General features: G+C 38.5%; 4 protein-coding genes and 1 long non-coding RNA gene across 7 annotated transcripts; 2 read left to right on the plus strand and 3 right to left on the minus strand.

Annotated features, from left to right (window-relative positions):
• The first annotated feature begins 2,053 nt into the window (after positions 1-2,053).
• Positions 2,054-25,610, plus strand: MYNN (myoneurin). Of its 3 annotated transcripts, none has more exons than XM_074298160.1 (8): positions 2,054-2,498; positions 3,495-3,789; positions 10,346-11,142; positions 11,586-11,745; positions 13,293-13,471; positions 14,272-14,355; positions 14,987-15,073; positions 23,702-25,315. In XM_074298160.1, exons 2-8 carry the CDS (start codon positions 3,521-3,523, stop codon positions 23,965-23,967), a joined length of 1,842 nt encoding a protein of 613 aa, XP_074154261.1. In that variant the 5' UTR covers positions 2,054-2,498; positions 3,495-3,520; the 3' UTR covers positions 23,968-25,315. The 3 variants fall into 3 exon arrangements, with proteins under 3 accessions (XP_074154261.1, XP_074154263.1, XP_074154262.1); XM_074298161.1 differs by having other exon boundaries at positions 2,469-2,484; XM_074298162.1 differs by lacking the exon at positions 14,272-14,355 and having other exon boundaries at positions 23,702-25,610.
• LRRC34 (leucine rich repeat containing 34) lies at positions 23,655-61,858 on the minus strand. The gene is made up of 15 exons (XM_074298165.1): positions 61,725-61,858; positions 61,085-61,277; positions 58,172-58,301; positions 57,438-57,562; positions 57,285-57,349; positions 56,740-56,823; positions 54,834-54,962; positions 53,674-53,769; positions 51,234-51,388; positions 50,589-50,744; positions 49,096-49,222; positions 45,138-45,355; positions 32,025-32,111; positions 27,908-27,983; positions 23,655-23,914 (listed from the first exon to the last, which is right to left on the minus strand). Exons 2-12 carry the CDS (start codon positions 61,119-61,121, stop codon positions 45,152-45,154), a joined length of 1,308 nt encoding a protein of 435 aa, XP_074154266.1. The 5' UTR covers positions 61,122-61,277; positions 61,725-61,858; the 3' UTR covers positions 23,655-23,914; positions 27,908-27,983; positions 32,025-32,111; positions 45,138-45,151.
• A 4,401-nt stretch (positions 61,859-66,259) lies between these two features.
• Positions 66,260-78,719, plus strand: LRRIQ4 (leucine rich repeats and IQ motif containing 4). The gene is made up of 5 exons (XM_074298163.1): positions 66,260-67,330; positions 67,953-68,126; positions 73,102-73,240; positions 75,861-76,057; positions 78,466-78,719. The coding sequence occupies exons 1-5, from the start codon at positions 66,293-66,295 to the stop codon at positions 78,643-78,645; spliced, it is 1,728 nt and encodes a 575-aa protein (XP_074154264.1). The 5' UTR covers positions 66,260-66,292; the 3' UTR covers positions 78,646-78,719.
• On the minus strand, positions 69,095-77,927 carry LOC141560270 (uncharacterized). Its single transcript, XR_012487681.1, has 2 exons — positions 77,733-77,927; positions 69,095-69,622 (listed from the first exon to the last, which is right to left on the minus strand). It is a non-coding gene; the product is annotated as an uncharacterized LOC141560270 (long non-coding RNA).
• Positions 78,720-80,817: 2,098 nt separating the features above from the next.
• LRRC31 (leucine rich repeat containing 31) lies at positions 80,818-103,214 on the minus strand. Its single transcript, XM_074298159.1, is given in 11 exon segments — positions 80,818-83,723; positions 86,671-86,838; positions 87,220-87,387; positions 89,765-89,842; positions 89,845-89,931; positions 91,900-92,067; positions 92,253-92,420; positions 95,984-96,151; positions 99,589-99,735; positions 100,609-100,899; positions 102,911-103,214. Coding segments are annotated over 11 exon segments (1,785 nt in total). The 5' UTR covers positions 102,921-103,214; the 3' UTR covers positions 80,818-83,391.
• Between the last annotated feature and the right edge of the window lie 40,965 nt (positions 103,215-144,179).

Here is a 144,179-nt window from a genome sequence, read left to right on the forward strand (position 1 = left end):
GAGGGTGGGAAATAGTGAAGAGCAAAGAATGATATCTAGATTATGAGTTTGAGTAACTGGGAGGATGGAGTTACCATCTACAATAACAGGGAAGGTAGGAGAGATTTAGGGGAGATTAGCTCAATTTGGCAGATGTTGAAGTTTTTTTTTTTTCTTCTTTTAAATAGTATTTTATTTTTTCCAATTATACGTCTAATTGCAAAAATTCATTTTTCTTTTAAATAGCATTTTTTCCAATTACATGTAAAGACAGTTTTTAACATTCATTTTCCCTAAAATTATGAGTTCCAAATTTTTTTCCTCTCTCCTTTCTCCTTATGACAAGTAAGCAATTTGACATAGATAATTTACATGCCATCATATAAAACATTGCCATATTAGTCATGTTGTAAAAGAAGAAAGAGAACAAAAGGGGGAAAATCACATGCAAAAAGTGAAAATGGTATGACTTGATCTGCATTCAGACTAGATCTGTCTGTTCAACATTCAATATTGTTCCATCACATTCATACTTGTTCAGCCCCTCCCAAATTGATGAATATCCCTTCAATTTCCAATTCTTTGCCACCATAAAAAGAGCTACTATACACCCCCCTCTTTTTTTTTTTTTTACAGTCTCTTTGGGATATAGACCTAGTAGTGGTATTACTGTATCAAACGGAATATACAGTTAGATTACTCTTTGGGGATCCGTTCACAACTTCACCAAAACTGCATCCATGAGATATATTGAATTTGAGATACATGAGAGACAGCTAGAGATGTGAGATTAAAAGTCAGCAGAGAGATTAAGACCAGATAGAAAGATTTGAGGATCACCAATATAGAAATTAATCCATGGGAACTGAAATAGGATAGGGGAGGAAGAGAAGGGGACTCAAGGTAGAACTCTGAGTGACACCTCCAGTTAAAGCGTATGATCTGGAAGAGGATCCAGCAAATAAGAAAGGAGTTGTGAGGTAGGAGGAGAACTAGGAGAGAGTGATATCCAAAAAATCTAGAAAGACTATGCAGGAGGAGAGCGTGAAAGGCTATAGAGAGGTTGAGAAGAATGAGCATTGCGTCTCTGGTAACTTTGGAATGATGAGGCTGGAAGTCAAACTGCTAGAAGTTAAAAAGAGTGGGGGGAAAGTAAAGGCACCTTATAGGAGATGGCCCTTTTCCAAGAGTCTAGCCACAAAGGGCAGCAGAGGTAGAGGGCGACAATTAGTGGAGGTGGAAGGAGCCCGTGAGAATTTTTTGAAGCTGGAGGAGACAGTAGGGAAGGTACCATTAGACAGGGAGAGATTGAAGGTAAGAGAGAGTGACAGAGGTGACAGAGGGAGCAATCGGTGAGAGGAGGTGAGAGCACTGCCGCAGGTGGTGGGATCACCAGTCTTGGTAAGCTCGAAGGCCCATTCAGAGGTAAGGAAGGAGATGGTGGCAGAAAGCAACTGATTGATAGATGAGGAAGAGAGGGTCACCCTGGATGCCTTTTTTTGTTTGTTTGTTTGTTTTTGGTAAAAATATAAGGCAAGAATGTCAGCTGAGCCAGGGGAAAGATGAAGAGAAATGAGAAGTGGGTGGAGTCCGGGTGGCTCTGGGGCTAGAATGGCGGGTTGGGAATCAAGCTCTGAGTTCAAATGGGACCATAAATATTTCTTAGCTGTGTGTTTTTTGGGCAGGTTACTTTACTCTTTGCCTTAGTTTCCTCCTCTCTAGATTGGAAGTAATACCTCATGGTTGTTGCAAGACTCCAGTGGGGAATTTGTAAGTAAATATTATAGTAAATAAAACAGAGGTACCTTAAGAATCATCTATCCATCCATCTATTCATATCTCTATATAGGACACTCCTTTTTAAAATTTTATTTTTGGGGAATGGACAGTGGTAGCTGAGGGGATTTTTTTCCCCCTCTTTCTCGTTTCCGAAAATGGACGGCTGCCATGGATCATTAAAGCCCCACATCACTGTAACTGCCTTTCACCCATAGAACAAGTGATCCTCTCCTTGGTGGAAAAAAATGTATGGACTACAAATCCCGGCATACACCGTTCTCCCCGAGGGCCCCTCGCCTTCCAGGCTCCGCGCAGCACCAAGCGCTGTTTCTAAGGGATCAGGCTAGGGTCTGGGACCTTCAGACCCGGAAAGGAGCCGCCTTCCCTGATACAAGAGTGGCCGAATTAGGTTCTGGGGCTGCCAGGGAACGGTCTACAATTCCCAAAAGACAAGAGGGGCTACGGGAACGAAGGGCCGCTGGGCCCAGGGCATGCTGGGATCCGTAGTCTCTCGAGCAGGGGGCGGGATCGGCCGCTTCCACGGTCCCGCGGCCTGGGCCTGACAGGGACCGGACCGCTGGGTGCCCCGGACGTTGCTAGGGAACGGCCGCAGACCGGAAGTGAGCGCTACGAGCGCGGAAGCCGGGGGCCGGGGCGCCAGAGTGCGGCGGGCGCGGTGACGTCCCCCCGACATGGCGTCGAGCGAGTGAAGAAAGTGCCTCCCGGGTGGGTGCCGCCAGGTGAGCGAGAGCCCGCGCGACCCGCCCCCGGCTGGCTAGCGGGGAAGAGCAGGGCGGGGCCGGCCTCAGTTTCTCACTCGCTCGAGCCCCTCCGCGGGCCGGCCCTTTAAAGTGGGCCCCGAGGCGGGTGGAGACGCGCTCTTCGGCCTGCTGGGGCCCAGAGACTTTCGCCCCGGGGCTCTCCTGCCGATGGCGGCCGCGGCAGCCCCTCCGTGTCCGGAGGGGTGGGTCGGCCCCGCCTGCCCCGGGTCGCGACCCTGGGGTCTGACCAATGTGTTCCGTTCTCCCGCCCCACCCCACCCCCTGGCGGCTCGGCTCGCTGTCCCCTCCCCTTCCCGGGCGGCGTTCCATGGGTTTGACTCGCCTCTCTCGCATCTCCCGAGTCTGACCTCTTTTCTCCCAGACTTCTCCGCCCTGCCCCTGTCCGGAGCCCCACAGTCTGACCCCTCCCTCCTTCTCCCTCCTCCAAATCTGATCTTTCTCCCTTTTCTCCCCCCCCCCAGGTCTGGCTTTCCTCTCCCCACAGCTCTCCCTCTCCCCCATCTCCTCCTGTCTGACACTCGTCCCCTCCCCCAGAAACGATCCCTTCTCTTCCCCCTGCCCCCCACATCTGACCCCCCCCTTCCCAGGTCTGACTCCCTCTCTTCTTCCCGTTCCTTTCCCCCCACCCCGTCTGACGCCCCCTCCGCCCCCTTAGTCTGACTCCCCCTGTGCCTCCTAGATTTTGTCCCCTGCCTCCTCCCCCAGGTTTGACACCCCCTCCCTCACTCCCTCCCCCCACACTCCTAGGTCCGACCCCCTGTGCTCCCCAGGCCTGATTCTCCATCCCCTCCCCAGGTCTGATCCCCCTGTGCTCCCTGGGTCTGAGTCTCCATCCCTTCCCCTGGCCTGATCCCCCTGTGCCCTCTAGGTTCGACTCCCGGGCCTTTCGCCTAGGCCTGACTCCCCTCCTCCCCCGCGCCCTTTAGGTCTGACCCCCCCTGTGCCTCCCCGCAGGCGGCCCCCTCGCAGCCCCGGCGCCCATGATGCGGCCGTCCCACCACTGCGGGCACCTCCTGGAGCGGCTGAACGCGCAGCGGGAGGCCGGCTTCCTGTGCGATTGCACGGTGGTCATCGGGGAGCAGCAGTTCCGCGCGCACCGCAACGTGCTGGCCTCGTTCAGCGAGTACTTCGGGGCCGTGTACCGGGACTCCCCGAACAGCGACGTCTTCCTGGACCAGACCCAGGTGAAGGCGGATGGCTTCCAAAAGCTGCTCGAGTTTATCTACACGGGCACGCTGCACCTGGACAGGTGAGGGGGAGGGAAGGGGGGCTCGGCCCGGGGGCTGCTCCCCGGTCCCCCTGTGCGCCCCTGTGCCTCTGTAGTTGCCTCCCTGTGCCCTCGCATGTCCCGCTGCCGCCTTTGCCAACTTTCCCAAATCCTTTTATCCCAGTCTGCACATCCAGATTCTTGTGATCCGCATGTCGGGTGAGCCGGAAGCGGAGCCCACAGCTTGGGTTCGGGGCTGGTCCACACAGCAGCATTAGCAGGGTTGCTGGGACTTGGGGAGCCGCAGGCCCCTCCGCTCCCTCTCTGTCACTTCTGTCTGCCCCCCGCTGCCATCTGTTGGAAACTAAAACGTCTCTGCCCAAAAGTCCGGACCTCCTGTTGGGGCAGAGAAGTCCACACAGAAATTTATGCCCCACACGGCCCATTGACTTGGTGGGGTTGAGCCCTAGATCCTCTGGGGCAGCCTCAGGAGGTCCTGCCTTCCGCCAGGGGAGGGGAGGCTGGGAAGGGAGGATGAGGCCCGGTCTTGTAGGACTTGAGGAGCCAAATAGAGAAGTTGGCATTCTGATCTTGGGGTGCGGGGACCGCTGAAATTGATCCACCCGATGGACTGGAGAGGAGGCTGCTGCAGGGAGTTGGGCCTGTCCCTGAAGGGAGAAGGCTGAGGGGATGGGATTGGCCAGCCCGGGTGAGGGAGGAAGGAGAGAGTGGAGGATAAGGGGCCAATTCCAGGGAGGCAATTTGACAGAAATAGGAAAGAGAAGAATTCCGATTTAGCAGGGAAAGAAGCATTTGGGGGCCCTCCTGCATCCCGGGCCCCCTGCTGAGCACTTTGGATGGCGTCTCCTGTGACTGTAGAGAGATTGGGTTTGGGAGCTCTCTGACAAGGCCTGCCATAGCCATCCCGGCTGAGGTTTGGAAGGAGAGAGAGAATTTGGGGGTGGAAGAGGGCCCAGGACAAGCTGGGGTGCCTCTGCATACAGGGGGATGCTCTGTGGAGGCCAGGTTAGTGGAGAGGAGGGAGAGCTGTTAGGCCCAGGGCTCTTATTTCAGAGGGCTCCTGCAGAGGAGTATTCAGAGGTCATGGGTGATCTTTGGCCTAGAGATGGACAAGGGGGATCTGGTGTGCTTGATGGCTTTTGGAGAGCGGGAGCAGCCATGTAGGGGAGGGTCTCTGCTGGAGGACAGGAGCTGGCCAACCCAACCTGAGGGAGGGCCTCTGTCTAATCCTGGGGGGAACCTGGTGTGAGGGGCTGAGAAGGGGAGGAGGATCTACTGGAGAATGATCAGGTCCGGATGGTGGAGTGATAGGAAGGAGAGGCTGGGGATAGACTGTGGAGGAATTCTCCCAGTTATTCAAGCCCACCTGGGGCCTCCCTAGTGCTCCTCCCCAGTGTGCTCTCAGTCCCACTCCCCTCCACTCCATGGGGGCAGATGGGGACAGGACTGTTGGGCTCAGGGATTGAGGATGTGGAGAGTTGGGCCATCTGATTGTCTGATGGGAGCAGGACTGAGGGTAGAAGATGGGAGAAGGGGGAAGCCTGGGGAAAGGAGTTAGGGTCCAAGTTAGCCCAGTGGGGAGGGCAGGACCAGGCTGTCACTGGTAAGACCTAGGAAGGTAGTGCTGGCTGGGGAAGGTGGGAGAAGAGGAGGGGAAAGAGGGAAGGTACGGGGAATGTCCAGCTGGGCTGGAGCTATAAAGAAGGGGGGCTGGCCTAGAGGTCAGAAAAGTGGCCTTTGGGGAGGGCGAGGTTCTCTCCCAGCGCCTTCCTCCCGAATGGTCAGCCTTCTTGAGATGACAGGCTCACGAGTGGGCGCAGCCTTGGCCCGAAGGGGTGGCATGTCCCCAAGACTTTTCAAGCCAGGGCGGGGTGGGATGGTCTCAGTTTGTTTGAAAGGCTCTAATGCTCCAGGTGCTCTTTTACAAACAGGGGTAGGATTAGGTCGGAGACTCTGCATTTCTCAACTCTTGCCATTCTTGATTCCAAAAGGATTTCTCTCTCCCTTCTTTACCTTCCCTGAAACAAATTTTTGGAAATTTTCTAAAGTTTTTGTTGTTGCTGTTAAAAGTATTACGTTAAAAAGTTTTCTCTACTAACTCCCTCATTTCTTAAACTTTGTAGAGAAAATTGTGCTTATATGCTCATATATAGTCTTGGCTAGAGAAAGAATCCAATGTATAACTAAATAGCTTTTAATTTCTTGTGAAAAGTAGGTCTGTGCTGGTGTAGGCATTTCATCCTTAGAGGAATGAGCTGTGTTTAAAGGGAAACCTTTTGTACAATAAATCTTCATTCTTATAAACAGATACACTTTCTGGTGTTTTGTAAAGTTGAATTTTTATGTATCTCAATTCCTTATCACCTTCAGCTTTGGATAAAAGAGATGGCAAGGATACCCAATCAATAGAAAATAAAAAGTAATTTATCCTTCGACTCAGAAAGTATATTGAACTTTTCATTTTAAATGTGTCACTGATATAGGAATTGATAATGCTTTTTTTTGTTGTTTTTGTTTTTGTTTTTGGTAATGCTTCAGAAATACAATTCTTAGCTAACCTTTGTATAAAAATTGGAGGTTTACAACTTACTTTACACTAAATATGATTTCACAACAACACTATGTGGTATAAGTATTTATAATTGAGGAAAGATCCCTCGTATTGGGAAAGACAATATGATCCACTGGAGAGACAACTAACCTGAGTTGGACAATCTAGGTTCAAATTCTGCCTGAAACACATACTGCCTGTGTGACTTTGGCTGGTTGAGCCCCTTTAAGTAACTTCTCAATACCCCAAGTCAGCTCTTTAGGATACCAGGTTGCAAAACAAGTACAGATCTGCTTTGGTGGAGTAATTTTTCTCATTTGGAGTTCTTATATGAATGAATCACAGGTATGATCTAAAAAAGCCCAAACTGGCAATTTTTAATCTTTCTCTCCCCTCCCCTTTCTTTTTTTCCTCTCCTCCTTGTACTACCCATTCTCACACACACACACACACACACACACCCCCTGTGGGATCTGAACTCAAAGTTTTTGTGTAATGACTGTCAAGCTTATATTTTTTTGTACTAAACCACGATGCTCCGTAATAAAGAGCATTGAAGATTTAACTGTTCTTCACTCACCTGCTCCCAGGTTCCCTTTCCAGTCATGTAATAGAATGTTACTATTGTAATTTGCTTAAAAAAAAAATCCAACACCCAAATAAACAAACAAAACCAGCCCTCAAAAACTAAAACATGAATGCTAACTTATACTTCTTAGTATTTTGTGCTTTTCCAGGATCACAGAGTAAGTTGTCACATGTGAAGTTCTGCAAAACATTTCTGTAAAAGTCATGTTGTAAAAGAAAACAGATCTCTCACATACATACGCAAATCTTCAAGAGAAATAAAATTTTTAAAAAGTAACTTTATTCTGTGAATATAGATATAGCATTTTTCATCATAAGTCCTACAGAGTAGTCATGGATCATTGTATTGCTAAGAATAGCAAAATCATTCTAGTTGATCATCCCACAACATTGTCATTTCTTTGTACAAAGTACATTTCACTTTGCTTGAATTCATGGAAGACTTTCCACGTTTTTCTGACAGCATCCTGTTCTTCACTTTCCATAGAATAATAATAATCACATACCAAAATTTATTAAGCCATTCCACAATTGATGGGCATTCCCTTAATTTCCAGTTCTTTGCCCTGAGAAGAAAGCTGCTATATATATATATATATATTTTTTTTTTGGGGGGGGGGTACATTCTTTTTTTTTCCTTTTTAATCTCTTTTGGGATTCATGTTTTTTTTTTCCCCCCCTGAGGCTGGGGTTAAGTGACTTGCCCAGGGTCACACAGCTAGGAAGTGTTAAGTGTCTGAGATCAGATTTGAACTTGGGTCCTCCTGAATTCAAGACTGGTGCTCTATCCACTGCGCCACCTAGCTGCCCCCGGGATTCATGTTTAATAATGATATTGTTAAGTCAAAGCATTTGCATGATTTGATAGCCTTTTGGACATAGTTTATAACTTTTGATCATTTATTAATTGGGGAATGGCTTTTTTTCCCCCCTGAGGCTGGGGTTAAGTGACTTGCCCAGGGTCACACAGCTAGGAAGTGTTAAGTGTCTGAAACCAAATTTGAACTTGGGTCCTCCTGAATTCAGGGCTGGTGCTCTATTCACTGCACCACCTAGCTGCCCCGGGAATGCCTTTTTTTAAAAAATAAATTTGACTCACTTCCCTATACATTTGAGAAATGAGGCCTTTATCATAAAACTTGCTCCAAAATACTTTTCCCAGTTAATGTTGCTAACTGTATTTCCTCTGTCTATTCCATTCTCCAAGAAAAAAAAAATTTTTTTAATCACAACAGTCCTTTCTATGTAGGTAGACATTAAGTAACCATTCCAAAATGGAAACAGGGTTATTCAGCAAAGAAATTAATTATACTATCAAAGTAAAGAATACATAATAACAGTATGAATACATTATGTGAGATTTTATTTTTGACTGTTAAAAAGTTTAGGTGGCAGCCTTTGAAATGGATTTCAGCATAACTAAAGCCTCAGTGTGGATTTCTGTTTGCATTCTTAACTTGAGAAGGATGGTGGCATTTCATATGGATCATCAAGGCTAACTAGATCAAATTAGTCATTAGTAGTTCATTTTGTAGAACACGAAGAGTTATAATTTTTAAGTCATGTTATAGTTCAGCCCTGTCTCTTAATTTGCTATTATAAGAGGGATCCTTTATTTTCTCATTGGTGAAATGTAACTGAAAATGATGATTCTTTGAATCTAAGTATTATTTAGCAAAGGGCTGCATGAGTGTTAAGAAATTTTATAAGTGCACAATTTTAAAAATTTCATTGGTATTGTTTTAAAGTTTAGAATTAAACTTTACCTACAATGATTATTCATTTTTAAGTTCCAGAGACCTTACCATAGTCCAGAAGGGGAAATGAGTTCTTATATCTTTTTACTAATACAGAACATTTCCACCTTACAAAAAATATATTTGAAAGTGATAGCATCCTCACTTTAGAGCTAGAGGGATTTTTTAAGCCATTGAGATCAACCCCCTCATTTTACAGATGGAGAAAATGAGGCAGAGAGTCCTAGAGTAACTTGCCCAGGGTTCACAGCTACTAAGTGCCTGAGGCATACAGTAGCCCTATGCTTGACTCCAGAGGAAATGCTCTCTTGACTATGGTGGCACCCTTAGTTTGGAAGTTCGCTTACATTCAGGTTTTCAGTCTAGTTCGCAAAAAGTTAAATCTATGTTGGGGTGGAAATGTAATACATTTATAATGAAAAATCTCAGAAAGCAGTAATTAAACAAAGGAGAACACATTTAATGAGTTTAATTACTGATACTTGAAGTCAGCTCACTTAAGAGGAAGGCAGTTAATTTCAAGTACTTTAGTATTTGGCACTATATAAGAACTTAAGAATTTATTTTTCTTTAATGCACTTGTATCACTGGTATAGTTTTAACTTAGCCAGAATTAAGATTTTTTCCTGCTTAGAAATAAAGAGGAAGAGATTTTCCTGTGAGGAGAAAGAAGAGATTAGAAAATGTGTGGAAATGATTGTTTAATATGTTAGGGTCTTAGAGATTACTTAGTTCACCCATTTATTTTACACTTAAGGAAATCAAGGCTCTGGAAAGTTAAATTATTGATCCAACCAAGGTCACAGAACTAGTGAATTAAAAACAGCGTCTACAAGGTTCTCAGCTTTAAAGCTGGAAATGCTTTAAATACATTGCTATTCAGTAAATAATTGGGTGACCCCAGTCACCAGACCTCTAGTATACTGTTCATTCACCTACATTCCTTCTGACCGCCTTGCAAGCAGAGGAAAAAAGGAAGGTTTGTTTTCTACCCTGTTCCCCTCCCCTTCTTGTAAGACCAGATCCTTTTTGGTGCTGGCAGCCAGTAACTGACTCCAGTGAGTGGGCCATGGTGTAAACCTTAGTGGGAGGTGTGGATAACTGGGGGAGGAGAGGGGTTGTTCCTCTGCTTGGCTTCAGAGAGTAGAATCCCACACTGTGATTGGAGTTTGCAAAAATAGCGGATTTAGATTCATAGAGCTGGCCTCTCACAGCATGGGACAGGAAGTGGTGTGTTTCCTCTTAGCACAGGTCTTCAAGGAAAAAAGCTGGCTGATCACCTGTCAGGTATGTTATAACAGGTTTCTTTGTCAGTTTTGGGATTTGCTCTAACCTTCTAGGTTTGTTCCAAAAAAACCCCCATGGGACAGTACTCTTTTCTGTATAATAAACAGAGTACTAGGAGAACAAGTGTTTATAACCTTAGTTATATCCCTTACCCTTTTTATAAAAGGTCTATTTACTGTATTGTGCTGTGGATAGTACCTAACTTTGGTTATTTTTAGGTTTATGTTTTCAATCTCTATATGATAGAGGTTATAATTTTGTATTTGTGCTTTGCTATAAATTAATTCACTGATTGATCTATTTGTTCTTCTGTGTCACTGTAAATTACCTGATATCAGAAATAAAAGGGTTTTTCTTTTTTGACCAGAATATTGTCATTTAACCTTCCTTGCAGTTGGAATGTTAAAGAAATTCACCAGGCTGCAGACTTTCTCAAAGTGGAGGAGGTGGTCACTAAATGTAAAATAAAGATGGAAGATTTTGCTTTTATTGCTAATCCCTCTTCTGCAGAAATATCTAGTATTACTGGCAATATTGAGTTGAACCAACAGACTTGCCTCCTTACTCTTCGAGATTTTAATCGGGACAAATCAGAAACTTCTATTGATTTGATTCAGGCACATACAAAGAAAGTGACTTTAGAAAAGAAGTCTCCTCCAACCAAAAAGAAGAAGAAGACTTTCAGTTCTCAGAAAAACATGCAGAATAAACCAGTGCAATATTCCAGTGACATTTTAGAGAATTCATCTGTTGACATGTTCCTAGATATAAATAAATTGCCTTCACCAGTAACAGAACAAGTTGCACAAGGAAATGATATCCCAGAACTCCAGCTGACTTCAGTTGTGGGCAATGATAATTTTACAACACAAGATATTATTTTACAAACAGTAGCAGTGAAACAGAAACGGGGAAAATCACAGCCAAACTGTGCTTTGAAAGAGCACTGTATGTCTAATATAGCCAGCATCCCAAACTCTTATCCGCTGGAACCGTCTGGAGAAGACCTAGATCAGAGGTACTCAAAGGCCAAGCCAATGTGTAACACTTGTGGGAAAGTGTTTTCAGAAGCCAGCAGCCTAAGACGACATATGAGAATACACAAGGGAGTAAAGCCCTACGTCTGCCAGTTGTGTGGAAAAGCATTCACTCAGTGTAACCAGCTGAAAACACATGTCAGGACTCACACAGGTGAGTGGTTTTTAAGTTAACGTTTTCTTGAAATCTGTGTATGATATGCAGGAAAGAATTGAAAGGAAAAATTTGTTGAAATATTGTTGAATTATGTGTCTCATGACATTCATGGCTTATTACTGATGGCTAGAATATACACATAATGCACAAATTCTGTAATGTCGAAGAATTAAAGCTGTTTAATTTGGTACTTAGCCTGCCAGTCATTAAGAGGAGCAGTTTTGAAGGTGTTAAAGGTCTTCTATGAGTCTCCCTGATTTTTTTCATTTGCCAAAGTTTCTGTCTATATCTTCCTTTAAGCTTTTCAACTTCTAGGTCTTTGCCACTGTTTTCATTGCAGTAACCGATACTTGTTTACCTTTTTGTATTAAGCAAGTACAATACAAAATTTCCTTTTTAAATCTGAATGCTTTCCTTTGGGATTTTTTTTTTTTTTAAAGGGGAGAAGCCATATAGATGTGAGCTCTGTGACAAAGGTTTTGCTCAGAAGTGCCAGCTAGTTTTTCATAGTCGAATGCATCATGGTGAAGAGAAGCCCTATAAGTGTGATGTATGCAATTTACAATTTGCAACTTCTAGCAATCTCAAGATTCATGCTAGGTAAGAAAAATTGCTATGAGTTGTTTATCCATCCATGGATTTTAGTCTGTTATTGAACATTGTATCGTACGGGGGGATGTTAGGGAGTTCTGGGTTCAGGTCTGGATTCCATTGTACACTTTTGACTTCATGATTTCTTCAGTGTCTCCATCAGTAAAAATGAGCAAATGTCTGATTGCTTTCCATTGAGGCATTGTGAAGACATAGGAGAATATTTTAAGAACAGGTAAATTCAGGGTGTTCTTGTCATTACAGGGATTTGGGATAGCGCTTTCAAGTCATTATGTTTCTTATGGACCATTCAAACTGAGTCTTTTATTCAATGAATTTTTCTTTCCTTCCTCCACTCTAGTACATAGCACAGTGCCTGGAACATAGGAGTTGCTTAATAAATGCCTATTAACTGATAGTGACAGAGGAGGATTTCTAAGTAAGAGGACATAGTATGAAAATTTCCTAGCCATCATTATAGAGGGGCTTCCACAAAAGTAGACTTTTTTGGAAAGGAGAATGATGGTCTCCGTTTTCTGCTGCTATTAATCTTGATCAGAGTAAAGTGGTACATGAGCTGAATTGTCCTCAGGCAACCTGTTAGGTGAGATAATCAGATGACATAATTGATCAGAAGATTAAAATATTGAGAAGTGATTGCCAGTTTGGGGCTTGGAGGGGGAGGGAAAGCATAAATTGTATATATTTTAAAAATTAATTTATACACACAACACTCCATCACATGGTGTGGTGTTTTTTTGTTTGTTTGTTTTTTCCCTGAGGCTGGGGTTAAGCGACTTGCCCAGGGTCACACAGCTAGGAAGTGTTAATTGTCTGATACCAGATTTGAACTCAGGTCCTCCTGAATTCAAGGCTGATGCTCTATCTACTGTGCCACCTAGCTGCCCCCACATGGTGTATTATTTAGAGCCAGTTTTGGAGCCTGGAAGCCCCAGACTCAAATCCTGTCTTTTACTCCTTCATGGGTCATGGAGACCCTGGGAAATCTCTTCATGACCCAGTGTTCTAGGCTGTTCTGGGAATCTACAAGTTGTGGGGAAGGTGCTGAGCTTCACTGATAAAGTTATTTTCTTTACCTGGGAGTTCTGTACTGTAATGGAACTTCTGGTCCAGACCTGGATATACCCTGTATATCTACATATATATAGGGATATCATACATACATATATATATATATATGGAAAGCAATGAAAAATTTTGGTTTCTTTATCAACTATATAACAAAATCTTTGAGAGGAACTCTGCTAGCCAAACTCCACGTGTGGACTTTAGGACTTTTTTTTACATTAGGGAGCTACTTGAGGAGTATGATTTTAATTTCATCTGTCATGAAAATGGACAGAATTTTTACCTTTTCTCCCAACCATTACCAAAACAACTGAAACACTGTTTATCAGTCAAATGAAGGCCAATTTTGGAAAGCTACCTTTTACCTTTGAAGCTGTTCTGAAAGCTTCACCAGGCTGTATGGCATACTGTCTAAAGGGTGGGCCTATACCCTGTGCTGATCTAATTGTACACTTCTCTGTTGCCAGGAAGCATAGTGGAGAAAAGCCATATGTGTGTGACAGGTGTGGACAGAGATTTGCTCAGGCCAGCACGCTGACTTACCATGTTCGCCGGCACACCGGAGAAAAGCCTTATGTGTGTGATACATGCGGGAAAGCGTTTGCAGTATCTAGTTCCCTCATAACTCACTCTCGAAAACATACTGGTAAGAATTAGCTAAGAAACGGTGATGCTTGAAAGAGAGGGAGCTATGAGTCAGAGGAGGGGGGCAGGGAGATGGCAGAAGAGAGATCCAGGGAGTGGCTCTGGACAGAGGCAGAGGCTGATTCTATACCAGAGGGTGGAGCGTAGACCAGAAGAGTATTCATTCAAGTGCAATTCCATACAAAAGCCAGTCTTCTTTAGGTCCATTATTTTAATAATAGGTACATGGCATTAGCTTGCCATCCAGCCTATAAATTGAAAAAATATATATTACTAGATTTTTTTTTAAACTCAGTTTAGATTTTCAATTCTTATTTTGAATCTTACAAAGAACGTCCTTCATATTCATAGCATCAGCTTTGAAACATGTTTTGCAGGTTTGTTTTCTGAAGGACTGTTGGTAATAGAGTTTTAATTATTCTCTTCTATTGATATACTAGTTACCTTATTTCCAGGGCTGCTGCTTTTAATGGTTGATATATGTAAATGAACTTTGAAAATCGTGTAAGTCAAATGTAGAGCAAACTTAGGAAAAACTTGTTTCTACCCAAGAGATATTTATAGAAATGAGGCCTTATATGAAAATAATCAGTTTATGTGGACAGTACAAAATACTAGTTACTAACATTCATGAAGTTGGATCACTAAAAATAAATACTAGCATACCTCTGAAATCTTTTATGAGATTAGAGGTATTCATTGAAATGTTATTTTAGAATAGTTTATTTGAGGTTATCTGTAATTGATAAAATATTTTACTGGTATAGTACACCACCTCGCTATCTTTTATTTTTCATCTAGGTGAAAAACCATACATATGTGGTATTTGTGGGAAAAGTTTTATTTCCTCAGGAGAGCTCAACAAACACTTTCGATCCCATACAGGTCTGTGTTTAGGGAGAATATATTATTCTTTGTTCTCTCTTTCTATAATTTCTTTTGATATAAACCTTAGCCCAACTTGATACAAAAGGTTGTGAAAATGGATTTTTAAACAGACATATTCTTTTCATAAGCAATTAAAATTAAAATATTTAACTCTGTATAGAGTAAAAATAGTAAACCAAAGATAACGTAGCTCCTTCCTTAGTATTAAGTCTAGGAAGTGTCTAATAACATTCTCTATTTGCTCATTAGTTTGATTTTTAACATTGTCTACCCCCAATGCCAAATAGCAATGGCAAATAAAAAACATTTCTAACTAGTAAAAAATGATCACTTTGTAGCACCATTACTTTGCTGAATCAAAATTTGTGGAAGGAAAACAAGGAGAAATTTTATGGTTTCTTTTAAAGATGACTTAAGTCATCTTCCTGTTAGATGAAGTTCCTATATGCTTTAAAATCAGACTTTGTGGAACTTTTTAACGATTTGGACATGATTTATAATTATATTTGAGAGCAACATAATAATTATATTAGGCTCAAAAACATGTTGAGATATATATTTATTTGCTTCAGCTACCAAGCTAAAGAAAAATTGAGATTTTTAAACTAAATTTTTTTTCTCACCCCAGGGGAAAGACCATTTATCTGTGAATTATGTGGAAATTCTTATACGGATATAAAAAACTTAAAGAAGCACAAAACAAAAGTCCATTCAGGTAAGTGTTGAATGCCATATTGACAGGTTTATGTCTAAAAGAAATGGATTGTATTATTCTATAGGTTTGCTCCTCCCTTGAAGACTTGAACTTTGTGAAGTGAATAAGCAAAGGAGTTGGAATTTAATGCAAATTCATTTCACCTTACTGGGGAATTCAGAGGGTTGGCACATATCTTCAAGGAGACTGACCTTGGGCACATTAGACTGTAGATCCAGTCCCAGCCTCAGGCTTATCCCACTAAGGCTGCTTCAACTCTTCTCTGACTGTGTGTCCCAGTGGTAGAGAGTAAATCCAGCTGTAGATTTCAGAATTAAAACTGAAGAGTCCAGCTAGTACCTCTCACAGAGTTCCTGAAACTACCCAGCACTAGCTTAGAGATATCTAATAAACACTTGTATCCCCCAAAAACTTGTCCCTTTGTTTGCCTCTTATTGTTTAAAATGTTCTGTATTTTCATTTAACAAGAAGCTTTTCTCTCCTTTACCATGTCCTTGTAACAAGTATGCATAATAAAATAAAATTCCCATATTGGCCATGTCCAAATATGTATGTCTCATTCTTGAATGCCTTTAGTTTTTAAGTCAAGCCTAAATTAGAATAAAGAATAAACATGAGAAGATATGGGACCCCAAGTGAGAGAACACTTAACATTAACTAATTTTTTAAAAGTAAATTTTTGATCTCATTTGTATATCTCCTAGTTTCCACTGTATCCCTCCTTAATTCCTACTAGAGAGCCAGAGAAAGAAAAAAAATTCTATACAACTAAGCTTTTTTTTCCCTTAATGTAAGATTATATGTAGTAATCTAATGCCTTTGTCTCTTCAGCTCTGCAAAAAAAATAGGTAAAAGTTTTTATATACATTCTTTGGGGCTAAGCTTCATGTACTACACGATTTCCCTCATTTAATGCACAACTACCGTTTCTTTTGTTTTTTGTTTTTTTCTTTGCTACATGAAAATATTGCCACAAAAATATCTTGGTGTATTTGGGACTAATCTTCATGAAGTTATATGCTTAGCAGTGCAATCTCTGGTTCAAAAAGTATGGACATTTTAGTTAAAATGTATGTATATGTGTATGGACAGACAGAGAGAGAGGGAAGAAAGGAGAGATTAATCTTATGCTTCCCCTGTGAAATATTTTTGCCTTTTTTTGTACCTGGAGGAGTTATCGTGGTGTCTGGCATACACTACTTCATAAATGTTTGCTGACTGACTGACTCACCATTTTCCATTTTTCAGAATTCAAGTTTAGTTTGTTTAAATAGGTCTGGAAATTGAAATCTGAAATTATGAAGATAAACCTAGGTCCTGATTAGTGTGCAAACAGTGAATCCCCATGTATGATTCAGATGATTAATCTTTACCCATCAGTAATCAAATGCCCATATCTTTTGAACAAGGGATTCTACTGCTGGCATCTATAACGTCAAGGATGTAAAAAGGTCCTTAATACACCAAAATATTTATGGCTATACTTTTGGGTACAAAGAACAGAGTAGCTGCTCAGCAATTAGGAAATAGCAGGGAGGGGAAGAGAAAGAGTTAAAAGTTTTTGTTTTTTTTTAAAGGCCGGAGCCCTGTTCTCTTCTGGAAGGCAGGATTTAAGCTAAGTCTTGATGGTGTTAAAAAGGATTGTAGGAGATATAGATAACAAGCATCACCTGGCCTTGCAGAACAAATTGACAAGAGAGATAGGAGAAGTGTTTGCATTTCCCAGGAAACTTAACAAGCCTTCTAAGGGAGCCTTGACACAGCCTTAGACAATACTCGGTATCCTGACCCAACAGAGAAATCAATTACTGCTGTTGTGGGCAACAGTAACCAACAGGACCGCTGGTGAAGTGGCTTGGAGAAGGAAATAGGAAGATTTCCCTCAGCCAGGAAGCAGAGACTGGAGGAGCATCTGCATTAAACCCAAGAGGAACATAATGGAGGGGAGAGAGTTTGGGGGATCCATTCTGGGGCAGCTAAAAGAGGGCAAGATTTCAAAGTCTTGGAAAGGGAGCATTTATCAAGTGCCTACCTCCATGTTAGCCTCTGAGCTGCCTGCTATATAGAATTACCTACTTGACCCTCCCAAGTACCCTGGGAAGCTGGTGCTATTATGTCTCCATTTTACAGATGAAGAAGCTCAGCTAAAAGCAAGTAAAATGACTTGCCCAGAGTCAGATGGCCAGGAAGGGTCTGCATCTGAATTTGAACTCCGGCTTTTCTGACTCCCAACTCCAGCTTGCTCTTTCCACATTGTATTTCTAGAACAAGAGTTGGAAGGCTGGCTGTGCCAATTGTGGGTCTTCCATATAGGGATAATTGAGTCCTTTGGAGTTGATGAGGTTAATAAAGAGAATGAAGAGAGGGCTTGGCATTGAACCCTGGGGATACATACATGGTAACACATGGGGGACAATCCAGGAAAAGCTTGTATAGGAAATGGAAACGAGGGAAGGTAATAGTGGATGAATATGAGAATCTAACATGGTCCTCTATTATCTGAAATCCTAAAGCTCAGAATAGCCACACAAAAAAAGAAAAATGGGTAGAAGAGGTGAGAGAATCAGCAGTTTTTTTTGAATAGCCATAATTTTTTGGTTTTTTAATAGCCATAATTGGGTGGAAGAATATCAAATAAAACCTCGGGCTGGCTCTGAGGCAATATGACATTAACTAGAGACAAGGCAGAGCCCTCCAGTTTTAGACTGGGTTCTATTCTACCAAGAAGAATGATTTTTGAAATGGAAAGGAAACAAAATTAGCTAATAGGAATGATTTTTTTGTTTTTTGAGGCAAAGGAGAGGCTTAGATCTGCACTGTCATGGAGATAGGAAAAAATTTTTTCTGGCCCACTTAATATTTTATTTTTTCCAATTACACGTAAAGATAGTTAGCAACATTTATAAGATTTTGAGTCACAATTTTTTTTTCCTCCCTTCTTCCTATCCCCCCCTTCCCCAAGATGGCAAACAATCTGATATAGTTACTTATGTGCAATCATGTAACATATTTTCCTCTTTAGTTCTATTGTGAAACAGAATCCCAAAAAACAAACAAAAAAAGTAAAGATAGTTTGCTTTTATCTGCATTCAGTCTCCATAGGATGGCATTTTCCATCGTGAATCTTTTAGAATTGTCTCAGATAATTGTTTTGCTGATTAGAGTCAAGTCTATTGCAGTTGATCATCACATAATCTTGTTACTGTGCACAGTGTTCTCTTGGTTCTGCTCACCATACTCTGTATCAGTTCATAGAAGTCTTTTCAGGTATTTCTGAAATCTGCCAACTTATTTCTTTTAATACAAGAGTATTGATGGAGGAAAGGAAGAAATTCCTTCCATCGATGAGTAGCAATAACTACCTTGCAACTTGGAGTATTAAAGAGTTAGGAGCACAAATTTGCCTAGTGTTACACAACTGGTGTGTAGTAATGGCAGGACTTGAACTCAGTTTCTCCTTATTTTAAATCTAATTCTGTATTCACTATTGTACCAACATTGCTTCCTAGAAGGAATTGATACCTAAAGTAGAGAGATCTAAGAGCTTTGTTTTTAACATCATTTTCATTTAAACATCACATTTCACATTTTGTCATTAAATCCATCTTCTTTTTCTACTCCCTAAAACATTGTTTGGTAGAATTTTATTTTTTAAGAGGAGGGGGAAAAAAATTCAAAATCAAAGAACACATCAGCCAGATCTTTTAAAGATATGCAGTTTTCCATACCCATAATCTCCTATTTCTGCAACAACAACAAAAAGCTGATTTTTCTCTACTCTTCTCCAAGGCCAAATATGATCATTATTGTCATATTATATTTGATAAATTAAACTTTCCAACTTTTTCTGAAATCTACCTGCTTAACATTTTTTATAGCACAATAGTATTCCTTACATTCATATATGACAACTTGTTCAGCCATTCCTGCAGTTGATGGGCATCCCCTTGATTTCCAATTCTTTGCCACTACAAAAAGAGCCACTTTGAGTATTTTTGTACATAGGGAATCTTTTCCCTTTTTTATGTTCTCTTTGGCATATGGACCCAACAGTGGTATTGCTGGATCAAAGAGTACACAGTTTATTGCCCTTTGGGCATAGTTGAAAATTGTTCTCTAGAATGGTTGGATCAGTTTATAATTCTACCAGGAGTACATTAATGTCCCTGTTGTCCCCCATTCCCTCCAACATTTATCTTTTTCCCTAATCACCAAATAATATCACAAATTATGAAATTGATTATATTTTAACTGACTGACAGGAAATGTCATGATACTGAATTAGTCATTACTCATTTATCTTTTTGTTTAGTCAGATAACTGATGTGGAGCAAAGATAAAAATACAAAGCTAGAAAAAATAAGTAGAAATGAGAAAACGATACAGCACATAATTAAAATGAGTTGTTGGCACCAAACTGAGGAAAATGTAAAGAATGTCTATGCCAGTTATGATTTTTTGGTTGTTATTTTACACACACACACATTTTTGACAAGGTAATTGGGGTTAAGTGACTTGTCTAGGGTCACACAGCTAGGAAGTGTTAAGTGTCTGAGTTTGAATTCAGTGTCTGAATTTGAATTCAGGTCCTTCTGACTTCAGGGACTGGTGTTCTATCCACTGAGTCATCAAGCTGTCCCTATAATTTCATGTAGAAAGTTAAGTGATATGAAACAATTACCATAAAAAAGATACCAAAAGAATGCCTTAGCAAAAACTTGATTTGCCAAATAGAAATGGAGATGGCCAAGGACCCCACTAGTTTAGCAAGTAAGTTTGTTTGTAATTCTTACAAATAAGTAGTAGATTATGATCAATTTTTCATAAAACAGTGAGAAGTAGATGAAGGAAAAACCAACTTAAAACCAGATGAGAACTCCACATTAATAAAAGCCATCAGGAACAGCTAGGTGGCTCAATAGATTGAGCACCAGCCCTAAAGTAGGAGGACCTGAGTTCAAATCTGGCCTCAGGCACTTAACATGTCCAACCTGTGTGACCCTAGGCAAGTCACTTAACCCGGATTGCCTCAGCCAAAAAAACATCCTAAGGACATCTGATGATGAAATAAAACAACAAAGATAAAAGATGGAAAAAAATCTGCAGTGGTTTATATAATATTGTAACCAAGGAATAATGTTAGAATCTGGGTGATGTAATCTAAGTAATATGTGGTCATCTAGCAAAAACCAGAACTAATCTTGCCTTCTCATTCTCCAGTGATACCCTCAAGACAGATACCAGGGTCAAGACTTTCCTGTTTTCCTTGGAATTATGCAACTGATAGAGATTGTGTAAATTATTAGACATAGATGTGCTGTGATCTAAGTCCCAGCTTATCAGGTTGATACCTGTAGTGGAAAGTGTGGGTGGGATGTGGAAGGGCATAAAGTTTATGCCGCTTGAGAATTAGATGAAGCAAAGGGGCATTTAGCCCAAAGACCTGTTGATGCTCTTAAGTTACTCGAAGGAACTGCACAGCAAAGAAGCGTCAGATTTATTCCATGTCTAGAAGTTTCAGTGAGGCAGCTGGGACTGGACATACTCCAGGGAATTAGTTTTCATGTGTTGTTCCTAAAACCTTTATCACCTGTTTCCAAGTTTGGTCCATGAGTAAAAATTTTTTCTTTTCAAATGCATTTGCGTGATCTCATGAATATGAATGCTCTCTTCTTTGATAGAAATAACCCACCATCCATCTTTTCCCCCCCTTCCACGATCTCCAGAGAAGGGAAGGTACTTTATCATCTCTATTCTTGGGGACCAAAAGTGCTCATTAGAATTTTAACAGCATTCCGTTTGAATTACTTCATTTGTTCTTTCCATTTTATACTTGTCATTCTGAAGAGTTTTCCTGGTTTGACTTCACTTTGTCTTTTCATGTTTCTCATCATATTCATAACTTATAGAACTATAATATTCTATGCCATTGCTATTACCATTACTTGTTTAGCTGTAGCCTAGTTAGTGATTATTTCCAGATCCTTTCTACCACAAAGAGTGCTATTACAAATATTTTGGAGTACAAGAAGTCTTTTTGTCACTGTTTTGGGACCATGTGCTTTAAAATAGAATCTCTGGGTCAGAGGATATGGACTGTTGAATCACTTTTCCATACTTTTGAAATGTTAGAACAACTCTAGAGAACACCAACAATACGCCAGTGAATCTGTCCTTCATAACATCTACAGTATTGGGGTGTTTTTCATAATTTGTTCTCTTTGCCAGTCAGCTTCATATGGTAATTAAACCCTAGAGTTGTTCTAATTTTCATATTTCTCATTATTAATGACTTCTGGGATTCTTCACAGAGTTGCTAATAGTGTGCACTTCTTTTCACAAGTGTTTATCCATGTCTTTTGACCACTTATGTATTGACATGGCTTTTGGTTGTATATATGTCTATATGAATATCAGAGAAACTTGAAAACAAATGTTTTTCCCTCCAGGCATCTGTATCTGCTTCCTCTGCTATCCTACATGCATTTGGTAGAAGCTTTTTTGGTTTCCTCTAGTTGAAATTCCATAATTGCCATCTGATTCTTTTCTCATCTTCTTATGGTATGACATTTAATATGCAGATCTATGATACAGACTAGATGATACATCTGAGCATAAAGAGGAAATCTAAGACTATAACAATTTGCAAGCCTCTGAGAACATGTTATTAATTATTCACATGTATATACTTTTATAAGATACTTTCCTAACAACAATGTGGAGAAATGGATTTAGGTAAGAAAACCGAGACTCAGAAAGAGACTGGAAAGAGATGTCTGGGCTAGCTTTCTGGAGGTCCTCCGGACGGGCCTTGGTCTCAGCAGGATAGTCACCACGAGGATAGTCAAGAATAGAGTCTAGAGTCTTTATTGTCTCCTTCACAGTCTGTTCACTCTGACTGCTTCACAGTCTGTCCCAGTCTGACTGCCAAAATGTAACGATTGGGCTAGCTTTCTGGAGGATCTCCTTGGGATCAGCCTGAGTCCTTAGTCTTAGTGGAGAAGTGATGAAGGCAGGACAGCCACCATGAGGCTGGTCAAAGATGGAATGGATCATTTCAGTCCTTCTCAGTGCTTATTTACCTTAGAATTACATCATTACAGCATACGGAATATGTGTGAACCAGAGAACTATTACATCACCATGCTAAGTACTAAGTATATATGTGAACTAGAGAACCTTCATCTCATCAATTCCAGTGAGTTAACACCTTTTTCAAGTATACTTCTTCAGAGTTCCAGCCCTCTATACCTTCCCATCAGAGTGTTTGACTAGAAATAAATGTCAGGTATTAAAAATACAAAGACAAAGTTTGATTGAGAGCTTAGCCCTTGAGTCATTGGCACGAGTTTGATAGCTAGGAGAGGAGAGGAAACCCAGACTGTTACTGATTATGATTTAAAGAAAAAGTAATAGGATTTCATGTATCTATTCACTTGTTCAGAGTACTGTATTATAAGATACTTTCTATCTACCAGCCTAGGACTGGTAACAAGAGTTTGTACATAAAAATCACTTTCTAGACAAGTAAGTCTCATAAAGAAACTAATAGTAATAACAAAAATACTTTACATTTATTATCTCACTTGAGTTTTACAACCACTGATGAGGTTCAAGGCTATTATTGTCTCCCTTTTATAAGATTAGGAAAGATTGTTGATTGGTCACCATAATCACACAATATGAGTGTTAAAAAAGATTTTAACTCTTCCCAAGAGCAGTATTCTTTTTGCTGTCCCACACTGCCTGGGGAAATAAAAATAAATAAGGCTCTCAGCAAGTTACAATGAGTTTGGTTAGTTACTAAGTACCATGAAATTAATTGCTACTACTGAAAATTGCCAAGAAGAGGGTACCTTGAAAAATACTTTGTTTTGTTGTTCTTGGTCATGTCCAACTCTTTGTAATCTCATTTGGGGTTTGCTTAGCAGAAATACTGGAGTGGTTTGCCATTTCCTTCTCCAGCTCATTTTATAGATGAGGCAAACAGGGTTAGGTGACTTGCCCAGATTATACAGCTAGTAAGTATCTGAAGTGAGGTTTAAACTCAGGAATATGAGACTTTCTGGTTCCAGGCCAGGCTGCTTAGAGACCTTGTTAATGTGGGGAGTTCAGACTCCATAGGCTCTGAATTTGCAGGCTATTGTAGAAGCTTCGAACTGTGCCAGGAAAGAAAGAACACAGTTCCTGCCCTTAAAAATGTTTACAGTTTAGTAAAACACATAGTTAAGTGCTAAGTAAATATTGATACACCTGCTAGATATTACAGAAAGTGATACCACAAGGTTATGGTATAAGAACAACACTGATAATAAGATAACATTTACATTGTTTTAAGGTTTGCTAAGAGCTTTACACATGTTACCTTACTTGATCCTTAAAACAACTTTGGGAAATAGGTTATTATTTTATGGATAAGGAAACTGATGATATTAAGTATCTTGGGCTAGATTTCGCTCTTCCTGACTCCAAGAATGGGGAGTCCTCAAATGAAAAGGCCACTTGGGAAGAAAGAAAGAACAGAAGCAGAAACATAGTAGAAGAGAGATATTTTAGCTTCTGGGAGCAGTGAGTAGAATAATTTGTTTTCTTTGAGAAATTAAGGTTTATTTTTATTTTTCCTTTCAGGATCTGAAAAAACTCTAGATTCTACCGTGGGGGATAATAACACTTTCAATGAACAAGATCCCATGCAGAAAAGTCCTTTGTCAGAACCTTTAGATGTGAAACCTTCTGATATGACTTTACCATTAACTCTTCCCCTTGGAACGGAGGACCACCAGATGCTGTTGCCTGTAACAGATAATCAGTCTCCATCCTCGGACACATTGTTGAGATCGACTGTAAATGGGTATTCAGAACCACAGTTTATTTTTCTGCAGCAGTTATATTGACTTTATGAGCAATATGGAATTTACTAAATAAATAGCTTTGTAGTGAACATAAACCTCTCTGGCAAGGTGAACATCCTCATTCACTATCATTTGGCTTGTGATCATTATTTTTCATTCAGCTAAGTAAAGGCAACTGATCCTGCATCTTCACTGTGCAATGCTTGTTTTTTTGTTTTGTTTTGTTTTTGTTTTTATTTTGCTTCAAAAATCAGGAGTATATATACAGTATTTTTGGAGAATGAGTTACATAGCAAAATGGTATTTCAAAAGAGGGGGAAAAACATTTTCATCAGTAGTCTTGAAGACTACATTTTTGGTTTTTTAGAGCTACTCTTTAATTATTCTGATAGCACATATCACTTCACCAAATAAAATGTCTTCCAGATTTTTTCCTTTTTTCTCTTACTTAAAAGAAAATGATCAGTTCTGGACTTCGTTTAAAATTAAGAGTTCATAATTTCTGGCCAGAAAAATCTAGGGACCAAATTATAATTTATTTTTCTTCTCTACTACTATTCATGCCAGCAGTCCTTTAATAAATGGAAGAAAACATCTATCATTAAGTACTGTAAAATTCTTATTTTTTTCCTCTCTACCAGAACATGTTTTCAGTATTTCATTTAAAAGTAATCTATCAATAGATGTTTAATATTGTTATTGTTTTATCAAAAAGCAGTTTTACAATTTGACCACTTTGACATAAGCTAAGGAAAAATGATTAAGTATATTTTTGGAAAGTATGCAGGCTGAAAGATAGATATGCTAATTTTGTCTATTTTTACTCTATTGCATGCATACCTTTAAAAATTGAAATTAAATCCAACAGTAAAATAGTGGAAAAAAACCCTCAAAAAGCTAAAAGATTAAAGCAGAATACAAATAACTGTTGACAACCAAATATTACAGATACAGTAATGAGATGTCAGATTTCAGTATTCAGAGGAAAAATACTTTTAAAAGTCCAGTTTTTTAGAACTACAAAAGAATATAAAATTTTGCTAATAAGACAGCTTTATTTTTCAGATATCTCTCAATCCTTTAAACTATGGCAATAAGTTGCCTTGGTAGTTTTTTTAAAAGTCCTTGTCAACCCAAATAGGCAAAAGCATATTGTTTTCATAGATATTTTCCACTAAATCACTTATATCCTGATTCTTTGTCAACAAAATGGGTTTTCGTGGTTTGTTGTTGTTTTTTAACTGTTCTCTATTAAAATATGGTTAATAGAATTCCCAGCTCCAAAAAGGCTGCAGATTAAAATACTCTTTAACTCCTCATTTCTTCCAAGCAAGCCCCAGTCACAGATTTTTCTTGTAAAACTCTTCTGTAATAAATTTAATACATTTTCTGTTTATCTTTTTTTTCTAATATCCTCTACTTGATGCCCAAAGTCACAGTAAATAAAGCCTTGTAATTACAAAAAGTATGGTATAGTATAGCATAATATAGTATAGGATAGTAAATCTTGGCAACTGATGCAAGAACATCATTGACCTCATCATCCCTTACTCAGTTCAGACTCATTATTACTAAGTATTGAGATTCAATTATTATCCTGGTTAATTTTTTTTTTTTTTTTTGGTGCAAAGTACCTTTGTGAAGCAGCAATTGAGTACAAAATAAATTTGTAAACCTGAAACATACATTTTCCTTGATCAGATATATTGATTGATCGCATTGCATTTCATCAGCTTATTTCTGAACAAAATGTAAAGTGATTAGCTCATTCAGAAAATTCATCAGGATTTTGATACAGTATAAAGAAAATATAATAATTGGATCCCATTATAAAATAACACCAAAGAGAGCCTGGGATTTCTAGTGCATCATTATTAAAATTAAACATCACATTCTAGGCTATATTTTTAAGAGTAATAATTATCTCTTATCAAAGGTTATATAGAATGAGGTGGCAAATAGTTTTGTTCTGTGCTTTTTTCTCCCCCATGATTGTTGGTTAGTTTCGCACTTCAGTTATATTTTTGATCACATGTCATTTGCTTCATCATTTAATAATTTATTTTTATTAGTGTAAATTTTTAAATTACTACCTAATCCTGTTATTACCTGCTTTTCCAAAATAGCAATATAGAGAGAACATAAAATTCTTTGCCTTCCTGGGAATGTTTTTTAAAATAATTGGATTCTGTTGTGATATGCACATGTTTTTCTTGTAGCTGATGTTGTTTAGTGCTCATATAAGAGCCCCATACTGAAATTATTTTAAATTTCTTCTTTTATATGATTTTGTAGTTTCTTTTGGCAACTGACAATTGAAAAGTCTATCATATAAGACATGGCTCTGAATATGTGACATAAGTCCCACTTTTTTTATATCTTGACCTATTTAGGTCATTTATTGTTTGTTTTTTTTTCTAAGGAAATCTACATTATTATTTTCAATCTATGTATGTTGTTTCATGGTAGACCTTGCCTGTCTAAAAAGAAAACAATATTTTAACCTATGTGTCAGATCATACAATTAAAGGGTATGGTAAGTTCATCATTAACTGTTAAACTAAATACATCTACGATGTGCTGTTGTGGGATGAGATTACTTGTTATTTTTAAATGAATTGATTATTTACAATGAATTACTGGGCAAGTTAATTCTGAAGAGCACACTGAGAGATGGAATGTACTTTCTATGTGAATTTGTTTTGTACTTGTAATATTAGATTATTTCTACTGTATTCTTAGATTTCCAACTAAAAATGCTTAGATTTATATATCAGTCATTTTAGATGTTTGTAAATAGCATTTGTTTAGTGTTCTTTATTTACAGATTATTTTTAATACTATTTTACAAAATTATTTTAACCTTTTCAGAGTCTGATATAGTTCTATTGCAGCAATAATTAAATAGTGTACCCTACAAAATTCTTTCTATATGCTGTTTACAGAATTCATGGAAATGACTACACTTGATATACTTAACTGTGTTACATTAAATTAATGTCATGTGTACTAATTTTTAAATTATGTTCTAAACATTTCTTGGCTCTTAAGCCAACTAAGAGATGTTTTCATGTAAACTTCACCTACTTCTATGAGAGTTTTTTTTTTTTTTTTTTAAACAAGTGTCTGGATACTGGTTAAAAATCCCTTATAGCAGAAATACATGTTTTTACCATGATTTAATGTCTTTTAAAAGTAATTTTCAAATGTTACTAATACTTAGTCAGTATAAGAAATTTTTTTTCACTTGAGTAGTTCTTTATGCCTTCCTTTTTATTTTAGGAGAGTTGTTAATTGAAGGAATTTAGAACATAGCAGAAAAATTATGGGAAAGACAAAGTACTCTTCTAAAAATATGGCAATAGTGAAATTTTTTGTTAACTTCAAGAACAAGTTGCTAAAATGGATGTCCTAATAATTATCTGCTTTTGAATATAGGATAAATGTGAAATTCCGATAGCATTGCTTATAATTATTCCTTAAAATAGGATACCTGATGAGCTTTCAGAGAGCTATTTGTTAATTCTTATTTGACAATTCTTATTTGACACCTTTTGAACCCAAGGTAGGAGGCAACCTTTGGTTTCCAGTGGATTATCAGCTTTGGAACACAAAAAAGGCATGAGTGATTTTACATGGTCTGCCATTCAGTGATGGCTGTTTCCTGTTTATCCACATAGCTCAAAATGAAAGGGTCTGCTCAAGGAAAGAAGTGGACAGATGAACACCTCTGTCTATATGAACCAATCAAATCACTGTAGTCCTTCTCTTTAAACTTCAACTTCAAATATAGATTAACAGCTTTGCTTTGAAAACAAAACAAAGCCTGAAAGATGAATGTTCTCTTAATTTCAAAGGAAACTGGCAGTTAGGCTGGGCCGGTGAGCAGTGGCATCAGGGCTTTGAGAAAGGACCAAATTGGCTGAGCCCACCTTATCTTAAGAACAAGGAGTACATGGAAAGAATGAGGGGGAAGACTTACCTTAGAGAGAGAAGTTGAGATGATTGATTCATCCATCCTGTGGGGAATGGAGTCTCCTTCCTTTCTTCCCTCCTATCTAATAAATAACAGGATTTTCATTGAGCTAAAACAAAAACTTCCTGAGGTTGAAAAATTGAAACTCAAGCCATAATCAGTTTTCTTGGTTAAGTGCTATTTAGAAACAAAACTCATGGAAAATGTTGGGTAGACACAATCCAGTGTTTAATTCTTTGAGATAACTATGCTTTGTTGTGCAAGCTAATGTAAATTGACCCTAAAATGAAGGAAGGGAAGCCTCTTGTAGAATTGGAGTGATAAGAAGTCAGGGTATTGATATGTATTGTGTAACTATTTCAGAAACACCAACAAAAATATTACCTACTGTGGGCCCCACCTCAGACACTTTTAATAGCTCTGGTACTCAGAACAAATCACTTAATTTCTATGAGTTCAGTTTCCTCATCTGTGGGCAGAGATGGTACTAAAACACACTGCAGGATTAGTATGAGGAAAAGTTAGGTCATATAATGCAATAGAAAGAGTTCTGGGTGAGGAGTCACGATCTGGGTGATCTTTAAAAATTCACTTAACTGCTGTAGACCTCAGTTTCCTTGTCTGTAAAATCAAGGGGTTGGACCAGACCTTGAAGTTCCCTTCTAGAACAAAATTTATGATCCTTTGTGTGTCAACATACTTATACTTGGCAAGCCTTAAAGCTTGATAGTATATTTACAATAATAGGGATTCTTGTTATTATATTTGCATGTATTATAATAATTGACATTTGTGTCAAATTTTAAAGTTTATAAAGCAGCTTGTATATATTATTTCACTATAGTTATTATTCCCATGTTGTATTTGAGGAAACTGAGGCTAAGTGATTAAATGATGAATGTTAAAGATGGCATTTCAACTCTTAATTCAGTTCTATGAACCATGCCATAAATAGGTAATAACATTTATGAAAAATGACAACTGACTTTTTCTGCAAATGATTATTATATAGTTTATGTTACTAATGTTTATTGATTGTTTAATTCTTGGTAAGTAAGTGTACCTATATGTTTAACTTCATACTGAAATTCATTTTAGTGTTGACACACATTTTGGCACATGAAAATTTCTTGGTGTTTTATATGTAATTTTTGTATATTGAATTCAGTAATGCAAATGAATTTATCATCCACTATTATTACATGATGTGATTTAAAAAAAAACAAATTATGTAACATGAGGTGGTGATAAAATGTTTTAGTTAAATTAAGGAAGAAAAATGGGGAGACAGTTGTGAGAAGTCAGCAGTTGGCTTGTTCTTAGAATATGCTCTTTGAATCCCATCCTGTGTGCTGTTTAACAAGGCAGGCTCTCCTGTGTTACCTTTCTCTATGTAAGCTTCTTGGAGACAGGGAGAGATTCACTTGCTTATATCTATATCCTTAACAGTTGGTATGGTGCCTGGCATATAGTAAGTATTTAATTATTCTCATTTGTACATTTTCAGTAAGATGCAGAACCTTTTAGCAAACTGTTTTACTCAGTGGTATGCCAGGTGTTATTTGGTAAATATTTTTAGTCTGCGTATCAGTCATCTGAATAACTTTTGTTAGTGTATCAATCATTGAACAGTTTTTCTTATTTGTGTGGTGGGCCAAGTTGTAAATCTCCAAGACGAAACCATACTTGTCTAATTAAATAGATGCTCCAGATACCAGTTAAGTTTTGGGCTTCTCACTTATATCACTAATATTAGGATATTAACTGATTTGATGCCAGTATCTTGTTTTCATGGTGCAACAACAAAAATACATTCAACCAGTTGCAATTTTTTTCTTAACAAATATATATATATATCAAGGATTTTCTCCCAAGTTAAAATATATTGCACGTTATTTAAATCTATTAGCTTTAAGAACCTGTTTTATATAGTGAAGATCTATGTTGAGTCACAAGAAACTTGGAACTTAGATGCAAAAGATAAATCTGTTGATTGATTACAATCTTGATTGGTTTCAAAGTAGGAAACCAGCAAGGTTGGGGTGATTCCTCCATGTAAAATAAAATTTCTATTCTCCTTTAAAAACTCAAGCAGATCAAAATGTCATCATCCATGATCCAATAGTCAAACTGAACTTTTGGCTTCTAGACTAAGGATGAAATCTCTTGCAAGAGGGCAGCAAAACATGTGTAATTTTTTATTGAGAATCATTTAAGATGAAAAGTTATCCTTGGAGATCTTGTGGGGATCGAAAATCATTTCTATTTCTTATGAATGCAAGTGAGTATATTGCTACTTTATTTCTGAATCAGACAGGAGGGGGAAAAATCGTTAAAAAGTATTCTGGCCTTGAAGAAAAGAATTCATTACAAAAAGAAAAATTAAGTTTTTCTTTTCACCAATGAGCATTAAATTTAGTTGAGTGAAAAAATTTTGTCAAGCAGTGGATTAGTGAACGCAGGGCAAAAAATTACCAAAAATTGTCCCCACTTGTAAAAGCCTACAAAGTTATATAACAGATGTTCCGGATTCATTTCTTTTCATCACTTAGACTTCTTCCTGGAAGACCCAGGCCTAGGGAACACTTCTGTTAAGATGCTGCCAGTATGGAAAAGGGATACCAGGGCAAAAAAAGTCCAAGCATGCTGGCCAACTATTGCAGAAGGCAAGGGAGAGTGGTCCTTTACAACAGAAAACATTAATAGCCAAATTTCAGATAATTTAAATAAGCATAATCTTAGTTAGCAATCATTTTTGAAAGTTATAATACTGATTCCTGGGAAAGTGATAAACAAAATTCCAAATCATATGATCAACACCAAAAAAGCTTCATTTTTATGAATCTGACCAAAAATATTTTTGTTAGGATTGTTTTTAACCTGCACTTAAAAAAAATAAGTATTTCTTCATATTTTTTATTTCAATAGGAATTATCATGTATTACCTATAATCATAGTATCTATGACTTCATTGGTATTGGATCCATACCTTCTTTGTAATTTAGGGAATTGCTCAAGGCACTGAGAGGTTTGAGTAATTTGGCCCCAGGTCACCCCAGCAAGCCATCCCCTATGCAAAGTCAGTTTTCTATCTACTACACACAGTTGCCTCTCAGTTGCCTGTTTCGATAGTATTTCTCCTCCCAATCTTTCCAAGAAGCTGAGGAATAAAAGCAAAATCAGCACATTGGCCAGTTTCCTAAATCTTTTAGGATATTCCATACCTATGGGGTCCTCTCCCCAGCTCTGCAGAAAAAGCAGGAAAGATGTTCCGTTTATATACTTCTTTGGGTATCTCTGACACATATCCATAGCTGTACTGTACCCCTGAAGCTGGAACTTTGGCATTTATCTTTAGATACTATACTTGATGGGGTCAATACATGAGGCCCAACAGAGAGATCACAGCCATAAAAAGAAAAGCCAAATAAACCTTGCAGCCATGATGTCTTCTTTCATTGCCTGTAAAAAGTGGAGAAACTATCTAAGTTTTTAATACCTTTTGCAAAAAGGGAGGTATTGAGAATATAAGAGATTTCCAAGAAGAAAGGATCCACACTTTCACAAATTCTGGTCTTCTAAGGAAAAGAGAAGTTTCATTAAGGCTGAAGAGCAAAGTGATAAAGAAGCTTTGAAGTTTGGGCATTTTTAAATGAAGTCATATGTCTCTTATAGAGAGAAAATAAAGGGCTAATTGGAAATAGTTACTTGAAGAGGAGATTGCAAGATGATCTGAAATGAAAATGGGAATGCTGTGACATTGGAGGTCCTGCAGGGCTGAGAGAGGAGTTAGATCTGGAGTTAGAAGAGGCCATGTCATATTAGGAAAATCCTTTCCCTAGGCTGAGTGAAGAGCCTTCTGTGTTTTCAGTGTCTTTAGCTCACAAAGTTAGGATCAAATGAGATAATTATATAGTGTTTTTGACAGCCCTAAAGGCTTTGTGAATGTCTATTACCATGCTTTCTAGGAGTACTGAGAAATTAAGGGTTTTGGTAAATACTTAATAAGACCTGAGGACCAACTCCAGTCATCTTGGTCTGTATCTGGTCACTGGATCCAGATGACTCCAGCGAATAAGGTGACCTTGCACAGCCCTCTTTCACTTCAATCCAATTCACTTACATGTCATAGTATCCATTCCATCTGCTTCAGCTGTCTCTTGGCAAGTTGAAAATGTACTGCTTCTTTACCAATGAAAGGCTCTAGTAACTGCAAAACACCCCATGAACAGAGGCAGATGTTATTTCTGCCCAGGTACAGGAATGATACAGAAAAAAAAAACAACAACAACAACTATATATGGTACCAATATGGGATGTAATGGTTCTGAAGGGCACTGGAACAGAGTATTGGGCAGGAATCCAGATAACTGAACTTTACATTTCCCAATATGAAGAAGCTAAGTCTGTTTTTCAGTCTAGTCTTTCAGCAGTAAAGGGAGGTCATGAAAATAATGGAAAAAAACTTCCTTCTCAATCTCCCCCTCCCCCACAAAAAAGATTGGTATACCAAAAACATCAAGAGAAAAGATCCATCTGCCATTTGTTTTTCCATTGCTTTGAGTCACTAACTTTGACTGAAGATGATGATAATCCATGAATCCACTGTATCACTAGGGAAAGACTATTGGTGTAGGAAAAGATGAGTTTTTACAAACCGGATGAGACTTGAGATCACTGCAGGCATTGTATATTTTGTCTATTTTAGACTCGTTCTTTTCAATTCAGAATTCAGGGTGTGTCAGTAAATAATTGCCCAACATATGTATTTTGGACACATGCAAAAACATTGTTTATCTGCTGCATTTTTCAAGAACTTCTTTTCTCTTTTCTCTTTTTTCTACTGAGAGATTTCTTCTTTGGCCATGGAGCTGAAGTGTTTTAAGGCTTTGGAACAGGCTGTATAATGCTTGGATGATTGTAAGGATAAAATGAAGTCAACTGTGTAAGGGCCTTATAAACATTAAAGGTGGTGTTTCAGTGTCTGTGATTACTATCCTGACCTTGGAGAATATCTTCAGCAAATATGTCTTCCTATTGATAGTGATACGCAATGATTGAGTATAATTCTTCTCTGAGCCTCCCTTCCATTTTGACTTCATTTTTTTCATTTCTTCCTTTGATTTAAAGCATGAACATCAATAGGAATATAGTTCAGTTACTCTTTGTATAGAGTATAAGAGTACTCATATACAGTGCATCAGTGTAACTATACATTTGGTAACTAAATTCAGCCCCTTCTGTGGTAGAGTGGTAAACCTGCTCTTGGAATCTTACATATTTTGTACCAACAGTTTGATGTTTGTAAACAGTCTAAAACTGTAGTACTTGAAACACCTTTTGCCCTTTCCACCCACTCAATTGTAATCTGAGGAAATAAGAGAAGCTCACACAGGTATTCTGTTCCTGATATTTAGCTGGTGGGTGAATCCTCCAAATCTTTTCTAATTTGCAAGAGAACTTATATTCCATTGGCATTACTTTTGAAAACTGGTATCAACCTTGATCTCCAAGGAGGGAAGCATCAAAGAACTTCTTTAGAAGAAGATAACATGAAATTAAAATTATTCTTCAAATCATTTATCTGGATTTGATTTTGGAGTTTATGTCCCTCTGTTCTTTGTGCTCTAGTTGTGTACTAGACAAGGAGTAAGTTCAGGAACAAAAGATAAGGAAATTCAGAGTAGAAATTTGTAGTGAAATGACTAGGGGAGGAGTCACAAACCAAAGGAGAGCCTACATTTTATCTGCAGAACTCAGTAGATTTATAGTATCTGTCGCTAACAGCAATCTATTGAAATGCCCAAGAGACGACAAATCAATAGAACCAAAGCTTAGTCAGAACTTGGAGAGTGGGTCAGTGATCAGTCTTCACTCCAGATCACATCACTTTGGGAATATTGACAATAGGCCCCCATCCTGCACTGTGGAAAAAAGCAAAAGAGCTTTAAAGATAAAAAACAATTCAGGCTAGATGGACATGCTCCCCCTCCCCACCCCGAAGTGTGCATAGCCCAACATTAACAACATCTAAGGTCAAGAAGCAGGATGGAGAAATAAACAAAATAATTCTTCCATAAGAGTTATTATGGGGACAAGGGAGCTCAAAAAGCAAATGAGAATGGTTCAAAAATATTTACAAACAAAGCTTCAAAGAAAACTGCAAACTAGAAACAAATCCAAGAATTCTTGGAAGAATTTAAGAAGAGCTAAAAATCTTAAGAGCCACATGAAAAAAAAAAAAAGCTATAGAAGAAACACGTAAAGAACTTGGAAACTTGGAGTAAGAAATACAAAAATCTTATTCAAGAAAATTCCTGGAAAATTAGAATGGATTATAAAGAGAAGCTATTGACAACATGAGATGGGGGGGGGGGGGGAAATTAACAATAAAGTCAAAAGACTGAATAAATAGAAGAAAATACAAGGTATTTCAAAACAAAACAAACAAAACCCGACAGACTGAAGAGAAAGGATTTGAGAATCATGGGACTACCTCAAAACCATGACCTAGACATATTTTAAGAAGTCACAAAAGAAAACTACTCAGATTTCTTAGAACCAGAGAGCAAAGAATAAATTGAAAGAATCCAGTAGTCACCTTCTGGAAGAAACTACCAAAATAGAACTACCTACAATAAAAACATTCAAGACTACAGGTCAAAAAAAATTTTTTTAATGCTGCAAGGAGCTAGAAACAAAGAATTTAAATTCTATGAAACCATCCTAAGAACACATAGATTTAGTAACCACCACCATTAAAGAAGTGGAAAGCCTGATATATTATATTCCAGAAAGAAAATTATCTCATCTCACAACCAAGAATAACTTAGCCAGAAAAATTTAATATAATCTTATAGGAGGAAAATGGATTTTTAATGAAACACGGGACTTCCAAACATTCCTGATGAAAATACTAGAGCTTCAAAAAAACTTTACATACAAATACAGGAATTAAGAATCATCAAAAGTTAGAACATGAATGAGCATCATAAGGGACTAAATAGTGTTTACATTGTTTATGTAATCATGATAAACTGTTTACATTTTTAAATCGAGAAATTATATACAAATACCTTGAGAACATTAGCATTATCAGGACCCAGAGAAGGAGTCTACTTGGATAAAAGTCTTTTGTTTTGATAATATTAAAAAGGATGGAAAGGGTAAGGAAGAGGAATATTGGAAAAGGAGTGAAAGAGGAAGAATGGGGAATGTTTCATAAATGAGGTATGGAGGGAATCTATGCAGTAAGAAAGTAGAGGGGGAGTAAAAAACACTCAGGCTTCATTTCTCATAGAAGAAAATACACACATACAGAGTTGGATACTGAAATATATTTCACCTATTGGGAAAAGGAAAAAGGCTTAAGGGAAGGGGAGAAAGAATAAAATGGGGGTTAAATTGAGGAAAGGACTAGTCAGAAGCAAAATAAACTCTTAAACAAAGGGTAGAAAAAAGAGAGGGGAAAGATAAAAATAGAATGGAGGAAAATAAACAGCAGTCATTCCTGAGTGGGAATGGGATGAATTCACCCATGAAACATTAGAATCCAACATGTTATTTACAAGAAAACAACTTGAAACAGAAAAAATACACATTTGAAGGGCAGAAACTATTATACTTCACCTGAAATAAAAGAAGCAACAGCAAAAATAGACTTGATTTTAAAAAATAGTACATTTTGATTAAATGTATCAATGAATTAATATCATTATGTATTATATATGTATATTAATGTATATGTGATATATGTATGTTAATGTCAATATGTACTAAATGGCATAGCATGTGAATTTTTAAAGGAAAAAATTTATAGGGAGAAATACAGTAAAAATATAGTAGAGGAGGGATGTTTCAGTTTTTTTTCTCTGAGACCTAGATAAATCTTAATAACAAAAAAGAAACAAGAAACCTAAATGGAACTTTAGAAAAATTAAGACATGCTATTCCACTGGAGTATACTGAATGAAAAAAGAAAGGACCATAACTAATTTTTTTTTAGCTCTTCATGGTATCGTCACAAAAATTAACCATATTGTAGAGTTTAAAAGCCTCACAAAGACAGAAACTCAGAAATAGTAAATGCATAATTTTCTAGTCATTATTCAGCAAAAGTTACATTCAGCAAAAGATCATTTGAGGAAAGATCAAAAATTGGAAACTAATTCAAATCCAATGAATGGAAGAGTCAAAGAATAAATCAAATTTGAACAGTAATTTCATTAAATTACATTAAACAATGAAAAAACACTAAAAACTGTGAGATGCAGTAAAGCCTGATGAGGAAAATTTTTATGTCTAAATGCTTTTTCCAGGATAAGAGAAAGCACAGATCAATGAATTGGGCATGCAACTAAAAAAGCTAGAAAACCAACCAATTTAAAACTTTCAATTAAACAACAAACTAGAAATCCTGAAAATCAAAGCAAGTTTAACAAAATAAAAAAACAATCATTAATAAAACTGAGATTTGGGGAGGTTGAAAACCAATAAAGTAGATAATTTATTAGCCAACTTGATTTAAGAAAAGAAAACCAAATTTCTAGCTTCAAAAATGAAAAGAGTGGGTTCTGAACCAATGAAAAAGAAATTATTGAGATTCTTTCCAGCCACATGCCAATAAAACTGATAATCTAAATGAAACAGATGAATATTTACAAAAATAAAAGTTGCCATATTAATAGACCAGGAAATGAGTCCTTAAGTAGCTCTATATTAGAAAAAGAAATTCGAGCAATCTATAAATGAACTCCTATGGGGTGGAAGAATCATTCCAGGGCCACATGGATTTAAAAGTGAATTCTACCAAATATTTAAAGAATTCAATACTACACAAACTGTTTCAAAAAATTGGAAAAGAGATCTTACAAAATTTCTTCTTTGACATAAGTCCCTAAACTCGGAAGTCAAAACAGAAAACTATACCAATATCTTTATTAATTTTTAAAAATTTTGAACTTAAAAAAACACACACACAAAAAGGAATACTTTCACATACACAGTACAATATAAAAAGGATTTGATATAAAACCATGACTTTAGTTCCTAGGTTTGTTTTGGTATACTATATGCCATTATTTTAAATGGAGTATCTCTCTTCTTTCAAGATTTTGTTGGAGGTATGAAACTGCTGATAATTTAAATGTGGGTTTATTTTATCTGCTACCTTATTAAAATTATTATTTTCACTAGCTTTTTAATTGAATCTTCAGGATTTCCCAAGTATATTCTTATATTTTCTGCAAAAGAGATAGTTTTATTACTTCATTGCCTATTCTAATTCCTTCTATTTCTTTTTCTTCTCTTATTACTATTGATAACACTTCTAATATTATATTGAATAATACTGCCAACAATGGATATATTTGTTTTCACTCCTGATCTTATTGGGAAGAACTCTAGCTTATCTCTATTGTAAATAATGCTCGCTGATGTGGATTTAAGTAGATACTTCCAATCATTTTAAGGAAAAATCCCTTTATGCTTTCAAATATTTTTAATAGGAATATTAAACACAATAGTGTTGTATTTTATATCAAAAGTTTTTTCTGCATCTGTTGATATAATCGTGATTGTTATTTTTTGTTATTGATATAATCAATTATGTTAATAAATTTCCTTATTTTAAACCATTCTTGCATTCCTGTTATAAACCCCACTGGATCACAATGTCACAGTGTATAATGGTGTGGTCTCCTAATAGTATTTTATTGAGGAGTTTTGCTTCCATATTCATTAATGAAATTGTTCTATAATTTTCTTTTTCAGTTTTTGTTCTTTCTGGTTTGGGTAACAAGTGTCATTTTTTTCTTTCATAGCAATGGCTTGGTAAGATTCTTTCTTTGCCTTTTATTCCAAATAATTTAATATTGAAATTGATTGATCTTTAAATGTTTGGTAGAATTTACCTGTAAATCCATTTGGTCTTTTTTCTTTTCTTAGGAAGCTCATTTATGACCTGTTCAGTTTCTTTTTCTAAAACAGATTTATGTAGACATTCTATTTCCTTTTCTGTTCATCTAGGCAATTTGTATTTTTTATAAAATTCTTCCATTTCATTTAAATTATTAAAATTGTTGGCATATAATGGGACAAAACTCATAATTTTTTTCTTTCTTCACTTTTCATCATCATTAGTAAGAGTCACTTTTTTCATTTTTAGTATTAGTGATCTGGTTTTCTTTCCTTTTTTCATAAAACCAGTTTCTAGTTTTATTAATTAACTGGTTTTCTCATACTAAGTTTTATTAATCTCACCTTTAATTTTCAGAATTTCCAACTGAGTGCATAATTTGGGGATTTTAAATTTGTTTGTTGTTTTTTTAAACTGTATATCTAATTCATTGGGCTACTCTTTCATTATTTTATTTATGAACCATTTGGATTTTCCATTATTTACTGCTTTTGCTGCATAACTTTTGATATTTTCGTCTCAATATTGTCATTCTCTTGAATGAAATTATTGTTTCTATAATTTGTTCTTTAACCCAAATATTCTTTAAGACTAAGTTGACTAGTCTCTGTTTTTTTTTTCCCCAATAGTATTTTATTTTTCCAAATACATGTAAAGATAGTTTTCAACATTCATATTTGTAAGGTTTAATGTTCCAAATTTTTCTTGCTCCCTCTCTTATTTCCCTCTTCCATGAGACAATAAGCAATCTGATGTAGGTTAAATATATGCAGTTCTTTCAAACATATTTACATATTTGCCATGTTGTGCCAGAAAAACCAGACCAAAAAAAGAGAAAGCCATAAGAAAAAGCAAACAAAAAGATGAAAAAAATACTATGCTTCAATCCACATTCAGTCTCCCTTGTTCTCTCTCGGAATACAGAGGGCATTTAATCTGTTTCCATGCTCCCTTATTATAAATATAATTTTTATTGCACTGTGATTTGAAAAGGATGCATTTAACATTTCTCATTTCTGCACTTAACCATAAAGTTTTTATGCCTTAATATATGATCAATTTTTGTAAAGGTACCATGTACTGCTAAGAAAAAGGTGTATTCCTATCTATTCCCAGTTCTCTCCAGGTATCTATTGAATCTAATTTATCTAAGATACTACTCACCTCTTTTTGTTAGATTTATCTTTTCTGAGAGGAGAAAGGTTAAAGTCCCTCACTATTATATTTCCATATATTCCACCTATAATTCATCCAACTTTTCCTTTAAAAATTTAGCTACATATAGATTTAGTATTGTTATTGGTTTATTTTCTTTGGTACCTTTTTATCATAATGTGGTTTACCTGTTTTATCTTTTTATTTAAAAATATTTTAGATTTTGAGACCATGATTGCTTCCCTGCTTTTTTTTTTAAACTTCAGCTGAAGCATAATAAATTCTTCTCCAGCCCTTTAATTCTGTACGAATATCTCATTTTTAAATGTGTTTCTTTAAAACAACATAATCAGATTCTGATTTTTAATCTATTCTGCAATCTGTTTCTGTTTAAATGGGTTTCATCCCATTCCCATTCAAAATTATAATTACTAGTTGGATATTTACCTTCATCTATTTTTCTTTTCTATTATCCTCATCCTTTTTTTTCTTCTTTTTTAAACTTCACTCCCACGGGTCTGATTTATTTCTACCACCTCCCTAATTCACATGCTTTTAAAGAATCTCTCACTTAAAAAGCCTTTTTCTTTACCCTCCAATTCCTTAAACTATGGACTCTCATAAGAATCCCTCCTTTATCCTCTTCCCCATCCTCCCTCCTACTTGGTGTATAATTCTCTTTTTAAACTGTCCCCTCTCTCCCTCCTATTATAAATTTAGAAGATTTTTATACCCTTCTAGATGTATACGTTATTCTCTCAGTATTGATGAAAATAAAGTTTCAACACTATTTGCTCTCCACCCAACCTGCTTCCACTGTAACAGTTCTTACATTCACACCTTATATGAGGTGATTGCTCAATTTTACCTTTCCCTATGCAATTTTATTTGTTAGAATCATCCGATCACCCTACGCTTTCTATTTATGCTCTTTCAAACTACCCAAGTAATAACATTCTTAAGAGTACTAATAACATTTTCCCATATAAGAAGTAAACAGTTTGACTTCATTGAGTTCCTTATAATTAGTCTTTAATGTTTACCTTATGTTTCTCTTGGATCTTATATGTCATATTTTCCATTGAGTTCTGATATTTTTATTACAAATACCTTGAAGTCTTTCAATGTATCAAATATCCATTTTTTAAAAAGTATAAAAAATGATTATACTCAGCTTTGCTCATATATTTTTCTTGGTTGCAAACCCAGATCATTTGTTTCAAGCCCTTTCCATTTGAATCTTTTAATGTAGAAGCTTCTAGATGTTGTGTTACTTTGACTATAACTCTACAGTATTTAAATTGTTTTTTCTTGTTGCTTGTAGACTCTCAGGTATTTAATCTGGCAGCTTTGAAACTTGGCTATGATATTCCTATGAGTTTTCATGTTGGGATGTTGATGGATTTTTTTTTTTCTATTTTTATTTTATTCTTTCATTCTAGAACTTGAGGACAGTTTTCTTTAATGATTATTTATTGAAGTATTTTATCTAAACTCTTTTTAAAGAATCATAACTTTAAAGTAGAACAATTCTTTTATTGTCTCTCCTTGATCTATTTAGATAAGTTGTTTTTCTAATAAAATTGTTTAACATTTTCTTCTATTTTTTCATTCTTTTGATTTTGTTTTATTATTTCTTGGTATTTTATAAGATGATTAGCTTCTCCTTGCTCAGTCCTAGTTTTTAAGGAATTATTTTCTTTCTTAAATTTGTGGATTACATTTTATAATTTGTTGATTTTTAAAAATAATTTTCTTGGAATGCATTTTATTTTTCTCTTAATTTTCCCTAAATGTCTCTTATATAATTTTTAAAGTCCTTTTTAAGCTCTTCTTCCTTAAATGTTTGGATTGCATTTTCTAATTTGTTGAGTTTTCACAATTTTCTTGTAATGCTTTTATTTTTCTCTTAATTTTCCCCAAATCTCTCTTATTTGATTTTTAAAGTCCTTTGTAAGCTCTTCTAAGAACTCTTTTTGGACTTGTGATGATTTGACATTTTTCTTTGAAGTAGTAGCTTTATAAACTTCATTTTCTTCTTTATCCTTATAGCAGCTGTCTATGGTTGGGTTCTTTCTCTTTTGCTTACTCATTATTATTTTTAGTGGCTTATTATTATGATCAGGTTCTAGCCCCTACTTGTGGGGATGACGCCTCAGACTTTAAATTTTTCATACTGTTACTTTCTGAGCTCTGTTTGGGATGCTGACTTTGATCATCCTTTTCACCCAGAGCCATGGCTAGGGCCTTCAGCCACACTGTCCCACAAAGCTTTGCTCCCTAGTTGTCTCTGGTGGCTACAAACTTCAGCTGTTCTTTCTGTCTTGGAACTGAAACTAGGTACTCCACTCTCCTCTTAAGTGTCCATGGCCAGTGGGGTCCATACTCTCCAGGCATGTGTTCTTCCTCCTCACCCACAGCTGCAGCTTGGAACCATGTCTAATTATCACAACAGCAAAGAGTTCCTGAAGCTGAGACTGCAGCCAGACCCAATTGCTTCCACAGCTACTTGTTTGTTTCAGGGGATCTGCCTAGCGGTATTTGTACTTCAATTGGGCCAAATGTCTCTCTCTGGTCTTTCTTGAGGTCTTCTCAAGTTGTCTTAGGAAGCCAACTGCTTTATCCAGACTTTTTAACTATTTCTGTCACTCAAAGTTCTCTTTGAGGTGATATTTTGTTTTATTTGTGGGAGAAGTTTGGACACTCTGGTATTTCCTGTTTTAATCTGCTATCTTCCCAGAATCATCTGTAAACCAATATCTCTAATAAGTATTGATGCAAAATTTTAAATACAATATTGGCAAGGAGACTAGAGCAAGATATCCCAAAGATTATATACTATGAGTGGGCTAAATTTATTCCAGAAATGAAGAATTAATTGAATCTAAGGAAAACTATAAATATAATTGCCTGAATAAAAACAAAATATTGATAGAGTAAAAAAAAAAAAACAAACCTTTTGACAAGATACAAACGCTATTCCTGTTAAAAACATGAGAAAGCACAGGAACAAACAGAACTTTCTTTAAAATGATTAGTGTTAATTTAAACACTGTAATGGAGATAATCTAGTCTTTCCAAAGAGATTGAAGGTAAAGCAAGATGCTCATGATTACTATTACTATTTAATGAAGTGCTAAAATTACTAGCTATAGCAATTTAAGAAGATAAAACAAAGATCACTTTTTTTTTTGCTGATGCTATATCGATTTACTTATAAGAGTCCTAGAGAATCAATCAACTAGATAACTAATAGAAATAATTTCAGCAAAATTGTGAAGTAGAAAACAAACATAAATCATCACCATTTCTGTATAGTACTCACAAAAATTCAGCAGGAAGCAAAAAACGAGAAAAGAAATTCCAATAGGAATACTATAGAGTGTATAAAATCCTTGTCATCTACCTGTCAAGACACACAGGAATTATATGAATACCCAGTTATAAAGTATTTTATACAAATAAAGACATTTAAATAATTGGACAAACATTATGAGTTGGCTGAGGCAATATAATGAAAATATTACATGAATTAATTTGCTTATTTAATTCCATATGTATTAAAACTACTGTTTTTAGGAAAAGAAATAATAAAATTCTTCTGGTAGAACAAAAAATCAAGAATTTCAAGAAAACTACTGAAAAAAAAGTGGAAAAGAAAGAGTTAGGGGTTGGGGAACAGGGTGGCACCTAGCAGCACTAGATACTAAACTATCCCACAAAGCCATAATAATTAAAACAATTTGGGACTGGTTTAAAAATAAAGATTAGTGGTATAGATTAGGTATGTAATATGTAGAAAAACAGAATAGCTTAATGTTTTATAAACACAAAGAACCCAGCAATTGGAACAAAAGATTATTCAACAAAAACTAGAGGAATTGGTATAGATCATCTCGCACTGTAAGACGTTTACCAAATGGGAACATGATTCAGATGTGAAGAGTGACTTTACAAACAAATTAGAGAAGCTGTAGAAAGTTACCTGCCAGATTCATAGATAAGTGAAGAGTTCATGACTAGATGAGAAACAGTTTATAGGCAGTAAAATGGACAATGCTGATTACATAAAATTAAAAAGTTTTCACACAAAATTAATGCAGCTAAAATTTGAAGCAGGAAATGGGGGGGGGGGTGAAAATCTTTGTAGTAAGTTTCTTTTATCCAGGTGTCAAATTTTAAGATATTTTTAAAACGTAGGGAAATTAAATTTATACGTGTCATTCCTTAGTTATACGTGTCATTCCTTAGTTGATAAATGGTAAAAGGCTATGAATAGGAGTTTTCATAGAAAGAAATCCAGGTTATCCATAGTCACTGAAAAAATGTTCTAATAGAGATAGACACATTAAAACCATTCTAAGTCACCACCTCAAAAAAGGAATGTGACAACTTCTGGAAGGGCTGTATCTCTTGGTTGCTTAGTGAAGTTGTGCCTACTCTTTGGCCCTGGGCAGTTTGATGACCCAGTGAATAGAATGCTGGGCCTGGAGTCAGAAAGACTCATTTTCTTGAGTTCAAATACAGCCTCAAACATTTAGCTGGGTGACTCTGGGCAAGTCACAACCCTAAATACCTCCTTTTCTCATCTATGAAATGAGCTGGAGAAGAAAATGGCAAATCATTCCAGTATCTTTTCCCAGAAAACCTCAAATGGGTAAAGAAGAGCCAGACGCCATTGAACAACTCCTCTTAGTAGTGATGTCACTACTGTCTGTAAATCTAAGGAAATAAAAGAAAGAGGAAGAGGATTCCTATGTATAAATATGTTTATATGTAGTTGATACTTTGTGGGTGCAACTACCTGGAAACTATCGTGGTATTCATCAGTTGAGGAATAGTCGAACCAATTAAAGCATATAAAGGTGATGGAATACTATGGTATTGGGAAAAGTGATGTAGAGGATAGTTTTAGAGAAATCTAAGTATTTACTTATGAACTACTGCAAAGTTAAGTAAGCAGAACCAGGAGAACAGTTTATACAATGACAACAATATTGTAAATACAAACAATTTTGAAAGACTTAGGAACTCATTATTTGCTTCCAGAAAGAGAGGATGGACTTGAGTGGAAAAAAAAAAAAAAAAGCTTTTTTTTTTTTGGAGGGGAGACATAGGTAACATGGGAATTTATTTTGTATGAATATGCATATTTTAATGAATTTAGTTTTTCTTGCTTTCTTGATGGGTGAGGGAATTTGAAACTGAAAATAAGATTGAATTTAAAAGAAAAAAATTCCTGTTAGGCTATAAATTAAATATATCCAATATAATAAGATCAGCAAAATATCTGTCAAATTTAATTGCTGATAACATGATCCCAAGTGAGACAGGGCTGTAGGGAGTTACAAGTTACACAGTTGACCATTCAGTGTCTACTTTGAGTAATCAACCAAGTGAAAACCTAGCTGGGTGTCACATTGAAATGTATTAATAATCAATTAATAATGGCATACAACCCTCTTGGCCAGGTAGTACCAGGAGGGCACTTGTTTTCCCTACAAGTGGTCAGTCATGTTGTGTAGGGGTACACATCTCTAGGATTTCAAACTCTGATCTTAATCAGTGATTTCTGTGATCTTTCTTGTGCTTCTTTGCCTCTTGATTATAATATAAACAAATATATTAGATATATTTATATTTCTTTTGTCGCTTACTTTGGGATCAGCATATAGTCTGTCTGTGTTTGCATGTGTGTGTATGTTTACAAAGGGAAGAGGTCAAGATTCTGTGGTGTGCATGCATGTATATGTGTGTCTATACACACAGATATACATATATACATGCATGCACTCATGTAGCAAGGGGGGAGGGAGCTTAAATTTGTTACTTCATCACTGTGAGCATATTCTCAGTGTGTTCTTTGGACATTAACAGTTTAGGTGATTTACCCACAGTCATTAGCTAGTATAAGAAAAGCAATTTGAATCCATGTCTTCCTGATTTTAAGACTAATATGTATGTTCTTACACTTACACTTTTTTTTTTTGTAATTTCAGACATGTTTTCTTTAATATTTGTAGAAAGCTATACAACATTCATTAAATTCATAGCCTTTTAAAGCATGACATATATTATTTTAATCAAGAGAAATAAAATAACTACCCCAAGTTATATATCAAATCTATAACAGTAATATATAATAATAACATTAAAATGACTTACTTAGAAACTTGTTTTCACATATTCGGGTTTGTTGGTACAATAGCAAAGCCTGCATTGGTTGAAGCACCTTCAATTTCTCCATAACTGGGTGTCCAATAATAATGTTTTTTAATGCCATGAGAGAGCTCAGCAAAATACATAAGGTCGTCAACTACATATGGCTCCACATCTATATTTTCTAGTTTTAGACGACCCGTCTTTATTAAATTTGAAAAAGCCTGTGATTTAAAAAAATTAATATTTGTAGTTTAACAATGTCATTCAAGTTTAATATTTTAATTTCTATATTTTATAGCAAAATTTAAAAATGGAGATGAAGTGTTTGTGAGTGGGAGACTGTATAGGTATAATTCCTTTAATTGTTTAGCTTCATACAATCAAAGAGTTCTAAATCACCATAATTCATGCTGTTAAAGATATTTCTCAATGTCTTACACATTATTTTTCCTTTTATCTTTGAAACCTCTTCACTTTCATGATGGGAAAACAAATTTTTGCATTGTTCATTCTGATGGATGGGCAGGTATCCTGTCATTCAGCAGCTCTAGCATTTAGGGTTCCATCATTTGACTTCCATATTTATTTTAAAAATCCCATTAATCACCAGATGGAATCACCTAATTCCTACCTTTGCCATTTACCACTTATGTGACCTTAAGCCATTGACTTCTTTGACCTCAGTGTCTTTTTCAATAAAAGTAGTGATTTCTAAGACCCCCGCCCCAGAGGTTTTGGCCATTTGGCAGTTTCTTACAATTGTTCTTGTTAATTATTTGATACTGAAGAACTGATTAGATAGATGCTCTAGAGGAGAGGGCTTGAATGAAGCTAAATTCCATTTCCCATCTCCCCTCACAGTATCCAATTAGAGCTAAAAGGGTCATTAGGGATCATCTAAAGTTAGTTTTTAAAGGAGAGTATTGAGAGTCCATTGAAAAGAAGTTACCTGTTTAACTTAATGGCCTAATTGACTCACTTTATCTTGCTTCTGAAGTAGAGTCAGATCTCACTATCATAGCCTGTTATCTTATAGGGACAATACCAGAAACCCAAGAGTTAGTGTTCACTTGCTCCCTTTTACTGAAGCACAAAGCACTGGCCATAGATTTGGAGCTGGAAAGGGACCCTCAGGCAGCAGCTAGTGTAGCACCTTCATTTTACAGATGAGGCCCATAAAGACTAAGTGATTTGTCCAGCCAGAGAGGTTACATTTGAACCTAGATCTTCAGATTCCAGAATCTGGGTTCTTTACGCCATACCAAGTGACCTCTCGTGGTAAGAATGTATGGGGAATGGGGTGTGAATGGGTGTGAGTGTGGGAGGGGAAGGGACCCCCTTCTCCCAATCCTGGTCATACATTGGGTACCTTTCTTCTCATCCTGGAAAGAAAATATAGTACCCAGGATCTGCAGCTTGAAGTCTCCTAGCAAGATAGTTTAAGGCTTAACAAAAAAACAATAGTTTTGAAGTATTTTGATGAGTATCATGTACTATCTTGGAATTCAGATCTTTATTGAAGAATCTTGAGGCAAAGTTTTTTTCTAGGCTATTTTAATATGAGCTTCATTTTTGTTTTGGGCAAAAACTTTTCTGTTTTATGTAATCAAAATTATACATTTTTATCTGCTATGGTCACACTAATCTCTTTGGTCAAATACTCTTCTGTTTATAAATGCAAAAAATATTTCCTTTCCTTTTCTAGTTATGATATGAATTTATATCTAAGTCACGAATCCACTTTGAACTAACCCTATATTGTAGAATATGGGGCGAGATGCTGGTTTAAGCTTAAATTCTGCCAGATGACTTTCTAGTTTTTCTGGCAGTTTTTGCAAAATAGTGTCCTTCCTGTGATAATTGGGAATCTTTGGGTTTATCAAATAATATGACATTACTATTATCGTTTAAATTTTGGTCTTATGTTCCTTATCAGATCTAATAAACTTCATTTTTTACAACAAATAGTTCTGATAATTGATAAGTATTATATGAAGCCTGATACTGCTAAGTATCTTTTTCCTCCTTTTTTTAAACCCTGATATTCCTGATCTTTTGTTCTTCTACATGATTTTGTTATTTTCTTAACTCTATAAAGTAATTCTTTAAGTTCATGATGAAAAATCTACCCACTTTCAGAGAGAGAACTGATGACTTTTGAGTGCAAATAGCAACATGATTTCTTTTCATTTTATTTTACTTTTTTTTCAACATGACTAAAATGTAAATGTTTTATATGACTCCACATGTATGATGAGGATCATATTGTTTGGTTTCTCAATAGATGGGGGAGGTGGATGATGGAATAAATGAAAGAATTTGGAACTCAAAAACAAATGTTCAGTCATAAAAATGAAAAAAGTAAAATGGGATGGCGGTGCTATAGATGTAGGATTTGACATGCATTTTCAGGTAAAGATACTATAATATTAGTTTTGCTTAACTGTTTTACTTTATTACATTCTCTAAATGTTCATAATATAAAAAAATTAAAACTTTGAAAAATGAAATAAAATAATCCTCTGGTAGTTTAATTAGCATGACATTGCATAAGCAAATAGAAATTTTACTGTTTTTATTATACTGGCATATCCAAAGCATAGGTAATTAAATATCTCTCCAATTGTTTAAGTATAATTATTTCTAAAAGGGCCTTTTGTAGTAATTTTCATATAATTTCTATGTCTATCTTGATGGTTGGATTCCCAAATATTTTCTTTGATTTGTAGTTATTTTGAATGGAATTACTTTTTGTCTTTTCTTGATGACTTTATTGGTAATATTATTATTGGTAATCATTTTATCTTACAAACTGCTAGTCTGCAAAAGTTATTGCTACAGCTAATTTTTAGTTCAGTTAAGTGTCCCCCATCTCTTTCTTTGGGGTTTGTCTCTTAGGTGTATTTGAACCATAATATTTCTTGATAGGATTTGATAACTTTTTCTGTTTAGTCATGTTTTTATCTGCAATTCTTTTTTTTGTTGTTGTTGTTGTTGCTGAGGCAGTTGGGCCTAGGGTCACATAGCTGGGAAGTGTTAAGTGTCTGAGGCCAGATTTGAACTTAGGTTCTCCTGACTAAAGGGCTCGTGTTCTATCTGCAATTCTTGACCTAACAGGTGGAACTTCATCCTTTCTTGAATGTTGAAATGGAGGTGGTCAGTCCCTGTTTTGTTCTGCCTTTCTTTTTCTCTCATATGTTTTGCACAGAATAGAATAGACAGAAGAGTCTTTACCAAACACTGCCAGGATCTTCTATCTTTTGGGGGCTTCCTGGTTCTAGGAAGTTCTCCCAGCTAGGACACACTGTGTGGCTCCTTGCTTTATGGTTTTCCTCAGTCAGGGTGCTGTCCCTGGCTTCTGGCTTCTTCATCAGCACCTGTGCTGATGTTTTGTGTGGTTTCCACATCTTCTATTTGTCTTGTTACACAATCCTGGGCTAGAGAAAGGTGCTTATACCTGCTCTGGATTTCTTGTTCATTGTTCAAATTGATTCTCTTTCCAGATCATTTATGGAGCACAAGTGGAAAGAACTTTCATATAACCAACTTAAGCAGAAGTCTGAGATTTCTAATCTCTTATTTTTTTCTTTCAATTCTTTATAAGCTTGAAGATCATAAGCATTTATTAAGCATTAACCCAAGGTGAGGAAGGTATTGTCCCATATGCTGGGGATACCTGCCCTCAAGGAAAGAGAACATGTAAACAACAAAGTATGTAACAAGAAGTATGGATCAAAGAAATATCATCTAATGAAATTTCCACCACGGAAGTCACCAATATAAAATGGGTTTTGGAATTTCAGAGTTTTTATCAAAATTTCTAAATCTTACAACAAGAATCAGAATCAGCTTTGACAAGGTGTAAGAAACCCACATGCACTTAATAGGAGTTATCTTCTAGTTTAAAAAAAAAAAAAAAAAAAAGAGGACTCCAAAATGCAAATAGTGAAAAAAAACTTACCGCACATGTTTCATTATCAAATTTATTTCCCCAGATATAAAGATTAGAAAGTGTATTGTTTGTTTTCAGTGCCTCTGAAAAAGCAGTAAGTCCCTCTCCACTTATGTTATTGCTCACTACAGATAACCTAAAGAGAAAATGATAATATATTAGATGTACAGAAATCTAAAGATCCATGAAGAATTAGCAGTTTCAGATCTACTAAAATCTTAACATTAGTCTTTTAAAGCGTTTCATAATTTGTGGCTTATAATTATCCACCATTTACTTCTAAAAATGTAAGAACTTAAAATTGTCCACAATTGGATGATTCAAAATGATGCCTTTATATACTTTGAGTCTAGCCTACTCATATAACAAACAATAAATAAGATTTTTTTTAACACTCAATTTTTTTATTTGAAGGTTATAATTGAAGAATTATATACAGTACAATCTATTTAAAATCCCTCAGTTACATGGCTCTCTTCAACAATGAGATGACTCAAACCAGTAACACTTATTCAATGATGAAGAGAGCCATCTACACCCAGAGAGAGAACTGTGGGAACAGAATATAGACCATAACATTGCATTCTCACTCTCTCCCTTGTTATTTGCTTGCATTTTGTTTTCTTTCTCAGTTTTTCTTTTTCTTCCTTTTTGATCTGATCTTTCTTGTGTGGCAAGATAACTGTGTAAGTATGTATACGTAAATAGATTTAACATTTATTTTAATATATTTAAAGTGTTTTGAACTACTTGCCAGCTAGGGGAAGGTGTGGGGGGAAGGAAGGGAAATTTTGGAACAAAAGGTTTTGCAAGGATCAATGTTGAAAAAAATTACCCATGCATATGCTTTGTAAATAAAAACTTTAATAAAATACAAATTAAATTTTTTTTTTAAATCCCTCAGTTAAAATGCAGCTAGCCCAGATGGAAGGAAGGAGAATTGTTAAATGGATGAAGCAATGTAAGATAAGAATCTGATTAGATGAATTGACAACAATCTTCCTGACTTCAAGAAAGATCTGGTATCCCTAAGCCCAAGGGATTTGGGAGCTGAAGAGTGAGCCTTGGGAGTAATTCTGAGTCCCTTCTGACATAGCAAATATATTTTCCTTCAATTTAACTATGCTCCCATATAATACTAAAGATATTCCTGAAAAGAAAATATCCTTAAGGACAATAATTTTCTGGTTTAATTCTTGAGAAGAATTTATAATTTGAATCAAATAAAGGTTAACTTCTAAAATAATTTTTAAAGCCAAGAACAACAGGAATATATTTTCATAATTTATGCAGAACAGGGGAGTGTCTAGGTATTTGAACTCATATGATATACTTTAGGATAAAGAAGAAAGCCTAAAATCATTATAATAATGATCATTTTTAAAAGTATTACCAAAAAAAATTCAAATTCAAATCTAAACTGGGCACCAACTTTTGGATCCTGTTATATTCCATAAGTAACAAATTAAATAAATCTTAACAATGTAAAAATTTATACTAACGCTTTCAGACTTGTGTTATAATAAGCCAGAGCTTCAGTCAGATACAGGGAGCCTTCATCTTCAATTCTGTTTGAAGAAAGATCTATTACTTCCAACACATTATTTCTTTTTAATAGCTCACCCAAATATTTCATTGCATCACGTGTTATTCTGTTGCTAAGAAAGAAAACATGAATTTTGTTTGAAACTGTATGATCACAATGCTTCTTATTAAATAGGCAGAAAATGCAGTTTAAAAAGTAATTTACTTAATAAATAGCAGTGGACATTATTAGATGAATGAGAATCCCTTTAATCCACCAGTTTTTGAAAAAGCTATTAAAAATTAAACTTCAAAAATTGCTTCTGTCCCAATTTTATGGAGTTTGTAAGAAGCTATTACGGATTCTTATTTAACAGTAAAAAAAAATTAGCATATGCTTTATATGTTAAAATTATAATTCTGATACCTCACCAAAATTAAGAAATGTTAAAACTATATAAAACATCCAAAAGACTATTGATCTTTTTAGGTACTTTGAAAAAAAAAAACCACTGCCAAAATTCTCCAGGTATTATATTTAACATTACATTCTGCACAGGTTTTCCCAGTAAAAATATGTTTGAGTCAATTGTTTCAGGTTAAATGGCTAAATCTTTTCTTACCAGCTGACATCTAGGTAACGTAGAGAAGTGTTTAGAAGAAGGGCTTTACACAACTGCTCCATACCAAAATTTTTCATATCATGCTTACATAAATGTATTTCAATAAGAGATGAGTTAATTTTCAACATGTGGCTTATATGGACGGTAGACTCTTCCTAAAAAGAGGTTTAGTTTTATATATGTTATCCATTTAACACAAAAGCCACCAATGGCTTAATATTAATCTGTCTCCTTCTAGACAATCTCCTAAATAAAGACTAAGTCATCTTGATTCAACCAACATTGATTAAACACCTTTTACGTGCTTCCAAATATACATTGAACAGTTGTTTACACGTTTTCTTCAACATCAGGCTCTAAGCTCATTGAGGATAAAGATCACTAGCATTCAGTCCAGTGCTTATGGACTGGCTGGCTGACCATTTTTTGCTGAAGCAGTCAAGTCCAGGGACCGATAAATTAGGACCCCTATAAGGGCTAGCAGGAAAGCCACGATTAGATTTAGGTTGATAGGAAGCATAAGGTATTCATGGGGTAGAACCATGATTTATATGAGAGAAATCAATTATCTTAATTAGATTAAAAACCTATTCGGTCCATTCAAGACCTTTTTGGAACCACTCATATACTAAACCGCCTGTAAGATAATGAGGGAGAATGATAGGGCAAATATTGTACTGGTTATTGGTAATCCACTTGTGCCTCCCATTCTAAAGGATTAGAAAAGATCAGCAGAAATCTTGGAGTAAAACAATGACCTGTTTCCAGCTCCCTTTTGACATGGGTGTGAGGAAATAGAGCAGAGCAGGAGAAATGTGGGCTGGTCTCTCAGCTGAATTGGCAATGTTATAAGCAAGTTATTGAACCTGGTTCCTCATCTGAACAATAAAGGTAAATGTTTCTTTTATATAGAGGCTAAGAGAAGGTCCTTGGGAAGAAAGTACTTTATATTCTTTACAACAAATCAGGTCAACTAGCATGTATTAAGCTCTTCCTTGTGTAAAGCAAAATGTATGTGTTGTTTTTACTGTTGGTGTAAAAATCACCAAAGATGATAGCCAGAGTTGTGAAGGCCTCAGGAAGAACAAGAAAAGTCCTAGTGACCTTCCAACAGTTTTAATGGGAGTTAATGGCAGTAAGTCCTGGAATCTAGGGAGCTAAGGAAGTGAAGGCCAGTGAGGAAGCTGAGTGGGCAGGTAGCCTCTATGTAAGAGAAGTTCCAGAAGTGGCTAGCAGGTGGTAATTCAGGGAGATGGCTTGGCTGTCCATGGTCTGAAGTCACCAAGATTCCATGACTTGTGCTTCTAGTGGGCAAGGGGACTTTTTTTTTTTTTTTCTGATCTGTAACAGGGAGGAAGGATAAATATACAGAGGAGGTAGCCTATGAGAAATGGGGAAAGAGGGTCCTTTCCTAATCCTACCTCCATGTCAGAAAGCTGGGAGTACTCTAAGAGCAATACATCCTTCTTGGCAAGCTGGTGTTTTCAGTGTTCATCATCTATCACAATTCTATCAGTCAGGGGCAGCTAGGTGGCGCAGTGGATAGAGCACCAGCTCTGAATTCAGGAGGACCCGAGTTCAAATTTGATCTCAGACACTTAACACTTCCTAGCTGTGTGACCCTGGGCAAGTCACTTAACCCCAACCTCAAGAAAAAAACAAACAAACCCAAAAAAACCCAATTCTATCAGTCAACTGAAATGTCTGAGAAATAGTGATGGCTCTTAAATACACCAAGCACTGTTTTCTGAAGTCCCAGCTCCTCTTAGAGGATGTGGGGACTCTGCTCAGACACCACTTAGCTCTATAAAAACAGAGCAAACTCCTGAACCTCCCTGAGCCCCAGTTTCTCATGTAGAAAATGGAGCTATGCATCTCATAGCCGTGTTTGAGGGAAACACTTTGGTAATTTTAAATGCAATATAAGTGTGAGATTGAAAAAAAAAGTTATAGTTAGGATTGTGGTAGATATTAATTTATATATATATATATTCCCCCCCCCCCAGGCTGGGGTTAAGTGACTTGCCCAGGGTCACACAGCTAGGAAGTGTTAAGTGTCTGAGACCACATTTGAACTGGGGTCTTCCTGAATTCAGGGCTGGTGCTCTATCCACTGCACCACCTAGCTGCCCCCGAATATTAATTTTTAAAGAAAACTTTACCTGCCATCTAGGGAAAGGGAATGGGGAGAAGGAAGGGATAATTTGGAACAGAAGGCTTTGCAAGGGTCAGTGTTGAAAAATTACCCAATATGTTTTGTCAATAAAAAGCTTTAATAAAAAAAAGAAAACTGTTTTTCATTGTAGCCTTAAGTTCACAGAAGATAGTTTGTACCTAGCCCCCAAAGCTTTTCAAACTATTTATGAAATTTTTAAAAGTCTAGCTTTCAATATTTAATTCATACAACATTACTTTGACAAACAATTTGACAAGGACATACCTGTTCACTCTTCAGTAGAGGGCGATTTAGGTTTATCCCTCTCATTGACTTGTTTTTAGTTAATACAGTTGCTAATGCTATCAAACTCTGTATCCCCTGGAAATAAGCAAATTCTTAACGAGTTACAAAGAGCAAAGACATGAATAAAAAAAACAGATGCTTAAGAAAAGGACTGTGCATGATAACTGTAGAAATATGTATAGAAGAATTGCACATGTTTAACATATATTGCATTACTTGCCATCTAGGTTTTTGTAAGCATCAATATTGAAAAATAATCCATGCATGTGTTTTGAAAATAAAAATCTTTAGTAAAAAAATAAAGAAAAGAAAAGAACTGTGTATCTAAAGACAAGGTGCCAACCCAGCTGGGTCAGCTAATAACCCCTTGTATAAAGCTTAGTTAGCTCTCTACAGGCAGGGCTTTTTATGGGGCTGGCAGGGCTGACTCTTCTGCATCCTCCCAGATGTTTTTTGTGTGTGTGTGTGTGTGTGTGTGTGTGTGTGTGTGTGTGTGTGTGTGTGTGTTTTTTGCTTAGGCAATTGGGGTTAAGTGGCTTGCCCAGGGGTCCACACAGCTAGGAAGTGTTTAAGTGGACCTGAGATCAAAATTGAACTCAGGTCCTCTTGCCTTCAGGGCTGGGGGCTCTATCCACTGCCCTTTAGATTCAGATGTGTTAAGCTACAAAGATGTAGGTAGAGTAGGATAAATCTGGTTCAAACTGGGAGGTCCCTGGAGACTTGCTCTAATGATTATTATTGAATGAATCCTGCTCTAGGGAATGATCCCACAATACCTTTGAATGACCAGGTCCAATCTCTTGGAACCTCTCCGACTAAGGAGAATTTCCTAGGCTCACATTGATCACTGATAGGGAGCCAGATAACTGAGATGCTACCAGGAAAACCCTCCTAGGGAGGGGAGAAGGAGCAAGTAAAGGGCTCCCAAAGTGGGGAGGGGAAAGGTGCAATCTCTCTGAACTTATTCCTTTCTATAGGAGCTGTCTAGGAATTGGATACATTTACAACTGTGGAGTCAGACTTGGAATTGGCAAATTTATTTCTAACGTATTCATTCTTTGGGATATCCTCTGCTAATTCTCCTACTGATAGAATATAGTTGCAATTTATTCTTAATAAATTAGTGTTATTTTACTCACCAGATCACAGTCTCCCAAATCTAACTTCTCTAACGATGAATTAATCTGAAGCATTGTAGCAAAAAACATTCCACCTTTATTATCAATCTTGTTCCCAGTCATTCTTAGGTATTTGAGAGTTGTATTTCTCTACGCAGGAAAAATGTCAAAAGTTAAATACATTTTTTAAGTTATAGAATTTCCCCTTAAAGGGTTTGGTTTGGGATTATTTGAAAAGCAGCATTTTTTAGTATAAAAATATGCAAATTCATCTAAATGGTAGAGTATTTAGCTAGTGATTTTTACTAGTGTGGTGGTGTGTGTATTGGTCACTTAAGGCTTTCTCAGCCTTGGGTTTATGGGAAAATAGATTTAGAATTGGAAGATCCTTGGAGATCACTGAATGCAACTTTTACAGATGACAGAACTGAGGCCAAAAGATAGGGAGGAATTGCTCAGGATCACTAGTTAAGATGTGAATCCAGTATATTCTGATGGAAGTGGATATCTTCAACAAAGAGAAGATCTAATTCAGCTCAATTGATGGACAGACTTAGCTACACTCAGAGAAGGAACACAGGGAAATGAGTGTAAACTGCACTTTTATTTTTCTTCCCAGGTTACTTTTTACCTTCTGAATCCAATTCTTCCTGTGCAACAAGAAATTCAGTTCTACACACATATTTGTATCTAGGATATACTATAACACATTTAACATGTATGAGACTGCCTGCCATCTAGGGGAGGGGGTGGAGGGAAGGAGGGAAAATTTGGAATAGATGTGAGTGCAAGGGATAATGTGGTAAAATATTACCTATGCATATGTACTGTCAAAAAAAAAGTTATAAATTATAATAAATAATAAAATAAATAAATAAAATTATAATAAATAATAATAAATATAATAATAAAAATATAAATAAAATTATAATAAATAATAAAATAAATAAATAAAAAAGTTATAAATTATAAAATTAATAATAAAAAAAAAAAAAAGATGTGAATCCAGATTTTCCTGGTCCTCACTCAGGAGCCCTGGCCATCAGGCCCCCCCTGTGAGATGAAGGCTTGGACTCTTTCCCCACCTAAGGCCCACCATGATTCTAAGTCATCACTACCAAACCCAGAAATAGAGCGCAAAACCTGAAGGCCATCACTGTCATTTCTGTGGTCAGACATTATGAAAGCTACATCACTTTTACATTTTATTTCCTGATTTTGAAGAATTCTATCTAATTTGCATTTCATTACTTCTGTAGATATTTTACACGATTATCACTTTTACATTTTATTTCCTGATTTTAAGGAATTCTATCTAATTTGTGTTTTATTATTTCTGTGGCTATTGTGCAAAGTTATCTCCAGATGTTTTATACTCCCCCCCCCCCCACTGGGGTTAAGTGACTTGCCCAGGGTCATACAACTAGGACGTGTTAAGTGTCTAAAACCACATTTGAACTCAGGTCCTCCTGAATTCAAGGCTGGTGCTCTATCCACTGTGCCACCTAGTTGCCCCTGTTTTACAGTTTTAGCAGGTATATTACTAGGCATGCTATCCTGGACAGAGAGCTGGCCTTGGAGATACTGACACAGACCGATTTTGAGACTGTGGGCCAGTTACTGAATCTCTGTGTTCCAGGCCACAAGTTGCAGAGAAGATGCTACTTCTATCTGTGAAATTAAGAGTTCAGTCTTAGCCACCTCCTTCCCTTGCATCCTCACTTCCCCACACACTGTGGTACTAAGTAAATGATTCACTGCAAAGAAAATTCAAGGTCCTTGAAGGAGTCTGCAAGGACTAAAGAACTAAAGAGCTCTATGATTCCCTGAAATACTTGTATAAAATAGGAATTTGCACCCCCCACTAAAAAGAGACCATGGTTCTTTGCACTTTGGTCAGGGGCAAAGAGCACCAACAGATACTTACATGGAGTGCTTTTGCTATCTTTTCTCCCCCGTCAGTCTCAATGTCATTAAACATAAGATTTAGATAAGTGATATTTTGGAATTCCTGTAATGAAGAGAGAAAAGGAGCTGTCGCTGTCAAGCATCTTTTAAAAGAGAGGTTCATTTATTTTGTTTTTTAAAGAGTTTTTGCAAGAAAGTCTTGACAACTGAAACTCAATTGAATTCTGTTAAAAATGCCAATGATGTAAGAAGCTCAGGACATTGAGTTAAACCTAATCACAACTACTATTTGAAAGAGAAAGACTGCCGTTGTAGTTTGGATAATGTGTTTTGTTGTTACTGTTGTTGCCATGAGGTATAAGAAGCTTGCAATAGGTGATTCTGATATTCTCACTGCAAGCAGTACTCTCTGAGAAAGTTTCAAAATGTAATCTGAGATGGCAGATCTCAAAGACCACAAAGGACAAGATGATTCCTGCAGTTCTGGAAAGACATAATTTCGTAAGTCTAAGTGGTATCACTGTGAGCAAAACATACATTTTAGAAGTAAAGATAATACAATACCTCAAGGAGTTTTACGACATGATTCGCTCCATAATCAGTTAAGAGGTTATATCTAACATCCAAACCTAAGGGAAACGAATTAATACATAACTGACCATCTTGATAATACTTAAAATCTAGCAACATAAGACATGATCAAGTTAAAACCAATACCTGTAATATTTGGATATGGTTTTATGGTATAGAGAAGTACTTCAAAATCTTGATCTGTAAGTCTCTGCACTGGCATTATTAAGTGATTATTGCCAGCCACTTTAACTGTGATTTCATCTGGATATCTGAGTAATAAAAAAAAAAAAATTTATCCATGAGCAAAGGTGAGTATAAATAGTCTTAGCAAGGGCAGCATTTGAAGGCATGTGTGTAAAACCAGATGCAAACCTTGAAGGATAAAAACATAAAAGAAGAGCATCGATCCCTAACATCTCTCTGAGCTCTGCAGTTTCTAGAATTCCTGTCCCAGGTATTTTCCTACTCTGAGGCTGTTGGCATTCTTTAGGCTACAGATGGAAAAACTGAGTCTCAGAATACTTGAGTGACAGGCTGAGAAGGGGGAGCCAGAAGCCCAGCTCTGTGATTTCTAAGCCAACGGCCCAGTGCCTCAGTGCCTCCACAGGTATCCTAAAAGTATCTAATTTCCAATATTTTGTTTTGTTTTGTTTTGTTTTTTTGGCAAGGCAATCAGGATTAAGTGACTTGCCCACAGTCACACAGCTAATATATATCAGGTGTCAGAAAGTGGATTTAAATTCCATCCTCCTGCCTCCTCATCCCCCACCCAACTTTCTAATGAATTTTTAAATAGCTGAAGAATCTCTTCACAACCCTTAGTTTCTATAGGGATGATTTTCAGAGGACAGAGATACAATGCAGTATTATTTTCTTACCCTTTATAATTTTTAATGTATTCCATTTCTTGGAGCAGGAGGGTTTGAAGTAGAAAAGAATTTTCTTCCCTCAGGAAAAGTCGACACATAGTCTGATAATTTTGTGGGAGATCGATAAATGTTGATGCAACTGTAAAGAAATAAATTCAATGCATAGGGCCATTCAGAAGCACATTACATGAACAACTGTGACTCCTCATTCTTACAATGTGCTAACTCAGTGGAAGTGATAAGACAATGGTTCTCTAGTTTAGCATGATGATTAATAGTTCTCAAGTTCAGTATGATTGATTTAATCTTACAACAAACAATGGTTTCCTAGTGATATAATGATTGGTTTATACTCGGTATACTGTAAATGATCTATAATGATTTATAAATGTCATATAAGCTGGGACAAACTCAGCCAGGGTCAGACTTGGAGAAGACAGAGGACTGGAGGCAGGAGCTCACGCTCTCAGATTGAGACAGACTTCAAAATAGAGACTGTCTTGGCGGTCCTCCTGCTTCCTTCACAGAAACCAAGACGCATTCTGGAGAACCTCCACAAAGCTAGCCAAGCTCCAGGCAAGGAGACAAGACTTTGAAGGAGATAATAAAGAATTTTGGACTTTATCTCTGGCTATTCTCGTGGTGATTACTCTGCTGAAACAAAGGCTGGTCCAAAGACCTCCAGAAAATCAACCAGAATAATACAAAGTTCAACAGGGGTATCGTAAGAGAGTCCAGGGCTATATGACTTTAATAATCTTGAGATAATTTTAATGAGCACATTTATCATAAGACGAATTAGAATTTATCCCCATGATCAATAACCAAAAGCTTGTTAGCACATTGATAGTAACATGACTTAAGATGGACCGTGTTGAATGTAGAATGCAAACTGTTTTTATGCTGTCCTTGAGTTGGCTGAGTCCTAAGAGACTAAAAGTCTCTAAGAGAGCTGTTACCAAGCAGTCTGGATGCTGCTGCTGCTGCTGCTTTGAATCCCTTCTGCCTTCATCACTCAGAGTTGTATGTGCGTACATATGTATATGTATGTGTGTACATGTGTATGTGTGTGTGTGTGTGTGTGTGTGTGTGTGTGTGTGTGTGTAAGACCAAGGAGGAGTTTCTTCAGCAAAGACTGGGCTCCTTTTTCTCTGGCAATCACCACCATCTCTGGCTCCCTAAGGTGGGCATGAGTCCACATATTGTTTACCCTGTTGAAATATAAGCTCCTTGAGGACAGGGATTTTTTTTTTTTAATAGTCCCAGTGCCTAGCACAAAGTAAATGCTAAAAAAGATTCTGATTTCTCAGGATGGAGTGGTACAAGGAGGAGAGGGACCTTAACATTTGGGGTCTCAGCAGACCAAGGGTTTGTTCTTAACCTTCTTTTGCCATGGACTCCTTGGGTGGTTAGTTAAGTCCATGGACTCTTTTTCAGACCAATTTTGGAGAAGATAGATGCGGGAAAAGTGGTTATGCTCCAGACCTGGAGGAAGGTAACAATGGAGGCTTCCCTTCTCCCCATATGCCTAAAAGACAGTCAAGAAAAGTGAGCAATCATTGGTCAAAGCAAGTTATAAACATGAAGGGGGAAGCCACAGGAATACATCAGAATAAGGGAGATTCTGCCCTTAGTGTGAGATGGATTCTTACAGTTTCTATTTTACCCTGTGCTTCTAGAATATCAGGCCAGTTTTCCTGATAATTTCTTGAATGGAAAAAGTTAAAAGCCAAATGGATGAAGGGGGCCTTTTGGGTGACTAGGGGGCCAGAGGGTTAGTGAGAACTCACTAGTGGGCCGTGGCCAGTGGCCAGTGCTGATGGCCAGAGAGGAAGCAGAGAAGCTCAGGTTGCAATTCAACCACCCAGCCCCAAAGCCACCTTTTTCACCCCCATTTATCATGGTTTAAGAAAAACAATGGACGAGTCCAGGGCAGAGGCTGAGGCCCGTTGGGGCCAGATGGGGATTTCATAGGACCGGGAACTTGCAGGGAAGGGCCCCAGAGAGCTGAGGAGCAGAGACGGTGGGGGCGAGCCACAGAGTAACATTGTTCTCATCTGTGTTACATTGTACTTTAATTCGCTTGGTTCCAGATTTCTCTAGGAGGGCTGCTGCAGGCCCAGTCTGGCTCACAGACTCGCTCCCGGGCCTTCTTGGTAGCCACGGGCAGCGGCCCCCTGCGCACCTTATAGGCAGATGCTAAATGCTTGATGATTAATAAGGAGGGTCAGGAAGGCCCATTTCAGCTTTCCCCTGGAGTCTAAGCCGTCCCTCCAGAATTTTCTCCCCCGCTTGAAAGCTTTACCTTCTTTTCAGTAACATGACATTTAATTAGGTGGTTTTAGTAAACATTTATGAAGCACTTGCTGTGTGCAAGGCACGGCCGGTGCGGGGAAGGCAGCAGCTTGGGAAGGACGAGCCGTGCGGAAGGGACAGACCTCCGCTTGCAGGGGCTGGCGGGGGCCTGGGGCTGCTCTTGCTGCTCACAGTGAGATCACAGAGGACCAAACGCCCTTTCCCACGCGGGCTCCTTCTTGGAGCCGGGCACAAGGTCGGGCTCAGAAGATTAAGGAACCCCGCGGTGCTGCACCTGCTCGGAGACGCGGTGGACTAGCGCCGCCCACGGAGGTCCGAGGCTGACCCCTGTCCTAGCGCCAGATGGGAAAGGGGCCCCAGGCTCCTCCGGGGCAGCCCGATTCGGGGACCCGCGGGGAGGGGGGTCGCTCCAATTACACCTGCATGGATTAGGCACCTCCTAGGTGCTCGGCCGAGAGCAGGGATGGGGGAGACGCCGAGGCTCTGCCCAGCGTTTCATGCTAGAACTAGGAGGAAGGGGCAAGGTCAAGGTCAAGGTCCCCGGCTGTCCTCTCTCCCTCCCCTCAGGTGTGCGAGGAAGGAGGACTGGCTCGGCACTCGACCTACCTGCCATCGGCAAGGGGGTGAAGTCCAAGCCCTCCATTTTTCTCGATCTGCCAGATCCTGGCGCTCATCGCTGGGCACCATAGCAACCTCCAAGCAATAACTCGGCCCCGCCCCCAGGGCAGGGAGAGCCCTCTAACGTCCAATCCTATCCTCGGAGCTAATGAGGGGCGTGGCTACGCAGGTTCAGCGAAGGCTGGAGAAAACGGATGGTTGTTATGACAACCTAGCGGCTTCGCGCACGCGCTCTCTCCCCTTCCCATTTTTCCACTCCCCCATCTCCTCTGCAAAGAGGGGCGGAGCCACGTGCTCCTCTAAGCGTGGCCTGTGCGGAAGCGGGAGTTACTAAGGCCCCAAGAACGAATCTTTTCGCTAGCCCGCGGAAGTCTGGCCAAAGGCCGCAGGGAGCGTCCTCACGTCCCGCCCACCACCTGCCGCAGAGGCTTCTCCCGCGAGACGCCCACACTCCGCCCTCCCCATCCTCCCTCCCACTCAATTTTCCTCCTGAACACTGGGCCTGCGCAGCAGCCCGAGCGAACTAGCGAGGGGTAAAAGAGGCGCGCGCCCCGCCTCATCCCCGCCCTATCCCACCCCGTCCCAGCCTGAGGTCCGGGGGGGGAGTGCGTCGTGCGCGGCGCCTTGCCAACAGCAGGGGGTGCTGCAGGCCCGGAGTTGCAGGGACTCGCGCCCTTCCGGGGGCCGCGTGGTGCCCCGCGCAGAGCTCCGCAGTGAGACCGCGAGTTCGAATTTCCCCCGGTGGGAATGATCGCCGAGGCTTGGAGGACGAGTGGCCTCTCTGGGGAAGGGGAAAGGCGGCCGAGAGAGCTGTAGTCAGTGGTTAGGTCTTGGAGACCCAAGTACGCCGTGTGATAGTGATGGCTAGCGCTCCCCATAAAGCACCTACTGTGTGCCAGGCACACTCCCCACCCTCACAATCCTCTCTGCGATATTGGCCCCGCTTTACAGAGCAGGAAACGGAAACAGAAATGGCTTTTCAAAGTTATACCATTAATAATAATATTTATATAGTGCCTACTATGTGCCTGGTACTAAGCTAAGCGGTTTAAAAGATTTTCTCCTTTGACCGCCCACAGCAATATTATCTCCATTTTACAGATGAGGAAATTGCCCAAGATCACATGGCTGACAATAACAACGCCCACCACAATAACAATAGATGAATATTTATACAAGCACCTACTATATGCCAGGCACTTTGCTAAACTTTTTTTTTTTTTTTTTTTAACCATCTTTATCTCATTTAATCCTCACAACAACCTTGGGAGTAGTTATTCCCATTTTACAAATGAGGAAACTGAGGCGAACTGAAATTAAGTATCACTTAGAGCTAGTTAAAGATCCAAGGTGAAATTTGAACTCAGGTCTTCCAGAGTCCAGGTCCTCACTTTAGCTACTGCACCCCCTAGCGGCAACCCCATGAATGGGTCAATGATTTCTTGTCCTCTCCCAACTTCAGATTTGCTTCATTTGTATATATTTTGTATCTAATCTATAAATGTTCCCAGTTTGTCTCCTTCATGAGAATATAAAGTCCTTAAGCAAAGGGGCTGATTTGTTGTTGGCATGATTCATAGACTTGGGCAGATAATAGAAGATATAGACAGATGATTATAGATATAGATAGATAATTGATTAGTAGATATGGATGGATAAATATAGACTAGGATAAATAAAAGAGGTGGATGGGTAGATGTAGACATGCAAATGATTAATAGGAGATTAATAGATAAGGAGGGAAAATAAATACATATGGGTGGATAGATATAGACATGCAAGCGATTGATAGGTATAGATAATAGATGATATAAATGATTATAGCTACAGACAGATAATAGATTAGTAGATATGGATGGATAGATATAGACATGCAGATGTTTGATAGATATAGAGGATAAATAGGTGTAAGTGAATAGATATAGACATGCAGATGATTGATAACTATAGACATAATAAAAGACCGGAAGCTGATTATAGATACACATGGGTGATCAATAAATATGGATGGATATAGAAGATATTTATGATACAGATCAATGATGGATTAGTAGCTATGGATGGATAGATAAAGAGATGCACATGGTTGATAGAAGATTGATAGATATGGAGGATTAAATACATATGGATGGATATAGACATGCAGATGATTGATAGAGATAAGAGAAGATACAGACAGATGATTATAGAAATAGATGATAGATTAGTAGATATGGATGGATAGATATAGATAATGGTAGGTAGATAAAGACAATGAATGAAAAATATAGAAGCTCTATGATGGACATAGATATTCGGATGGCTGTATAAGTGACTGAGTACTGGACCGATACAGATAGATAGCTATTCAAAGCCAGCTAGTTAGATGATTACTCAGGTAGATAACTATTCAGATAAATGATTGAGGTAAATAGAGGGATGGTAGGTCTATAGCTGGAGCAATTAAGCACTTACTACTTGCCAAGGATAATACTAAGCACCTGTGATAACAAAACTAGAAAGTAAGCTAATTTCAAGGAGTTTCCATTTCAGAAAGACTACCCACCAAGGGAGTTTGGAAAGGACAGAGCATGGGAGGATATCTGTTCGAGGACCTAGGCCAGGAAAGGGTATGGGGCTAAGGAAAATTAAGGAGACCCAGGGGCAAAGCCCTAGGGTCTGGTAGAAGGAAAGAGGATGGTGGAATAGAGAGCGTAGCTACTTCCTGTGTGAATTAATGAGAACCAGGTGAGAAGGCAATTTGTCCATTGATTCTAGAAAATAGCCAACCTTTATTTACCTCTTGTCCTGGGGAGACCCCCAGATATGGCCCCTGACTGCAAGTATTTGAAGTGTTGTCAGAGGGAAGGGAATGGCTTCTGGCACCCCAAACAACCCTGTCAGAATCCTGTGTGGCTCACTCTTGCTTGCATCTTGTCTCAGATTTTGAGAGCCAGTTACAGTCTCTTTGGTTTGCTGCTGCAGGACGATCTCCTTCCACATTTCTGACCTTCACTTTCTGTCTCCAGCCTGACCAGGAGGCTCCTCGCCCACGAGGCTCCTTTCAGACATGTTTCCCTCATACCTCTGCCTGCTGAAACCCTTGTCTTTCCAGGCAACTAACTAGTGACCAACTCAGGAAGACCAGAGTTCAAATAGGGCCTCAGATGCTTGCTAGCTGTGTGACTGTGGGCAAGGTCACTGGATTTGCCTCTGTTTTTTCACCTGCAGAATGGGGATAATAACTACTTTCCTCACAGGGTTGTTGGGAGAGTAAGATGAAATAACATAGCATACAGTAGATGCTATAGAAATGTTTATTTTGTTCTCTTTAAGGTCACACTGGGGGATTACCAAAACTGTGATGAGCCTTCTTTGGTGGCTTAGCTGAAAGGATTTTAACTCATTTTGGCCAGATGTCCCCTTTGTCTTCTCTGCTCCCTTCCTTGTTTTACTCACTGGCATTCAGACTATCTCTCCTTACTCACCCCCAGTAAATTGTCTCTGGGGCCAGATTGGGTTCCTTGTTATCCCTATGTCCCCAGAACCCCAACATCCTTTGCATATTATTGCTGTTCAATCGTTCTGTCATGTCTGACTTTTTGTGACCATATTTGGGATTTTCTTGGCAGACATACTGGAGTGGTTGGCCATTTCCTTCTCCTGCTCATTTGACAGATAAGGAAACTGAGGCAAAAAGGCTGAAGTGACTCGATCAGAGTCATATAACTAGAGAGTGTCTGAAGCCAGATTTGAACTCAGGAAAATGAACCTTCCTGACTCCAGACCCCGCACTCTATACTACTGCCCTTGTATGTAATTAGCTTTCATTACATTTGAATTTGTTCCAAAATTAAATTCTGTGACTTAACTATGATTTTAATGACCCTGCCAGTGGGCTGAATTATAATTTTACTTTGTCCAATACTTAAGTCAGTGTAATTCAGGGAACATTTATTAAGCACCTACTGTATGCAGGCAGTGTGCTAAATTCTGGGAAAGGACAAGGAGCTTACATTGAATTTGGTTGGATCAGTAAATACAATGAAGCAAAAAATGAGTTCAACAGAATTTTTTGGGGGGAGGGTGTTGAGTTTGAGATGATGCTAAGCAGAACCTTGAAGGAGTACAAAATCCCAAGAAGTAGAGATGAGAGTTTTTCAGGTTATGTGGGGAATGGGAAGAACGGATCTGGCCAAAACATGAAATTACAAGTCCTGTTCATCCCTACAGAATATACGGAGGGAGTGCTGTGAAAGCTGTATTTTTATGTTTGGGTATAGAGACAAGATTCTTTCTGTGGCTCCAGACATCAATGATAGGACAAGTCAAAGGGAGGCAGATTTTGGCCAAACAGGATGTGCAAAAAGGATAAATATAAAATAGAAGTACTTAATAATTAGAGTTGTTTCCCAAAATGGAATGGGTTGCTTTCTGAAGTTAATAATAATAATTTATTTAGTATTTAAGGTAGGCAAAGCACTTCACATTCTATCCCACTTGGTCCTGAGAGAGTGAGGTGCTATTACGATCCTGATTTTATAGCTAAAGAAAATGAGACAGTAATGAACTGATCCAGCTACACCCAGCAAAAGAACTCTAGGAGATGATTATGAACCACTAAATAAAATTTCCAGTTGCTCTAATTTTGTCTGCCTGCATTTTGAATTTCCTTCACAGGCTAAATGTACACTATTTCAAAGTCTGATTGTTTTTGTACAGCAAAACAACTGTTTGGTCATGTATGCATAGATTGTATTTAATTTATACTCTAGAATTTTTGACATGTATTGGTCAACCTGCCATCTGGGGCGGGGGAGAGAGAGGCGAAAAAATTGGAACGAAAGTTTTGGCAATTGTCAATGTTGTAAAATTACCCATGCAAATATCTGGTAAATAAAAATTATTAATTAAAAAAAAAAAGAAACTGAGAGAAGGATAACTGACACGCAGAGTCATACAATTTGTGAATATCTGAGGTCAAATTCAAAATTAGGTTTTCCTCATTCCCGTCCAATGCTCTATTTCACGCATAATAAATGCTTTGTCTCTGGAAGGATGAAGTGAGTCCAGAAAGCCACTTTTGGGGGATGTGGTAGAAGGGCAATTTTCCACAGTGGAAGTTTACTGAAAGCTCAATTCGGGTTTGTTTGTTTTTTCTTTGTCTCCCATTGCTTTAGATTTTGGATATTTGGGCTTCATAATTCTGCTACCAAGATGTTTGCAGACCATGTCTTGAAACTTATGTCCCAAAAACATAAAGCTTCCCTAGCAAAGGTTCCAGAGCCCCCACCAGAACGAGTAGGTGACAAAAAATATTTCATGGATGCTTCGAATAAAAACCTCACCTTTATCCCATCTTCTGTTCTGGAACTTTGGGAGCTGGAAGAAGTACACTTGGAAAATAACGTGATTGAAGGAATTGCTAAAGAAATCCGTGGTCTCACCAATCTAAAGACTCTCTACTTGAACAACAACGAAATAAGACTCATTTGCAGGGATCTTGGAGAACTGACTAATCTTCAAAGTCTGGATCTTAGCAACAATCCCTTGGTTGCCAGCTCTTTACCTGTCCTTTCCCACCTGCGGGCTCTTCGGCAGCTTCGGCTTTATAATGTCCAAATGGAGAATTTCCCCATCCAGATCTGTAAGTGCCTTCACCACCTGGAGCTGCTGGGACTGTCTCACAACAAGCTGAAGTCTCTACCCAAAGAGATTGTCAACCAGACCAAACTCAAAGAGCTCTACCTGCAGAACAATAATTTTGAAGAATTTCCCCAGGAACTCTGTGTTCTTTACAACCTGGAGATCCTAGATTTGGAGAAAAACCAGATCGCTTTCCTCCCCGACGAGATCAGCGCGCTCATAAATCTGGAGAAGTTCTTCATCGCTTCCAACTGTGTATCACTCCTCCCTGACTCTTTGGGAAGCTGTAACAAGTTAATGATCTTGGATGTCTCCAATAACTTCCTGCACAACCTCCCTTCAACCCTTAAAGAACTGACCGAAATAACGGAACTGGGCCTTTCAGGAAATTGCCTGGAGAAGGTGCCCAAGCTGATCTGCAAGTGGACACTGCTCCGTCTCCTGTACATGAAGAACACCTGCCTGAAATCTCTGCGCCGCTCCTTCAAACGCCTGCTCAATGTCACTTTCTTGGATCTGAGTCAGAATTACTTAGAATGTTTCCCTCTAGAGGTCTGCTCTTTGAAGAACCTGGAGAAGCTGTCTCTGGATGACAATAACATACGTCAGGTACAGATTTCTCACTTTGCTAAGACCTTTAAAGGGCTGAGCCCATAACATCATGGCCAGATCTATTGGATCTGGAAGAGGCTACCCCTATTTTATAGAGGATGAAGCTGAGACCTGGTAACAGAGTTCAGATTCAGACCTGGGGTTTCTCCCATTCTACTTCATCTCCCTGACTTTTTTTTTTTTTTTTTTTTTTTTTTGTGGCTGGGGTTAAGTGACTTGCCCAGGGTCACACAGCTAGGAAGTGTTAAGTGTCTGAGATCAGATTTGAACTCAGGTCCTCCTGAATTCAAGGCTGGTGCTCTATCCACTGCACCACCTAGCTGCCCCATCTCCCTGACCTTTGTGACCAAGCTGACTATGGGCCATCACTAACATAGACCGTTCTAGGTTATTTTCTTACACTACCATAAATAAACTTCCAGGACTGCAAACTTTGCATTCCCACCTGTAGCTGACTCATCATTCCATGGGATTTGCAGATATGCTTGATCCAGGAAGATGCTGGTTTGTCTCTGAATTCTATTGATTAGTAATAGTTTGTTTCAAAAGCAAAGCCCTTTTAACTTTCTAATGTGTTCAATTTTGACAACTTTACTTTTTTTTTTTTTAATACCTCTAGATACCTCAAGAAGTATTCAATCTAGTAAAACTGAAGGGACTTAGTCTAACTGGAAATAATTTCAGTGCATTTCCAGAGGAAATCTTGCTAATTGAATCTTTAGAAGAACTTTATCTGGGACAAGACCAAGGAACCAAAATTACATCTATCCCAGAAAACATCCTGAAGTTAACGGTATGAATTCAATCTTTATATAATGAAATATTCATCAAAAATACTCGTTAGGACAGCTAGGTTGTACAGAATGCTGTCCCTGGATTCAGAGAAACCTCAGGCACTTAACTGGCTGTGTGACACTGGACCCTTCTAAATAGTAAGTTAAGGAAAAATTAGAAACTTAAAGCTTTGGGGATTTGCCTGGCATAAAGGGAACTTGGGGAGCTAGCATGTGATGCCCCCTCATATATAGGCCCCCAGAAAGCTACTCCAGGTGTGATACTACAGGTGAATACTCACTCAAGAACCCCACTATCTGGGTGACACTGGGCCCTTATAAATAGTAACTTAAGTGACAAAGCAGAAACGTAAAGCTTTGGGGATTTGCCTGGCATAAGGGGAACTTGGGAAGCCAGGAAAGTGGTACTCCTTCATACATAGACCCCCAGAAAGTTACTTTAGGTATGAGTCTATAGGTGAATAGTCACTCATAAACCCTACTATGATGTTTCCTCTTACCAGATTAGAGAAAATATTAGTTTAAAACAAAAATAAAAAAATAAGTGACTACAATTAAAAATGCTTTTTATCTCATTTTTCAATTAAAATTCAATTCAATTAAAATTTTTCTCTTCTTCTTGCTCCCCTCAGTTGATAAAAAAATAAAGACAAACATCCTTGTATTTAATATACATAATCAGGGCAGTTAAGGGATGTATTAGAGATTGATCATCAGTAGGAGGATCTCAGTTCAAAGTCAGCCTCAGACACTTACTAGCTGTGCGACCTGGGCAAACCTCTTAACCCTTACTGTCTTGGGTAAAAAAATGGCAAAAAAATATACATAACTAAGCAAAATAGATCCCTATATTGCCAATGTCCTGAAAAGGATTTTCTCATTCTGCATTTGGAATCCATCACGTATTTTTGCAGGAGGTGGGCAATATACTTCACCATTGGCTCTCTGGAACACTGGTTGGACATTATGTTGATCAAGCTCTTTATTTTTATGATTTTATTGTGATTGTAGAAATTGCAGCATAGTGAGTTAGGGGACAACAGGAGATTCTCCCTTTTTTTTTTTTTTGGTAGACTCTCCCATGGGTTTTTTTGGTAGACTCTCCTATGTCTTTTTTTGGTAGACTCTCCCATTAGTGGAGCAGCACACAACACAGAACACTGTGAGCAGGGGACATATATGGGAGCACATAAATCACAGGTACCGGTAGACCCTGGTTCACAATCAGAGGGTGCACCTTGTACTGGGGCAGCTGATGCTCTCTCACTGCAGAAAGTCTTGTGTCTTGCAGTGTCATTATCTCACTATTCTCTGTCAGTCATCTCATCAGGTGCCACAGCTGCCTTCTCCACTGGGCATCAAACTCAGTATTGGCCACTGCATCTTTCTGCTTCATCTTGTCATCTCTGTTAGGCATTTGGGAAAACTGGGCCATTCTCTGCTACCATCTGCTGGGCTTTCACTCCTTGGTCTTTCAGGACCACCTCCTCAGGGGCTGGTAAGGGAGAGAGAAAAGTTCTTTTAAAATATAACCTGGGGTTATAAGCCATACACTCAGATGGCAAGCTAAATTATAAAGAAGTTCCCTAGTATCAGATTAAGTTTTTTTTTACTGACTACTTGGTACCAGTTCTATATCCTTGGTCCAAACCAATCACTTGACTTCAGGGCGAGAAAATCCTTGCCAAGGCTTATTAAATCCCCGATGGTCAGTCAGTATCCCTAAAACTCCTTCAATTGCACCCAACCAAACACAATAAGGCCCTATGTGAGAACTAAGGAAATGAGGACATATTCAGTTCCTGTAATAGTCCTTGCTTGAAATGCAAATAAATTTAGGAGCAAGAATATACTGGACTAATTGCTTTTTGAAATAAAGAATATTTATTACATATTTAATATATATATATTAAATAAAGCACTAATCCTTAGTACTCAAAGAAGAAAAAAAAATGATATCTCTATGTCGGAGACAAGATACGGTGTGGTTGAACCAGCTGTGATTGATTAGACCAGTACAAACTCGGCAGACTCTGCCACAATTTGGGCACAAATAGTCCATGTGAGCTTTTGGAGTGAAGATGGCTTTAAATTTGTGCATCTCATGTTTCTTTTGAGCTACTGAAATTCTGACCAAGTAGAGTGATATCTAAGTTAAGAAAGTATGGATCCATTTCTAGTACCATCTTTTAAAATATATTCTTTCATTTGTTCATTTGCTGTGTCACTTGGACTTCTCTGCTCCTCTACTGCCTTATCTACCCCAAAATGAAAGAGATGGGCCATAATAATAATAAAATAATAATAATAATATCTATCTCTGGGTAAAGAAGGAATGAATTCAGTCTACCAAATGGGACATACACATTTGGATGTAGTAAATATGGGAATTTGTTTTGATTAGTTATGTATATATGTTTCTTGCCAAATGGAGAGATACGTCAACCAAGGGCAATACTCAATTTAGAATTTGTAGCATCCTTTTTCTGCTAATCCACAATTTGCATGTGCACTTACAGATTGAGTCTCCAGAAATATGAGTAATCTCAGGGTTCAGATACGCAGGCTGTGCCCTCCATCATTTCTAAACTATGGCTTGTGAGCCCCTACCGATTTGTTTGCAATGAATAATTAGCCAGTTGTCTCCATTAGCTCTTAGCAAAGGCATTTTACTCAAAATGCACAGCAAGAGCAATAGTTAGAAAATGTTCCCCCTACAAACACTCTTACTTACCATGTGTAGGAGAAGAGTGATCACAACCTTCAAATACAGTGGGAGTTGAGGCATATGTGTGAGGAACACATGTCCCAAAGACAGCTCATAGCCTACAAATGCAGGGCCCCAATATACCTTCTTCATCGAAATCCTACAATATTTACCCCCTGAAAATGGGGCCTGCTTTAGGCGGGTCACTTGGCTGGACTTGCTCCTCCCAAAGAAAAGTGTCTTTCGGGTGGGCTGCTCCACTCCCAGGCTGGTTTGCTCCTTACAGAGCATGGCACTTCTGTTGGACAGGTTACTCAGTTGGACTTTCTCTTCTAGGTAACGATGTCTCTGCTGGATAGGTTAATCTGCCAGATGCCTTGAGCTTGCTCCCTGAGGGTCAGCTGAAGACTCCATCACCTGTAGCTTCAGGCTCAGCTGCAGGCCTTGGTTGTGGTACTGCTGTGTTTTTCCAGAAAGAACAGAGACTCTCTAATTCTACTCCCTCAAGACCTACGGTCTGAGGCTTGTCACTTCCAAGAGAGGAGGCAGGAAATCAGAGGGTTTGGGTTTTGTTTTGTTTTTTCTTTTTGGCCCTTTTTCCTGTCTGGGGACTGAATCCTCTCCATGTGAGGCTTCAGCTTTACTAATGGTGACTGTAAATGGGCCCATTCAAAACCGGATGTCTTTTACACGGTGTAAAATGATCCACTCCACATTTGAAAGAGGATCACTCTGTACAAGGTAAAAATATGACCAAAGACGACTTGGTTTTCCATCTTATTTTCTGTCTTACCTCTTATGACCTGCAAATTTGCTGAAATCTGAACAATATCAAGGGAGGGAATAAACATTTACCAGGCTCTGTGCTAAGTGCTTTCTAAATACGGTCTCATTTGATCTTAACACCCGCCCTGCTTTGTATATGATGTTATTTTCCCCATTTTACAGCTCAGGCAGCCAAGGCAAACAGAGGTAAAGGGAGGGTCACATAACTGCTAAGGGTCTGAGAGCATATTGAAATCAGATCTTCCTGGTTCCCGTCTCAAGGCTCTATTCAAGGTGCCACGTAGCTGACTCTAATATAGCATAAAGATAAAAATTTTACAGGTAACTATGCTTATCATTTATGAAAGTGAGAAGCAGTAGAAGGCAGGAATTAATGAAAAAACAAATATAAAGATAGACTGGTAAAAGAGCCAACTTTGTAAAGTCATCCCAAGGGCATTTAAAGAAAAAAAAATAGGACAAGAGAGACCAGAAAAAAGAAAATATTTGCAAATATTTTTATGATAATTCTTCCCACCCTTGAGGACCAGTTAGCCACCATCTGCATTTATATTCTAAGATATGCTCCTAGAGGAAATGCAAATAACACTGAAGAAAACAAAGATGTGAGAACAGGTGACTCTTAGAGCAAGTCCATTTTGAGGAAATTCATGCTAGAAAAGATCCAATTTCAAGGGAATTTAGGGAAGATATTAAAAATATACAAAAATATCTTAGAACTTATTGTTACCTTTTTGGAGGATGAGATTTTGCTATTTGCATCAAACCCTGAAAGGTCTCAGAGCCTACTGAATGACATCTGTAATCACTCAAAAGATTTTTACCTAACCATCCATATAGGAAAAATCAAATGGATGAAGAATGTCCAGACAATGCAGTTGGACAATCTATATAATTAATCCATATATGTGTATATATATATATATATATGTATGCATATGTGAATATATGGATATATACCTGTATTTATTTATTCATATTCATCTATCCATCTATCTATGACAGTACAAATGAATAATGATCTGCACCCAGAATTGAGCCAAAAACAGAGAGGGGACTAGATAGGCTTTGAAAGATTGCAACTTTTTTTTTTTTAATGACCCAGACTGCTCTCTAAAACAAAGGACCATTTTTTTTTTAGCTCAGTAATATTATATGGCTATGAATCTTAGAACAGCACATTCTCCAAAGAATTAAAATTTGTAATTACCCAGAGGTCAGTGGAGAGGGACAGAGGTTTTGCAACACATAACAAGTAGCTACACAGTAAAAAGAACATAAAATATATTATCAAAGAAAGGTATGACCAGAAAAAAAGGTGGGCCAGGGGTTGATTTCTTTCACACTAATCCGATGACAAATGTAATGTGTTGTTTTTTTCTTCATTAGAATATATAAAGGGGAAGGGTCTTGTAAATGATTCTGAGATGATTTCTTTATCAAGTTGAGAAATCTTACACTGAAGTTTTATTGTATTTCAGAATCTGAAAGAGCTATATTTTGAGAACAACAGCCTGGCTTGCTTACCTGTGGGCCTATGTTCCCTGAAAAACTTAAAAATATTAGATTTTCGCAACAATCAGATCACAGAGCTTCCAGAATCTATAGGCCAATTATCAGGTAATGAATCTCCTTCCCCCCTCTCCTCCCCTCATATCTCCCTCCCCTACTTTGGGATCTATGATTTCATTAGTCTAGGGAACTCCCAGGGAGAAAATGACTTACCCCCATGGAGGTCCCACTCACTGATCCAGGGTCAAACAGCCACTATATGTCAGAGTGGGACTGGAACCCAGGTCATACCTCAATGTCCAATCTTTTCATTTGATAGATGAGGAAACAGGGGCCCAGAAATGCTCAAGATCACACAGGATATAAGTAAGAGAGAGAGCTAATCATTCTGAACCCAAATCAGAGGATCGTGGATTTAGAGTGGCAAGCCATTAGCAGCTAACTTCCTCACTTCACCTATGAGGGAAGTGAGACCAGAGAAGTCAGAGTAAGGCTCAGGATCACACAGTTTATTGGATCATGGTAGGATGTCAATCTAGGTCTTTCTGTCTTTAATCTGAGTATCTTTTCCATTTTCCATTACAAACTATTTTAAGAGAACTTTACTGTGTCCCAACACTAAATGTCCTTGCCTTCAGGAACTCACATTCTATGGAAACCACTGGAAAAGCCTCTACAATAAACGTTTGGTAGAGGGATCATTTCCTCATCTGTAAAATGGGTATAATAATAGCCCTTCCCTCCCAAGGTTGTTGTGAGGATCAAACAAATTAATATTTGTAAAGACTTTGCAAAGCACCATATATATGGTAGCTATTAATGCTATGAACAATAAGGAAAATTCCCAGAAATGGGAAAGAAAAAAGGGACTGTAATATTATGATGCCTGACTAGAGAGCAAAATGAAATTACCTTTGCTGAAGAGAGCAGAGAGTGAGAGTAATGGCACTCTTGAGATATAATTTGAAAGATCTTATAGAAATTAAATTTAAATACCCAGCCTAGTTTTTATATAAATTATAGACTTTTATTAGCATGCAAACCAAGACCAAAAGCCACATTATAGTGAAACCTGTAGTCTTGTGGAAATATTCTGCAAAAACTGTTTCTCTTCTATGGATTGTCAATGAATCAAGTGACGATTAATAAATAGCACCTACTTTGGGTTTCTCTCAACTCCAAGGAACATTAGCTATAACTCCAAGGAACACTAGCAGATTGAAGTCCCAGAGAGTGGCTGACTACTAGTTTCTTTTTTCTTTTTTTCCTTTTTCCCCAACAAGCAATTGGTGTTAAGTGACTTGCCCAGGGTCGCACAGGCAGGAAGTGTTAAGTGTCTGAGATCATATTTGAACTCAGGTCCTCCTGATTTCAGGGCTGATGCTCTATCTACTTCATCACCTAGCTGCCCCTGACTGCTACTTTCTAGTAATATTGTTCATAAACCCTTATCTGGTGTTCTCCTTATGAATTATTAATCAGCCAGACTTCATTAGCTTTTAGAGAAGGTATTTACTACTGTGTTACCATAAAAACACATGGAATAAAACACTCCCCCAAAGAAGGAATACATGAGGTTCCTGGAAAGAAAAGTTCAAACAAGAGAGTCCATGAAGCAAAAAGCAAAATTCATAACTATTTGTAACTGGAAGTGCTTTTCTCCTTGTGTGGAGGCCTCTGGAAATTCTCTTGGGGGGCTTACTCTGCTGGGCCTTTTATTTATTAATTTATTAGTCTATTTGCTTGCTTGCTTATTTCTTACTCCTTCCTTCCTTCCTTCCTTCCTTCCTTCCTTCCTTCCTTCCTTCCTTCCTTCCTTCCTTCCTTCCTTCCTTCCTCCTTTCCTTCCTTCCTTCCTCCTTTCCTTCCTTCCTTCCTTCTTTCCTTCCTTCCTTCCTTCCTCCTTCCTTCCTTCCTTCCTTCCTTCCTTCCTTCCTTCCTTCCTTCCTTCCTTCCTTCCTTCCTTCCTTCCTTCCTTCCTTCCTTCCTTCCTTCCTTCCTTCCTTCCTTCCTTCCTTCCTTCCTTCCTTCCTTCCTTCCTTCCTTCCTTCTTTCCTTCTTCCTTTTTTTTTAATTTTTGCCTCAAAGCTACCTTTCTTCACCATGGCTAGATAAGCCTTATTGTGTCTCTTAGTTCTTGAAGCTTATGTTGCTTTCAGCTCCTGATGCTGGAGTACTCTGTCCTGGGCTCTTGTGGATACTGCAGTGGATGTTAGTGAGAACTGCAGACCTTTAGCTGGTCCTCCGTGGGTGAGGGAGGAATCTATGGCTTGATCCCTATCTCCCACTCTCTTTCACCTGGTTTCTGGCTGGTACAGGCTCAAGAGTCATGAGCCTGGAAGTTCCTGAATCTTCTGAATGGGCTTGCTATATTATACATAGCCCCATCAGGGCAAATTCTCTTCAACCAATCAAAAAATAATTCATATGTTGTAGCAACCAATAATTTCACTGCTCCTTTGGTATTATAAGGCCTGATGATATGGTTGAACTGAAAAGTACACTTTCCCCCACCTCTGCATTTCTTAAAGAAAGGAAGCTTCCTGAGGGCAGGAGCTTTTTGTCTTTGATTCCCAACACCTGGCACAGTGCCTAGTACATAGCAGGTGCTAAATAGATGGTGGTGAACTGAATCAACTCATTAGGTGACAATAGAGAAAGTGACTGGCATATAGGCTACCAAAAGGCCATTTGGTTTTGAAAAGTTAAATGCTCTCTTGTATTTTAGGTTTGAAGACATTCAATCTTGAGAACAACTTGCTGACTGTACTTCCAGAAAGAATGGATAGTATGGAGCACCTCAAGGTTCTCAACCTAGAAGGAAATCCCATGGAAGATCCTTCCCTAGAAGTGTGTCACAAGGGCATTCCAGAAATATGGGAATACTTAAAGGATAAGAGATTCAAGAATTTTATGGCCACTAAGGTAAAATCTGGAAACATGCCCAATGATAGACATGGGTGTGTGTATGTGTGTATTGGGGGGAGAGATATGAAGCACCTCAAAAACTTTTTGGAGGGCAGCTTCCCTTTTTCGGTGTCCTGGATGCTGTGGCAATCTGCTGAAGCTAATGGACCCCTGAGTGAAAGTAATTTTTTCAAAAATACATAAAATATATGGAATTACTAAGGAAGTCTATTATATTAAAACACATTCTTAAGATTTTTTTTTTAAGTTCGCAGACTCCCAGTAAGAATCTTTTGGTCTAGGGATATCACATAGTCTTATTTGTTAATGAGGGTCAGATGTTGGGAGATGCTGTTCAAAAGTAGGTCCCAGTACCTTAGTCAGCATTTTATTGGCTCTTTCTCCCCTCCCACTTCCTTTTACTTTTGTTTACTCTGACACATTTGTGAAATTGGAAGCAAAAAATTGCCAAACCCATTGGACCCAAAATCTGTACACTCTAAAAGCAGATGCATGGTGGCGAGGTGCTGGACTTGGAGTTCCCAAGACCTGGCCTCCAACACAGAAATGTCTTGTCAAGCTCTGTGTGCTGGAAACAGCTCTTAGGGACAGGGGTTCTTCTGCTAAATTTTTTTCTTAAAAATTATGTTCCATAAAATGGGTTTCCTATGTAATTCTCTGAATTCTATTTTCTGCCATTAAAAACATTTTTCTGAAAAGGAGGTCCATAGGCTGCCAAAGGGGAGGTTCATGACCAAAAAGAAAAAAAAAAGTTCTTGGACTATTCTAGCATTTACCTACAACTGTCATGAATGGTCTGCTGTCTTGTTGGGTGGAAAGAGACTTCACACCAGGAGTTCTTCTTGAAATCATAGACATGCTTAGATATAAAATCACAGGCTGTTCACTCAAAGAGATTTACTTTATATAAGGACCATTGAGTTGATTGGCCAAAGTTTCTTAAACTGTGGGTTGTGATTCCATATGGAGTCCCAAACTGAATGTGGGGGTTGTGAAATTATGATTTATTATCAGTAAATTTTTTAATATTTTAAAAATATATTTTAAATGCCTTTATACCTGGAGTTTGTAAAAATTTCTTGGATAAAAAGAGGTTGGGAGTGGAAAGTTTAAGAAGCTCTGAGTTAATCAACAACATTTATTTATTAAGGATCTATGGTGCTGAGGGTTTTTTTGTTTTTGTTTTTGTTTTTGTTTTGTTTTGTTTTGTTTTGCTTTGCTTTGCTTTGTTTTTACTAGCACTGGATAAGCTTAATACTAGCAGATTATCTGAGCTTACCTTATGGAAAGGATAGGGTCCTGAATTTAGCTTTGCACCTGCCTCAGGATCTGCTTTTGGACCTTTCATTCAACTACCCTGGTCTCAAATTTGTTCCCCTGCCATGTGAGCATCTTCCCTCACTCAGGGAGGCGGAATACTGGAAAGAAAAATGGGAGGCAGAATATTGGAAAGAAAAATGGCATTCAAAAGGAAGAGCTTTGAGATCTCCCAGAAGCAAGACTCGAGGATAGACGATAAAATATATAGAGAAATGAAATATGGACTATGACCTTGCTTCTGGAGAGCCCAGAGCCCTTCCTCTTGACTGCCACCTATCCTCAGCTGTTTTAATGTAAAGCTATACAGACTCATGAAAAGCTCAGCCATTATAGACAGATAAATCTTTCCCACCTGATACCACTCCTCTAGGCTTCTTTCTTTCTTTTTTCTTTTCCTTCCTGTAAGATCATTTCAGCCCTGGAACTTCCATCTCATCAGTGCCTTTTGCCCTTGGGATCTCTGTCTCTGACTCTATCGGACTGGCTTTGTCTTTGCCTGTCTGTCTCTCTGTCTCTTTCTTTATGTCTTTCTGGCTCTCTGTGTGTGAGGGTCTCTATGACTGTCTCTGTTTTTGTCCATCTTATCTATCTATCTATCTATCTATCTATCCATCCATCCATCTATCCATCTATCATCTATCCATCCATCTATCCATCTATCTATTTTATCTATCTATCTATCTATCTATCTATCTATCTATCTATCTATCTATCTATCTATCTATCTATCTATCTATCTATCTATCTATCTATCTATCTATCTATCTATCCATCCATCCATCTATCCATCTATCATTTTAAATCATCTTCCCGCGTAGGACCGTAAGCGCCCGGAGGGCAGGGCTGGTTGCGGCGCAGACTCAGTCCATAGTGACTGAGTTTCCCCAAAACGTTTCCCCAGCGCCAGCTGCCAGGCGGGAGGCGTGAAAAAGCCGCCCGCCCAACGCTTGTGCAAAGGCGGGGGAGAGACAGGCCGGCCCCGGGGCCCGAGTCCCTCCTCGGCGGGAAGCCCGTGGGGTAGAAGGGAGGCGCGCGCCGGCCGGGCCCCGGGCGCCGGAGTAACGCGCCCTCGGTTTTCCTTCCAGCTTCAGGCTTGGTACCGAGGCGTGAGGGTGCGGAAAGGGTTCGGGTCAAACGAAGAACTCCTGACGATTCCGAAGAAAGGAAAGGGCTCGCCCAAAGATAAGAAAGGAAAGAAAGAGGAGAAGAAGGAGGAGAAGAAAGAGGAAAAAGGGAAACCGGCGCCCAAAGGCAAAAAGAAATAAGGCCTCTTTGGGGCTTGTCCCAGTGCTTCGTGCCCGGAGCGAGCGGGAGAGGAAGGCCGGCGGCCTGGAGCGGGGTAAGCATTAAAGGATTCCTCCCAGCCCCTCCCGCGGTCTCCAGGTGTTACTTAGTAGCGGCTCTCACTTGGGAGCGTAAGCGCTCGGAGCGCGGGGACCCAGGAATCTCCTCCCCGGGTTTGCCGGGTCTAGCCCAGGGCCTTGCTCGGAGGAGACGCGCTAAGAGAAGTAGCTGCAGCGGTGGACCGCTCGTTAGCCTTCCAGTCAGAAGAGGACCTCAGTTCAAATCCAGCCTCAGACACTTCCTAGGTGTGTGACTCTGGGCAAGTCACTCACCTCTTCACCTCTGTCCGCCTCAGTTTTTACATCTGTAAAATGTTCAGAATAATAGCATCTACCTCCCATAGTTGATCAAATGGTAATGAATTATGTAATAAAAGTATTATTCTGAAAAGGGGTCCAAAAATGTACAAAAATTGTAAAGGGCCCAGCACGGTAGTATTAGAATTATTCATTAGGATAAAATTTACTTGGCCCTGTTTTCATTGTTAGTAATTATAAAACCTATGTGCCCCGGGGAAAAGCAATCTTTTTTTCCCCCCCAATTAAAAAAGATCCAAAAATGGACAAAAATTGTAAAGGGCCCAGCACTTATTATTATTATTCATTATGATAAAATTTACTTGGCTCTATTTTCATTGTCAATAATTATAAAATCTATGTGCCTCGGGGAAACAATCTTTTTTTTTTTTCCCCCTCAATAAAAAAAATCCAAAAATATACAAAAATTGTACACTGTAGTATTATAATTATTCATTATGATAACATTTACTTGGCCCTGTTTTCATTGTCAGTAATTATAAAACATATGTGCCCTGGGGAAACAATCTTTTTTTTTCCCCAATAAAAAAAAGATCCAAAAATGTATAAAAATTGTAAAGGGCCCAGCACTGTATTATTACAATTATTCATTATGATAAAATTTACTTGGCCCTGTCGTTATTGTCAGTAATTATAAAACCTATGTGCTCCGGGGAAACAATCCTTTTTTTTTTTTTTCCCCAATAAAAAAGATCCAAAAATGTACAAAAATTGTACACTGTATTATTATAATTATTAATTATGATAAAATTTACTTGGCCCTGTTTTCATTGTCAATAATTATAAAACATATGTGCTCTGGGGAAACAATCCTTTTTTTTTTTTTCTCAATAAAAAAAGATCCAAAAATGCACAAAAATTGTGCACTGTAGTATTATAATTATTCATTATGATAAAATTTATTTGGCCCTGTTTTCATTGTCAGTAATTATAAAACCTATGTGTCCCGAGAAACAATCCTTTTTTTTTTTTTTTCCAATTTAAAAAAACAAAAAACAAAACTCAGTCTTTTGGCTCTTGTTGCATATTTTTGGAGGGTTGATTATTCCGCTTGTGGAGAAGCATGTGATTGTGTAGAGTGTTAGAGTGTCAGACCTGGAGCTGGGAGGGAGTCTGGGTTCTTATGGGCTGTGTGACCCATGTCTGTAAAATGAGGGAGCTTGAACAAGTGGATTAAGGTTCCATCCATGACCTCTGATCTCTAGACTTTGACTTCTGAGTCAAATCTTAGCTCTCCTTTTGGATTCACTGGGTGGCTCTGACCAAGTTAATTCTGGGTCTCAGTTTGCTCCTTTGTAAAATGAGAGGGTTTGGTCTAGGAGGCTTCTAAGGTCCATTCCAGCTCTAGCTATCTTGTGCTCACTGAGGGACTCTAGACACCTTTCTTTTCCCTTATTTTTAGCTGTAAAATGGGTGTCTGCACCTGTGACTTCTTTGGTTTATGAGGAGACTCACTTGATAACAGTGATGCAAATTTACATGATAGATTTCTTTGTTTAAAGTTTACAAAGTCTGTTCAATACATTGTTTCCTATGAATCTCACGATTTCCCTCTGGAGGGAGGACTTGCCTAAAATTCCCATTTTAGAAAAAAGAAAACTGAGGTTTACAGAGCTTAAGAAGCTTGCCTCCATCACACAGATGGTTTAATGGAGGAAGCAAGATTATCTTTCTGAAGATTGCCTTTCTGAACAATGGAACCAGCATTCTCTGTATTGCCACACAGTCCTCACACTGTATAAAAGGGGTTTGGAGGCAAAAGAAGGGAGCTGTCCCTTACTGTTTTTAGTTTATTTGACATTATACAAGTTTGTCTGCTCCCAGCTAGGCTTTAGTGTCCACTGACCAAGAAATGTGATGACGGGAAGGAAAATGTCGAGGGTAGGGATGGGATGGGATGGACTCCCTTACATAGCTCCACAGGCCCCTGGAGGGTCCCACACAGCCTCAGCTCTCGACCTTCATTTCCTGGGTGACCTCCTTTGGGAGCTGCATTTAGGGGATGAACTAGGCCTTCTCCATTGCTCTGCCTTTGTGTCTTTTGCTACAGACTCTGTGGATCCTTCCCACCTGCTTTTAATAACAATCATAAAAATAGTCAGCCTTTATAAAGCCCTTCCAAAGCTCCTTTGATCCTCACAACAACCTTATATGAGGGAGGTGTTGCTGTTATTCCCATTTTACAGATGAGGAAGTGGAAGCAGACTGAGGTGAAAGTAGTGCCCTGAGCTGTACAACTAGTTGGTGTCCAAAGCCACATTTGAACTTCAGGTCTTCCTCACTCCAGGTGCCACACTCTATTCACTAAATCACCAGCCACCTGCAGAACAGCCTGGTAGGATACAAAGAATTCTGGCCATGGATTCTGAAGACGCAGGTTTGGACTCTACTTCTACTACTTCCTAGCGGGGTGACCTTGGGGAAGTCCCTCAGCTGGGCCTCTGGGCCTGCAGAATGCCGAGGGTGGGCCAAATGAGCCCCAAAGGCGCGGTGCGTGACTCAGGGTGCCAGTCTGGCATTAAGTGAGACTGGGGGACTCCAGACTTCTTGGCAGAATCTCCGGTGCCTCAAAGCAGGGATCCTCTTACAATACCAGCCAGTAATGGAGGAGCCCCTGCTTCCAGGAGCTGTTCATTGTACTTTGGGATAGTTCTGTTAGCAAGGGGTTTTTTTTTTGTTGTTGTTGTCGTTTTTTGTTTTTAATTGACATTTAATTTTTAATTTTAATTTTTAATTGACATTTTTAAAAAAATCAATTTTGTTTTCAGTTTTGATTTTCTTCCTCCGTTGTCCATCAAAAGCAAAAGAAACAAACCATTACAGATATATACAATTAAGCAAAACTATCCCCTGCAGTAAATTAGTCTGCCCTCCAAGTGCTCCCACTTTCTGTCTGGAAGAGGGGAACATTTTCCTCATGTGCAAGTCAAGTGGATCTGGGACCTTCTTTGTGAATTTTTCCTCACTGATGCAGATTGCTACCCCTCCCTGTGAGCCCATCCTATGCGACTGTTGTCCCTGTCCTCCCATGGGTTTGTCACAGAAGATCTGTTTACTGTGCTAGGGTATTCTCTCACTTTCTCTAGACATTGTGAGGATGAGGGGACCACATGGCTTGTCCACCATTTATCCTTCTCACACATAGTGATTTCCAGCCCTCTTGCCATCCTCATCCCCCTCCTTTGGATGCCCTCCAGCTATTGATATTTTTTCTAAAATGTACTATCAGAACTGACCTCAAAATGGGTCTGGTCTGAAGATGGCAGAGTATGTGGCAAGACTCTCACGTTCCCTGGTCTGCTTTTATTAAATCAAATAGTCTTTTTGAGAGACAGTGTACTATTACTGAAAGAATAATCCATATGGAACCAGAGAACCAAGGTTTGCTTAAATCTCTCTCTGCCTCAGTTTCTTCATCTGTAAAATGGGGATAATAATAACACCTACTTCCCAGCATTATTGAAAGGATTGAATGAGGTAATGTATGTCACTTTGCAAACCTTGAAATTATTATTATTACTATAGATAATAATCACTCTATTCAATTATTTTAAATATTAAAAATTAAAATATTATTATTAATATTATTAAAATTTAAATATTATCCCTATTTTATAGACAAGGAAAGCAAGGCTGAGGGAGTTTTAAAGTGGATTGCTCAGGGTCCCACCACTGTCAAATTCAGGTCTTCCCTGGGTATAGTGTTTTGTCCTCAGAGGCTGACTGCCAATGAGGAGATGGCAATTCTTGCTTTCATTATCACCTCCGATTTGTGGATCACTTGCTGGTCCTGAGATCTGGAGGATTCAGGGTCAAATCCTTCTCTCACTAGAATAGGTGACCATGGATAAGTCATCCAGCCCTGAGAGCCTGTTTTCTATAAAACGTGGGGAAGGTCATGTCTGTAAGGCATTCTGTAAACTTTGGAGTGTATGTATAAATGTTAGTTATCCTCATTATCACACGGCGCACTTTTCTCTTGCTCCTTCATAGATTCCATCTTCTCGGGCTGTAAGCCCAGTTGTAAAAGTTCCAAAGTTGTTTCTAATGTGGTTGAAGTAACATCATCTCACCTTCATTATAGACAGGCAAGGGTAGCCCTGGGAAGGACCCTAGATCAGGAATCAGGAGACCGGGGTCCGACGTCTGAATCTGCTTCTTATTAGCTCTGTGGCTGCTTAACTTCTAGGAGCCTCAATGCACCCATTTGTAAACTGGCAGAAGAAGGCTTGCATGTTGTTGCTCCCAGGGTCAGAGTGAGCAAAGTGCTTCCTAAACCCCAGGGCCATATAAATAATTTTTTCTTAAAATAGAGGAGGCTTCTTTTTTTAAGCCCTGGGACAGCAGGTGTCACTGGAATCCTCCATAGTCAAAGTGGATGCTTCTTTTGTGATCACGGTTAAAATACTCTAGATCTTCCTCATGGGGTGCTGAGATCCTCCACCTTTGGATTCCCAGCTCAGAGAGCCGGGGCAGTTTGGTCAAGCCATCTAGCAGGTGGCCAAACCACAGGCCACATTCCCGGAAGCTGGCTGGCCGGAGGCTGATATCCAACTCGGTCAGTTCCTTTAAAAACAGCACATTTTGGCTAAATATGGCCCAGCCTTCATCTGAAATGCTGTCATTGTAACTCAGATCCAGCTGTTGCAGTTTGGTTAGATGGCCGGTTTGTATAACAGATGCTGAAAAACAACAATAAAAAACTGCTGTGAACTTGAGGAGGGGCAGAAGGGCATCAGGAACATTTGGGGTCAAGTCTAGCCTCTGGTCTGTGTACATTATGACACTGGGCAAGTCTCCTCATCTCCCAGGGCCCCAGGAAACACTCTAAGACTGACTTGGGATACACCAACTCACTATAGGGAGAGAAAACGTCCTTCTTCAAGAATTTTCTGTACCAGTGAAATCATGGGTCCAGTCATTATCCCTGATTCTGCTCTATGTCAAGCTCTGTGCATAGTGCTGAAGCCTTAACCTCAAGGAACAGACATACTTCTTTTTTCTCCTAGTTTTTTTTTTCTCCCCCCACCCCTGAGGCAATTGGGGTTAAGTGACTTGCCCAAGATCACACAGCTAGGAAGTGTTAAATATCTGAGATCAGATTTGAACTCAGGTCTTCCTGGCTTCACGGCTGTGCTCTATCCACTTCACCACCTAGCTGGCCCTCATATAACATATATATATATATATATATATATATATATATATATGTAGAATCTTTAGCCATTCCCTAACTGATGGACTTGCAGGGATTTTCAGGCGAAAGTAGAGCTGAGGAATCCTGTTCTATCGTTCCAGGTATTGGCTACCTGGTATTGAATAAGAATTTTGCAGTAGTGTTTTCTTCGATGATACCTGAAAATACTTTTGCAACAAAATTGTTTCCTTTCTTCTTCCCTGTTCTTATAGCCTAGAAACCAATGCTTCTCCTAAATACTCCCCCTGCACTAGAATATTCTTTATGTCACCAGGTACCTTCTCCATCTTTCACAATCCCATATTTTCAGTGAGAACTTTTTTAAACAAAACACATAATAGAAGTGAATGGATGCCCTGCTGACCCAGTGTATCAGAAGTCACATGGGAACAATTTTAAGTAGTTTCTATGATGCTTTAAAGCTCTAATCTTGGTCCTACAGGACCAACAAGAAGGTCACAATAGTCTGTGTATCAAATATTTACCAAAATGGTAAACCCCCAAAGAGCAATCCTGACGGGAAGATGAGAAAAGGGTAGACAAGAAGGATCCCCTACCTACTACCTGCTGGTAACAGCTTCATGACTTTTGACACTGTTGAGTGAAATCCAAATGGAATCAGGAGGAGTCAGACATGAGTGAAATGATTGAACAGCTGTGTGATAAAGACATCATTGAAAGGAATTTGTTCACTTTGGTGCTCTCCTCTCGGAATGGAGGGGATGTAAGGTACTGGGGAAGGTAAAAACCTTTCCCGGGATGATAATGTAGTTGATATCTTATGTATGAACTGCTCAAAACTATGGAGATAACCCAAGTTCCCAGATTTACAAAAGCTGTTACTTGGGAACTAGTTACTATCTATGTTTCTGGGTGGGATTTTCTAAATAAGTTGGAGTCCATCATAGAAATTGGGAGGATAGACTATGGAAAATGCAAAGACACTTCTGGAGAACAAAATATTATCCTCTTTGGCTGGGGACCCAACACCAGAGGACAGGTTGTCAATGAATATAGTCAGAGGGGACCTACTTCAATCCCTTATTTTTCGAGGGCATGACCACTATCCTGGACGAAGCCTTTGAATCATAGGGTATGGTACTAGTGTGAACTAGGAGTGGAAAATGCTTGCAGCAGAATAATGTGGAACCTTGGTGGACATATCTTTAATTTCCTACCACCTGAGGTGATAGTCAAGTAAAAGAAAAAATATAGCCTTTAATTACAGAGATGTGAATACACATGACACTTTTTAGGGGATGACCCTCAAATTCTTCAATCTAGGACCTAACCTTAGGGAGGTTATTGCTTCATGGACTAGGTAGTTGGAGTTATAGTGACAAAGCACTTAGGGAGAAGGACAGGGCCCACACAAGTTAAATGAGATCCAGAGTGATTATAAAGTGTTAGAGGTGGTGAGAGTATAGAAACGCAAAATAAAGATCTTCAGATCTACTCTGCCCTAACAGTGTCATCAGGGGAGGTTCTAGTGTGATCTTTATAAATCCAGGAGAAGATAGAAGTTAAAAGGAATTTATCATCCCAAGCTAAATATCAAGCTAGCCTGGTGGAGTTCCTGCTGAGGAAGAGAGAAACAAAGGCGTCAGAAACACAGATTTGAGGGGTTCTTACTGTGCTGAATGTATGGGGCTGTGGATCTAACTCATAAAAGAGCTCAAGTAGCCCTGTGAAGAGCTCACAAAAGAGCCCTTTTGGGGAAAGAAGTCACTAAACTATAATTTAACAAATAAACAGTAGATGGCAGTAGCAGAACAGAAGGTATCAGCAGTCTTCTCTTTCAAGGCTACCTTTGCTGTTTATTTTAAACAGATTGATTTAACTTTATAAAAATAATTTGGTTAAAGATGAGAGACCAGAGAGTCTGGGAACATTACCCATCCCCCTGCCAGCCTTCTCCCCAACTCAATTTCTGTGTGTGTACCCATCACAAATATCAGATATATTCTGAGTGATACAAACATAAACTTTCTCAATCTTAAAGCTAGCAGGGAAACTTTAAAAGTATTTTATCATAAATTATAAATCCTTTTGCTGATAAGGAGTTGAGAGACTTGTTCAGGGTCACATAGAAAATAAGCTGTGGACATATATTGTATCTAGGATATACTGTAATACATTTAATATGTATGGGATTGCTTGTCATTTAGGTGAGGGAGTAGAGGGAGGGAGGGGAAAATTTGGAAAAATGATTACAAGGGATAATGTAAAAAAATTATCCATGCATATTTACTGTCAAAAAATTATACTTATAAAATTAATTTAAAAAAAAAGAAAAAAGAAAATAAGCTGTGGAGCCAAGAATCACATGTTGTCCTTCAAGCCCATCCTCAGCACTATTTCCACCTAATTTCTACAATATTAGAATGTAGACTTGAGGTACCAGGACCTCATTGTAATAGGTACATACATACCCAGGACAGCCATGTCTTCAGAGATCAGGGAGCAGCTTCTCAGTCTCAGCACTTGGAGGGCAGCTGAAAGCTTCAGAGTTTCTAAAAGCAGATTTAGGTTTCCTCCAACGTACTTATTCCAAGAAAGGTCCAGTGTCTTCAGGGCAGGGAGATACATGGAGGCTTCAGCTGAAAAGGTAAGCATAAACAATTTCTGTTGTCTTAGAGAAAACAAAGGAGTCAAAAACACAGATTGGTTCCATTATAGTTCCAAAGAAAAACAAATAGAGCTTGAGTTGAAGAAATGTGCTGTGCTTTATCAGGTATCTCTGTTTTCCCTTTTCAAATACTTGCTCCAATTCAAAGTTATTTATTTTGATTTAGAAATATTAGGAGAATATCAAGATAAGCTTCAAATATGTGGGGAGCATGGGGGCAGTGGCAGGAAGGGAACACTGTGATAGTGGAAGGACAATATACATTTTCAATGGGATAGGACTTATGAAGAAGAAGAGCATGCTCACATTAGAAAAAAGCTAGATTCCCTCTGCTAGGCAAGAGTTCTCTTACCAAAAGCTGTGAATGCATCCTTTCCTAACGCGCAGCCATTGATGATTAAAGTTGCCAACTCTGGCAAAAACCGAAGCCTGCTGAGGAGATTTTCAGAAGAGCTGCCCACCTTCTTGTTGGCCGATAGATCCAATTCCTGAAGACTGGACAGTAAAGGGATCACCTGGGCTTTTAAAATATCACAGAGTGACACACTTGTGAGTGGGCTTTAGATAAACACTGATATCTAATTATGCTCTAAGCCTGGAAGTTCTTTAGGGCTTTCTGAAGGATCAGATCAAAGAAATCACCAATTAATATTATTAATAATATTAATAATTGATAAATCACCAATTATTAATAACATTAATAATAATAATTCTGCACTGAGAGTTGGGAAGATGAACTTTATTTTTATCTTCTCCAAATGTAACAGGGTGAGATTAAGATAATCTTTCCAACAATTTTTCACCTGATAATGTGTTTATCAGTGATGATGCGATAGAGGTAGATATTCTCATAATAATGCTGAGAACCAAGATCCCCTATCTCTCAAATCATCCTTTTTGAAGAATAAAATGAGAACATGACCAGGATGATCTTTATCTAGAGCCACTTCTAGTTATGACCCTGGTCAAGTCATTGAGGCACTTATTCTGTGCCTCAGGTTCCTCATCAGTAAAATGAGTTTTAACTCAATGGCTTCTAAAATCCCTTCCAGTTATAAATATATGACACTCTGAAGTTTCCTAAGCTCTCTGACCTGATGATTTCTTAGGTCCCTTCCAAATATAAAATGATCATCCTATGACACAGAGGCCTAATATAGGTAGAAGAAGAAAAGGGAACAAGCATTTATTAAGTGCCACAATGGACCGGGCACTGTGCTATGTTCTTTACAAATATTATCTCATTGGATCCTTACAACAATCCTGAAAGGTAGATGCTATTATTATCCCCATTTTACAGATGAGGAAACTGAGGCAGACAAGGTTAAGTGACTTGCCCGAGGTCACAGAGCTGGAATGTGAGACCAAATTTTAGGTCTTTCTAACTCCAAGCCCCAGGACCCACTACACCTGGGGTTCTCAAATTATGCCTGTGGGCCACATGCAGCTCGCTGAGGACATTTATGCGGCCCACTGGGTTATGGCAAATGGACTGAGGGGCAGAGACAGAGTGTGAGTTTTTGTTTTTACTATAGTCCGGCCCTCCAACAGTCTGAGGAACAGTGAACTGGGCCCTATTTAACAAGTTTGAGGACCACTGCACTACACCATCAAGTGTTAGAATCATGAAGTCCTGGTTCAAATCCTGCCTCTGATACTTATTAGTTATTGGCCCCAAGCAAATTACTTCAGTTTCCAAACCTGCAAAATGGGGGGGGGGGGCGGTCCTGTAGCAACTTCCTGCCACCCCCCCCCACCAGGTGAAGCTTAAATGACAGAGTGTATGCTTTGGGTTCCTTTCATCTACATTGCCTGGTACATATTCTCATAGGCACACCTTCTCTGATTTCTGTTTGGCCATCACATTGAAGAACATGGCTTTCTTTGCTGAAATTAAAAAACAACAACAACAACAACAACTCCCACTCACCCACAATCTTCCCCTAATAATTGGGCTTTAGATTTGAAGTCAGGAAGATCTGATTCAAATCTAGCCTCAGATACTATGATCCTGGGCAAATAACTGAATCTCAGTCTGCCTCAGTTTCCTCATTTGTAAAAATAAAGTCAATAATAGAACCCACTTCCAAGGGTGGTTGTGAGGATCAAATAAGATAATATTTGTAATGTACTTGGCAAAGCTTAAAGCACTACATAAATCACAGCTGCTATTATTATTATTATTATTATTTTATACTGTGAGAGGAAGAGAAAAAGAAAAGATAGACTGGGTGGGGGAGAGAGAATGCCTGTGCAGACAGAGCAAAGACAAACTTCCTCCTATAAAGTTTAAAACTAGGAGTCTTCTAACCATCCTTTCAATCCACTTATCCTACAGAGAAGGAAATTGAGGGGAAGTGATTTGTGTTAGGTCACACAGGCAGTCAAGGGCAGAACAGGATGCAAGCCCTTCTTGACCAGAGATGACCCCAAGTGAATACCCTTGCTCAGGATCCCACGGGCCCACCCTGCATGCACTATCCGGATTGCTGCTTGGGGCAGAGGAGAAGGAAGCTCCAATGCAGAAATGGAATCATGTGGTCAGTGGCTTATGTTTGTAGAGCTCCTCCTTAGCTCTTTTTTAAAAATAGCATTTTTTTTCTTCCAAATACATGCAAAAATAGTTTTCGACATTCTCCTTTCCAAAACTTAATCTTAGAAATTTTTCTCCCTCTCCCCCACCTTTCCTCCTCTCCAAGACAACAAGCAATCTGATAGAGGTTAAACATATGCAATTATTCTAAACATATTTCCATATCCATCATGCTGTGCAAAAAAAAAAAAAAGTCAAAGGAGGAAAAAACACAAAAAAGAAAAAAAACAAACAAACAACAAAAAAGATAAAAATACTATACTTTGATTCATATTCAGTCCCCATAGTTCTCCTCAGCTCTTACTCAGAGATGCTATATCTTCTTCCAATAAGGAACACTGGTGAAGGTCCAAAACTTGGAGATACTTCAGATGAGCTAATGGGCGGCGCAGTCTTTAAACCCTCCCCCAACCTCCTTGTTGCTGGACAGGTCCAGTGTCCTTAACTCGGGCAAATGGCCAAAAGCAGCGCCTACCAAGAAAAGAAGAATCCCTTTCTGACTTCCAGCAGATGGTGAGAAAACAAAAAAGTCTATCTCGTACCTCGTGGCAGAAGGGCAGCTGGGAACTTTTTGCTCTCAAGACTTTATTGAGAGCTTCCTCCCTTACTGTGCTCTGTCTGCAGTGACTTTTTATTTAATTCCCTTGAATCCTATAACCAACTATAGCATTTCCAGAGACTTTAATTCCCTGATTTTAGGTTTGTTCAAGCCAGTCTGGGAAGGACACAATTGTTGGGGCGCCGAGCAGGGTGATTCGGAGAAGTTCCTTACTGGCAGACAATGGGTTTGACCATCTCTAAGGCCCCTGCTAGTTTATATCCTACAGTTTATTCTGTTAACTTAATTTCCTAGGGTCATTTAATGCTAAACTTCTTTAGCTAGGATATGAATTTTAACCTGAGGTAGATAAGGGGCAGTTGGATGAGGCAATGGAGGTAGGAGTCAGGAAGACCTGAATTCAAATGTGGTCTCAGACACTTACTGGGTAAGTAATTTAACCCTATTTTCCTTAGTTTCCTCATCTGTAAAATGAACTGTGGAAGGAAATTGAAAACCAATGAAGTATCTTTGCTAAGAAATCCCCAAAAAGGGTCAGAGAGAGTAAGACACAACTAAAATCACCAATAAAGAACAAGAATCATCCCCAACTTTTTTTAGCCAGAATTGACTCCATTCTTCCCATTATTGAACAACAATGACAGACTGGATCCATGATTTCTGGGGTATGGGAGCTCCTGATGAGGAGACCCCTTCTCCCAATGCTTGTTGGTCACTGCTCTGCCATTTGTGGAGTGGGACTCTTCAGATGATGAATGTCATACCCAGGGACAAAGAGTATGAGGCATAAGCCATCCTTGACTGATTGACTCTATGGTGATAGTGTATTGCCTCTCTGTAACTAAGTATCTACTCCCCAGACTGTCTCTCCTTGGTGAGCCTCTTGAGCAAGTCTGAAATCGGAGCATAAACCCTGATCGTTTGGGGAGGTATGTTAGTTACGGGATTCAAGAGGGCCAAAGAAAAAGTGGCAAGATTCAGTCATTAAGCTCTATTTGCCTCAGTTTCCTCAACTGCAAAATGAGTATAATAATTTACAACCTAACTCCCAGAGTTGTGAGAATCAAATGAGATAATATTTGTAAAGCATTAGCACAGTGCCTGGCACATAGTAGGTGCTATGTAAATGTTAGATACTATTATTACATAATACTATTGACAATAATATTTTTTGAAAGCAACAATGAGATTAGAAAGGCTCAATGCCTTTGACTCTTTCAAAAATGAGGATAACATTGTTTTCCTGGAGATTTACCTAATTTCCCTAAATATCTGTTGTATTACATGCAAGGAATAGGGGGAGCACCTATGATTTCACTGGCACAGGAGACTCACTTCCTTCCCAATGCAGACTGACATCTTTTCTACAGAACTTTCCCCAGAAAGTTGCCTAAAGTCCTGAGAGATTCAGCCCTTGCCCAGCATCCCATAGCCAATATATATCACAGATGAGAACAGTTCTCTATCTACTACTTGGCAAGGTCTTCACTAAAGTCTTCTTGGGATGCTTCCCTCTAGTGTAGACGTGACTCTGGGTTCCTGACTGATACACAGAAAGCTTTTTTTTTTTTTTTTTAATAAAAGCATATTGATTACTGAAATTTATGACCTTGGAACATGAGCTCTGGCAGGTCCAAACATGGACCCAGGAATGGCCTGCATATCTCTTGTCCAAGGTTCAACCTCACTACAGTCCAAGATGCTCATCTCCAGGTGTAACAAGTGGAGGGGAGGAGGGTATATATTCCTCCATGGGAGATGGCCTTTAGGGAGAGATTTGAGATCTGGGAACAATTGTTGGGGATCTCAAACTTCAAAGGGCATGACTTCTTCGAAGGATTCCAAGTAAAATGCAAAACAGTTCCACCAACTTAACTCACCTAAAATCTGGATGCTGCCTTGAGTTAATCCACAAGTATGTAACTTTAACACTCTCAAGCAAGGAGTATTTTTCAGCCCTTGCACAATACTATTTAGACTACAGCCAATGTTTTTATTTATGGAAAGATCAAGCACTTCAAGATTCTGCATCCGGGGTAAGACCTGACCTGGAAAAAAAAGGGGGAAACATGGATTATGGAATTAACCGGAATAAAGTGATAATAATCTAATTATGTTTTTGAATTCAGGGAGGAGGAGCAAAAACCTACTGGGTTTCTTTTAACAAGCTACCTAATACTGAGAGCATCCCCATCATTTTGCCTTTAGCTCACTTTTCCCAAGGGCCACTTACCTACATATGCTGAATCTTCTGCTGTGAGGTCACAGTCCATCAACTTTAGGATTTGGACCTTGCTCCCCTCCTGAATTCCCTGGAAGAGCTGGTTCAGGTTTCCTCCCACGTTACTGTTCCAAGATAAGTTAAGTTCTTCTAAGTCTGGGGTAGTTTTAAGGATTTCTCCTGTAAGAAATGGGGCATGAGTCCAGATCAATCCAGTATTCCATACAACTTGGTAGGGAAAGGGGAAAAGAAGCCCCCAAGAACTCAGTTGTGTCCTTTTTTGAGCTGCCAGGATTAAAAGTGAGGCAGGGTGTTCTATTGGCCCACAGAGGGATTTAACCCACTTTAACTCCATGGAGACCATGTTTAGCTGAACCAACAGCATATTAGAAATGAATAGTCTGACAGCAGTACAGTGTAGGGGTTAGGGTAAAGTCCAGACAGCATGTTTATTTATTTATTTATTTATTTTTTCCTGAGGCTGGGGTTACGTGACTTGCCCAGGGTCACACAGCAAGGAAGTGTTAAATGTCTGAGACCAGATTTGAACTCAGGTCCTCCTGAATTCAAGGCTGGTGCTTTATCCACTGCGCCACCTAGCTGCCCCCAGACAGCATGTTTAGAATGTTCCTGGCCCAACCAGGAGAATAGGACATGGAGAAGGCAATGGGACATTAAGGGATTCCTAGGCCTGTGTGGGTGAGAGGCCAAATGGCTTTGGAAAAGGCTGCTAGAGTTGGGGCAATGAGAGAAGAACAGAGGGAGCGACAAGGCAGACAAATGTGCTTCCTTGATGAGTAAAGGTCATTTCAGCAAAGAACTTGTAAACCTATGAGCCTATGTAGGCTCTGAAGAATATAAGACAGTTATGTTTTTGACAGGGAAAAAATAATAGCATAGATCTGGAGCATGCAATCTCACCAGAGGAGGGCAGACAGAACTAAGTAAATTATATGGGTACAACCAAGAGTCATTGAGGATCCAGTGTCTCCATAAGATGTCATAGAGGGAAAAGGACCCTTCTCTTCCTATTTTCTCCCTGGGAAATCTCATCATTTCCATAGCTTCAAATCTCCCTTTCAACCATTCAGAGGAAAGTCTCACAATACTTCAAACACAACTTATTTTAAAATTACCTCATTATCTTTATCTTCTCTAAACAACTTCCTTTACTTTTCTACTTCTTAAGACACTGTTCTTATCCCATCCACCCAAATTCAAACCCTTGGATTCACCCTTAACTTTCTCCTTTCTCTCATTCCTGACATTCAGTTAGTTGCTAAATCCCATCTCCCCATTTTTCAGCACAGTGGGTCTGTCTCATCAGTCATCTCCAATTGTCCTGATCTATATATTGCCACTTGATCCAGATGGCTCTCTAGGAGAAAGTGAGGATGGTGATTTTGCACAGATTCCCCTTTCACTCCAATCCAATTCACTTGCAAGTCATGTCACCTCCCTGATGTCATGGTCCTTTTTGAGAATGAATGTCTTCTAATGTTTATTATTGTCAGTACCATCAACCTAGGTCAAGACCTGGTCATGGTTTACTTGACAAATGTAAAAGCCATTCAACTGGTCTCATTGCCTTCCATTTCTCCCCTCTCTAATTAACCCACACACCTTTTCCATATTAACCATTCTAATTCCTAACTGATCCTGGGACTGAAAAATCTTCAGTATTCTCCATTGTCTAACAAACAAGGTCAAGATTCCTTACTTGGCATCCAAGTTTGGCCACAACCTACTCTTTCAAATTTCCCTTCCTATTTTCCAAACAATAACCAAACAGTGCCCCTCATTATTCCCCCAGTTATCCTTTTTCTGTTGAGTTTTAGTTAAGCTCTCCCTTAAACCAAAAGTATTCCTGATCGCCAGCTCTGCTTATTAAAACCATTACCTTCCTTATTTCATCTTATCCTTTGGGCACTGTGTTCCAATTAATGTGGTTAGCTTGTTATGTTTTGTTATCAAGGTTCCATCTCTTAACTGTGGCAATAAACAGGTGAGTTCCCATGTCTGTCATGAACTTTCTATTTAATTCAGTCACTTAGAGGCCCTCCCTTACCAAGAACCACTTCCCACACAAGATCTTTATTACTCTTCCCTGTACCTATTAACTCCTTTATAGATTAATTCAAAGAGAAATCATTGGAAACTGCACCATTGGTCCACTAGTGGGGACAATGTGCTCTCTATCTGGCACATAATAAGTGCTATATAAATGCTTGTTATTTACTATTATTTACTCATTTATATTGAAAAATATTTTATATATTCTTGTTTAGATAGCATAGAGAGATGACTGTTTTTAAAACTACCAAGACCTGAATTCAACCTCTAATACCTCCTTTTTTTGAAGAAGAAGAAGAAGAAAAGGAAAACATTGTGATGGTCTGGTCTAGCTCCTCTGAAGGGCTCAGAATAAGTCCTTAAATGCGAAGGTCTGCTCTAGCTCCTCTGAAGGGCTCAGAATAAGTCTTTGTCAGGATAAGCAAAAGTCCTTGCCCCAAGTTGTAGACGCCAATATATAACGCGCTGTTGTCTCCAGAAGCTGCCGATCGCTCTCTGGGAGAAGATCTGCTGTGTCAACTCAAATCTCTCAACAGATTCTTCTTCCTGTAGAGAGCCAACTTCCCTTCTTACAGAGAGCAGGCTCAAGTCTCGTCCAGACAAAACTCTCTTTCTTCCAGAGCTGCCCTCTTTTATCCTCCCAGAGAATGGGCGTGGGATAATGCAAGGGCTTCTGGGAAAAATTACTTCAACCAATGAACTTGTTCCTCCTAAGCATGCGAGCTCTTCCCCAGGAATTCACAAGTAAAACTCCCAGTAAAGGCCAGAACTAGAGAATTGTTAAATACCGACTTAGCACTTAGTAAGAACCTAATATCTCATTATCTCATTAGCACTTAGTAAGAACCTAACAGAACATGAATACAATAATCTTTCTTTAATTGACACATCCTAACAGAGTGATCCTGGGTAATTCACTTAATTTTTCAGTGTTCTAGGCAATTCTTTTAAGACTCTTAAGTTATAGAGAATTGTGACAACTGATTGGCAGAGGGAGTTTCCTCTTCATCCTCTACATCAAGAAAATAGTTACCATATTGCTATACTTCATATTTAATTATCCATATTGACATTATAATCCACCAAGACATTTGTAAGTTCCCTGAAGGCAAGAATGAATTCACTTTTGTCCTTGTATCTCCAGAACCTAGCACAATGCTAGCACAGAGCAGGTATTTGTTGAATTAACTTGAGCTAGATACTCTGCTCAGATGCCATCTTCTTTATGAAACTTGCTTTATTTCCCTCTCAGTATCTTGTAGGTTCCTCTCCTATGCAGTCTTCAAATGTGTATTAGAGTTTATTGCATTTATTTCAGCTAGCTCCAATTAGAATAAAAACTCTGAAGATAGAGATCCAGTCTTTTTCATTGTTGACTTTCTTCCAATGCCCAAAACAGTGCTTTGTTTAATAAACAGATGCTTAATACATTTTGTCTTGATTTCAATCCATTATTATTGTAATTGTCATTAGGGAGAGAAATTCTGGTAAAAACATGGTAAACATTCTAAATGTTTTCCTCCTCATTTCTGGGGATGATTGTGTAGACATTAAAAATCTGTAGCTGATTTCAGGTTAAACTCTCCCTGATTGAGAATTTCCCATATTCCTCTCTTTCAAGAAAACATGTGAAAAACAAAACAAAACAAAAAAGAAAATAGGTATCATACCTAATGCTAAGACATCATCGGTTGTGAGTCTACAGTTGTTCAGTCGGAGGATTTTTAACTTGCTGATATGATGAATTTGTAACATGGTGGGCTTGAGAGCTCCACCTATGAAGTCATTCCAGGAAACATCCAGTTCTTCCAGGTCTGGAAGAAGAGGCAATAAAGCAACTAGGAGGAAATAGAAAGCAACAGGAATAGGCAACAAATTCATGGATATCACGAGACAGTCATTGTTCAATTATGTATATATATTGGACTAGATTGATCTTATTATTTTTTCTGAGCTGCCTTTATTTATTATGTTTTTGGTTTTTTTGTTTTTTTGTGATAAGGAGTTACTATAGGTAGGCTGGGGGAGTGAAGGTGCTATAAAAACAAAAAATAAAAATTTTATTTAAAAGAGTACTTTTTATTGCTCACTTATTATTATTATTATTTTGTTGTTGTTTATATATTTGCAATGAAAGGTAAAGGAAGAAGGGTGGAGCATACTTTATTTCCTGCAGTACAAATAGTATGTTTACTCTGGATTGAATACCTTGAGTAAATATGGATAATATTACGCCCCTCCAGAAGATTTGTATTCACAAAACCAAGATACACAGTGACTACAATAATGTAAATGAAAACAACATTAAAAGGCAGCTTCACTTCAATAAAATGGCCAATTTTGATTCCAGAGAACAAATGTTGAAAGATAATTGCCCTTTTCTAAGTATAGAGGCAAAAGACTATGAGACAGGAAAGAGCAGAAAGTCCCAGTGTTCTCTGATTCCAGAATTAAAGGATCAATGACTGTATCTGAAAAGACAGTCTCCCTTCTCCTAAAGGATGGGGACAGGTGAGAAGTAAGCAAGTGCACCATGGAGGAAACGAAGAATTCCAGCAGTATTGGAGAGAGAGGCAGTGGGGAGATAGTGTGAGAAGACAGGGACTGCCTTACACCCAACATCACAGTCTCCTCCAACAAGCAGTTTTGGTCAGGATAATCTGAGAAGGAAGGAGAAGAGGACATTTTAACTCCCACAGAAAGACTGTTATTTGGGCTGAGATTGAGCTGGAGAGAACCATACAGAGTGCTAAGAGAGATAAAGAACTCAAATGAGTTCTCTATTTCCATACTTTGCCTCAGTTTGCCCCAGAGAAAGAGTTGTTTGAAGAGTTCAAAGAGGTGGGGGAGCAGGGCACAGAAAGTGCTGATATCTGGGCCTGATACAAGACAATCATGTTTGGAAATGGAATCAGAAGGGACACTTACAGAATATTTAATAGTTAACAACAAAAGGTTGACTTAACCATGCATTTAGCTTCTTCAACTGCTGCCTTGCTGGGGCCATTTCGGGTTGGAGGGAGACCTCTTTGGACTTCACGTGGGCTGGATTTGTTCACATCAAGGACTCAATTCTAAGTTCCCTATATTAATTATATATCAAAGGTAGTATTGATTATTTTCATGGAAATTCTTGACTAGCCCATGAGGCAAGACAGAGCTGCTGCTGACACAGTGAATAACTGGTTTTCTTATTCACAAATAGTTCTCTTCTCTTCCCCCCTGCAAAAGAAGCTAACTGTGTTCTTTCTATTTATGGATGCTATTACTTGTTATTTTATGTCAAGATAGACACAGAATTTTGTCAAATGAGTAATCCTTAGAGGGGAAAACCAAAGTCACCCTTCTTATTATCAAGCCTCAGATTTAGACCAAGCAGATATTAATTGCTGATAATGCTCTTTTTATTCCATAGGTAGTTAAAAAGCCACACATGGCACAATTTGGGGCCTTACATAGAGCTCCAGTTTATCAATACATTCTGAGAATTGCTACTAGCCACTTTTAGAAAATGATAATTAAAGAAGAAAAAAGAATATTAAAAGAACAAACAAAAGATAATTAGAAAAGATAAAAGAGGATTGAATATGAAATCATGATTATTACATCTCTCTCTCTCTCTCTCTCTCTATATATATATATATATATATATAAAGGTATATCTATCTATCTATACACACATAGGATTTAATCTGGTAAGAATACTAGCTCTGCCTGTCCATGTACCCTTCTGAACTTCCTTCTCTTCCCTCCTGTGTATTTTTAAAATGTTTTATTAGTTGTTTGATTTTTTTTCTTTATCATTCTTACTCTTCCCTCAAATTACTTCTTATTCTTCAAGCCTTTCTTTATAACAAATAAGGATAGAGAAGCAAAACAGATCTATATATGGAAGTCTGGAAATGTAGGTCTCCTTCTGCATCTCTAGTCCATCTCTGCCCTGGTAAAAAAGTAGATAGCATGATACATCATTGTTCTTCTGGGATCATTGTTGGTCATTGCATTGATCAGAGTTCAAGTCTTTCAAATTTTTTTTTTTTTAAACAACCAGTATTGTTATTGAAAATCTTATATTTATGGTTTTGCTCACTTATCTTTGAATTAGTTCATAAATTTTCTTAGATTTTTCTGAATTCATGCCTTTCATTATTTCCTATGTCACTTTCAGTTACTTTGGTGGAACTGCTTTTTTCATTGTAAGAAAGTCTTCAATGAATGTGAATAGAAAGACTGATAATGATTATATTAACAAATAATGGATATTAATAACAAATTAATAACAAAAAGCATCCAAATTACAAATAAAATCAAAAGGTTAAAACAATATAATGCTTCCTTCAATAGCAACAGTGACTCTTATGCCACGGTGATGGAGAAAAATTATAGTGTTATAGCAGAAAAAATAGTAGCACAGGAGTTGGGAGAGCTGAGTTCCAGCCCTAGCATGACCACTAATTAACAGGATAAATTTGGATCAATTGCTTCCCTTCTCTGGACTTTAGTTTCCACAAATGTAAAATTAATAGGTTGAAGTAAATTCATTCCAGCTGTGATATATGAGTTTATAATATTTAACTTTTAAATTGCTTTTCTATGGGACTAAAGTCTCCTTTTCCTTTGTAGTGACAGGACTTTTTTGGTAAAACAACAACAAAAACACCTCCCCCCCAAAAAAAAAGCAAACCTAGCTGTGTTTTTTTTCATTTGTAGATACTACATCATTTCCATTTCAGATTAGACACGGAGTTTGGTTAAATGAATAATCCTTGGAGAGAGAAAGCAAGGTCATCTTTTTTCCCACCCAGGCTCAAATTTAGGGCAAGCAGATGTTTCTTGCTGATAATGCTACTTTTTACTCCATGGGTAATTAAAAAGCCACACATGGCATGCCTTCAGGGGCGAGGCAGCGCTCCAGTTTATCAGTGTGTTCTGAGGACTCATTTAATCTGCAACAACAGATGTTGTCTATGGAGCAAGAGGCAATTAAGAACTGGATGATACCACCAAGAGGAGACAGGAACCAAAGGAGACTTTTCAATAAACTCAATGCAAACTCTTTGAATCTAGAATATATATATATATACTAATAGGTAATTAATACACAACTAATATATTACATATGACATGTGATAGATTATAATAATACAAATATTATTATTAATCATTTTAGAGATGGGGAAGCTGAGGCTCTGATAGGCTTCGGTGCTTCACTCTAGTTCTCAGTCTACAAAGTTAAATTTTCTACAAGTCTGAATTTTCTCCTGCATATACCCACCAAGTTCAGCAGCATCAGTGGATGTCAATCTACAGTTGTTTAGATCAATGCTTCTACTGTTGGATTTCTTTCCCAGCTTCTTCAGGAACTGTTCCATCTTAGCTGTGTTGGATTCTAAATCTGTTTCTGTACCAAGTGACTGAGACGCTACTTTGGCATAAAAATAAAGAAGGATTTGTGATTATTGAAAGATCTATTCCGTCACTCCAGTAGACTGTGCAAAGTATGAGAGTAATACCAATAATAATTATACTTCAAAGTTTCCAAATTGCTTTACATTTATAGCCTCTTGGACTCCTCTCACTTGCAAACGCTCACAAAGTTAACCTAAGTTTTAACTACTTTGCTAGTAAAATCCTCTATACAACAGCTGAAAAAGCCCCTATCAATGAGCTTACATTTAACTAGAAAGCTCGAAGACACAATTTGTACAAAAGCAAAAGCATTTAATGAAGTAACACAATACAACTACTCTTCAGTTTACCAGTATCTTGCCCCAAACAACACAAAACTCCAGATGTGGACTGACCAAAGTTCACTGGGAACTTTGCTTCCCAATTCCTGGGAGCTAGACTTCTTTAATGCAACTCAAGATAGAAAAACAGAATAAAATTTCACTGATTACTAAACTGCTTTCTTTTAAATCAGGAGTTCTTAACCGAGGGTCCATAACCTGGTGCTGGAGAGATCATAAAGAATCTGTAATCTTTGATAGGAAAAATAAAAGGACATCACTGTTTTTGCTAACTTCTAAGTGAAATTGAGCATTTCCTTCATTTATATAAAAATATTATTTAGATAAGGGATTCATGAGCTTCACTAGGCCCTACATTTGGGGTCTATGACACCAAAAGAGTTAAGAACCTCTACTGTCAAGAGATACCTTCTTCCAGCTTCAAAACCAAGATGCCCTGAAAGAACAAGTTCCAACAAATATGATTTAAGTTCCCCCATGGTTAGAAGATGGCTTTCAGAATTGTCATTAAAAACAACAGCGACATAAAGTTAGTCAGAGGTAACCTGTTTCTGAGGTGGTTGGTGTCTTGGAATTGGTCTCAGTTTTAGTTGTAATCTCGGCCTCCACCTCCATTTTCTTTTCAGGTTGTGAATCGGTCATTTCCAACTCACTGTTCTCCTTTTTAAGGTCATTTTGGGGAGGGTTGGGTTTAGAACCCTTAAACAATCTGCTGACCAAGTCTTTCTGGGATTTTCTCTCTTTCTCAGAGGATTTTTTTCTCTGCAGTTGATTCATGAATAAGTTAAAGGGGGATTTTTTCAAGTTGCCTCCTTCTGGTTTCTCCTTTTTGGATTCTGAGAAAGAAAAAATAAATAAAGATATTGTCTAAAAGCTTTAAGTCATCCATCCCCCAAGAGTCAAGCTTCTGTCCTTCTACTATGTTTTTCCTTCATTTTTATCACTAGTATTGTCTGAGTCAAATAAGGATGTAATTAATGCAGGCTCTGGAAATCAGGCCTGGGTTGGGCTTGACCATATCTAAAGCAAATTTCACTAATTCCTATTGTTGCATCAGTTGACACCGATCCTAACCTGGGCAAGGTCTAAAAGTCTTTTTTAGAGGAAGTCCTCAGTCCACTACTTCCAGCTCTCAGAGTCTCAGTTTCTTCATTTTAAAAATGAGCAAGTTGACTTAGATGATGGTTTCTGCCAACTCTAGATCCGGGATCCTAGTTAGGAATCAAATTTAAAAAATCATTTCTTATGGGCTTATGTTTAAAGAACTAAGCAATCATTGATTTTTATTTTCACTTCACTTCATCTGTATAAAAATGTTGGGAGAGGGAGTGGCCAATCTTGAAAATCTTGGGGAAAACCCTGCAGACCTTTAGTCAAAAAAAAAGAAAGAAAGAAAGAAAGAAAATTACACACACACACACACACACACACACACACACACACACACACACACAGAAAAATGGAAGGAAAAAAAAAAGCTTCTGCACCCAAATGCAGTTTTTGAAGAGTTAAAAGGAAATGAAAAGGTGTAGCAGGATGTGGTCCTATTTACAAGGGAAACCACACCCATCTAACCTGTGGTCCAGGGCTATGATCTCATTGTGGAGTGGAATGAGGGTGGATCCAAGAAGGCTGAGAAATTAAGGCTTAAAAATATGGATTGACAAGTGGGGAAATTGAACCAGAAATGGAAGCAATTAAAAAGAAAAAATTGGTTAAAAAAAAAAGTGAATGGTCACTAATAATAATGACGGGAGGAATAGGGAAGAAAAGGTATCTGAAAGGATGGGGAAACAATCATCACAGAATTTCTGAGCTGGAGAGGACCTAGTTATAGAGTCAATGCATCTCTGTTTTTCCATTTATAAACCAAGCAGGAGAAACTAGATCACATCTAATATCTCTTCTGGTTGTAAATGATATAAGTATTCATGGATATCTCCCATTTACCTGTTCTTTTTCCTCCCTTCTATCCTAGTGGCTCAATAGTTATTATTTTATTTAAGGAAAACTGAGGCACAAAGAATAAATACTTTGTCTAAAACTATACAATTAGGAAAGAGTAGGGGACATAGACCATCAGGCATCCAGACTTGTAAAGAGTAGTAGATTTGGAGATAAAGAGGGCCTGAGTTCATATCCATTTTTTTTTTTTTTTGAGGCTGGGGTTAAGTGACTTGATCAAGGTCACACAGCTAGGAAGTATTAAGTGTCAGAGACCAGATTTGAACTCAGGTCCTCCTGAATTCAGGTCTGGTGCTCTATCCACTGCTCCACCTAGCTGCCCCTCATATCCATTTTCTATTTCTTGCTCATGAGACCTGCTCATTCCCTTTTTTGATCTTCAACTCATTAATCTGTAAAATCAAGGAAATTAAACTCTAGGCTTTCTAAAACACTTTCCAGCTCTAAATCTCAGATCCTAACAACACATGATGAGACACAACCTTTTATTATGTACAAAGGTGGAGGTCTATGTCAGCAAATTGCCTCCTCCACTGTCAAGCTCAGTTCCAGCAATTTTCCCCCAAATAATATTTGTTACAAGGGAGAGTTCCATGACTTGGGCCCTGGAGTAGAAAGAATGTTGAAATCACTATGGTATAAAAACACAAACAGAACATATAAAAACCTCAAAGAGAGAACATTTTTGCTATTTTGCTTAGTTTTCCAGAAATAAAATGCTAGATTTTTAGTAGACAAGCTTTTTGATGAGACAACATCAAAATAATGTTTTAATCAGTAATTTTCTTTGCACAGAACCCATTATTCTGTCTCTGTCTTTCTGTCACTCTTTGTCTTTCAGTCTGTCTCTCTTTCTGTAACAGGCAGAGAAAAATGACTTACCATTTTCCATTTTGTGGGTGAGGTTCAAATGTGTCAGTGATTCAGCAAGTGTGGTTTCAGGACGTGAAAAATGCCTATCCCAGCTTGTGGGACGAAAACACGCTTTCTGAGTAGCTGGTCTAAGAGAGAATGAGTTCCAGGATGGTCCCTTTCTTCCCAAGTTCCATCTCAGCAGCTCAGTTCCAAAGCCACTGGGCTGTCTTTGACCTGTATCAGCTGGGCCCCAGCAGCCTGACTCATAGCTCTAGCTTTGGAAGAAAGACGGAAGGTGTGACTGCATGCAGCTCTGAAAGTGGAGCTTCTCGGGAAGTCTCCTGACTTTTATTGAGAGGTGAGGAAAAAGTGGAACCCCGCCTTCCCCTCCGGGAAGTGACAGGGAGGAGTGGCTTTCCTAGCTGCCAAGGCCTGCCAGGGGTGGTGTGGACCAGGTTGACCCATGCAGACGAAGTCCCTAGGATTTCTGAAGGCTGCCAGAGAAGTGAAACCGTTCTCCTATTTTCCACCTTGCTGCCAGCCTTGAGAAGGCAGGGAACAGCCATGAGCTCCATCAGGCTCCTTTCTACCAGGAGCTGGGCAAATAATGGGCAGCAGCAGGTCATTAGGTCATTTGTACTCTTGTTGAAAGAGGCAGATGGAGAAGGAACTGAAGTGGATAAATGTAATAAGTACTATTGTACCTGCAAAGAGTGAGCCATGTGAGGGATCCAGAAAGACTTGGATCAATGATGCAGAGAAATCATATACAAACTCAGTGACTAAGGCCATACAAAAGATAGGCCCCAAGAAGGCCCCAGATTCAAATCCTACCACAGAGACTTACTAACTTATTAACTGCATGACTCTGGGCAAAGGCACTTAACCTCTTTCTACTTTAATTTTCTCTTCTGCAAAAGGGGAATGATAATAACTTACTTCTCAAGATTGGGCCCTGGAATCCTTGTCCTTTACCCTGTGGTTCAGGTCCCTTGGACGCATGCTTACAGCTTCCTCATTGCTGATGTTTGTCCGAATTTCCCACATGTCCTGGCAGCTTATATTTTCTCTAACAGTTCCTATTCTGCTGCCCTTGAACTTCAGATACCCAGGAGGGATGGGCAATGGCTACTCTTTTGTTCTGGGTCTGATACAACAATGATCTAGAAGGAGTCCAGTATAATCCTTCTAGTAAGATGGTGACCAATCCCATCCTTAATCTTCCTTATTATCTTCCCTGGCTTTGCCACACAGGACTTTTAGGGACTTGCCATCTGCCCTTCTTCTACTGCCTCCAGACTCAGGGGTATTGCCTATCTAACTTGTGTTTACACTCTGAAGACCCCTAGACCTTTTCATCTACTCTACATTCGAACCCCTCGTAGATCTAATCTCCTCTAGCTAAAATTTAAGCTCTTTCAGAATAGGGATCTACTCTATCTTTCACCCTAGTACATAACAAGCACTTAATACATGCCTTTTTCACCCATTCATTTGCCTGAGGGAAGGAAAGGAAGAAAAAAAATGACTTATTGATGTAGGTTATAGAATTATAGACTTAGATGGAGCTGCACAAGCCATCTAATTCAATCCCCCCTTTTAAAATAGTATTTTATTTTCCAAATATATGCAAAGATAATTTTCAACATACACCTTTTCAAAAACCTCATGTTTCAAGTTTTTCTCCCTTTCTCCTTCCCTCCCCAAGACAGCACGCAATCCTATACAGATTAAACATGTGCAGTTCTTCTGAACATATTTCCATAGACATCATGCTGCACAAGAAAAATCTGAGGAAAAGGGAAAAAAGCACGAGAAAGAAAAAAAATAAGCAAATAAACAACTACTACAAAAGGTGAAAATACAATGCTTTGATCCACATTCAGTCTCCAAAGTTCTCTGGATGCAGATGGCTCTGTCACAAGTCTATTGGAATTGTCTTGAGTCACATCATTGTTGAAAAGAGCCCAGTCTATCTGAGTTAATCATCAGCTGTGTACAACATTCTCTCGGTTCTGCTCACTTCACTCAGCATCAGTTCATGTAAGTCTTTTCAGGCTTTTCTGAAATCCTCCTGATAATTTCTTATAGAACAATACTATTCCATAACATTCATATACCACAACATATTCAGCCCTTCTCCAACTGATGGGCATCCGCTCACTTTCCAGTTCCTTGCCACTACAAAAAAGGGCTGCTACAAACATTTTTGCACATGGCAACCCCTTATTTTTATTTTAATTTTTTTTTTTAACAAATGAGTGGACCTACAGAGGTGAAAGAATGGCCCAAGGTGATCCAGGTAGAATTTTCTCAATCCTTCTGAATTTTAGTTCCTTCCTTTGCTGATTATTTCATATTTATCTTATACCTAGCTTGTTTGTCCATGATCATTTGCACATTATCTCCCTCATTCCATTGTGAATTCTCCAGAGCTCTTTTATCTTTTTTTGTATTCTCAGAATTTAGCACTATGCCTCCTACATAGTAGGAGCTTAATAAATTCTCATGGACTGACTAACTGACTACTGGGTTGCTCCTCACATACCCTATGACACCAGCACCACACATGATTAGTTTCTTATTATAGACAAACCTAGCAGTGGCTCAGGGAGTAGCCACAATCCTTGGGATTAAGGGAGCCTGGAGGACCCTTCATCGCTCAGATCTTTGGCTGAGCCACAGAACTCATGTGGACCATAGTATTTCTGATCACACTCTGGAGAGTTTGAATACTGAAGTTTTTATCCTTTATATCTCAAGGAGAGGGATGAGGGCATGTTCTGTAAAACTAAGCTGTTGGCTTAGCTGCATACCTTGACTTATCTTCTGTCAAGAGATTAACTTGGAATTTTGTACTTTGCCTCATGGTGACTTCTTAATACAGCACAGATTTCTGGAGAATAAGACCATTAGAAGATTAGTGTGATAAGTTGACTTTGGCGATGGTAGGGGGGGGTCACGAGGGAGATAGAAAAAGGAGGCAGTGGATGGAGCACAGAAATCCTCCTAGGAGCCGTAAATCACGGCAGGATTTTTTCTTGGTTTATAGGGTCTATTCTAAAATGTGGAAATATGAGGAGAAGCAGACTGGTATAATATGGAGTTTAAAGGTCTAGATTAAAGGACTGTTGGGTGATGGAAGGTCCTCCAATCTCCCTTAACCCCAAGGATTGTGGCTACTTTCTAAGCCATTGCTAGGTTTGTTTATCGTAAAGAACTATGTATGGTGTGCATGTTACAGGGGTTACCAAATGCGAAAATATTTGTATAAATCTCAACTAATGATAATTATTATAGCAGCATACATTCATATAGCATCTTAAAATTTGCAAAATGCTTTATGAAGAAATAGTTTGTAGTAGATGGACTTGACATTTTCTTTATCTTATTCCAATTTGCATATTTAATATGGAATGTCTTGTAAGTTTTAATTTGATTTAACTAGTGAAATTTTGATTTAAATGTAGAAGAGGTAGTGGTGATGTAGCAGAGACAACATTGAACTTGGGATCAGGAAGATCTGGATTCCAATTCTGCTCAGACACTGACTTTAGACAAATCACTCTGGAATTTAGTATCATTATCTATAAAATGAGAGGCTAGATTTAAACCTTTCCTAAGCCCCATTCTGCTATAAATAAATCTATGATATTATGATCATAATCAAGGACTGGATTTTTAAAAATATCAAGTCTTACTTCCTTCTGAGAAAATATTTTATTCTACTTTGGTATAGAAAGTCTAAAAGTCTTAGTATATTGATTTGTATAGATTGATTTTATGTGTGTGTATATATATATACATATATATTTATATGTATATATATACATATATACTTATATGTATATATAAATAAAATATATGTATATAAGATATAGTAGAGAAATTAATTGAAAGACTTTCATGCTAAACAACTGTTTGGGCATGTATACAAATATTGTATTTAATTTATACTTTAACATATTGAACAGGTACTGGTCAACCTGCCATGGGGGGTGGGAAGGAGGGGAAAAATTAGAACAAAAGGTTTGGCAATTGTCAATGTTGTAAAATTACCCATGCATATATCTGGTAAATAAAAACTATTAACTAAAAAAAAAAAAGACTTTCATGCTAGAACAACAATTCAGAGTTTGTGAGGGCAGATTTTAAGAATCAGAAAACTGGAATTGGCTGAGTTTGTGCAAGGAGTTAATCCCTTCTTGTTTGTCTTTTACTTGGAACGGTCAATCTGTTGAGTTTACCCAGGGCCTATAAGCCTAATGAGGAAGTAGTAAACATTTTACAGGTAATTGTGTCAGGGCACCATTTGGTATGAGTTTGACTATATTGGCTGGGCTGCACACCTTGGCTTACTGATTATGATGGTGTAAGAACTTTTATGTTAAAGGAGACCATGAAAGTCCCAATATGAAGAACATTTTAGTGACTTCTCAGGTTTGAGGCTAATAGAGAATTAGAGATGATCTAATTCGACCTCCTGGAATAACACTAGGGATACCATCACTTTCACTTGGACTCAAAAGAATCTTGGATTCAAGATACTTTGTGTGTCCATGTAAACTTAAAACTGCAACTTATTAGCTCCCATCATTGTGTTTATTCCTATTAGACAGAGGAAACAATTTGCTCAAAGCAAAAGTATTTAATGAAAGAGCAGAGTAAGAAAAGTAACAATATGACAACTCCTCTATAAATGGGGATACAATGTCCCACAAATACACACACATAATCAGTGGGAAGAGCATACATAAACAGAGACACACATTTGGAGAACATCTGACCAGAGCCCATGGTTCACACCTTCAGTTAATGGAAAAGGCAAATAACATTAGCTGTTTGTTTTTTTTCCTAAGTAAAGGGATCTGTGAATAAACAAAGCCAGAGTCTGCAGAGGGGAAGGACTTTTTTTGGTACACAGATCTACCAGTTATCAAAGTAGGACTTAAAGGTGCTTTGTCTGTCTTTGAAGAGCCTTCCTCCTACTCATTGATATCAGTGTTTCTGTTGCAAGACAGGACTTAGGGTTAGGAAGTCCTTGTAACTACCTACTCTTTTATTTCTGATCCCTTCAAAATAATTTCAAGGGCTGTCTTCCAACATATGGCAACGGGTCAATTTAGGTTTTAACAAATGGATTTTAAACATTCCTCCCTAACTTTTAGATCTTTCAGATCCTTTGTGAAATTAAAAGGAGAAATAAAAGTAAGAACAAATAAAATAAATTGGATCTCTAGAAGATGTCAACTGCCACATCAATCTCTTGTTCTAAATCCCTGCTTTTACTTTATGCACAAGAACAGCAACAGGCCCTTTAGGCTCTGGATTGCTCTTTAGTCAGATTCAGAGACCCAAGTCCAAATAAGTTGTGATTTGCCGAAGTGTGCATACTGAGAGCTGGTATTGGAACCCGAGTTTTCTGAGTCTAGACCTAATTCACTCTCCTCTACAAAATCTGATTCTTGAGTAGCAAACAAGTCACTCTTCACAATCCTTTCAGTATCAGGGCTTATAGGACCTACACAAATGGGTTCAAAGGTACCATTATACAGAACATAGTCAATTAAGACATTGTGAGCACCAAACTAGTGCTTAATAACTACTTAGTAAAACTACATAATAGGTGTCTTAAAGAATATTATTATTGATATCTAATGTAGAGAAATCAATAACTGAGTCCAAGGGACTAGTGTACTTTATCACTCCCTAATTTTAGGGAGTTTAACAAGCTTCAGTCCTGATGAAATCTCATCAATAATTAAGGGAATTAGGCCCTCTATTCTTACAGATATCGGTTTATAAAACTCCTATTCAACTCTTGGGATTGTTGTTATTCAGTTGTTTTTCAATCATATCCAAACCTCTATGACTCCATTTGGGATTTTCTTGGTAGAGATATCTATTTCTTGGTAGAGATATCCAATGCTTTGCCATTTCCCTCTCCAGCTCATTTTATAGATGAAGAAACTGAGGCAGACAATGTTAAATGACTTGCCAGGCTCACATAGCTAAATAGCATCTAGTCTGGATTTGAATTCACAAATACCCAAGTCTGGGTCTCTATTTACAGTGCCACCTTGATGGTCATCTTGGGAACTAAAATTAATTATGACATAACTCTAAGAAATCTTTTAGAAGAGGAATAGAACAGGTTTATTTTACACACCAAAAGGAAGCACTAAAAACATGACATTTGAAGAACATGAGCAAGATTTAGTAATTTAACTTATAACTAATGGAGTAAGATGCTAATGGAAGCAACTAGGTGGCTCAGTGGTTCATGCACCAGACTTGGAGTCAGAAAGGCCTATATTCAAATGTGCTTTCAGGCACTCACTAGCTATGTGAGCCTGGGCAAGTCATGTTCTTTCTGATCACCTTAATCCATTGGACAAAGAAATGGACAATCACTCCTTTATCTTTGCCAAGAAAATCCCATACAGGATCATGAAGAAGTAGTATAATACAGTGGAAAGTATCCTGGTTCTGGGGTATGAATATCTGGATTCAAATCCTGCTTCTTAGATTTATGCTTACTACATATGGGGTCTCTAGCAAATCAGTAAACAATATGTAAAATGGGATGGCTATTTTCAAGATGAATAATTTTGCTATTATTATAATTGCTGCCATGTATTTTAATTACTATTATAATTTGTTATTATTAATACACAATTCCTTATGATTTGTGTCTCTGACCTAATACAGATTAGATTCAGACTTAGGGACTTCAGATACAAATCTAGATCCTTAACAGAAATAATACTCTTCAACACAGAGAAGGCCTCTTTAGGTTATATAGAATCTTAAAGTTTAGAGCTGAAAGGCACTCTAGGATCATCTAGTCTTATTCTTTTTATTTTATAGAAAAAGAAACTGAGTTCTAAAGAGACGAAGAAATTGCTTATTGTTACAAGATAGTAAATATATAAATAATATATATGTATGTAAATAAATAATAAATACAAGACAGTAAGTATAATAATTTCAGTACCCTGGGACAAAGTCCTGTTCACCCTGACCTAGTTCCTTATCGACATCCAGTCTGCCTAGCAACAGAATCAGGATCCAGATTTAGTTCCTTTGACTCCAAATTCCCTCTTCTTCCCGAGGCGCATGCTACCTCCTGGGTTACTGAAGATATGGCTGTCACTAACTTATGACCCAGCATCATTGCTGCCCAATCCTTTGGTGTAAGTGTATCTAAAACTTTCAGTAATTCAGGATACAAGCCAGAGCATTTCCCCAGGGACATATATCAGACAGAAGAACACAAATATAGACACCCAGAGGAAACTAGCCAGGTAACCAGACTCCCCAGGGCTACCTTGTTCTTCCCCAAAAGGGACTCCCCAGGCAATCTTGCCTTGTGTTCTTCCAAAACACTGGGATCCCCAGCAACAGCCTAAGGCACAACTCAACAGCAGCCTGGGCTCTCCCTATTTTTCATTGACCTCTAGTCCTAAATGAGAGGCTGTAGGAAAAAAAAAAAAATTCAGAAACAAGGAAGACCAGACTTTCAATCTTGTTTCTCACATTTCATAGCTGTGTGACTGTGGGCAAGTCTCTTTAATCCCAGGGCTCTCGCTTGTAAAATGAAGGCAATTTTAATGGTTCTTCCAGGGTTTCTGGGAAAGTCAATGAGATTATTTATGCAGATCTTCAGGTAGGATATAATTTTTTTTCCTCAGTTGTTGCATCTGGAGAAATTCATCACCTGGCCACTAGATGGCGAGCCTTGGTGTGTTTAGGTGAGCTGGTCTCTGGAAGGCTCTTAGCCAAGTTGACCTGCCAGGGTTTTTAATTTGGCTGGAATTGTGTTTGAGAGAGCAGGGGCATGTGTTTGCTTGGATGAGGAAGCAGAACAAAATGAAATAATGTAGGTAATTCCCTTTGCACCCTTTCAAGCACTCCATAATGAGGCAGCTGTTACCATCCCAGAACTGGTCAACAGCATGGGGAAAAATGGTCTTCCTGCCAAACAATAAATACATCAGCTACAATGTCTTTGCTTTACTGAGCAGAAATGTCAGACTGTGGGTCTGCCAGGCTCAAAGTGTTCTGGATAGTATCTGGAACGTGGCCAGAACCTAATAAATGGACATGATACTTCTGATTCCAGGCACCCTGGGAAAGGAGGCAGATTTTTTTTTTTCCACAGAAAGGAATTGTTTTATCTCTGGAATGTCAGCTTCCCTGTACAATAGGATCATGGGTTATCACAGAGTCATGATTAGCAATTTTTGCAACCAGAGCGGGCAGCATAAAATACAGTCTCAATTCAGCTCAATCCCGCACTTCCAGGAAAACAAAATGAGATGATCACAAGGAATAGGAGAATACCAGATTGGGAAAGAGCTCAGCTAGCAGAGGAAGGAGGTCTCTAATAACTTCTGATTTTAGTTATTGTTAACTCAGGAATTAAACTCAGGTAGTACCTAACCAGGGACTAAGGAGTTTCTATGCTGCTGAAGTAACGCTGATGCTACTCTAAATTTTGCACAACGGGTCAAAGCTCTAGGCACTCTGGCCTAGTTATTCGTGTGGTTTATTGACAAACAGATTGTGCTCTTGGTTTGGACTTCCCCGAGCCAGTTCCCCATCTCTCTAAGATGAGCTTGTGAACTTATGATGTGGCTGATGTAGACACCAAATAATGGTGGGCACTAAATGTTGGAATTTGGTCAAGCCAAGATTTCCCAATGACCATTCTCTTTGGCAAAAGGTAAATTTATTTAGGGAAATAGGTTATAGACAAAATGAAGGGCTGCAATAGCTACTAGGAATGGGAAACATGAAATAGAGTGGGAGAGCATATGAAGGATAAGTTTCTTAGTGGAACTCACAATTAGAAAGGGAGCACTCCATGAGACTGGGACACGACTTTAGCTGGCAGCCCCAATCCTGGAAAGGGATATAGCACCCCAAAAGAGTTAGCTATAAGAAGGAGAAGTGGGGTTGAAAAGCATAGTGGAGTTAGGGGAGAGAGCACGTGGCATGGAGAAGGGGAAAGACACCCCCCCCCCCCAGGCAGAATGCAGTAGGAAACTGATCCAAAAGAAGGCAGTAACCATGGGATGGGCCACAAGTAAATTTATAGGGAGAGTTCAACCTCAGGGACATGACTGGGATTTCTGACAGACCTGGCAAGGTGAGATTTCCCATGATCCCTACAGAGGGTGCCTGCCTTAGGGGTTTGACATAACTTGGATTTCTGACGGGATGACCTCCTCAGAGGGTGGGACCATGGAGCTAAATTGATGTCTACCAGTGCCTTCTACCTGCTTGTCACTGGGATCAATTCTTCAGTTTCTCTCTGTCCAACACACTATTTAGGACCTCATCACTTCAATATTAGCTTGTTATTTTTGACTTATATCCAAAAGTTTGTACCTTGTATTTTTTTTAAAATTCATACCCATGAAGTGTACAAGATGTACATGCTTTAAATAAATAAAAACAGAAGGAGCTCCCTAGGTCTTCTACCTCAGCCTCTGTTTAATATTTAGCAGAATGGAATCCAACATCAGGGCCAGCCTGAGGCAAAATTCTGAAATAGACTTTCCTTGGCTTTAGTCCACCTCCTTTTTCAGTGCCCTTCTTTCTCCTTCTCTTCTTCTCTATCTCTTTCCCAACACACACACACTCACACCCACACACCCTTTATATATATGTTCTTTGTGGAATCCCCGGAGGGTCTTTGTCTCAACTGTCCACCAGCTCATCTCCATAATCTGCTCATTTATAATAGCTTCAAGAGGAAGAACATGGGGTAGACTGCCAGGCCTAGTGTCAAGAGGACCTGGATTAAAATCCCACCAGTGAGGGTGGCTAGATAGTGAAAAGGAGAGATCACCAGGTCCGGAAGCAGGAACACCTGAATTCAAATCCAACTTTGGTCATTTGATACTTACTGGCTGTGTGACCCTGGGTATGTCACTTGCCAAAAAAAGAGAGAAAAAAAATCCCATGAGTGATGAGATTGGGTATGGTCCATCTCCTTGAGCTCAGAAGTTCTGAGCTACTATAGAGGTAAAGGGAATAATGTAATGACATTCAATCCACCATCAATATGATGAGTCCACATGGCTATGGTAGGGAGGACCCAACTAGCTCAGGTCATAAATGGAGCCACTCAAAGTTTCTTTGCTGAGTTTTAGAGGAATTGGGTTTAAGTATGAGTAGCTGCTGTGCTTCCAACCTGTTTGAGATGGGGAGCCCTGTTTTCTAAAATAAAATCAAAAGAATAGGTTCTACGAGAAAGTCTTTAAGGTCTCTTCTAGCTCTAGCTCTATTATCCTGTGACTTAAAATTCTTTCAGATATGCTTATTTTAACATCCTTTAAAATTTAAAGGAGTGAATCTTTAATGGTGAAATGAATGGCAGTTGAGATGATATTTGGTTAAAGGGATCCATCCTGCTCAGTGTTCCTTTAAATCTCCTTACAAATGGGTTGTAGAATATTGCTCTCCACTCTCCACTTCTGGTTCTCTGAACTTATTCTACCATACACCCTTTCAACATTTTTATTCCAAATGACTTCTCCTCCAAGACTAATGACTGATGGAAACATTAGAATAGCACCCTTGCCCCTTTCAGCTGCCTTTTGTATAAGGTTTTTCCCCATTAGAATAGAACTTGAGGGCAAGGACTGACTTTCCTTCTGCCTGTATTTGTATTCTTTTCTAGAATTTAGTACAGTACCGGGCACATAGTAAGTGTCTAATAAATGCTTATAGACTTGTTGCCTATTTATGATGCTCCATCCAAGATAATAATTGACTCTTGGAAATGATGGGTTTTGAAATATAGGGTATCAAAAATACATTCTGAAAGAGACGGCTACATCTAAAGTGTTCTGTTTTACTAGCTCCTACCAGTACACCTGAAAATGGATGAGTGACTTAGAATATTCTCTTTCACAGTATTTCTTCTCTCCAAGTCTCTGTTTCTTCATCTGTAAATAAGAGATTGGATCTCAGATCCCTACAACCATATGTGAGGGATAGAAAATCCTATCCAAAAATGACTTCTCAGAGACCTCTGGAAGTAAAAAGCAGAAAAGTTGTTTATTTAACAAATTCTCATGAGAATGAGCAATTCCACCGTGAGGAGGGAAAGAAAGAAAGCTCACGGTAAAAGAGCTAAAGAACTAAGGGAAGATATGCAGTTTTTATAGGTTTAATTGCAAAAGGATTACATCATGAGTTTGGGGAACATTAAGAGATAGGTGCCCCCCCTTTCCCCACCAGTTAATTGAATGTCATCATATATCTCAAAAACTAAACAATTAGTAGCCTAAACATCGATAGCCTGGACAGACATAAATGTCATCAAAAAATCTAATCAATTAGTAGCCTAAACATTGAACCTACCTATGCAGGTCACAGAGACCTAGAGAAGATAGAATACAGAAAAGGAATTTAACATTGCTGTAAGTTCTTCACCATATCTTTACTTCATACTTGCTCCACACACACATATTATGGTCCAAGCCTGCCCCTGCCAATGCCCCCTAGCCACCTCTGTACTCAAAACACCAAGCTGCTCAAGCAATGGGGACATGGAGAGATAGCACTTAATGAGGTCAAACATACCCAAAGATCTCCCCAGAGGAGAGCTATCCAAGCGTGCTTTGTCTGAAACACAAAACGAACAACACCAGAGCAATTCAGTAGTCACCATAACCTGACCTTTTCTTGGATCTCTGGAATTTTGTTGTTGCTGTTCAGTCATGTACAACTCTCTGTGAGGTTTCAGGGTTTCCTTGGTTTATGGCAAAGATACTAGAATGGTTTAACATTTCCTTCTCCAGCTCATATTTTACATATAGGGAAACTGAGGCAAATGGGGTTGGAACCTGCCCAGAGTCAAAAGTTAGCAAGTAACTGAAGCCAGATTTAAACCGAGGTCTTCCTATCTCTGGCCCCATTGCTCTATTCACTGCACCAACTGCTGCTGCAGATCACAGTTCATGGACTTTGAAGCTGAGAGACTCTTGAGTCCAATCACCTGCATTTGACCATAGTCAAAACATAGTGACTCACTCCTCCTCCATGTCCTGGTCTCCAGCCACCCATGTGCTCCTGACCCATGAGTCATGGTCTAGAGGAGATGCCAAAGCACAAAACAAGGAAGGAGGCTACTCCATCTGCCCCAGTGCATGACAGACCATCTAAAACAGTATGGTGCTCAATAAGGCAAGGGCAAGATTTTATTAAGGACTTACCATATACGAGGTACTGTGGTAGATACTAGGAAAATGAATACAGGTCCCTGACTTCAAGGAGTTTACGTTCTAATGGGGGAGGCCAACACCTAAAGGGCAGCTGGAAAGGGACATGGTGGGAAAAGAATACTGGAGAAGTAGAGGCAGAGACCAGAGAAATGGGTGAACTTGGATGCTGTGGAGTCCCTTCCTTAAAATGGAGTTCCTAGAAAGAACCAACCAATCAGAGGAAGGGACCACCTAGACAGAGGAATATTCCTGAGTGAGAAGGAAATGATGAAGAAAGACATCCAAAAGAATTCGGACTAGAGCCCAGGGATGAATGAAGGAGTAAACATCCATGTCCTGGGTCGGAGTGTGCGTCTTTTCTTCAAATGGAGATTCTGGGGGGAAGAATCACTTAGGTCAAGGCATCTTCCAGTGTGAGAAGGCTGCATCATCAACCTTTCTTACTCTCACAAAAGACTTTAAGAGGGAGAAGGCCACCTAACCCCAGCACCATTTTGAATCACCATCCGTTTCATGGGTCACCACGGTCAATTAATAGACAATATTTATTGATCATTGATCTAGAGCTGCAAAGGTCATCCAGTCCATCTCACTCACTGTACAGAGGAGAAAATAGAGTCCGGGGGGAGGTGAGCGATGTGCTCACAAGTAGCAGGCAGCAGAAGTAGGTCAGGATCAAGGTCCTCTGGCTTCAAAGCTGTGCTCTTTACCATACTGTTATACAGGCAGTGAGCCTCTCTAGCATCAGCTGGGTTATGACCTAGATAGCAGACAGAGCCAGAGACACGTTGTTCACAGTCTAAATGGAAGAGGAATTTCCTATTAGAGGTAAGGTTCTGCAGACCCTCTCTTGGGATTTTCTTGCTTATCCCTGACACACAACCCCATCCTTTGGATACAAGTAGGTTTCTACTGATGCTCAATAACCACAGATCCTAAAACACTGCCATCTCCAAAGGATTGATACTGCAGGCAACCCCGAAGGCACAAAATGGAAGCAAAATTGCTTCAGTCCCTTACCTGCTTGTTTGCAAAAAGTGGCTGAGAGGATCTCATTTGGTGAAAGTGTGGTGGCAGACAGTCCCTGAAGCAAGACAAGAATGGGAGTAGCTGGCGGTCCAAACCTTGTGTTGGTACCAGAGCTGTATTGGTATGTTAAAAAAGGAATGGTGAATGTTGAAGAAATGCTTAAAAAAAAGACTACTAGAAGATTTCTAGCACTGTTGTGAGTAGATAATATGAGGAGATATGAATGGCTTGAGATCTGAACTCTTAGAGAAATTACCCATAGCATGAGGTCATGCATCCAAGTGTTGACCTGGGGACCTCTTCCTAAAGGACTACTATAGTCCCAGAGTACTTTGGAATCAGAGAGGCTCGCCTGTTAAGAGAGAGAATCCTGAACTGCTTTTGCCAGGATGCTGTCCATGGGCTGAATTCAGCATAAGAATCCGTCAAGAGGCTAGTGATTTAGAAAAGAAGCTAGAAGTGGGGAGAAGAGTGTTTGCTATTTATTTTTACCTTTTCACTCGGCATTGTATTTTTAAAAAATGCTCTTTCTCATGTTGCATGTATTATGATTATGGCAGGAAAAAATTTGGGAGGAAGAGGGAAATAAGGATTTGAAGCAGAAGTTAAAATTTTTTTTAGATAACTTTTAGTTTTGTATCACCAACATTTCTGTATTTTTTTCCCTCTTCTTCAATAAGTCATCTCTTATAACAATGAATTAAATAAAAGAGGGAAGAAAAAGAAAGTGGAAAAAAGCATTCCAACAACACCCTGTGTCTGACAATATATTTAAGGTTCTCTGCCTAGTGTCCCCCACCTCTGCCAAAAAAAAAATAGACAGGGTTCATTTCTTCATCTTTTCCCTCAGGCCAAACTTAATCATTATAATTATACAGGGTTTGACTTCATGTTTTTTTTTTTTCTTTATTCTTTCCATTTATATTATAGTCATTATGTGTGTGTGTTGGTGTGTTTGTATATATGTATAAAACAAGAAGTTAATCTATCATCTTAAAAACAAATAGAGTGGAATTGTCCCTAAACTCCTTCTGACACTTAACTGAATCCTGACCATTTGGGACTACTTTACCCTTTCAAATTGCACTGGGTGTTCCTTTTAAACTAATTTCATCTCTGCTCTAGGGAGTTTGTGCATTTCATCCTCTGTAGGGGTAGCCTAGCTCCTGGGCCAGCTAAGATTGACTCATCTATCCTATTACTTCTTGAATTCAAGGATCTATGATTTCATCTCCACACGTTCTAGCACCCCCGATTCAGACCACCCCACCCCACCGTAGCTCAATAGACTTCCATTGTGAGATGATAACATGAAAAAACATCATCACCTTTGGTTTCCACTCCTGTTCTCCTCCCCCCCTACTTCCACCCAAGGACAATCCCCAATGTTTGGAAAGTCCCTGTTTTGTGAATTATGAGGAGGTGGAAGTGAATGGCCGGGAAGTTGACTAGACAGCCATGCTCATCTCACAAAATGTCACTTACTAGAAACAACTTCAGTAGAAATTTTCAACTAATTAAGAATGTCCAATTCCCCTCTGGAAGTAAGTCACCAATCTGCTGATTAACAGAAACTGCTTTTTGGCAGCAATGAATACAACATGTGTCAAAGATGGAGGAATAACACTATCCCCATTCTTGAAGAAAGCCTGTTTTAAACCCCCAAAGGGAAGGGTGAGTCCATTTACATCTTGGGTTTATTAAACAGCACAAATTAATAACACCCCCAGTCTCATTTTGGCGAAAAACAAGTTACATTTCTGCCAACAGTCCTCCCACCTCTCCCTTTAATTTTGAAGCCTGTTTTTATTTGAAGAGAAATGTAATCCTTATGTCTCTGATTCATTTACACTTAACTCATCGAAATGTTTTATGACAGAAGCTTTTGGAATGTCTCTCTTCCCCCCTTTTAAGACTTGTGAAAAAAAGACTAAAAGCAAAAAGAAGCCAGTTTGCTCACAATATTCCATAATTTCCAAATTCCAACCTAGCTAATGCAGCTTTGGGTCATAAATAATTAATCATGTAACAGTCATACCTATCTGGAAGTGAAGTTGAAGGGAAAGGAAAAAGAGTACTCTTCTTGTGTGTAGAGTGGACATTGCCAGTTAGGACCTGATACATCACCTCCCTTCTCCTCCCCACTGGCCTAGGGGATTGCTGCCTAATGGGCACCTGTAGTTCTAGAGTTCTCTCTGAAACAGACTGCTTATTTTTGAGACAGGAAGGAAGAATAAATGAGTAAGACCCCCGAACTAAGAGTTCAGTCTTGTCTCAGATAGCAAAATAGCACCTTAAATCATCTTGGCTTGAAGATCAGAAGGAAAATCTCAGAGCCAGTTTGGGGAATTTTATTCAAAATTTAAAAAAATAAAATTATATGACTCTTCCTAGTTTAGTTCTACTCCTAAGGTGGCGCAGTGGATAGAGCACCAGCCCTGAATTCAGGAGGACCCAAGTTCAAATCTGGTCTCAGACACTTAACACTTCCTAGCTGTGTGACCTTGGGCAAGTCACTTAACCCCAGCCTCACCAAAAAAAAAAAAAAAAAAAAAAAAAAAAGAGTTCTACCCCTAGGGCAAAGTCTCCTTTACAAAATTAAACCTTGTTCCTCCCTCTGTTAGCTTCTGTTCACAATTAAGGACATATGTAAATCATTACCAAAGATCTCCTAGCATCTGCAAGAGCAAATTATGAAGTAGCTTATCCCCCCCCCTTTTTTTTTACATATTTTCTCCCTCATACTCTCAGCCTGGGGTGTAATAGGAGGAAGAAAAATTCTTTAGCTCGCTTGTCTCCAGAAAGAGTGATGACTTGTGGGAGAAATCCAGTAATCACCAACAAATCTATGGCTCTTTGTGGTGTGCTAAGCACTTTCCACATAATTCCTTCTTCGAGCTTCAGAACAATGCTGAGGTAGGTAGGTGCTATTCTTACACCCATTTTGTAGAAGAGAAAATTGAGGCACCAAAAAGTTAAATGATTTGCCAGGGTCCCACAACTAGCAAAGGTCTGAGACTGGATTTGAATTCAGGTCTCCCTCCCTCTAAGTCAGCACTCCTCCTTCTACAACAATCAATTCCTTAGAAACAGCTGACTTGCCCAACTTGACTGAGGGGGAAATCCATGCATCCATTTCTATTTCCTTTTTCTGAGCACGTCAGAGAAAAGACTATCTGTGTAAATCAAGATTTTCCAGATTTGAGAGTTACTGAATTCAAAGCATTAACGGACACTGGACCTCATTAAAAAAGGCTTCCTTAGCAATGGAGCCCACCAGAGGGTGAGGTAACTGAAGGATAAAACTCATGACCTTGTCTATCCTCCATAAAATGTCTGAGTTGACAGACAGGACCAAAGTCAGTCAGTCAGTCAGTCAGTCAGTAAATAAGTATTTATTAAGCACTTGCTGTGTGCCAGACTCTGGACTAAGCACTAGGCTTACAAAGAAAAGCTAAATTCAGTCCCTGCTCTCAAGGAGTTGACAATCTAATGGGGAGACCATGTGGATTATTTAATTAGCATTCCCCCAAGTTATGTTCCATAGGAATCTAATAAGTCTAGCAGACTATTTCAGTGATTTATGTTTCTATAGTTGTTCATGATACCTTTGAGTCCTTCACATCTGGGGCATTTATGTAGGAGGGACATAAAGATTGTCCCATCCCTTCCATTCCTATGGTTCATTGATAGTTTTATGGTGGAACTTGGGACCCTGCTACCCATTTCAGTGGTAACTCAGACTTTAGCTGTACCTAAGTTTTATTCTAGCCATTTTCTTTTCTTTTTTTTTTTTAATTAAAACTTTTTTTTTTTTAATTTTCAAAACATATGTATGGGCAATATTTTCAACATTGACTCTTGAAAAACCTTGTGTTCCAAATTTCCTCCCTCTTTCCCCCACTCCTAGATTTTGCCATTTTCCCTAAAAGGGGTAATAGCCAAAGAGAGAAACTGTGCTATTAGGGGACAAGGCCCCTAGAGTAAAACAAAGTTGGGTGTAAGCCCAGAGTTCTTTGGGGGACGTAGGTCACAGATGAGACTATAAGAAAAATAGAATATTATAAATATATAGGAGGTGAAATGTTAATGTGAAGAGATTATGGCTACATAAACCCCAATTTTGTCTTTTTTTTTAAATTAAATGTGTTACTTGTCTATTAGGAAAAGCTAGAGATAGCAAACACCATTGATTCCCAAATGCACACACAGGGGAGAAGGGACAACTTTTGTGGATAGAAGCTACTTCCACCACCAGAAATACTGTACTCAGGGCCACGCGATTACATTAGTCTGTTGGGTTTTGTTTGGCAGCTGGGGCCATGTTCCATCAACAGTGGGCACCCCATGACTAACGGTCGCTGGCCACGAAGGCACTGGAAACTGTTTTCTCAGTCAGGAAAAATATAGTCATAGGTCCTGCTCCAAACCAGTTATAGCAACTTCTGGTCTGTTCTTTGAAATGTTCCTTTATTCACAAGTTTTTCTTTTATCATCAGGAGAAAAATTTTCAAACCAGGACATTAGATAGATTTTTAAAGAGTTTCTTGGGAAGCATAAATCAGGTAACATTGTTCCTTAGGTGGTAAGAGCACACCTCAACTTTTTGGGTGTTGGTGGATTTTTTTTCTCAACCTTACATTTGAGAAGATTCTATTGACTTGTCTTGGTAAATCTGATGGAGCTCCCAAGTTCTTCTCAGATGGCCATCCACTGGGTAGAGGTTCTCTAGCAGGGCTTGAATTACTTATGATTCCAGGAGGACAAGAGCCCGTCTCATATAACCAGATTCATATGAGATAGCAGCTTGACTGATTTCATAGTCCCCAGGGACTCTGGGGTTCCTAATACTGTTCTGTATTTACCACTGTAGATGTTAAGGCAATCCCTCATTCTTAAATTTCTGTCTGTCAAAAATGAGCTTTGGGGTAGCTGGGTAGTGCAGTGGATAGAGCATGGGAGTCAGGAGGATCTGCTCTCAACTTCAACCTCAGATACGCGACACTTACTGGTTGTATGATCTCACAAAAACAGAAAACAAAACTCAACCATAACAAAAAAAGAATTAGCTTCACTGTGTTCCTGCCTCATGGGATTATGTAGCTAGAGATGTAACAGGTTTCAAACCCTCAATAATAATAGCCAACATTGATATAGTACTTGAAGGTATGCAAAGCACTTTGCATATATGATCATATTTGATCCTCAAAACAACCCTGTGACTAGGTGCTGTTATTATCCCCATTTTGTAGACAAGGAAACTGAGGCAGAAGCTCACATAGATAATTCTGTTTCAGAATTCAAACAAAGGTCTTCTTGACCCAAGTTTAAGACTTTACTCACTGGTCTACCTAGCTGCCAAATCTAGTCCAGCCCCTTCATTTTACAGATCAATAACCAAGAAACCAAAGAGGTTAATTTGTCCAGTGTTATAGTTAGTAAAAGTAAAAGGCAAGATTTGAATCCAGATCTTCTGACTCCAAAGATAAGTGTTCTTCTTCTCTATTCTACAAGGCTGTCCAGGGAAGATATTCTAATGTAACAGATGGAGGGGAAAGAAGAGGAGAGAAATCCTTGTGGTGGCTGCCCCCCCCCCCTTTTTTTAAAGGCTGGGTCTCCCTGCCTTATCCAGACTGGAAGGGCAGAGGTTGCTAAGTAATTGATGCCAGAGCTTTGCTCCAGTCTCAGCCTGGCTCGGCTTGCCCCTTCCTTATGTTCTGCCAAATGTAGTATGGACGTCCACCCAGTGGACACAACCCACTGAATTTGAGGCATCAGCCAGCCTCAGCTTTCCTGCTGGTGGGAACCACAGGCAAGTCACCAAGCCAAGCTTGAGTCAGGACTTTTAGTCTTCACTCTACTGGGCCAATGCTGTCTCAATTCAGACAAATTGCGCTGTAATTTATTAAGGAGGATTTGGAGGTTAATGGAAAATGTTTAGAAAAATTGCCTCTGCAGGACCAGGAAATCGTTGTATACTTCAACAACAATACTATATGATGATCAATTCTGATGGATGTGGCTCTCTTCAGCAATGAGATGAACCAAATCAGTTCCAATAGAGCAATAATGAACTGAACCAGCTACACCCAGCGAAAGAATTCTGGGAGACGACTATGAACCAGTGCATAGAATTTCCAATCCCTCTAATTTTGTCCACTTGCATTTTGGGTTGCCTTCACAGGCTAAATGTAGACTATTTCAAAGTCCAATTATTTTTGTGCAGCAAAACAACTGTTTGGTCATGTATACATATATTGTATTTAATTTATACTCTATCATATTTAACATGTATGGGTCAACCTACCATCTGGGGGGGAGGAATTAGAACAAAAGGTTTGGCAATTGTCAATGTTGTAAAATTTACCCATGCATATATCTGGTAAATTAAAACTATTAAAATACAATAAAAAAAGAAAAGAAATTGCCTCTGGGGGCAGATAGGTGGCACAGTGGAGAGAGCACCAGTCCTGAAGTCAGGAGGACCTGAGTTCAAATCTACTCTCAGACACTTTCTAGCTGTGTGACCCTGGGCAAGTCACTTAACACCAATAACTTTAGAAAAAAAAGAAAAAGAAAAATTGCCTCTGGGATATGATTCCAAGTCAATAAGAAAGAGCCAAAGGATAATCCTGTAGCACTGAAAGGCTCAGAGGAAGTTGGAGGCTGTTCTGACTTTGGTTCTGTCTCACTATGTAAAGACATTTTTCAATGGAATAGAGATCTCCTATTTTAATTACAACATGAATGACTTTGATTATTTGTCTCAAGTTCACCTTCACTTCTTCCTCAATGAATAATATGATAGAATATGGTTCATTCTCCATCATTGTGGTTGAAGACGATTCTAGATTCTTCAATCTTCTAGATTCTAGATACTTACTCTGCTTGTGAAGCACAAACTCTAGCCCAAAGGTTCTTTTGAGTTTGAGACAAATACTGGACATCCAGTTTGCAATGTCTCAAAGTATTTGGTCATATGAGATTGGAGGGCAGCTGAAAAATTGGGGCGGGATAGGGAGATTTAAAGATCACTAAAAATGTAATTAAAGTTCAGGGGAGCTGATGAGATCACCAAGTGAAATTGTATAGAGGGAGAAGAAAAGAGAGCCCAGGGAAGAACACTGAGGGATTCCAAAATTAGAGGCATGATTTGTAGGAGCCTCCAATAAAGGAGACCAAGAAGGAGCCATTTAAAGGGAGGAGGACAACCAAGGAGGAGAAAGAAAGGAGGGTGGGTAAGGAGAGAGAGAGAGAAAGAGAGACAGAAACAGAGAGACACAGACAGAGGCAGACAGACAGAGACAGAGAGATGGAGAGACAGAGGGAGAGACAGAGAGGCAGAGGTATCCCAAAAACCTGGAGAAAAGAGATTATTGAGGAGGAGGATGTGATGGACAGTATTAAAAGCTGCAGAGAGGTCAAGGAGAAAAATATATTGGATTTGGGAACTAAGGGATCAGTAATGACTTTGGATCATTAGTGAATAGCTTTGTTCAGTTCCTAGGATTCTTTGCAGCAGTCCCAGCTAAGAAAGGACCAGCCTCTGGGCTCAGTCCTGCTGCCTGGCCATAGTGTGCATCATCTCCTTCACTGGAAATATCACTTGCAAAGCCTGTATTTGGGTCAGAAAGTTTCATGGGAACTGATGGCCAGTCTGTCCTTTTGCTCAGCATTTATCCAGGTGGATGTCTGTCAGTTCTCCCCACCAACTCATTAGAAAGTCTGTCTAAGTCTGCTCTATGGAATAGATGGTGATTGTAAGTAATTGTCATAACCACCATCACCCTGAAACAGACGAGTGACCCGGTCTCACGAGAAGTCTGTTCAGGTTAGTTTTCCAAGAATCAATTAAATGTGTGGGTCCTGAATGTCAAGGTTTCCCCAATCTTGCGACTGGTTGATTCCATCTTGAGTGTATCCTACCTCTAGTCTCTCCTATCATGGAGGAAATAATTTCCTATCACTGATGCACAGAAAGTGTTGGGACCTTCAAGTGTCTCTGCCTCAGTAGCATCTGCATTTTGTTAAAAGATGATTTGGATCCATGAGAGAATTGGATCTTAATGCTGAAAGTTCCAAAAGGGTGAGCGGAAGCATCTCAGATCTCTCCAGGAAGGCTTTGTATGCCTATGGAAAGCCCCATCTTCGCCCCTTCCTTCCCTGAATGGTGGTCTCCAGGCCCAAGGCTGCAAGTGGAATGCCTCTGCCTGAGGCTTAGGAAGTTTCAAGTACCCCAGCCCTGGGACACATGCTTTTTGTCTGAATGAGACAAAAATGAGGCTGGCTCCTGGAATCAATGTCCTGTCTCTGCCACAAACTTCAATATGGCATCAGGCAAATGGATCCTGCCCTTTGGGCTCTCAATTTTCTCCTTGAGAGAATCAGAGATCTCTTCAGGATCCCTTTCAGATTTAACTCTCAGGATATTTCAATACCTAAGAGCTGAGTAAATCCTGAGCATTTCCCAGTTTCACTTTTTTTCTGCTATAAAAAGGAGTTGGATTAGTTTGCTCTCTAAGATTCTATGAACTTAGTCAGATCTGAACTCATGAAGATGGATCTTCACTTAAGCCCATTCACCTCAGTTTCCTCATCTGTTAAATGAACTGGAGAAGGAATGTTATTTTAAAAAAATTACTCATGCATATATACTATCAAAAAAAATTATAAATAAATTTTTAAAAAAGTAAATGAACTGGAGAAGGAAAGGGCGAACCCTTCCAGCATCTTTGCCAAGAAAACCCCAAATGGGGTCACAAAGAGTCGAGGCTGAACTACTGATGGCTCTCTAAGCTACTCTCAGGTACTTTTGGTGGGGAGGGGGCAGGATTGGACTTTTTCCGGCCCAGTGCTCAGTGCGGGGCAGAGAACAGGGAGGAGGAAACAAGGCAGCACCCCCGTGGTTCGGCCGCCCTGGCCCCGGCCCCACTCCCCCGCTCACTCTCCGTGGTCTCTGTAGGCGGTAAGGTTGGCATCCTGCCCCAGTGCAGGGGCGAGCTCGGCCGCCCCCTTCACCAGCACTGCAGGTGGGTGGGAGCTGGCAGCCCCGCTTGACTCCAGGGACCATGGAGGCGGAGCAGCGGGAAGGGGGCGAGGGGGGGGGGGGAGAAGAATTCGGATCCTTTCTCCAGCTTGAGCCCAGCACCTTGGAGAGCGCCTATCTCTGCCTCCTATCCCCCTTCCACTCCCCCACCCCCTGCTTCTCTGAGGATGGGACAGCCCCAACCTGGCGCTGGGGGGGGGGGGAGCGGGAGCAGGAGAACCCTGAGTTGTTCTCACTTTCCCCCACTTGGTTTCTGGGGCTCTAGGGATCTGTCCAGCTCATGTGGGAGGCTCAGAGGAAGGAACATTTAAAAAAAAAAAAAAGGCATTTCCTGACCCCTCCAAAGCCTGCCCTGTGTAGGATTTTCATAAATTCCCAGATTGGCAAAAATGAAAGGGACCTTAGAGGTGACTTAATGCGTCACTAGGAAGTTAACTGGCTCTGGAAGTTCAGGACTTGGGTTCAGATGCTACCTGAACAAAGCTATTCACTAATGATCCAAAGTCATCCCTGATCCCTTAGTTTCCGAATCCAAATCCAGGTCACTCTCTCCCTTTCTTCAACTTCAAGATTAGAGCATTGGTTCAATTTTTAAAAAAAATTTTACAATTATAATTTTTTGATAATATATATGTATGAGTAATTTTTTTATAACATTATCCCTTTTATTCATTTTTCCAAATTTTCCCCTCCCTCCCTCTCCTCCCTCCCCTAGATGACAGGCAATCCCATACATATTAAATGTGTTACAGTATAATCTAGATACAATATATGTGTGTATATCCAATTTTCTTGTTGCACGTTAAGTATTAGATTCCGAAGGTGTAAGTAACCTGGGTAGATAGACAGTAGTGCTAACAATTTACATTCACTTCCCAGTGTTCCTTCTCTGGTGTAGCTACCTCTGTCCATCATTGATCAACTGGAAGTGAGTTGGATCTTCTTTATGTTGAAGATTTCCACTTCCATCAGAATACATCCTCATACAGTATTGTTGTTGAAGTGTATAGTGATCCCCTAGTTCTGCTCCTTTCACTCAGCATCAGTTGATGTAAGTCTCTCCAAGCCTCTCTGTATTCCTCCTGCTGGTCATTTCTTACAGAGCAATAATATTCCATAACATTCATATACCATAGTTTACCCAACCATTCTCCAATTGATGGACATCCATTCATCTTCCAGTTTCTAGCCACTACAAAAAGAGCTGCCACAAACATTTTGGCACATATATGTCTCTTTCCCCTCTTTAGTATTTCTTTGGGATATAAGCCCAGTAGTAACACTGCTGGATCAAAGGGTATGCACAGTTTGATAAGTTTTTTGGCATATTTCCAAATTGCTCTCCAGAATGGCTGGATTCTTTCACAACTCCACCAGCAATGTATTAGTGTCCCAGTTTTCCCACATCCCCTCCAACATTCATCATTATTTGTTCCTGTCATCTTAGCCAATCTGACAGGTGTGTAGTGGTATCTCAGAGTTGTCTTAATTTGCATTTCTCTGATCAGTAGTGATTTGGAACACTCTTTCATATGAGTGGAAATAGTTTCAATTTCATCATCTGAGAATTGTCTGTTCATATCCTTTGACCATTTATCAATTGGAGAATGGTTTGGTTTCTTATAAATTAGGGTCAGTTCTCTGTATATTTTGGAGATGAGACCTTTATCAGAACCTTAATTGTAAAAATATTTTCCCAATTTGTTACTTCCCTTCTAATCTTGTTTGCATTAGTATTTTTTGTACAGAAACTTTTTAGTTTGATGTAATCAAAATCTTCTATTTTGTGATCAATAATGATCTCTAGTTCTCCTCTGGTCATAAATTCCTTCCTCCTCCACAGGTCTAAGAGGTAGATTATCCTCTGTTCCTCTAATCTATTTATGATCTCATTCTTTATGCCTAAATCATGGACCCATTTTGATCTTATCTTGGTATTTGGTGTTGTGTGGATCCATATCTAATTTCAGCCATTGGTTCAATGACCCCTCCAGCTGGAGATCCACACCCTCCGACCTTCCCACAGACATGAGGACCCTGAGAGCCAGAGACTTGAGCAACTCATCCAAGATCACGCAGAAAATTAGTTAGAATTTCACTCTTCACAAGCAGAACCCTGGGTGTCCTACATTTAAAGCCTGGCTGTATCAGCAATATCAGCCTCACTGACTGCATGTCTCTATCTTTCTGGAAAACATCCGGGCCCCTCCTAAAGCATGGGGCATGGGGGAAACCGACATCCTTCATATGCCATCATTAAACCTACCCGCAAACCCAACCCTTTGTTTAAATGAGACCATTATCTCCTGCATCATGGGACCACTCTCACCTCAGGAAAACCCCAGGAGCAGCGAGAATGATGATCTTGGGAGCTGCCCCATCCGGGGCTTTCTCTGCCCAAAATAGAAAGCTCAATTAAAGGATTCAATACAGGAACAATGGCTTTCAGAAAGCAGTATTGGTTTTCTCCTCTCAGGAGACAATCTGCACTATGATGAGCAAGAGGACTTATTATTATCATTTATATTATCAGCAACACACATTTACCTAGAACTTAATGCCAGTAAGTGATGCAGTGGGTAGATCACTGGACTTGGTATGTGGGAGACTCTTCATGAGTTCAGAGACAGCCTCAGGCACTTACTAGTAGTGGTGACCTTCTGCCTCCTAAAATCTTCTGATGAGACACTGCATTATGGATGTGATCGTGTCCTCTCAAAGCCTTGATCAGTAAGGCAGGAGCTCTATCAGGTTCTCACCAGCTTGGAGAGGCACTGGAGGTTTCACAGAGGATCTTATCTATGTGGTCAAGACCCAGGCTCAGAGGGTCAGCTCCAGGTTAGCTTTGGTGTGTGTGTGTGAATTTTTGGACATAGTATTCTTTTTTTTTTTAGTATGCAAATTTGCTTTTATCTTTAATAAATGGTAAAATTATATTTAGATCAAAGATTTATTTTGCAATACATTTTTTATGATTTATTATCAGTAAATATTTGATTTGTATATATACTTTATATACCAATGTTTCTGAGGTCCTGTAAAAATTTCTTGAAGAAAAAGAGGTTACCAATGGAAAAAAGTTTTAAGACTCCCTGGTCTAGAAGATATCTTCATAGACTTACAACTTTAATCAGGCAGATAATAGCATTATCAAGATCATATCATGCTACCTAACATTAATCACTTTAAGATTTGTAAAATGTTTTATATATTTTATCTCATCTGATCCTTACAACAGCCCTGTAAGGTAAATGCATTATCTTAATTTTACACATGAGGAAACTGAAGACCAAGAGGGTTAAGTGGTTTGGACATAGTATTCTTAAAGACCACTCACAAATCAGAGGCTCTTAACCTGGGGTCTGTGCACTCATTTGTTTGTTTAACATTTTGATAACTGTATTTCAACATAATTGATTTCTTTTATAATCCTATGCATTTTTTTTTTCTGAGACAATTGGAAGTTAAGTGACTTGCCCAAGGTCATACAGCTAGGAAGTGTAAGTGTCTGAGGACAGATTTGAACTCAGGTCCTCCTGACTTCAGCTCTATCCACTGCGCTAACTAGCTGCCCCAAGAACATGATTTTGAAACATGAGTCTCCAGGTTTCATCACAATATGAAAAAATTCTGTAACACCAAAAAAAAAAAAAAAATGCTGTCACTAAATGGTAGAGAGGCTGCCATATTGGTTAGGGAAGGAAGCACCAACCTCAATAAAATGACCAGTGTTTGATTAGTGAAGTCATCTCATAAATATCATACTTGAACACCTAGGGTCCACTAACAATGTCACTCATTACTATTTCTGGGCTCCTAATGCCCTGGTTCCTTTATTATACAACTTAAACATATTCAGATAACTTTGATCCCTGCTATCTTGGGGCTTGTGAACCAAGAAGCTAAATATTGAAAATGCATTAGAATTTCTAAGTATGCTGAGCAGGCAGGCTTCCAGCAGTGGGTATCATTTCCTTGATTACTGGATTCTTGATTAGCAGATCCTCAGTGAGAAGCTGATAGCAGTGGGGTAACATCATTCCATTAAAAAAATGGCAGATACCAGGAGCAAAAAAATAATCTTTTTTTTTTTTGAACACCTGGATGAAACAAAAGCTTCCTGGGAACTAAGATGTCTTTTTGCCAAGGTGGAAGAAAAATTAAACTCTTAAGGAACTAGGCTGGTTCTATTTCTCACACCTATCCCCTGATATTAGTTTCCTGTACACACCAAAATCTCACATGACTTCCCAATCTTGGCATGAAGGGAACAAGAAGAATAGAAGATGCCTGAGGGCAGCTATCACTTTTTCTTTGAGTCCTTAGCTCCTAGTGACCAGTCTGGCCCAGACACAGACTCATAATAAATGCTCATTGATTTAAATTTAATGCAATGCAACAGGATATAAGCAACTTGAGGACAGTCACTGATTTTGGAGTTTGTCTTTAAATCCCCAGGTTCTAGATGGATATTTTGTACATGGGAGGTGCTTAAAATACTTAATGAATTGAAATGTTTGTTGAATAGCCCTTTAAAAAATGAAAATTTGTTGCCTATAGTTTCAGGTAATTTGCCCTGATGCCCAAAATGTCTACAGCTAAGGTGAGCAGTGATTGGATTGTTTAACTTGGATTTCAGAAAACCTGAGTTCAAATCTAAATTCTGACACTTGTTATGTGACTTTGGGCAAATAAATTACTTGACTTTTGTTTATAAGTTTCTTCAGTTGTAAAAATGGGGATAATAATAGCACTTCCCTTTCAGGATTGTGAGAATAAAATGAATACATACATACATATGGAGAAAGAGAAAGAAATAGAGAGACAAATACATACATACATACACACTCACATATATATAATGCTGTGCTAATCATAAAGGGCTATAGAAATATTCATTATCATCATCATTTTTAAAATAATTACAGGATCTACTTTATATTATTAAATGGTCTTTTTCATTTTTCCCATAGTTGTGGGAAGTTTTTGTATTTGTTGTGAGAAGAGAAATGGATCTGGGGTTAGGGGAGTCCTGGATTCTAACCTTACTTTCGACATTTAGTTGTTATTTGTCCTTTGTTTTTGAAGATGACTAAGGACATCACAGGATGATATCTTGACTAGCACATCAATTGGATTTAAGTGAGGCACAGAGTCAGAACTCTCCCTTCTAGAGTCATCCCCATCCAGTGACAAGACAAAGGTCAGGATGAGTGGTGATGATCCAGGATGAAGTGATTGACCTTGGATGTCTAAGCTCATCTTCATGACCATTGGGACAATTCATGCCCATTAAACCGGGGGAAGTTTTCACATATTTGGGGTAGACATCCCTCTAACTCACTTAGAGATGTGAAACTTGTCTGCTACCTTCAACCTGGGCTAAAGCCTATTGGTCAAGATGGCTTACTGGGGTGTGGTCACTGCCCATGTTACAGTTGAAGGTGACATTTAGTAGATAGATAACCATGGACAAATCATTTAACCTGCTGAGTTTAACTTTTTCATCTGGAAAAATGGAGAAATAACAGTTTCACTGACCTCACAGTTGGGAGACTAACATGACACAAAACTTATGTAAATGCTTTGGAAACTTTAAAAGTGAAGCTATAGAAATATCAGTTGCTACTTTAAAACCTTCTTTCCATTCCCCTTGGACAAGACTTGGAATATGTTAGTGACTGTCAGGATGCTTCTATGTAATGACTGTCAGATTGTAAACTATTTAAGAATATACAGATTGCTTCATTCTTTACATTTGGACCCCCCCAATATCTAGCAAGCACATACTGAGTACTTAATGATATTAACTAGCATTTATATAGAACTTTAAGGTTTGCAAAATGTTTTACATTCAGTATCTCATTTGACTCACAACAATCTTGGGAAGTAGGTATAATTATTGTTTCCATTTAATAGATGAGGGAGGCATAATTTAAGTGATTTACCTGGAGCTTTACAGTTAGTAAGAAGAAAAAAAGCTTTTGAGGATCTTTTGTACCTGAGATATTCAGAGTTTATAACAATCAGTTGAACAGTATTAAAAATAGCAGTGGTTCTGAACTTTGGATGCTTTGGTTGATTTAATGCGTTTTTTTTTTCTCCTCGGCTTTCTTGAACAGCTCACTGTGACCCAGATTCTGCTTTGCTTCTAGTCCCATTTGAGACCACTTCCTATTTTTATTGACCATTTAGATAAATCAGATCTACTTCTCTCAATCATCTGCTGTCTCTACAACTGTGGACAAATGGAAAGAACTCTAGATTTTGGAGTCAGGGACCTTGATCAACTCCTCAGTTTGTTACTGACTAGCTTCACTATCTTGGACTAGTCATTTAATCTGAAGCTGATACTTAGTAGGTGGGTAACCATAAGCAAATCATTTAATCTGTTCTGAGTTTAACCTTTTTTGTGACTTAATTTCCTTGTCTATAAAAGGGAGGGTAACTACCCATCTTGCAAGCAGAGCTAGAATTAGGACAGAGAGGTCAATCAAACAACAAATCTTTATTGAGTGCCAGGTACTGGGGAGACAAATTCAGAAATGAAATGGTCCCTTACCTCAATAAGCTCACATTGTAATGAGGGAGAAAATTCCAAGTGGGGTATTACACAAAATACGTATAAGACTGCTACCAGGTAACCTTAGGGGAAGACACTAGTAACTGGGAGAGCAAGAGAAGGACTAAACAAGGCTTCATGCCTAAGGTAGTCCTTGCCCAGAGATTTGAGGGAATGACAGATTTCAATCAATAATTGAGAAGTATCTGTTACTTGCCAGGCATTGTTCTGGATATTACAGATAGGAAACAAGGAATGAAACAATCCCTAGATTTGAGGGAATGACAGATTTCAATCAATAATTGAGAAGTATCTGTTACTTGCCAGGCATTGTTCTGGATATTACAGATAGGAAACAAGGAATGAAACAATCCCTAACCCCAAGGAAGTCACATTCTACCAGGGGAGAACCCAAGAAGAAATATATTGAATAAGTATGAAGATAAAAAATACAAAGTAGATTTATTTATAGGGTCCTAGCAAGCGGGAGAGTCAGAAGGTGAAGCTTCAATTGATTCTTGAAAGAAGAGGGGAGTTCTATTCTCACCAAATGCCAGTTCCATAATGAACATATGTAGCAAATACTGAATAAACCTTTTTATCCAATAAATAAAAAGTAGATTTATTTATAGGGTCCTAGCAAGTGGGAGAGTCAGAAGGCGAAGCTTGAATTAATTCTTGAAGACAGAGGGGAGTTCTATTCTCACCAAATGCCAGTTCCACGATGAACTGAGGTAGCAAATATTGAATAAATCCATTTATCCAAACAGATAGCAAAACTCAAATCGGAGAAAATACACATAAGAGGATGTATATGAGACAATGTACAAAGGGGAAAGAACCCCTTCAAGTGGACGTGAGATAACTCATCTCAATGAAGAGAAAGAATCCAGACCTAATGAGAGGGGAAATTCCTCAAAATTTCTATTCAGTAAACTGGAAATAGGTATATGATCGAAATGCTGACTCTTCTACATGCTGGCTTTCGTCCAGAGTCTTTTTCTCCCTTCAGGAACTTATAAAAAATCTGTAAGGAGTGTATCTCTCCTTTCTTGAAGTTTCTGCAACTCTCATCAACCCCTCTCCTTACACAGGCATAGCATATTAAATAATCCATCTCCATCAATAGACAACAGCCCCAGACCATCTTTGAGTCAATGGTTACATACCTTTTATCCTAGAGACAAGAATAAGTCCTTAGAGCTGATTATACAGAGAGAGACTTAAGGGTAGCAAGGTTAGTTAGGAAAGGAGGGAAAAGGGCCATTCCACCTTTGTAGCCCACATAGGAGAAGCCATTCTTCTAACAAGTATCCTCCTCCTCCTTTCCCCCCTTTCAGTTATCATTCATCTTGGAGGTAACTCCAATCACTGGAAACCAATCAGAGGAAGTCCCTGTGTTCTCTCATCAGAGGTTAGAGTATGAGTGTGTATATACTTGCATTCTTCAAAAACTATAATCTCAACAATTTAATTGGAGGAACTTATGAAATGGACTGGGGAGGAGGGCAAGATCATGGTGAAGGTAATCATAGACTTAGAGCTATAAGGGACTTTATGATAAATATGGGAATACAGAAGTATTGAATCCCCAAAAAGTATATTGGGTTCCAGGACTCTTACTATATAAACCACCAAATATTGGAATATGGGACTTGAACCCCAACAATGTACTGAGATTTTGGCTGGCATTATAAGAATTTGTAATCAACAGGCAAAGATTTTATCATGCTGCTGGCAATGGGCTAATTTCCAAAAGGGATTTTTAGTGATTAACAAAGGGAAAGATGTGGGCTAGGTTCCCAAACATAATTTGTCATTAACAAGGAGGAAGACACCATTAAAGCAAGCTAAGTTCCTAAGGAGTTAGCCCTAGTGATGTTTGGTAGGCAAGCTAACCCTAGTTAGTAAAGAAGTGGGGTTCCAGTAGGTCCTTTTATAGGAGAAAAATAACCTAGGACTTGACATCAGCATTTAGCCATCTGATTGGATATAGAAAACAGTGGGATCATAATCATTATAATTTGTAGGAATTTGACATGGAATTCCACCAGAGTCTACTTAGGATACAAAAGGTCCACTTAAGGAAGTCCTGTCAGTGCTCCTCTGGGCTTGCTTCAGGGAGTAGATTTGACAGTAATTTAGACCTTCTCCAGTTAATGCTTCTTTCTTTGACCTACCCAGCTACCAAGGACCAAGGACCCTATCACTTAGAAATCATAACAACCAAACCTCTTATTTTACAGACAAAAAAATTAAGGCTCAGAGAAAGTGTGATCTGCTCACTAGTCACAAAACTCGTATTTGAGGCCAGATTTGAACTTGTGTTTCTAATGCCAAACCCAATATTCCATCTACGACACCATGCTATTTCTGAGGGTTGAGGCTCCCTAAACCAATCCTCCAACATTTCATTTGGAAAGTGCTATATACAGTAAATGGTAATTATTAGTAAACTGCACCACCATCTCCCCCAACTTATTTCTTCTTTTAGTTCAGAGACCTTATTTTATTGACCACAGGGGATAATACCAGGAGTATAGTGTTAATGATGTTTTTTCCTTGCTGCATAGAGGATGAAGTTTTTTTTGGTTTAGGGGTTTGGACATTTTCTCATTTATTGATTTGTGTTATTGATTTCTTTATGCCCAGAGGACCTAAGAGACAGGCACATATCTAGACAAAGAAATATATTGTCAAATGTAGTCTGATGTCTGTGTATTTGAGCATCCCAAGTGCTAAATTATCCCTTTTTAAAGATATTTCCATGTCCCACATACATTCTTGAATTATCCTTCTGTTCACATGGTTTTCCAGACATGGAGCCAAACCCACAAGGTCTTTAGCTGCCCTTCTTCTGAGTAAGCAGTCATGAGAAAGGGAAAAACTTCCATTCTGAGGGAGCCATGTCACCTTTCCCATTGGGTGGAGAAAGAAGGAATTTTGCTGGAAAGCAGCCCAGCCCTGCATTGAAGCAAGAAGATTTAGCTTGAAACTTTCATGTCTCAGTTTCTGCTCTCAGAGCAAAGTGACCTTCAAGTACCTGAAGGGGTATCAAACGAGAGAAGGAAGCCACTGGTTCTGCTGAACCCCTGAGGACACAAATAGTCAGGGAGGATTTTGCTCACTCCTCCTGAGAAATGGGCAGAGTTACTGACAGCAGACACTGGGCTAAACTCTGGGATTTCAAAGAAAGGCAAAAATCTTAGTGCCTGCCTTCTCAGTCTAATAGGACAAACAAGCAAAGGATTATGTACATGCAACATACCCTCAAAGAAGATGAAGGTGATCTCAAAGGGAAGACTTGGGGTGGGGGGAATGCGGTAGGAAGGAAGGCAAAATGAGAATTGAGCCCTAAAGGAAACCAGAAATGTCAGCAGGCAAAGATGAGGAGGAAGCTTGAGGGCTAGCAATGAAGAGGAAAAGAATCAGGAGAAAGAATGTCAAATGTGTGAAACAGTAAAGGAACTCAGTGTCACTGGATTGGAAGGAAGTAAATTAGAAGAAGGAAGGAAGGAAGGAAGGAAGGAAGGAAGGAAGGAAGGAAGGAAGAAAGAAAGAAAGAAAGAAAGAAAGAAAGAAAGAAAGAAAGAAAGAAAGAAAGAAAGAAAGAAAGAAAGAAAGAAAGAAAGAAAGAAAGAAAGAAAGAAAGAAAGAAAGAAAGAAAGAAAGAAAGAAAGAAAGAAAGAAAGAAAGAAAGAAAGAAAGAAAGAAAGAAAGAAAGAAAGAAAGAAAGAAAGAAAGAAAGAAATGGAAGAAAGAAAGAAATGGAAGAGGGAAGGGAGGAAGGAAGGAAGGAAGGAAGGAAGGAAGAAGAAAGAAAGAAAGAAAGAAAGAAAGAAAGAAAGAAAGAAAGAAAGAAAGAAAGAAAGAAAGAAAGAAAGAAAGAAAGAAAGAAAGGAAGAAAGGAAGAAAGGAAGGAAGGAAGAAAGAAAGGAAGAAAGGAAGAAAGGAAGGAAGGAAGAAAGAAAGGAAGAAAGAAAGAAAGAAAAAGAAAGAAAGAGTAGAGGGAAGGGAAGGGAGGAAAGGAGGAAAGAAAAGATGAAAGGAAAGGAAGAAATGGTGAGAAATAGTATGCTTCAATCTGCATTCAGAATCCAACAGTCTTTTCTTTGCAAGTGGATGGCATTTTTTCATCATGAGTCCTTTGGAATTGTTTTGGATCATTGTATTATGAGAAGAGCCAAAGCATTTACAATTGATCATCATACAATATTGCTGTTATGATATACAATGTTCCACGGGTTCTGCTTACTTCACTTTGCAGCAGCTTTTGTTAGTCTTTTCTAGGTTTTTCTGAAATCTGCCTGAATTTCTTATAGTACAATAGTATTCCAGTATAATCATATCCATAACTTGTTCAGCCATTATCCAGTTGATGAACATCCCTTTCAAAAGGGCTGCTATAAATATTTTTGTACAAATAGGTCCTTTTCTTTTGGGGGGATAGAGATTATCTCTTTGGGATGTAGGAGTGGTTTATTCCATTAATAGTGGTATTGCTGGGTCAAAGGGTATGCATGATTTCACAGCCCTTTGGGCAGAGTCTCAAATTGCTCTCCAAAATAGTAGGATCAGCTCACAACTCCACCAATAGTGCATTAGTCTCCCAATTTTCACATGCCCCTGCCAACATTTATCATTTTCCTTTAGGCATGGGGTGGTACCTCACAGTTATTTTAATTTGTATGTCTCTAATCAGTAGTGATTTAGAATATTTATATACATATAATATATACATATATACATAATAATACATATTATGTATATATATATATATTTATCTGACAACTTCCTGTTTATATTTTTTGACCATTTATCAATTGGAGAATGACTTGTATTCTTAGAAAATCTTCTTAAAGAAGAATTTAAGACTTCTTCTATTACTACAATTAAAGAGATAACATGAAATCAATCTATCAACCAACAAGCATTTATTAAGCCCTTACTGTGTGCCATACAAACGCCATGTTAAATCATTCATTATTCATCCTTCAATTTCAAAGAGAACCAATGACATCATAGGATTTTGTCTTGACTTGTGGGTAAATCAGATTTCATGATGCAGAGTTGCCCAGAGTCATCAGTCTCACTCTGTCCTCCAGAGTCCTCAAGTCCAGTGACAAGGCAATAGTTAGAACCACTGATGATGGCCTGGGATGCAGTGGATGACGTTGGCATCTTTAATATCTTACCAAGCTAACTCTAAGCCCTCCACAGCACTTGTTTCAGTTGCCTTCATCTGCCCATTCACTCCTTAATTCACTGACGAGTTTAAGGCACACAGGTTACCCTCAGCCTGGTTAGAGTGTCTGCCGAGACAGTTATCTAAGACTCCTTGGAGTCACAGGTGAGAGTTGGATGACAGGTGGACACTCATAGTGTATGAACAACCCCCAAAAGGCTTGAAAATCCTCAAACCAGAGACACTTGTCCTCCCTAAATAACCTATACACTCCACTGTGTTAGGTGCCAAGAATACAAAGACAAATGAAACAGTTCCTGTCCGCAAGTAGCTAATCAGAAGATCTAAAATATATATTTGCACATAACATATATATATGCATATCTATCTATCTGTCTGTCTGTTTATCTATCCATCTATCTATCTATAAACAGCAAGGTCAGTGTGGCTAAAAATAGAGATGGAAAGAACCCTACATTGTACACCTTGTGGTACTCATAGAAGTGAATTATCATTTTTGCTGAGGAATCTTAATCCATGAGATTACTTTGAAATAGTATTTACATTAGGCAAAAATTTGAATACTAAAATAGAAGTTGGGATTCTGGGACCTTTAATTTTGTTTCCAATATGGAATAATAACATCTGGCATTTGTATCATATAGCTATTGTCTCAATTCATCCTTACTACAGGTTTCTAGATGTCTTTCCCCCCATTTTTCAGATGAGGATCCCTTGACTAGGAAGTCTCAGAAGAAGGATTCAAAGTGATGTTTCTTTTGATTTCAGATGCAACAGTCTTTCTTCTCCTTTGTGCTGCCCCAGTCACTCTCTGTGCTATCTGTTGGATGATGGAAAGGAATTCATTCCAGTTTTCTGTATTTCTGATTAATTCGTTATTCCTCTCTGTTAAAACTGGAGGATTTACACCTGGGATGTAAGAAGGTTCAGTGTTCCTAAAAACATCTAAAAAAACATAAAGAAAAAAGATTATTATTGTGCTTTTTCTCATTCGTTGCTGATCTCATCAGTCTTTTCAAAGAAAATTGACACTTATTTGGCCTGGGCTGGATATCTGACCCTGCAAGGCTTTCCCCCCCACCCCTTACCACAGAGGGCAATGTTTAGTTTCTAGCAATCACTCTTGGAAAGTCTGCTTTTTATAATCGTCAAAGTCCATCATTAGCAGGATTTATTTTTGGCACTGGATGCAGGTACTTTGGCTAAGAGCATTCAATTAAGGTCACACTCAAAGCTGTAATTCTAGCTTCATCTTATATATGTTCTATTAACAGTCATAAGAAGAGCCTTTGTAGTGGTTGACCATAAATCATGGTTTAATTCTTCAAAAAAGCTCATTGTCTTATAATTCTATGAGATGATGGTGACATCAGTCTCGATGGGCCATATTTGGACAGAATAATGTAGGAGTTGAAGGGATATTTCCCCTTTCTTCCTTTATTGTTGTTCAGTTGTTTTTTAGTCATGTCCAATTCTTCATGACCCCATTTGGAGCTTTCTAGGCAAAAATACTAGCATAGTTTGCCATCTCCTTCTCTGGTTCATTTTACAGATGAGGAAACTAAGGCAAACTTGTCCAGGGTCACACATCTGGTATCTTAGGCTGGATTTGAACTCAGATTGTCCTGCCCCCCTTGCCATGTGTAGCTGCCTTATTATAGAGATTATTTATTTTTTGCCTTTCTATCTCTATTGTCCAGCACAGAGTAGGTACGTAGTAAATGTTTCTCATTGGACTTAATGTTCCTGGAGTAAAAGACCCTTTTCTTATAACTATAACAGAATGATTAGTCTAGTTCCTAGTTAAAACTAATTATTGAGGAGGAGGAGGATGTTTTTAAGTCACTTTTTTGATGCTATATAATTTTTGAAGAATTCTAGCCATCAGTATTTATTTTTTGTTAATTTTGGAGAAGGGAAATTATAGAAAACAGGACACAAATTTAATTAAGAGATGAATCAGCATAATGAATTGGGAAGAGATTGGGAGTCAGAGGAAATCTGCTTCAAATCCCACAATTGCTTCTAGAACTCATATGAGCCACTTCACTTTTCTGAAACTCAATTTTTGCATCTGTAAGATTAGGGGGGTGAATCAGTTGACCTGTAAGTATCTTCTTTCTTTAAATCTATGGTCCTTTCAAGTGAATTGAAAATGGACTTGGACTCCCCAAACTCAGACATTAATGTCATCATTAATACCTCATGCCAAAAGCCAAGACTCTGACCCACAAAAATGCACCAAAAAGACAATTTGAGGAAGAAATTCTCAACACTTTACAAGGGAGCAACTCTCCTGGGTTTATCATAAACAGAATCACAACAGAATTTCCTGTCTATGGTCATCTTCCCTAACAAGGAGCAGAGAGTTAATGAGTGGGAGAAAGAGCTAATATGTTGGTTTCAATCTTCAATAAACATTCTTTGGTTGACAAAACAGGGATCTGAAAAAGGGCCCAGCAGGCTAGTGTGATGGGCTAAATCTAGTATGATGAGTAAGTCATGATAGTCTAAATCTCTCTCCTTTTTTGATGGGGTTATTAATGTGGCATATCAAGGGGATGATACATAATAATTTCCCTTAATTTCTGCAAAATATTTGACAAAGCCTCCCATGGTGTTGTTGTGGAATAGAGGGAGAGATATGGAAGAGACAATAATGCAATTAAGTGTAATCAGAACTACTTGAATGTTCAGACTTGAAAATAGTATTTGATGGTTCAATATTAACTTAGAAGGACCTCTGTAATGGGATGCCCCAGGAAGCTGAGTTTGATCAGGTGTTCCTTAACAATTTTACCCATGATGTGGGTAAAGGCAAAAGTGGAATGATTATTCAATTTGAAGATGACTCACAGTTGGAAAGGATTATATGGATGATAGAATCAGTATTCAAGAAGTCATGAATATTAGGCCAAATGAAAAAAGGTGAAATCTGTTTTTAATATATCCATTTTAAATAACTGTCTTACCAGTGCTTTTTTTGGTTTGTCTTTTTATATTTCATTTCACAATAAGACTCCTACCAGAAACTTCCCTCAAAACAAAGAAAAGCAACTGCATTTGATATAGTACGGAGCATTCGGCTTCTATTGTTCTCTACCCTTTAGAAAGATGGATCAGGGGGTATTGCAGTGAAGAGCATTCTCGTGGAGCAGGAGATATGAACCTACTGTGGGAAATAGGGATCTCATAGTGAAATTTGTGCTTTGAGAGATCTTACAGAGACCTGTGTCTCCATGGACAACATTCTACCCCAGAAGAAGGGATATGTGAGTTGCTGGGCCCAGCTGGCATTTATAATGCTGAGTGGGTAGGGGGGGAAAGCTAGCAGTGAGATTGCCCATATCTGTTTGAGAATGTGAAATTAAGTAAAGATAAATGTAAAGTTTTGCACTCTGGGTCCAAAAAATCAATTTATCATTTATAAGATGAGGAAGACATGGTTGAATAGCAGTTCATCTGAAAGAGATTTAAGCATTTTAGTAAACTATAGGCTGAATACAGCTAATTTGATTTTATGCTTCATTAAAAGAGATATAGTATCCACAATTTAGAGGGTAATAGTTTCATTGTAGTCTGCCCCATTGTCCATATTTAGCAATGTTGTATAGTTCCACCAAGGAGGAGGATGAGGATGGGGAAAGTCTTCAAGAGTATGGCATATGCAAATTGGTTGAATAAACTGGGGTTGTTTAATCAGCAAATGAAAAAATCTAAGTAGGATATGTTAATATCTGAAGAAAGGAACAACCAAGTATTGCAATGATGCCTTACATAAAAAGCAATTAGTCTCATCCAGAGGTAGCCAATACCTCTTGGAACCAGAGGTAGTAGCATTAAATAAAAGTTGCAACAAGACAAATTTAGCCTAAATGATGGAAAAAATTTCCTAACAATCATAATAATAGCTAACATGTATATAATGTAGCCTCCTGCCCAATAATGTGCTAAGTGCTTTATGATGATTATTTCATTTGATCCTCACAAGTCTGTATAACACAAGATGCTATTATTATCCCCGTTTTACTTGAGACAGGCAGAGGCTAAATGACTTGTCCAGGTCACACAACTAGCAAATATTGGAGCTAGAATGTGAACTCAGGTTTTCCTAACTCTGGGTCAGATAGTATATCTAGTGTGTCACCTAGTTGCCCAAAGTGACAACTATTCAAAAGTAGAATGGATTGCCTTCAGAAATAGTGAGCTAACTATTAAGTGGTGTCTTCAAATAGACATTAGATGATCATTTGTTGAGTGCATTGTAGCAAGGATTCTCCCTTCAAGCATCATATGGATGTAGTAAACTCTGAGGTACCTACTAACTTCTGGGGTTACCAACATATTAGCTCTTTCTCCTACTCATTAACTCTCTGCTCCTTGTTAGGGAAGATGACCATAGACAGGAAATTCTGTTGTGATTCTGTTTATGAAAGGAATAAAAGAAAGTCCTGCACCTAGGTTTAAAAAAAAAGGCAGCTGAATAAGCATAAGAAAAAGAAAACATGGCACAGTTAATGTGAAAAATATCCAGGTGGCTTAGTGGACTTCCAACTCAATATGATTCTATAGTGTGACATGGCCACTGAAAAATGCTAATGTAAATTTAGATGCATTAGTGGAAATATAGTGATTAAAGAAAGGGAGGTGAGAGTCCCACTCTACTCAGCTATGGTCAGACCACATCTGGAAGCTTTGTTTAGCCCAGGATGTCAAACTTTACAAGGGAATGGCAAATGGAATTGAAACTATATCCTAAGAGGCTTATTTAAAGCAATTAGAGATGTTTAACCTAGATAAGTAAAGATTAAGGGACAATATAGTTGCTTCTTTCATTATTTGTAAAGTTGTCACTTGAAAGAGAGATTAGATATATCTTTCTTAGTCCTTGAGAATAGAGCTAGGATCAGTGGGTCTAAGTTTCAAGGAGGTGTTACTGTTTGATATGAGAGAAGTAAAATAAAGTAAGTAAAAGGGAAATGGGCTTAAGGAGAGGTAGGAATTTCCCTATCAAGCTTCTCATTTTTAAAAAATTGTAGCTTGGCTTCTATTCTTAGGTTCTTCTTAAGTCCAACATCAAAAATAAGGCTTTTTAAGATTTAAGATTTCATACACTAACAAACTATTATTCTTTGTCACATGTTTTTAAGGCAGTTTTGTTACCTTTAACTTAATCTAGAGACCCCTTGAAATTCAATTAGCAAGGTTCTTGATAACTGGAATGAGATCCAATGCCTTCCAATTGGTTTTCCCCAAATTCTACTCTATAGGGAAGTGATGTAATATTGTGGGAAAGAGCTAGATTTGTGTAAGATCAAATCTCAATTTTCTCACATTTATTACTTATTTAATATTGGACAAATTACACCTTCTGTGGGCCTCAGTTTTCTTATCTGAGTTGTATTCAATGGGCTCTTTCAGCTCTAAATCTATGAGCCTATGAATCATAAGCAGGTCCTTGGACAACTCAAAGTATAATCTCAGTGATAATTAGAATTAGAGAGCAATTATCACTTTTAAGAGTGAAATTCCTGACCCCCATGTTAGTCTTACAATGTGCTTAATAGGATTTTCATCTTTAATTACCTGTTGTCCCATGCTGAAAAATAATTCTCCCCCTTCTACTTAAGAAAAAAAAAACCCTCTTAGTTCTCTCTCTCTCTCTCTGTCTCACTCTGTGTCTCAGTCTCTGTCTCTCTATCCCTGTCTCTGTCTCCCTCTGTCTCTGAGTCTGTCTGTCTTTCTGTCTTTCCCTTTTTGTCTCTATTTCTCTTCACCTAATGTATAAATTTGTTTTGCATGATTATTTTTTAAAACTCATTTCCTCTCCAAATTGTAGAATTTTGTAGTTGTAAAGAGGAGTTATAGGTCCAGCTGAGACAAACTCATTATTTGTTTTTGGCCCCAAATAAAATGTTATTTTCCTTTTGTATCAAATTGAATGATGACTTTAAGTGAATGCACAAAGCATCTTAAAGGCTAAGGGAAGATTAGCAGGCTGAACTCTGGAATTGGCTTATGGATTCTTCATGAGGCTTTCCTTGTAATGATATTTTACAGCCTGTTGGAAAAGAAGATCAGACAAGCAATAGTGATGTCACAGTAGGAAAGGTTTAAATGCAAGAAGGAACAAGAATCATGATAAGTTGAATTCTATTTTGAAGCCAAGTTAGCTTTAACCAGAATGGTTTTTAACATAGCAATCTCAGTATGTTTAAAACTGTAGTCATTTGACTCCAGATTCTTGAAAAGGACTCTGTCAACTCAGAAGTCTCCAGGATCTTGCTTTTCTTTTCAAACTGTCAAATCCAAGAAGCCTTCTTGATGAGTGTAAGTACATGACTAGTTTGTGAATGAGAACGGAAGCTGATTACTAAGTAAATTTTTGTGTCAAGATAATTGCATATCCTTTTTCTTTTCTGTTCAGAATCAGGAAGCTACAAAGTGTGGCAAGTGACCTGCACTGTTAGTTGCAATGACATAATTAGATAGTTTTGCTAGACTGTTCTCAGGAAATGCTATTTGATGAGGGGTTTGTTGGGGGCATTTACAGGGAAATTCTGTCTCATCAAAACATAATGAATCAACACATTTTGAACATGGAATAAAAAAAAGGATTTATAGGATACTTATCATGAAAAGGGCAATTTTACATCAAAATAGGAGTTAGATCTTTAGGAATCTGATGGTAAGGCAAGGAGATCAAAAAGATGGCATTGTTAGACCCTCTTACAAGACTGATAGGAGAGTAACTCTAAAATACTGCAAAGTTTTTGAAAATAGAAATTTATCTAGAAATGCTAAGGTAGATCAGAACATTTTTTCCCTAAGTTCTCTTTACTGACTTAAAGTTGTCTAGAAGAGTGGGAATTTTAAGTTTATTAAAGAATTATAAGAATAGAGAATTACTTCTGAGTAAATTCTGTCTGTTCTTTGTATTTTCAGGAGAAAGAAAAGAGTATCATGACTGAATAGAAAGTCATTAAAAGTGTGTGGCTGTCATTATGATTCAGCATCCCATTATTATCTTCAAGCTAATATATTTAGAACTCATTTACCTGTGACTATAAAAAAATTAAACAAAGCCTACTGCTTATTTTATATTAAAGGGCTTCCATCTCTCATATATCATGTCATTCTCAAAATTGAGTGTGGGATGTCAGAGCAGTGAACTACAACCATCAGGGAGCAAATAAGGCTTTTTCTTAGTC

This window comes from Sminthopsis crassicaudata, chromosome 3 (assembly GCF_048593235.1).
Source record: "Sminthopsis crassicaudata isolate SCR6 chromosome 3, ASM4859323v1, whole genome shotgun sequence".
NCBI lineage: Eukaryota > Metazoa > Chordata > Mammalia > Dasyuromorphia > Dasyuridae > Sminthopsis > Sminthopsis crassicaudata.

Bases quoted from the DNA above. Each gene is read 5' to 3' on its own strand.
- MYNN (XM_074298160.1), top strand. From the start codon at position 3,521: ATGATGCGGCCGTCCCACCACTGCGGGCACCTCCTGGAGCGGCTGAAC. The intron at 11,143-11,585 runs GTGAGTGGTTTT...TTTTTTTTAAAG, and splicing joins ACATGTCAGGACTCACACAG to GGGAGAAGCCATATAGATGT. The intron at 13,472-14,271 runs GTAAGAATTAGC...TTTTTCATCTAG, and splicing joins TCACTCTCGAAAACATACTG to GTGAAAAACCATACATATGT.
- LRRIQ4 (XM_074298163.1), top strand. From the start codon at position 66,293: ATGTTTGCAGACCATGTCTTGAAACTTATGTCCCAAAAACATAAAGCT. The intron at 67,331-67,952 runs GTACAGATTTCT...TAATACCTCTAG, and splicing joins ATGACAATAACATACGTCAG to ATACCTCAAGAAGTATTCAA. The intron at 76,058-78,465 runs GTAAAATCTGGA...TTTTCCTTCCAG, and splicing joins AGAATTTTATGGCCACTAAG to CTTCAGGCTTGGTACCGAGG.
- LRRC34 (XM_074298165.1), bottom strand. From the start codon at position 61,121: ATGGAGGGCTTGGACTTCACCCCCTTGCCGATGGCAG. The intron at 57,350-57,437 runs GTATTGGTTTTA...CGTTTCCCTTAG, and splicing joins ACCATATCCAAATATTACAG to GTTTGGATGTTAGATATAAC. The intron at 50,745-51,233 runs GTAAGAAAAGAT...TTTCTTTCTTAG, and splicing joins CGTTACCTAGATGTCAGCTG to CAACAGAATAACACGTGATG.